General features: G+C 35.8%; 1 protein-coding gene across 1 annotated transcript; it reads left to right on the forward strand.

Annotated features, from left to right (window-relative positions):
- Positions 1-20304: 20304 nt before the first annotated feature.
- On the forward strand, positions 20305-118867 carry LOC118854675 (follistatin-related protein 5-like). The gene is made up of 4 exons (XM_036764981.1): positions 20305-20422; positions 62721-62917; positions 114446-114566; positions 118857-118867. The coding sequence occupies exons 1-4, from the start codon at positions 20305-20307 to the stop codon at positions 118865-118867; spliced, it is 447 nt and encodes a 148-aa protein (XP_036620876.1).
- Positions 118868-144179: the final 25312 nt, after the last annotated feature.

Below are 144179 nucleotides of genomic sequence, written 5' to 3' on the forward strand. Positions count from 1 at the left end.
AAAGAAAATTGTTTTGGTTTGGGAATTCACAGGGTCAGTGAGTGGAGTTGTATGACAGTGGACTGACATTCATTTCCAATATCAGTGGCAAAAATGAAATACCAAATGATTTATTTCATTGCTAAACATAGTCTTTTTCTTTTCCATTGCTTCCCCATAAGCTGTATCATGTGTAGTGGTTCCCCAATCCCAGTATTATAATTTCTCCTGCTCATTGAACTTTATAAGTGACTAATGAGATTAATCTCTCCAGAACATTGTGTGCATTTGTTTTGACAGAGATTAATCTATCCAGAACATTGCATGTATTTGTTTTGACTTTTATTTGCCATATTTATTCCAAGCTTTTGGGATGCCATATAAATCTCAATATATTGGAAATCAAAATCTCTTTAGTATGAGTGGTATTTTAAGCCACAGATTTTAATATCCCTCACCAAAAAGGTTATCAAGCAGGCAAATATTTATGCAGTATTATATATGTGTGTAATACTGTGATAGGCAATTTGGAGGACTAAGAAGCGTAAAAGAAATGAAGTGTATGAGAAATATACTCAGAAGTATGTATTAGAAATATTCCAAAATAAACTTAAAATCGTGCTGGGAAGAATGACTAACACCTAAGACAGCAGAAAACAATACAAGAGAACATAGAAGTAAATACTACAGAAAGTCATTTGAAATGCTTTCATTGAAGAGGGAGATCAAGGAGCAATAGGGTAGGTGGAGAATGCTACATGGAGAAGGTTGCAATTTAATTGAGTCTTGAAAGAGGGGTAAAATTAGCATTGGCAAAGACGAAAATGGAAGACAAAAGCTAAACATGTAAAATATAAATTATGGCACAAGAACAAGCATAGCTTGTTTCTGGGAAGGTGAAAAGAGTGGCAAGGCTTGAGCAGAGAATGATGGTGGGGATTGATTTTCACAAGATTAAGAAGGACCCTTGAATTGTATAACAATACAGATTGTAAGTAATACACACAGTAATTATAATAATGCAAATTGAAAGTTCATTAAGGGCAAGCCAAACCTTAAGTAATTGAAAGACTACTTATGAAACTGTGGAAGAGAAAATGAAATATACCACCCCCTCCATACTTGGCCAAGAGATAGGGGGACAATGAGAGTAGAATGTTACATAAAATGCCAGAAAGTACCATATTGATTGTTTTTGACTTTTGACTTATTTTTTGTTGTAAGGGAAGGCAAAACTCATTCTGTGTGTTTGGGGGTCATGGTGGTGTATATTCAAAAATGAGCAAAAGCATCAATAAAATTAATTTAATAAGATTAAAAAAAGAAGGGCCTTGAAAATCAGGAAGAGATGTTGAGATTTTATTTCAACAGAATCATGTGGATTGTATACCACCAGACACTGTGGTCTTCTATGGGGTTTGAGGAAAACATAATTAAGTCTAATAATTCTTTAGCTATATTTTTAATGAAAATGTTGAATAAATTATCTTTAAATATAAAATTATAAAATATGGATGCACATTATTCAGAATAAAATACAATGTTTTGAAAGCTACTGGTAGAAAGTATTCCTGAAACACATGTGTGATTATGATATATGTAGACAGACTTTTCATTGCTACTGAAATCAATAAGATTTCAAACTAATCCTATTGTATGACTTTCTAGGAAATTGGAGGAAGTTAAGAAGTATCCTGAATTAACACAAGTCGTTGCCTTGACTTTGTTTGTATATCAACAGAAAAGGAGGCAGCAGTGTTGGAAAAGAATACTAGAATATGAGTCAGAAGATTATTGGCTCTGCTGCCTTTGATACTCATATGAATGACCTCAGACAATTTGCATCATCTCTCTAGACTGTCACCTTGTCTTTAAAATAAATGGGTTTAACAATATAATAGAATTATAGAATCATAACTTATTGCCGAATGGGACTTGAGATGTCATTGGTCCCTTCTCGTTCTAAAACCCCTATGACTAAAAAATGACTGTACCTGACAGTTAAAAAAATGGGACAGAAACTAAAAGATAGTGAAGTTCCTCATTTATAAAATGGGGGGGTTTTGAACTTGGTGAATTCTAGGGGCAGCTCGGTGGCTCAATAGAGTGCTAGGACTGAAGTCAGGAAGATTCCTCTTCCTCTGTTCAAATTGGACCTCAGACACTTACTATCTGTATGACCCTGGGCATGTCATTTAACCATGTCTGCCTCAGTGTCCTCATATGTAAAATGATCTGGAAAAGGAAATGATAAACCACTCCATCATCTTTGCAAGAAAACCTCAAATGGGGTGATGAAGATTCAGATACCACTGAACAACAACTGTAACAAAAGGTCCATTCTAGCTCTTGGTCTATAATTCTATAATCATTGGGGGGGGGGGGGGAAGTAATTTAGTTATAAGGAAATCCAAAATGAGAAATTAAAAACCTTGGGTTAATTATTTTAATTAAAGAATAGTGTATAATAAGAAGGGTAAAACCGTTTACAACATCTATTTAATTTTCTTCTGTGATGCCATTTCACAGTCTTTAAAGCAAATAGAGGATTTTGGTATTAAGGAAATAGGGAAAGTTGGTTTCATTAAAATTCCAATCATTCAAACATTTCTCTAGAAGCATTATCAAATATTAGTGTAATACTCTAGTAATACTAATTAATAATAATAATTAGTGTAATATTCTACTTCACTAATCAAATATTAATGCAATACTCTACCACTTAGTACAGTCCATCAGTTAGAATATTCTCAGTTTATGTTGTTGAGTTCAGTCATAGTAGTGATACTTATAAAATCTGGAAATATGAAACATTTTGCATAGACTCACACTTTGACTTGTATGCAGTATTATGTACTTGATGATTGCTTAATAGAAATAGATCCTATTTTTAGAATCACATTATATTTATCTTTTTATTCTGAAGACTACATAATCCCAGGATCCTGAGATATACTGTGCCTGGAAGGAAATTTAAAAAATACTGAAAGTAAAGAAAATTTTGAGCTCTGTCTTTGTCCTCCAGAATCACGGGATCTCTGAGATGTGTTTTCTTTCAGTGTTTCAATGGCTGTGAGCTTGATTAATAGTGCATTCACTTCTGTGTGAGAACAGGCTGAATTTCAGCTCCAAATAGAATTTGGGGTAACTGCCTCACTTGTAAATCTATCCCTATGTTATTAGAAACATATTGTACAACTATGCAAAATTCTCTCACTTTATTGGTAAAGTCATTTCAGAATGAGCTTTGTAGTTTGTTTTGACTAGAGCTGAGTGTGGGGAATTTAAATTCAATTGCAGGGCCTATTGAAAGTCCATTAAAATTCTGTCACTGCATGCAAGTTGTTCAGTAATTCAGATGTCCATTGTCTACATGAGAGCAAGACATTGAAAGCCTGTATTGTAAAAGATGATTATAATGTGGTTATTCTTCATAAATCCTTTGAACCTTATAGAGGTAAGCTTTTCAATACGTTTTTGAAGCTTGAATAATATATTTTAAAATGTCATTTTTAATATGATCCATCATCGTCAGAGAAATAAAAATTTATTCAAGTGGAAGTTTAAAAAAATTTTGTAATAGTTATAGAAACATTTACAAAAGTGTGAAAAGTAAATTAGTTTCATGGAAAATAAGTATATAGAAGAAAATTTCAGCATCCCCTTAGAGGCAGCTTTGCAGGACTCTTGAAAGATGATAAAGTGACAAACAGTGTTTGGGGGAAAGTCATGCCAAACCACAAAAAAAGATACATTAGAAATGACTGACAACGACAGTGGGCATGAGAAAGACCCATAAGTGTCTGGCGGGAAAAGGGGAGCTTCTGTAGTCATGCTGCTGGAATGGATCAGCCACGTAGGCCTCAAAATCAACAGCAGGGAAGTCTGGGTGTTGTTGATATTTTCTGGTCTCTTGTCTACTAAAACAGGCAAGGCTTATCACTGATTCCCTCAGTTTTGTGTAAAACAGTTGGAATGCTCACTGGATTCTCTCAACTAGCTGGTGGTATCCTTGCCCGATGTTGTGATAATGCCCACTATCATCCAATTATAATAGTTGGCAAACTTCTCTGAGAACCTACCTTTTGGATTCTGGGCATGGAAGATGTGCCTTGTTTATATGGTTCTGAAAGGTTGGGATCCTAGGGAAGAAAATTAATTATGTGGCTATCTATAAACAATCCTAGGGAAGAATATATCTGGTCATATTATGAGACAGAACTACCCTTGGGGAAATTTAACACTAGATCCTAAGCGCCACTTACAAATCAGCAAGGAAGAAACAGAGGAAGTATAAATAGGTTATGAATCCAAAGAGGGAGGGATGGGAACCTTGTTGAAATAATAGAACCTATGACCCAGGCTGATGGGATAGTGGTAATACCAGAATAAAACTGATGAATTGGAAGAAGAGCTAGTTCGGGGACCAGAAGTCATGATGGGGCAAGCAGTATGTTCAGAAAAATGAGGGTAATGGGAGAGGTGAAAACACAAGAGACTGTAATCAGCTGTGGAAATTTTAACATTTGTGATTTTAGAATTTCAATAAATGGTAGGGTCAAATGGAGACTGATACTGTAGGGAAGTGTTTGACGTATCAGTATCAATATTGAATACCCTCCAAACCCTAAATGACTCCGTTCCCTTGTGGTGTGGTAACATGACCTGGATTTTCTGGGACAGTTAAAATTTCCACATCAGACTATGAGCCCTAATTGCTAGTTAGGGAAAAAAAGTTTACTATGCCAATAAGAGAATAGGATCATGCTTTTAGAGCCAGAAGAGATCTCACATCCATTGAGTCAAAAGTACTCATTTATGGATGAAAAAATTGAGAAATGGGGGTGTTCAATGACTTGCCCAAGGTCACACAGGTAGTAAGTGTCTGAAGCGGAATTTTTATCCAGGTCTTCCTGATTTCACATCTAGTAAAAAAATGGGATGGCCCAGAAATTTATGAAAAATATATATTCAGATCTCAGAAATGCTAGAGAATTTGGTAATTAGGGGCCTCTAATAATTTAAATAATAAAAAGAAAGCAAATATTTATCACCTATATATGAATAGGAAACATTATTCTAATCCTTAATACTTCTTAGATCCTGTACCGGCATGCCCATTGGTAGTTCAATTTCCATTGCTGTGTATACTTGAAGGTAACAAAATTATTTTTTCCCTTCTTACATGGTGTGCAAATATGTAGATTGTTTAATAATTCAAATAGTTCTTTATCCCACTTAGTCTAAAAGTTGAATTTTATTGCATATCATAATCATCAATTTAGCACGGGTGATGCTAATTCTCAACTTTATTACCATCTGAGGTAACCTCAGGGGGAAAAAGATGCATTACAAAATATTTAAGTTTTAAATGGTAACTGGACAATTGCTAGTTGGCTAATGCTTGCAAGAAATAATAGATGAGCATTGTTATTGTTTACTTCTCATATTTTCTTTATGTTTGCTTGATTTGGATTTTTTAAATATAGTGAAAATTCTTAATTTCAGAAATATATGGAGAAATGAAATAGAGTGGTCATGTTAACAAGAAATTTACTCAGGCAATGTGTGTTTTAAGGAATAATGTATATAAATTGTATGATGTAGGCATCCATCAATGATGGATTCTGAGGTGGCAAAGCCACTCCATATCGTTTGAGAAATAGATATATTGTTCTCTTTCATTTGGATTGAATTTATGGCTCATAAACATGAATTATTGTTAACTTTTATTATTGTATTAAATCATTTGTCAGTAAACACACTTATGGTGTGAAAAGGTATACTGGAAACTTTTTTTCAAATGCATATATTTTCTCTTTGTAAGAAAGCCTTTAAGAGGTGATTTAATTGTAGAATCAACAAACTGACTTGATTATTCTGAGATTTATTAATGATAAAATTAGATCTCTGCTGTATTTGCCAGTATGAAGTCTGGTTTATAAAATAAGTATTCTAGTCTAGAGTATAATAGAGTTTTATGGTAAAAAAACTGAAAATAACTCCAACTTGGGTTCTTTCTCCAATTTAACTAAACAGAAATTGCCTAATTTAATGCAGAGCTAACCTTTTGTCCACAAGAGGTTGAGCTCATTTTTTGTTATTTACATGAGATACACCTCCACAAAATTCTCTAACCATCTGCCACCAGTAAATAAATCATTTTAAAAACTTCCCCATTAATTCTTATTAAAAAGATTGTAGAAAATCCTACCATCTGTTTGACAGAAGTATCTTATCCATGGAGAAAGTATATTAAAGCTTTTATCAACATTATTTTAGAAGGGAAAGTGATGTTAATATAAACATATTTTAATCATGTATGAAACTGTTCAACATATATTGACATGTTTTCATATCATCAATGGATTACTGAAACCAGGATAATATTAAGGCAATATACTAGTAACAAATTCAAGGTGATATTAAATCATCTAAAAAAAAAAGATTCCAGTGCTTTATTCTTGATAGATTATTTTAGATTTTAGCTATTTTAGATAATAATTTTATTCATTAGCATTTTTTCTACAAAGAAATAGTCAGTGAGACATTTTATGTAAAAAATTAATCTTCATATGCCGAATTAAGTAATCTGTAGAGCCTTAGTATATATGGTAACATTAATCATTACATATTTGAAGTGTCAATATATTCAATGAACTATATAAATATTTAGATCATAAAAATACATGATGCAGTGCTCAAAATATCATTGTTTTGTACACAATATTATATGATGTCATGAATATTAATATTGGAAACAAAATATATAGAGATATTTCCTCAGTTTACCATATTAACAAAATTAAAGTAGAAGTATTATTTAAAAAACTGTGGTGAGGAAAAAAAAAAAGCAGAAATATGTTACTTCACCCCTGAAAATATGCCAAGGATTCAAGGAAGGAACCTTAGAAGCTTATGAAAGAAAAAGACTTCTGATACAACTTAGAAATGACAAAATCACCCTTAAGGTCTAGAAGTAGAGATGGCTCCAAATTCCTGCTTTGATAAATGGGGGGTTGGGTATGCTGCTGTGTCTAGCCTTCCAAAATATTTAATCCCTCAGCACAGGTCTGTCCATGCAACTCCCTAGTTAAAATAAATAAATTAAAAAAAAACACAAAATGACAACAACAACAAAATATGTAGTTCCTTAGTGTGGAACTTCAGTGGATTGAGATCCATGGAATGTGAATATTAGCCCCAATTATTTCATTACATAATTATGATGCTTTGGGAAAATCATTCCCCTCTATGGTCCTCCGTTTCCCTAGCTGAAAACTTAGGGGTATGCTCCAGATGATATCCAAGGTCTTTTTTCATTTTTAAAATTTAAATAGCATTCCCCCCTCACACCCATTACATATTAAGAAATTTTTTTTTAGTATTCAGTTTTACAAGACTTTGAGTTCCAAATTTTCTCCCTCCCTGCCTCCCCTCCCTTCTTACGGACTTGGTAGGCAGTTTCAAATAGTTTATATGTGTGCTATCATGTAAAACATTTCCATATTTGTCACAGTTGTGGAAAAAGAGATGGATCAAAAGGAAATAAAACCATGGGAAATAATAAAATAAGTGAAAAAATGCTTTGATCTGCATTCTGAGTCCACCAGTTCTCTTTCTGGATATGGACAGCATTTTCCTTCATGAGTCTTTTGTACTTGTCTTGGATCATTATGTTGATGAGAAGAGCTGAAGTCATTCATAATTGATCATCACTCGATGTTGCTGATACTGTTTATCGGTTTCCTGGTACTGCTAATTTCACTTTGCATCAGTTTGTACAAGTCTTTCCAGATTTTTCTGAAATATGTCTGTTCATCATTTCTTATGGCACCATAATATTCCATTGCATTCACATACCATAGCTTGTTCAGCCATTCCACAATTGATGGGTATCCCTTCAATTTCCAGTATTTTGCCACCACAGAAAGGGCTGTTTTAAATATTTTTGCACACATAGGTTATTTTCCCCTTTTTATATCTTTGGGATGCAGGCCTACTAGTGGTATTGCTAGATCAAAGGGTATGCACAGTTAGTTGCCCTTTGGGTATAGTTCCAAATTGCTCTCCAGAATGGTTGGATCATTTCTCATCTCCACCAACATAACATTAGTGTCCCAATTTTCCCACATCCTCTCCAACATTTATCTTTTTCCTTTTTTGTTGTATTAGACGTAGTTGCTCAGAGTTGTTTTACTTTGCATTTCTCTAATCAAAAGAGATTTAGAACACTTCTTCATGAGGCTATAGATAACTTTGAATTCTTCATCTGAAAACTGCCTGTTTATATCCTTTGACCATTTATAAATTGGGGTTGTATTCTCATAAATTTGACTCAGTTCTCTATATATTTGAGAACTAAGGCCTTTATCAGAGACATTTGCTGTAAAGATTGTTCCCCAGCTTTCCCTGTAATCTTGATTGCATTGATTTTGTTTGTATGAAAATTTTTCAATTTAATATGGTCAAAAGTATCTATTCTGTATTTTGTAATGCTCTCTGTCTCTTGTTTGGTCATGAATTTTTCCCGTTCCCATAGATCTGACAGGTAGACTATTTCTTACACTTCTGATTTGACTACTTGGTGGTCTATGGTACCTTTTAGCATGATGTAGTTTCCTTCATCTCTTAAATAGGTCTATTTTTTGCTTCAGGATTGCTACCCTGCTTTTCTTTTTAACTTCAACTGAAACATAAGAGATTCATCTCTAGCCCCTTACCTTTACTTTGTGTGTGTCTCTCTACTTCAAGTATATTTCTTGTAAACAGCATATTGTAGAATTCTGATTTTTGATCCATTTTGCCATCTGCTTCCAGTTTATGGGACAGTTCTTCTCATTTACATTCACAGTTATTATTACTACCTGTGTATTTCCCTCCATCCTATACTACTTCCTGTTTGTCCTCTCTCTCCTTTCACCCTTTCCTGCCTCAACAGCATTTTGCTTCTGTCTACCACTTCCTCTGATCTTCCCTCCCTTATGTCAGTGTTCCCCCCAACCATTTGCTTAATCTCCTTCCCTCCTACTTCTCTGTCAGGTAAGATAGATTTCTATATTCAATTGATTGTGTATATTATTCCCTCTTTGAGCCAATACTAATGAGAGTAAGATTCAAGAGATGCCCGTCGCCTACCCTCTCATCTTCCCTCCACTGTAATAGGTCTTTCTCACCTTGTTATGTAGGATAATTTGCCCCATTCTACCTCTCCCTTCCTTCTGCCCCTTTGTACTAGTTTTTCTCATCTATTAATTTTTTTGTCATTTTCTCAAATTTACCTTATACCTGTATCCTCTGTTTATGTACAATACTTTTATCAGTCCTGTTACTGATACAATTTTGGGGGGAGTGGAGAAAACAAGGCAATTGGGGTTAAGTGACTTGCCCAAAGTCACACAGATAGTAAAGTGTGTGAAGTATCTGAGGCCAGATTTGAACTCAGGTCCTCCTGACTCCAGGACCTGTGCTCTACTCAACTGCTTCACCTAGCTTCCCCATACTGATACAATTTTTAATAGTTACAAGTGTCATCTTAACATTTAAGTGTGTAAAAAGTTTAAGTTTATTGAATTCTTTATGGTTTCTTTTCCTTTTTTTAGCTAGTTATGCTTCTCTTATGTTTTGATATTGGAGGTAAAATTTTTGGTTTAGCTCTGGTTTTCTCCTTATGAAGGCTTGAAATCCTTCTATTTCATTGAATGACCATTTTTCCTTGATGTATTATGCTTCATTTTGCTGGTTAAGCAATTCTTGGTTGTAGTCCTAGCTTCTTTGCCTTATCGAATATCATGTTCCAAGACCTCTGATTCTTCAATGTTGCATATGCCAAGTCCTGTGTGATCCTGATTTTGACTCACAGATATCTGAATTATAACTTTTTGGCCACTTGTAGTACTTTTTTCTTGACCTGATGGTCCTGAAATTTAGCTAAGATGTTCTTTGGGGTTTTTGTTGGGGTGCTTCCAGGACATCAGGGCAATTCTCCTTGACAATTGCTTTAAAGATTCTCTCCAGGTCCCCCTTTTGATTTTGGCTTTCAGGTAGACCAATAATTCTGATATGGTTTTTCCTGGATCTATTTTCTGGGTCAGTTGTTTTTCCCATGAAGTATCTTACATTTTCTTTCACTTTCTCCTTCTTTTGAATTTATTTAATTCATGATATCTCATAGAGTCATTAGCTTCCCTTGGTTCAATTCTCACTTTTAAAGTATGGTTTTCCTCAATTAACTTTTGTACTTTCTTTTCCATTTGGCCATGTGTACTCTTTAAGGACCTATTTTTAAGCATATTTTTGTATCTCCTTTTCTATTTGACCTATTCTACTTTTTAAGCAGTTTTCCAGGATATTGACTCTTTTTTTCATAATTTTCTTGCATCATTTTCATTTATTTTCCCATTTTTCTTAAATATTTTAAGCTCCTCTTTGAGCTCTTCCATGAGACCTTGAGATAATTTCCCATTTTTCTTTAGGATTTTTTGCCCATGGGTGTTTTGACATTGTTGTCCTCTTCTGAGTTTGTGTCTTGGTCTTCCCTGTAACCACAATAACTTTCTATGGTCAGATTCTTTTTTTGTTGTTTTCTGCTCATCTTTCCGTTTCTTTCCTTCCTCCCTCCCTCTCTCCTTCCTTCCTTCCTTCCTTCCTTCCTTCCTTCCTTCCTTCCTTCCTTCCTTCCTTCCTTTCTCTATCTCTCTCTTTCTCTCTCTCTCTCTCTCTCTCTCTCTCTCTCTCTCTCTCTCTCTCTCTCTCCCTCTTTCTTTTTGGTCTGGTGTTGCACTGTGGGAGTGGGGTGGCAGTTGACTGGTGCTGCTGGAGACTCTAGGGGTCTGACAGCTTATATGGTGCTGAGTTCAAAGGCCTAGTAGTGGTTTCTGGTGTGTGCTGAGGCCCAGTGAGCTGTTTCTGTGTTTCCCACTGGCTACACTGAAGCATGTGCAGTTCAGCCTCTGGAAGCTGTCCAGTTGCTGGAGGCTATATTGAAATGTGGCAGTTCTGGTGCTGGCTGGTGGCTGCCCGTTAGCTCAGGCACCTGTAGGGTAGGCTTCTACCTGTTTACTCAGGGCTGTGCTGAAGCTTGTGGAGGTCTGCATCTAGAGACTGCCTGTTTGCCTGGGGTTATGCCAAAGCTTGTGGAGGTCTGGCCACTGGGGACTGCCTGTTGCCCAGAACTACACTTAAACAAGTGGTGGTTCTTGGAGCTGGAGTCTGCTGTTTCGCCTTGCAATGCTAAGGTACTTGGGTGGGAAGAGGTCTTGGTGTTGGCCTTTTCTTGCTCCACCACATTGGGGCTCAGGATCACCTGCTGGTTTGTTGAGCTTCGGCTTGTTACTGAGATGCTTCGCATCCTGGGCTGTGCTCCTCTTTCAACCCAGTGCAATGGATCTTTCTTTCTGATCCTCCAAGTTTCAGGGGCAAAAATATTGTTTCACTCCATCTCTTTACTGGTTCTGCTGTCCCAGCATTTGTTTTGGGACTCTATTTTATGGTTGTTTGGAGGTGAGGATTGGAGAGTTGTAGTGGTTTACTGCTTACCATCTTTGTTCCCTGAAGTCCAATTCCCCAAGGTCTTTTTCAATCCTGATTGCTTATGATTCTGTTTTGGGCCTTGTGAATGATTGAGGTAGGATCCCTTTGTGCTTCAAATATGAACTAATGCAATGGCTCCAAAGAACGTAGATTGACCATGGCAGATGAATCTCTTCTGACATCCCATTCAGAGAATGTAGGAGGAGGACAAAGGAAAACTTTTTATCCCTCCTTCATCCCTTCCTATTTCTTCTTTGAATGTCAAAAGGGTGACTGTACTCATGATTTTAAATAAACTTTTAATTTGACCTTTTCACATTTGAAGTCAAATCAAGAAGCAGTTATATGTGTTAATTTGTTCTGTTATTTAGAGTACAACATTGCTGGGACCCAAGCCATGGAGGTTCATTGCACATACTCGATTTCAAAATGGGTCAGAAAAATGATCTTATTATTTCAAGAACTGGGTATTATCTAAAAATGTAGCAACATATACATGCTTGATTTGGATTGTAGCAATATAATATTGAGGCTTGATTTGATAACAGCTTAATTGTAATCAGATGTCTTTGATAAAGTGCCCTTATAATTTAAGATTCTGCCCTTTGATATTTTCATAACTCTGTGAAAGAAATATTCAAAGATAATCCTATCTTGAAGTTTAGTAAAAGAAGAGAAGTACTATTTTAGGCAGCTAGAATTATGCTTTAATCTGTCCTTCATAAATTTTCAGCACAGGTGAAAAGAAATGTGAGTTCTCTGAATATGTACACACGCACACACACACACACATACACACACACACACACATTTAAAGCATTAACTATTTAAAATATTCATGTTTTTAACTGTTTCTGGTCTGTACAATAGACATCTTTCATTCATTTGTTTTTTCCTCTGTGGATAGCTAGGCCAAACTGTTTTTGGAAGATTATAAATCTTATTTAAGAAGCTCTTAAAATGTCTCAGGGCTTAATGCAAGTAGAAAAATATCATATGCAAACAGAAGCACCTCGAGGATTTCTGACCATTTACAGGTAATTAAAAAATTATTTTAAAAATTCAATTCCAATTTTTTTTCCTTCATACATGCCCTCCCCCACCTATTGAGAAGGCAAGGCATATAACTATTATGCATGTGAAGTCATGCGAAACACTTTTTTCCATGTTAGCCATGCTTCAAAAAAATAAAGAAAAGAAGAAAGAAAATAAAAATAAAGAAAAGGAAAAAATGAGTTCATCAATTCTCTCTCCGGAGGTAGATAGCATTTTCCATCACAAGTCCTTTGGAATTGTCATGGATCATTAATCAGAGTAGTTAAGTCTTTCAGAGTTACAATATTGCTGTTACTGTATAAAAAGATGTCCTGGTTCTACTCACTTCACTTTGCATCAGTTCATATAAGTCTTCCCACATGTTTCTTACCCATCCCCTTCATCAAGTTTTACAACAGAATAGTTCCATCATAAGAATGGGGGATACTTCACTCTAAGTGAGCACATGAAAAGGGCTAGCATCTCCCATTGCATCCTGGCTCATCTCCAGTCATCCTGATGAACATCTGGCCTCTGGACCCATATGGCTCTAGAAGAGAAAGTAAGGCTGGTGACCTTGCACAGCCCTCCCTCATTCAAATCAAAGTCAACTGCAAGTCATGTCATCATTTACCTGATGTCATGGTCCTTTTTGAAAATGAAAGACAAACTCAAACACAGCAACCATCACAATCATATACCACGACTTGTTCAGCCATTTGCTAATTGATGGGCATCCTCTCAATTTCCAATTCTTTGCTATCACAAAAAAGAGTTGTTATAAATATTATATATATATATATGTATATATATGTGTGTGTGTGTGTGTGTGTGTGTGTGTGTGTGTGTGTGTGTGTCCTTTTCCTTTTTAAAAAATCTCTTTGGAATAAAGACCTAGTGGTGGTATTGCTGGGTCAAAGGGGATGGACAATTTCATAGCCCATAGCCCTTTGGTAAAAGTTCCAAATTGTTCTCCAGAATGGTTGGATCAGTTCATAGTTCCCCCAGAAATACATTAGAGTGACTATTTCCTCCATATCTGTTAGAATCTGTCATCTTCTTTATTTGGCATGTTAGCCAGTCTGATGTGTGCAATGTGGTGTCTCAGAATTATTTTAATTCGCATTTCTCAAATTGTTAGTGACTTTTTATATGATTACTGATAGCTATGATTTCTTCTTCTAGTAATTTCTTGTTCATATCCTTTGACCATTTATCAATTTGGGAAATGGTACCTATTTTTATAAATTTGATTAGGTTCCCTAATAAATGGGTAATGAGACCTTTATCAGAGAAACATACTGCAAAAGTTTCCCTAGGAAGTCATCATTGATAAAGCAGTGTTATTTCCTGATACCCATGCATATACAGTTGTACCCAATTGTAATGACTTTAATATAAATCACCCTGGCTTCATTATATGTAGTAATCACTTCAGAAATACTTGTAAGGTAATATGAATATGTGTATACATACTCACACATATAGCTACCTACACATCTCTCTCTCTCTCTCTCTGCTTGTCTCTGTCTCTCTGTATCTCTCTCTGCCTGTCTCTCTCTGTCTCTCTGCCTCTGTCTCTCTCTATATGTGTGTGTATATATATATATATATATATATATATATATGTATACATATATATATATATGTATCTTCCCATCTATCTACCTATTTATTTGTGTGTCTTCTATATATTTGTTCAAGCATATTATGTTAAAGTAGTGTTATTGTATAGTAACTCAAAGTAAAGGTCATGATTTTTAAATGCTACATATTTCTGAATGTTAGGAAAATAAGATCATAAAATTATGGTAGGACAAGATCTGGGAGGTCATGTACTCCAACTCTCTTATTTTACAGATGAGTTAAATAAAACCCAGAGAGGTTAAGTGCTTTGCCTATGGTCACATGGGCATCTCTATTCATGTCCCATTTTTTTCTTTTTCTGGTGGCCTTAGCATTGTGTGAAGGTCCTGCAGTCTTGCTCTCAAAATCAATAAGATTAGAGCCAGAGTTCTGGTCAACACCGACAAGCTGACAAAGCTTTGAGCACAAGTCCATCAACAGATTATTGTTAGAGGATCAAGCAGTATGAAATTTGAGTCTCACACCAGAGAATTGCCCATGAGGTGATATAACTTTAGGCAAGTTACTTTCCCTCTGAACCTCCATTTCCTCTTTTATAAAATTAAAGTGTTAGATCATTTGATCTTTATAGATTTATAAAGTTAAAAATCCTAGAACCTATGATTTAGAAACCAAAACTCTTTAAACATTTTTTAAGTATGCAGAAGTTGCAATTTTTGTGTCAATAGAGGGAGTACCCACACCAATGACATTACAGGTCTTTAGGAATAGAGTTGTTGTTGCTTTTTTTTTAAACTACCTGTTGCAAATAATTTTTTTAAAATCTTCTTAATATTCCTTGGCACTTTCTGGAACGAAAAATCTCTGATGTACTTCCTGAGGTAGAGCTTATTTCCTCTGATTATTTAAAAGCACATTCCAGCATTAATTCCACTCCGCAAATCAGCATTGTTACATATTCTTGAGCCGAACAAATAGGTTCCATCCTATAAAAGAAGTACCAGTTACTATTCTAACTACTATTGGAGAAAAATAAAGATGATAAAAGGAGAATCCTCCTAGATTCAGTCTGAAAAAAGGACAGTCCTCCTGGATTCAGTGTGGAAAAAAGGGAGTCCTCCTAGATTCAGTCCCTCTCTTAATTGATATAAACACCTGCCAGCATGGGAAAGATTTTTTTTTTACATTTAATATTTATTTTAAAATCTAAACCCGATGTATTTGAGGCATGCATTTGACATGCATTCAGTACGAATGCTGAAAGGTGAAAATTGGCCAGACCCTGTGGGAATGTTGCCAGTGGTAGTTCTCATGCTGATTTGTGTATTATGGAGGAAGAGTGAAGTGCTCCTCTGACCTCCTTTGTTCTTGGCTTCCATTTGCAAGGGTGCTTTCCTTGGGAGTGTGATGCTGTCCATGCAATGGAGAAAAACTACTGTTAAAAGAGGTAATTTGCTAGCATTTTGTTGACTACATGTAAAATATGCATATAAATATATGAAAAGTTAAGTCAAGACTGAAGCCTCTGATTCAAATCATTCAATCCAGGAATAACTCTTTTCCACCCTGAATATTAAACTATTTCAGGAAGACACATTTGTGGTTTTAATCATGTAATCAATTTATTTTGCCTGTGAATCCATGGTCTGCATCAGACTAGTCATCAATGTCTTATTCAGTCTATCTTCACTCTGAATTAAAATACTTGAAATATGATTTAAAAGTATGAGTGCAACATGTTGTACTTTCAATACTCTTTTCTCATTCTGACAGTTGACACCATGGTGAGTAAAGTTTTTGGAATCCTTAGGATCTCATCTTATTTAGATGGAACAGTGGATAGAGTGCTGGGCTTGGAGTCAGGCAGACTCATGTTTCTGAGTTCAAAGTCAGTCTTAGACACTTACTAGCTGGGTGACCCTAGGGAAGTCACTGTTTGTCCCAGTTTTGTCATCTATAAAAATGAGCTAGAGAAGGAAATGGCAAACAAGTCCAGTATGTTTGCCAAGAGTCAGACAAGACTGAAAACGACTGAACAAAGTCCTTCTCTGATAACCCAGGATGCGTGACCCACTATGGAGGTTCTGGAGTCATGTAGACTTAAATTTGTTTATTACAGGCTTCTTAGTACATCTCCTCTCTGGGAGCATCCAAAGTTGACTAATTTCTAGGAATTAGTCTTATCTAGTTGTCCAAAATTCTTTTGTAAGCACCAAGCTAGTGTACACAAACCTTAGTTCATGTTTTCTCATCACCTGGGAGGTTGGATCTTTGAAAGCTATGTCACATCATCAGAGTTAGAATTTTAGAGCTGATTTATTTTAGAAGCTTCTTTCTATTTCACCCCTTCCCCATAAATATCGTTAACATATCTTTGTCTCCTGCTCATCTAATCCCAGCCATTCAAAATTGCTACCAGATTCTCTCTCCTCAGATCAATCAATGAGCACTTATCAAATGCCTATTATGTACCAGGCACTTTCCTTGGGACTAGTCTAAAGTATAAAATATAATATCCTTAGTGCTTAATGAGCCCTTAAGTTATAACTTCCCTGAGAAAAACAACACTGACTCACTAGTTGGGGGAGGAGGTGGAATGTAGGGGTGTTGGGAGAGGGGAGTGTTGGTTGCATTGGAGACAAGCTCCAGGATTAACTATTGTGGGTATTATGGGACATGACCCATCTTTCTGCCCTCTGGTAATCACACATCCTTTATGGTTGAACCAGGAACCTTCCAAAGGTCCAAGAGTGCCCATTTAGAAACAAATGGTATAAAGGATAAATTTCATTCTACTTAGCCTGGCACACATTGTACATTCCAACTAAATTAGATAACATTCTACCTTTCTTTCTAATATCATCATGCCTTCTTCTACAATTCTATATGCTCCTAGGCCTTCTGCTCATATCTAGAATACCCTATGGCAATATCTCTACCTTTTGGAATATTTGTCTTCTTTAAGGCTCAATTAAGTAGTCTCCTTTTGGGTAATGCTTCCTTAATTCTTCCAAATGAAAGTAATCTCACCTTTCTTAGATTTCGTGTCCTTTGGTAGGAATCTCTCTCTTTTTTTAATCTTATCACACTCTATCTTCTATCATATTTATCTGTGTATGCAGCAAGGACTTATAAGATCGTTGAGGCAAGACTATAGATTTTTGTCCTTGTGTCTCTAGATCCTGGTAAGAAGCCTTGGAAGGCTTTTGCTTATTTGCTCTGGTCCTGTGATTTCATCTAGGAAGGAAATTCCTAGTGTGGGATTTTTTCCCTGATGCAATTAAGCTAACTCTTTCATAACTTACAGTATATATAGTGTTGCTGCCTGGAGGACATGGGAGGTTAAAGGGCTTGACCATGGCGATGTAGTCAATACGTGTCAGAGTTAGAACTTAATCCCATTCGGCCATCTAGTGTCTCTAATATGCCACTTCGATTGCATTGCATGTTAGAGGTATTTATTACTAAATGTTACTTAGCTTAAATTCATTGCTCCTGAAGAAAATTTTCTCTAGTTGTCAGTCTTTGCCTTAACAAGATTTTTGACACATCTAGATATTAATCTTTCTAACTCAGATTCTGAAATGGAAATGGAAATGATACTTTCTTTACCTTTTCATGCACATACAAGGGTTTGCAAGGCTGAACTAAAATATGTAAAAGGGATTTAAAGTGTTAATATTTTTCAGGTATAAACTTTTTTAACTAACAAGGATATTCTTGCTATTTATCATTTTTTGACAGAAAATAAAAACCTTGGTTATAAAAATTTTGAGTTGGAAGGCTCCTTTAGAAATCATAGAGTCTAGGAAATTAGGCCAGGGGAAATTACCAACTTATCCATTATAATACAGTTCATTAATGCCATAGATAGAACTACAACCCCTTCTCTTGCCTCCCAGTCCATTGCTTTCTCTATTATGACACTGTTAGAAAATACTCTAAAAAGAAACCAAATGGGATCACTATGTTGTGGGTGACATGAATATTTGTTTTTATTTTGTCTATTTTTGGGATATGACTCTGTGCTTGTAAGCTGCTGGACCACTGCCTAGTAGTTCACCCCTGTGGAAATGAGTTTATCAGGAGCTGGAATTACAATCTGTTACTCAGGAACTATTGCCAAAGCTTACACCCTCTCCTTTGGAGTGTGAATTTTTGCCTCTCAGAATGCAAAATGCCTTATTGTACTCAGTTTCTTCAGTGTTTACATGTTGGGAGAATCTGTGATTTCACTACTTTAGTTGTCATACTAACATATATGAGAACACATCTACAGGCAATGGGGAAGATGGTAAAGTGACTAGAGCCATGAACATGAAATCAGAAAGGCCTGAGTTCAAATCCTGGCTCAAATACTTATTACCTGTGTGACCCTGAACAAGTCATTTAACTTCTGTCTGCCTTAGTCTCCTCATTTGTAAAAAAACCTGTCTCCCAGGATTGTTTTGGAGATTATATGTATGAAATTCTTTGCAAACCTTAAAGTTCTCTATACGTTCTAGCTCTTATTACTATGGCTTGGTAGAGATATCCTAGGGACACATAGTTTAGGGAATTTCACAATTGATATTTGAAAACAAATCTTCGGTATTTCAAACCCAGTATTCTATTCAACTCTTCTACCCCTTCTATACATATACTGTTTTGTGGTAATAAAGTACTTTCCTCACAACTTTAGGAAGTACTTAGTGTAGGTACAGTCTTTTTATCCCTCTCTTACAAATGAATACGTTGAGAGAAATGAATTGTTCAAGGCCACACAATTCACAAAGAGTATAGCTAGGATTAAATCCAGGACTTTAACTACAGGTTCAGACCTCTTGTCTCTGTCTCTTCCTTCTGGAGGAAATATATATATATATATATATATATATATATATATATATATATATATATATATATATATATATATTTCTTGTTTATCTATGGTTATTGACTTTAGATTTTTACATATGCATTTTATAATTATTTTTTTTATTTTAAGGTTTGAGCCAAAATAAAATTCTGGCAAATTTTTTAGAAATCTTAACAATGACAACAAAAATATGTCTTATATGCAAATCCCACTACTGCGTTAATGAAACATCAAAAAGTCTCCAAGACTTGTGCAAGTTCATTCTACTTTATGAGAATATTGTATTCATAGTCAATCTATTTGATAGTCTTAATAGACAGTTTTATATGCAGTATGTATAAAAACAGCTTGCAGAATGTGTATTTCTGTTTTCTCTCTGCATTTTTCAACAATGGCTCCGAGGTACTTTAGAACAAAAATGGTACCAACCAACTGGATGAGTCATTAAGCTGAATATTTAAAGCCTTTTGGGAGAGAAAAAGAGGTGAGTGGTGTGGTATAGTGGAGAGAACATGGGGCTAGGGGTCAGGAAGACCTGGGTCATGGAATCAGAGCTTTAGAGCTAGGAGGAACCTTAGCTGTCATCTGATCCATCCATCTGTCCTTTTACAGATAAGGAAACTTAGGCACAAAGAGAATGTAAAATGATTGTCCCAAGGTCACCCAGTAGCAGAGCCAGTATTAGACCTCAGTTCTTCTGACTGCAAATCTAACTCTGTTTATTGCACCGTGAGTCCTCCCTGGAGAAAATAAAAATGCTATTTGTGACACTTAATAGCTCGATGACCCTTAGCAAGTCACCCTCCTTAAGACTCAAATTTTATTTTCTGCAAAATACCAGTAATACCTGCCCCATACAGATCTATTGTCTCAAATAAGATAATATATGCAGAGTGCCTTAAATAGCTATATAAAGGTCAATTGCCTCTTGTAATTTATCAGTAAGACTGCTTAACGTGCCAGTCCTCTAAAGAAGAATCTTAAATGACTAAAATAATTTTTATGTAAAGAAAATCTTCCCAGAAAGTAATGCTTCCTTAAAGATCATTGAGTAATTCCACAGACATTAAAACAACTTCATGTGTTTTAATTATTAACTTTTCTTTTTACTTCACATTTATTTCTAAATATAATCCCCCACCCCCCTGGCCACTAGCCAGCTACCCATCCCACAGTAACATTTTGGTTATTTTTATTATACAGTGAAGACTTTTAGGCTGTATGACTACATCTAAAGTCTTCTGGTCTATGTTCTATGCTGCTCATGCACCATTCCTCTGATAAGTGGACAACCATAGAGCTTCTCTCAGGCAATGACAGTACAACAGGCAGAATCTTCCCCAAACCCAGAAAGGGAGCCAGATTGGCAGCTAGAAGCATGCCGACAAGGACACATGCAGTCCACTAGAAGCCAAGTTAGCAGCAGAGCAGGTCTGGCTTTGAAATATGTAATGTTTCAACCCTGACACAGTCAGGCATCCTGTCAAATTGAGCTACTGGAGAAACTAACAGTCCTTGTATTGTAGATCCATGTCTGGTCTGAAGGTCTGATTACAGGGGGTACTTTAATAACTGTTTGATGACAAAAATCTTTCCTGTCTCTTTTTGAAGCTGTATGACTTGAGGGTAAGGATAGAGTATACATACATAAGGATAGATATACATACATAAATTGGATAGCACAGCACAGTGTTGGTGCTTCTTGAGGATTCACTAGCCTCTTGTTCAGTTAATTTCTCCTTTATTCTTTTATTCTAGAGATAATTATTTCAATCAATATGGCACACATTTAACTGAAATATGACATGGCATAGTGAATAAGGAACTGGCCTTGGAGACACAAACACATGGGATCAAGTCTTCCTTTTACACATACTGACTGTGAGATTCTCAACAAATTATTTAATGTCTCAGTGCTGTAGGCAGCTTTCTAAGGCTCTAAATTGCAGAAAAGTTACTGAGCTGTATCCTTCATCCAGGAATTTCCTATACCAAGAAAATCATAGAAGCAGATTTTAACCCTTAAGCAGTGATCGGGGGGAGCTAGGTGGCACAGTGAGTAGAGCACTAGCGCTGAAGTCAGGAGGACCTGAGTTCAAATCTGGCTTCAGACACTTAACACACTTACTAGCTATGTGACCTTGGGCAAGTCTCTTAACCCCAATTGCCCTGCCTTCCCCCCCTCAAAAATAAACAAACATTGATCGGGTTAGACATTGATAATTTGTTGAATTAACTTCACTATCTGTGGGTAAGATGAACCTATTTCTGAGGTGAACATCAGTAACCAGATCTTCAAATGACAGCCATTTTTGCTACAAAAATCCTATCATGGAAATCACTGTAGCATACAACAATGGGAGCTTCAAAGGAAAAGGAGCCAATCTCAGTATACTTTGGTACTCTTTGGCTTACATTCAAAAATTGTCTTCCTCTTTCAGTTGATAGTTAATGAGGAAAGAATGAATCTTTTCTCTGAGTCATTTTTGTTGATATAGAAATATCAGAAAAAAAAAAACATTTTGTCTTTTAAACTTCCTGTTCTGAAGTGATGATGGAGATAGGATTTGGCATAAGAACCATGACAATAAAAATGAAACTAATAATAATAATGATGATGAAATGCATGTAATATGGCATGACTCATTTAGAATTTTTAACCTTGGCCAACAAGGGTCTAAAGTGGTTCACTTTGAGAGGAGATATTTACATACCTTTGATCTGAGATCTAGCCCAACTCATGTAGACAGGAAGACAACAATTTCCAACCATTGCGATGGGTATGGGGTATACTTGGCTGCATTGAAATACACCAGTAGCTAGGAGGGTGGGGGTAAGTGGGATCAAGAATAGCTTTGTCTGGACACTCCCCACTTTCCTCTAATAGCCCCGAGTATATGATGGGTATTGGGCTAGAATTATGTGTAGTATGTTTGTAGTCTATAACTACAAGAATTCAAAATAAAAACCACTTTCCCTGATTGCTCCCAAGGCAAGGATAGCAAACTCTCTGTGGCTTAGCTCCCTCCTACCAAATGGTTCATACACACACACACACACACACACACACACACACACACACACATTTCAGATAGCAAGCAAACCCATTTATATAAGCCAACATTAAACAAAAGTCAGGGAATTTTACAGATTGGAGTACACAAGGAAATATATGGGAGTAAATGAGCACTTGAACTTAGCAGTGGAAAAAAATCTGAGTTCATCTCAGGACAGAACAATCTTCTGGGGAAGTCCATTTTTGACAGTCACGAATGGAGAGATTAAAGCAACTGAAAGATATATTAGCAAATAGGCTTCCCTCATATGTTTCCAGGGCTTACTATTATCCATCCAGAATTTGGCCCCTCTCTCTTGAATTGTCTCTTCTGAATTCTCTACATGCTGAATTAATGCAGTATTGGCAACTCAGAATTCTCTTAGCTACTCAGGAACGTACTTCAAGGAATCAACAAAATGGGTTACGATCATAACAGCATTGTTCAGGTAGCACTTTCAAGTTTTTAAATTGATTCATATACATTTCTTTTTTCATTTGAACTTCCAATAACCCTCTTAGGTAGGTAATGTAAGTGTCCTTATTCTCATTTTAAAGATGTGAAAACTGAGGTTGAAAGAGATGAAGTAAGTTACCCATGGTTACGAAGCCAGTGGTGGAGGCAAGGTCATAAATTTGGCATTTCTTTGACTTCAGGTTCAGCAATCCAAATCTTAGTCTGTCATCATACATTCATTTGCCACTAACTAGTTGTGTAATGCTGAACATGGTATTTTATCTTATATACAACAATTTCCTCATCTGCAATTAAAAGTGTTTTTTAAGGTAATTCCTATTATACATCCCAGCTCTAAAGTGCAAAGAAACTTTAATTTTATGTACTGTGTCATAAATTCTTAATTTTAGACTCTTTTAAAGTTTGAGCATCCTAGCAAGGTCTGCCATTATGCAAGCCAAAATGAACAGTGGCATAGGGCCTAATGGCATAGCTTGATGACTGCCTCTACATATAATGTTCTATTCCTTCTTTTGGGAGTCTGTAAATGCTCTTAAGTCTTGTCAAAAGCAATTTACCTGTATTACTAATACTGTTGAGGTCAAATGAAAAGATGATTTTTGGAGGGTTATAGGTGGCCATCCAGCTCCTTGTCTTGATGCCTGCTAAATGAGAGATGGAAATTAAAACTAAATAAACCCACATGACACTTCTATTATCTTGCTTCCTAATTTAGAATCAAGGCCCTCTAGGATAAGGAAGGAAAGAAGGAACTCCCAAAGTTAACCCCCATATTTGAAAAATCCCTTCCCAAGTTCTGTAACCTCTCTAGGGTCACAATAACATACTTAGATATTAGTGGAAATTCTTTTCTGGATGAGTACTTAGCTTGCCTAGGTGATAGAATCAGAGAAATTCTATTAGGCTGTTTTAAACAAACAAAAATGACAATAAACAAACAAACAAATAAAATCTGTTGGTCTTAACATTCTTCTGAAAGATGATCTCAAAAGGTGCTATACACATTTTAATTTGTAACTAAGGAAAAGTCAAGTCCTACGTTTGGCTCAATAACATGCAATGGATAACTATGAAAACATAAGCCTATTGTATGTATCCTTTCAGAGTCAAGTGATTCTCTCTTATTTAAGGAATATCTCCTGGAGGCCACAGCTGGCATTTTCCTTCAGCTTTCTGGTAGTGATCTCACTCCAGGATGGCCTTACTCCATCAATCTGTCCCTAATCATTGGGTCTGGTCATTCAACCAGTTCCAAATCCACCTAAATGTACTGTTATCACATGGTCCCCATTGTTACGTATTGTGAATTATGAAATATTTTGCAGTCATTTTAGACTGGGTGAAGTCCAAGTAAATTCTATTTAAAGCATTCCCTAGATGCATGAGTGTAGTAACTTCCAAAAAATGAAATAGGTTTACTCTTGTATGACTTGTTCTTGAGAAACTCATATTAGCTTATGGGGATCAGAATGTCCCTTCGTGAAAACAAATCATCCCTTTAATAACATTTTCAAGACTTTTGCCAGAAACTGAAATCAACTTCAGTATATATTTTGAAGAATTCACTTTTTTGCCTTATTGAAAATTGGTATATTTTCCTGTCATGTTTCTCCTATTTTTCATAGATTTTGATAGAATATTAATAATATTGAGCACATATATTCATAATTTCCCATAACCTTGTTTGTATTTCACCCAGGCCTAGTGACTTAAATTCATTGAGGTCAGCAGTGTGGAGGACAAATTGGAGAGAATCTTTTGGGTAGGAATATCAGTAAGGTGGTTATGATAGTATAAATTAGAAGAGATAAGTACTTGTACTAGAGTGGTGGCAGGGATAAGAGAGACAGAATAAACAGTTATTGCAGAAGTACAAAGGTGGCATGAGGGATTGATTGGATGTGAGGAAATAGGGAGAAAGGAAAAATAAGATGACTTCAAAGCTATGGTTTTGGGAGAACTGTATAGCCATTGGTGCCATTAATAGAACTGTTAGAGAAGATGAGATGGTGAATTTTGAATATTTCGTATTTGGGTTTGAGTCTCCAGAAGGAAATCTGTGTGTGTGCATGTGTCTGTGTGTGTCTGTGTGCACACATGTGTGGTTGTGTGACAGATAGTTCAAAATAGGCAAACAGAAGAAAATATCAAACAATTGAGGAAGGCAGTGCTATACAATAGAAGGTATACTCAATTTGGATACCGAAGGATTGAGTTCAAAGTTCAGTTCTCCCTCATTTTACTGAGAGGATCATGGACAAATCACTTAACTTTTTAGAGCTCAGTTTCCTCATCTCTAAAAGGAATGGATTGAACTTGATGACCTCTGAGCTCCCTTCTAGCGTTAAATTCATGACCCTAGGATTCTGTAAGTGACTTTGCGAGTATGGGAAACAGATGAAGACTCTAGAGTTATTTGCATAGAAGAGATAAGTGATGTAAGTCGTGGAAAAGGTGGGATGGGTCACTGGAAAGAATGATATTTAAAATCAGCTTTTTTATTTATTCTCTATGGGATCTTGCATAAGTCAGTTAAATGCTCAGGTCCTCCTCTCAGGGTCCCCATAAATTGAAGGAAGAGGTTGAGCTAGATTAAGAATTCTTGACCTAGAGACCCTGAATTTGTTTTTAAAAATACAACTGCTTTTCAATATAATTGCTTTTCTTTGAAATCCTGTTTTTATTTGGTGCATTTAGAGTGTTATTTTGAAAATGTGGTCCATGAGCTTCACAAGACTGCCAAAGTGGTCCACAACACAAAAGAGTTTAAGAAACCCGTGAACTGAATGATCCTTAAGGTTCTTTCTAGTTCTAAATCTTATTATCACATGAGTAGAAGAAATCCCCAAGGGAGGGAAGAGAGAAGAATCCCTTGATTGTGACCAAGGGAAACACATACATTCAAATGGAAGGGTGATGAAAAAAGCAAGATGAATAACCAGGGAAAGAACAACTAAGAAACAGATCTCAGAAATTCCCAAAACTAAAGTGTTGAGATAGAAGGTATAACTCTGTAATAACCAGCAATGGTATCATCTGGCTTTTGATTGCATTTGTGAGATTTTCTGCCTCTGAGATGATGCTGATGAGAAGCTTACTTTACTAGGTCATCACTTGTCTCAATCTCAGGTGAGTTAGGTGGTTGGCGATGGCAAAGGTCTGTCAGGGTTAATTTGCTTACATTAAGGATAATCTGTGTTGTTTGCTTCAAGGTAAGAGACTTGGTTTCTTTCATAAGAAAGCTCAGATAATGATTAAAGGTTGGCAAATTCTTCAACACTCTCCGAAAGAGACATTATTCCTGGGCATCCTCAGGTTCCAGGATAAAAACAGTATCCAATTACTTAATAGCAGTAAATGAGGGTCACATATTCTATGCTTGTCATAATTGACTTAAACAGCATCCTTCTCTGTCAAGAGAAAACTTGAATTTCCTGTACTATCATATATCAGAAATAATGACTAAGTAGGCCTTCTTATGTTAGCTATTTTTTAATGCAAAAATTATCCTGGCAAAGTTACCATTTTGAAAATCATTCTACAATATTATTCTGGGAGCTCAAATAGAGCAAAGAACTAATGGCATTAGCTGGCTCACCTACACAACATCTACCACTTAAAGTTTAATTTTTGCTACAGCATGTTTCTTGTAATATTTATTTTTTGTTACTTTTAACATTAGATGTCTTTTAGGGCTACCATTGCATCCAGTTATCAATATCTATCTGTCTAGATTTCTAGTACCAATTTAAATTTCTTCATCATATTATATATCTCTTATTTAAGACTGCAAATAGTTCTCCTATCAGATATCCAATATTCACAAATTAAGGGTTGCTATGAGTAATCCTATATACCATGATTGGGTTTTCCTATCAACAATGACTGGGCTCTGATTTCTGAGTTTGTTTTGAAGAGTCTCAGGACATTGACATTTACTCTAGGATAAAATCAGAAAACTCACATGTATTCATATAATGGAAAAGCTAGAAATAATTTGGTCAATTATACTCTATTACAGATGATTCAGCTAATATTCATGCCAGAGGCGAAATTTTGAATCTAGGTCTTTCATGCCCCTTAGTCTATTACTTTTTTCTCCACCCCACCCTTCCCCACCCTCAACAATCTGCTACAGATGCCTTATGAGATTGGTCAGTTAATATCCCCAGAGGGCTCTTATATAAAGGGCTGGTTCATTTTGGAACTCCCATGTAGATTTCACATTGTTCTGTGGGAAAACAGAAGATAGATAAAATTAGGCACTCATGAACCTTCCACAGAGAACTCTAGAAAATTACTTTCTTCCATTCTAAAGTTGTTCTGGACACAAATGATAATTTCCCTGGAAAAGTTTATGACATTTGAAGTCATCCCTTGTGCAGCTCAAGGGCTTTAGAACTGCCTAATCAATTCCTCCAGTCTCTCCAGTGGTACACATATTCCTGATGCTTTTTCTCTGTGCCCCATACTGTAGTAGATGTGAGATGTGAATGAATGAATGATTGAAAAAAAACCAAACAAATATTTATTAAACACTCCTTCATGCTGCTGCTAGCTGAGATACAAAGAGAAAAGTTAGACAACCCCTGTTCTCTAGAAGGTCATGTTCTAGCAGGGAAAGACAAAATATAAGACAGTTTGTTTCAATATGCCTATTTACTGAGTGCCAACATTCTAATCTATGTCTTTGTGAGCTTAGGTATCTATAAACCACATTTATAAATGCCTAGTTTTAATGTTCCTTAAAGCTCTTCTCTACTAGAAGTCTTTTTTTTGGAAATCACTTTTACTTTTTGTGATAATGCTTTCTTCTGTTATCCTTTTATTTGAAGATACTCTGACAAGAATATTGAATTTCTTTTTTTTTATAAGGAAGGCAGGAAAGCAAACATTCTCATTCTTGCATTGCAACATAGTTCAGCCTTTAGTTTTTCTCTTATTGCCCCTTGTGGGATAGTTTTGTCTTCAAAATTGTATTGTAAATTCCTGGAGATCAAATCATATTTTCGCAATTACAAGCCTTGTGAAATGTCACTTTGCCTCTCTGAGGCTTTTTTTTTTCTTTTATAAAATTAGGAGATTAGAATAGATGATTTCAACTTTCCTTCTTACTCTAAGATTCTATGGTGCTCCAATTCTGTAACTTGCTCTATCTACCCTGTGTTGCTAGGGGTTAATACAATTTTAGGAGCACAGCAGTTTATCAAAAAATACTTACTGACTGATTGCTTGTCAGCTTCATTTTTTTTATAAACTCCTATATGTCTGGAAGGATTACTGTTATAGTTCAAGGTTCTGTTATGTAGTAGGCCATAGCCCAGGGAAAATGATACAATTATCAAGCCTCCATTATCGATTTTAGAAGAGCAGCTGATGATGTGGTTACCAGAGTTTCTAAGCCAGACATTCAATTCTGAAGATATTTACCAAGAATTGACTGTGTTTGGAACTTTGTCCTAGAGACATACAAAGAATAGGAAAGATGCTTCCTGTGTCTTTATGGAATATGCTGTATATATTTCAGAACAAGTTTCACCATGTCAATCCTCTATTTAATAAACTTCTATTATGTCAGGGATCAAATGGAGACTCCTTTCTGGTGCATTAAAAACCCACTGCAGGAGGCAGAGCCAGGATGATGGAATGGAGGCAGCAATTCATCTGAACTCTCCTAAACCACCCCCAACAATTTTAAAATAATATCTCAAATTCATTTCTGGAGTGGCAAATCCAACCACAGGCCAGAGTGAAAAAAATTTTTTCCAGCCTAAGATAACTTAGGAGGTCAGAAGAAAAGGTCTGTCACATAGGATGGGGCCTACCACAGACAATGACAACAGCACTTTCATGATGACAGCAGCAGGCGTGGCAGCATCAGCATTGGCACTGGGAGCTCTCATCCAATAGACACTAAGGGAGTTGGACAATTGGTTGGAAAGATATTATGAGAACCCTTTGCTGGTGCTGGTTTCAGGACCCTGTTGCATTACCTATGCCCAGTGTTGAGTCAAGCAAAATCACTCCCTCTCTCATTCACACTGGTTCCTCTGCCTGCTCTCTCCTTCCCAGCTCTGACTGCTGTCTCACTTCCTCTGAGCTCTATTCCACCCTTCCTGCTCCACCCCTTCTTGTTCCACATGTTCAGCAAACTCCTCCCACCACAAGCATCATGACTCAAATGCATGTGACTTAGGCTTCCATGTGACTTAAGCAGGTCACATGGGCTTATTAATGGATGAGAAAGATCTTCCCACTTACATTACCATTACAGTCATTCAGTGAAATAATTTTGAAAAGGGATAAAAGAAGAGGGGCATAACAGAAGGGAGGACTCACTATGTGAGACAGTAGTCACATACAAGAGGTAGAATGTAGTAGAGACAGAGAGAGAGGGAGACCGAGCCAGAGACACAGAGACACAGAGACAGAGACAGACAGAGAGACAGAGAAGGATAGACAGGTAGAAAATAGGATGGAAGGACATAAACAGTAATCGTAACTGTGACTAAGAATGAGACGAATCTATACATAAAAAGGAAGTGGGCAGCAGAATTGATTAAAGCAACAATCCAATAATATGTCATTTACAAGAAACACATTTGAAATGGAGAGACACACAAACTAAAAATGAGGGGCTGAAGCAAAATCTATTATGCTTCGACTGAAGTTAAAAAAAGAAGCTCAGCTAGCAATCATGATCTCAGACAGAACAAAAGCAAAAATAGACCTAATTAAAAGAAATAAGCAAGGGAACTACGTTTTCTGAAAGGTACTGTAGACAATGAAGTGATATTAGAAATAAACATACATACATCAAATGTCATAGCATCCAAATTCTTAAAAGAATATGAGTTACAGGAAGAAATAGACAGTAAAACTGTACTAGTTGGGGACCTCAACTTTCCCCTCTCAGAACTAAATAAATCTAACAAAAAAATAAACATTAAAGAAGTCAAGAAATTAACAGAAGCTTAGAAAAGTTTGATATGATAGTTGTTTTCAGAAAACTGAATAGGAACAGAAAGGGAATATACCTTTTCTCAAATAAACATGGCACCCTCACAAACATTGATTTTGTATTGGGGCATAAAAACCTCACAATCAAGTTCAGAGGAGCAGAAATATTAGATGTATCCTTTGCAGACCATAATGCAATAAAAATTATATCCAATAAAGGACTGTGAAAATATAGATTAGATATTAATTGAAAGCTAAAAAATATAATGTTAAAGAAGAGTTGTCAAAGAACAAATCATAGAAACAATTGAGAATTTCATTGAGGAACATGACACCAATGAGACAACATACCAAAATTTATAGGATGCAGCCAAAGCAGTATTTGGGGAAAATTTGTATATCTAAGCACATCAATAAAATAAAGAGAAGGGAGGTGGAACCAAGATAGCAGAATAAAGGCAGAGACTCACCAGAACTGTCCCCCCAATCCCTCCATGCCTTTAAATGATGACTCTAAACAAAGTCTAGAGAGGCAGAACCCACAAATGATGGAGTGAAACAATTCTCTAGCCCAACGCAAATTAGGTTAGCAGGAAAGTTCTGTTGTACCAGGATGAGAGAGCGACACAGTCCAATGCAGGCTATGCTAGCACAGACTGGGCTCCAGCAAATCAGGAATAGGTCTTGGGGTGACTGAATCAGTGGCAGCAGTGGTAGTTTCCAGATCTCTCAGCCCACAGACAGTAAGGGGATCAGACAATGGGTCAGAAGGAGATTTACAGTGGTCTCTTTTGCTGGCACCAGGGGCAGGACTCTGTTGCATTGCCTGTACTTGGATCTGGGTCATAGTCCTGGGTGTTAGTCCCAGTATGAGGAGCCCACCAATAAAACTATTAATTATTATATAATTATTTACCTGTTAAATTATTTAATACCCAGTTACTGACCCATAGGAGAATAGCATAGTCTATTGCCAATGGATATTCAGAAATCTTGCTGTTCAGTGTTTAATAGTATCTTTATATAGTATCTATATACCTGTTCCGCTATGTCTTTTTTTCACTACTGTATTATCATTACATACGAACATGTTTGAATGATCCAGGGATAATTGAGAAAGTGATTTCTTCTGACCTCTTGGATGCTTTTAGGATTAATTTTGCTGTAATGCTTTATAAGGCTGCATTAACCATTGCTCTTCTTAAAGACAGAACCACCAGTTTAAAACAATAATATATATCTATTTAAATGCTAATTGAAATTGGGCTTGATAATGTTTACCTTTACTAGAATACTATTTAATAGAAGGAATGAATAATTTATCAGCATCTTTCATGTGTACTGAAGCTTAGTGTGTAGACAAGATTGGGTACATAGGCTGAATACTATTCTTTAAAGAGGGTCATTTTTGTTTTTAGAAAGATGAGGTTTGTGTGTCAGTATGATACTTTCAAGCCCAAAGTGTCAAATCTCATACAATTAAAAATGTAATATTTATCCAATAGCATATGTGACTTGTGTTTAAGGTCCAGAAATTGTTACTTCCTTGGAAAATAGAAATTACTAAGGCATATGCAGGGTATGAAACTATCCAGTTTGTCATTTAACAAATGTTTTATCTCCATTGTTAATTCTATCAATCTCTTATCTGGCTATGGCTACCTTTTTGAGAAAACATATTTACGTATGTACTTATTTCAAGTTCTTCAGAAGCTGTAAGCCATATTGGAGAGAGAATTGACCTACTTTGGAATCGCCTACTAAGAGGAAGGAGGAAGGGGAGAGGGAAGAAGAGGAGGAGGAGGAGAAGGAGAAAGAGGAGGAGAAGGAGAAAGAGGAAGAGGAGGAAAAGGAGATGTAGATGAAGATGACAAAGAAGGAGGAGAGGGAGGAGGAGGAGAGAAACAGAAGAGGAAACAAAGAAGCTCATGATGATAAATCTTAGTAAACAGTCTAGCATTTTAGATTTAAATATAAAGTAGAACATTAAATGGGAACACTAAAGGATGGTAGATAGGATCCTGGCTTGTAGTCTGAAGGATCGACTAGATTCAAGCCAGTTCCATCATCTGTAAAATTAAGGTTTTATTCTAGAAGACTTCTAATGTCCCTTTTGTCTTTAGATCTCTGATCCGAAGTCCTTCCTCTGACACATACTAGCTATGTGAGCACAAACAAGTCACTAAAACTCTCAGGACCTCAGAAACTCTTATAGACTATCAGTTATAGATTAATTACCTGTGTGCATCCATGGGAGTTTCCACACTAAGAATTCCTTATATTAAAAAAATCACAATTCCATAAATTGCCAAGAATATGCATGGAATAGAGAGGTATCCTATGAAGCAAAGAAAGCTGTGGAATCTACAGTCAAAAAGAGCTGCTTCTGACACTAACTGACTATTCGTCATTAAATCTTTTAATCTCTCTGAGCCTTAGGGAATTCACTAATAATATAAATTACAGAACATTTGAAGCTCTCTACACATTATAGGCATTCCCAAGCCAGGTCCTTGACATATAGTATGTGGCATCGACAGCCACACTAAATTACCTGAAAAAAAATCTTTGCAAATTCTTTCAATAGTTTTAGGAAAGGCTTGTTTTTTTTTTAACATTGTATTCTATAATCAGTTCTATTTTCCATTCCTTAAACAAAAACAGACAAACTTTGTTTAGCAATTTAGTTTTTTAACTTATTTGTACATTTTCTTTTCATATGACAAACATTTCCTAGAAAACTCCTAGGCAAACCTCCTTGAAAAGCACTTTAGAAATAATTAACCAAAGGGAGAGAGGTGTTTCTTAACTTTAACAACAGAGGACTAATAGGAAGCATTGTATCCAGAATGTTGGTTTTCAGCATTGACTTCATTTAAGATGATCTTTTCATGTAATTGTTTTAAGAGGAGGAAAAATCTTTATTCTGAGGGATACTGTCAAAGCTTTCCTTTAGGATAGATCTTAATTTGAAAGAATCTTCATGGAGAACTTCATTTTATTTGGTGATATAGGAAGAGGATTCGGAGGAGTACACATAGTAAGCACTTAATAAATGCTTGTTTACTGCATGATAACTTTCTTCAAGTGTTTGAAGTGCAGTCATTGAAAGACAGATCAGATTCATCCCATTTGCCCTTAGAAGGAGACAAGAGTCGATGCGTGGAAGTTATGGAGAAAAAAAAGCTTAATGTATGAGGGAAAAATGCTTCTTCACAACTAGAAGTGTCTAAAAGTAGAATGGGCTGCCTGGAAACAGAGTTGGTTTCTCATCCTCTCATCCCCGAATTCTTTAAATAAAGGGTCATTGCATTGTAATGCAGGGGATTCATGTTGTTATTATTGTTCATCCTTTATTTTCAAAGAGGACCCATGACATCACTGTGCTGGTGTGAGGGGACAGTATGTGTGGCTGTGGCTGATCAGCGCAACGTGGGGTTGGAAGGCTCTACCACTGGTCGGGAACAAGTGGTCCATTAGAACATTTGGGACCAAGATGTCTTTGGATTTTCACAGCTCACATTTCCTTTGTGCTACCTAAATTCTGCTTCGCTAATTCTGCTTTTGCTAATAATGTGGTCATGCCATGCTGGGTGGTTCTGTACCACTATCTCCCATGCCTCACAATCAATACTAGAGTTCTTCAGAGAGATCTTGAGAGTGTTCTTGTACCACTTCACACCAATGTGTGAGTACTTTCCTTGAGCAGGTTTCCTATAAAATAGTCTTCTAGGTAAGAATGTGAGTTTGGTATTTGAACAAGGTGGACAGTGCCTCAAAGTTACGCACTCTGCAGTAGAATTTGAATCCTTGGCCATTCAGCCCAAGAGAGGACCTCTGTGCCAGCTACCTTATCTTGCCAGGTAATCTTCAGAATCTTCTAAGACAATTCAAGTGCATGAGGTTCAATAAACACCATGAAAACAGAGATGCTCCACCAGTCAGCACTTTCACAGGCAATTCTTAATCATCTATGGGATGAACTATTTGGCCACCATCTCTGAAATTCAGCGACTGTATTTGAGGGCTATTATTGGTAATTAAACATTACTTCTGTTGACCTTCTAGTGTTCAAGTAACCTACTGAAATGAGGAATGCCTGTGGGAATTTTTAATTTGAAGACTAAGACTGTGGGGAAAATTTTTGCTTTAAATTATTAAAATATTAACTCAAAGCTATAGGCTGAAAAGCGGTATTCCTGTTGATCACAGACTTTAAAATTGTGCTTCAAAGGAGGATGGGAAAAAACAATAACATGCATTTAGACTAAGATTTTAGCATGGTTTCATCTTTACAAATAAAGTAAGGTGGAATACAGCATAATTTTTTCAGGGAATTTAGGACAGCTGGAATAGCCAAACTGGCCAGTAGACACTTTATCCTTCCCTAATGCCCTCAGTTTCATTTCTGCACACCCTCCCAAAAAAATTCCCTGATTTGTTCTAAATTATACTTAAAGATAGTCCAGATCAAACCTATGGGAAAATCAGGACAATAGCTGAACAGGATGGGCCAACAGGGTTGGGGTGTAATATCAGCATCACTGGAGGAGTGTCGAGTGAATGAATGAAATCAAATATTCAATGGCATATTGGAAAATTATTTATAAGATTCCTCCTCCCCTCCGTTGATGAACTCATACCTTTATGCTCAGGCTGTTAGGATAACTACGTCAATGTTGATGTAGTAATTGCCTAAACCTGAACCTTGCTAAGGACCTGCAATTCTCATGGGAATGTTTCTTTTTTGAAAATAATGATGAAGATACCAGGTCTTTATGGTAGAATTTATGTTACTGTAATCTAAATCTCATTAATCTTGTATCTCTGACTTGTGGATTCCAATGAACCATTGACTGCCTTAGTTTGTGAGCAAGCTGCATTTCCTGGATTGAGAGATTTGCCATATCAACTTCTCTTTTGTTGCTGTCCATTCCCAACCCACTTATCATATAGGAGTCATTAGGCAGGCATTCTGGGAAAATGTTATAATTCATTATAACATCCAGGCCTCACTCCTCTCAGCCATTTAGAAAGTTTCTCAGTTAAAGGTGGGCTTTGGTTGCAACTACAAAGCCTTTCTATTTAATCACTAGCTAAATAATTGACCCCATCCAAAACAAATTAGGGGAAACAGAAGACTTCTCCAAAATATGATTATCATTTTTCTGATGACCCAGAAAAAGTATTATTCAATGTGACAATCATTTTACTCCAAAAGTTCACAAATAATATTCCCAGAGAGACAACGTGGTAGATGCTAGCTTTAGAGACAGATTTTGGTTGAAAACTCATCTCTCTGTTACTTCCTACTTGTCCTAGGCATGATCATTTTGCTGCCCTAGGCTTGGTTTTCTTTTTCTATAAGCTTGTCTCTGCCTTGGTGACTTCTAAGACCTCTTCCACCACTGAATCAATTAAGTTTTTTTTTTTTTTCCTGTCTCAGACTAAGATTGTTTCTATACAAAAGAAAGTGGCATTTTGGTCAATAGAGTTAAATCAGTTAACTTTACATCTCAAAGTATCAGTTTCACATAGCCTGAAGAATTCTAAATGATATCTTACCATCCTAAAGGAGTTTATGTGCCTGTTTTTTGAAGGCTTAATTTTCCACAAATTAATTTTGACAAGGGAAAGAGTTTGGCTCATTGTTTGTTTTTCCAGCTAGCAGAAAAAGAAATGAATTCAGGGGGTGGTGGTGGAATTATGACATCTATTATATTCTGAATCCTCCCCCCAATGTGTGTTAGGTATATTGATAATTAATTAAAAACTAGGCAAAATATTAATATATCAAGCCTCATGTGAAGTTCAAGTTCTGTGATCAATTTTAAAGGACTTATCAAGTCAAAGTAATAAAATTTTCAAGACAATTATGTTTTTAAAATTTGGCATTGGGTATATATACATATACATGTATATATGTGTGTATATATATATGTATGTATATATATACATAGTCTTTTCTTAGTCACACACATCTATATTAATTTTTAATGATAAACCAAAAAAACCCAAAAAGGATGAGAACATGAATCATAGGATTTCAGAGTTAGAAGGGGGATAGGAGCCACCTAGTCCATCCCATGAAAAGGTATTCATATTTCCATCCCATGTATAATAAGTCTAACAAGGTATTTTACGTCATTTGCTTGAAAACACTTCCAGTGAGAAATAAAACTCACTACCTCCTGAGGTAGCTCATTTCTATTTCTGGATATTTCTATTTTTTAGTAATTTTCCCCTTATATTAAGTTTAAATTTACTTGGTTTCAACTTTCACCCAGTTCTCCTAGTTCTTCCTTTTGGGGCCAAATGGAGTCATCCTGGACTACTCACTATTTCTCACCCCAGATTTTCAATCAGGTGCCAAGACCTGTCAATCACACTTTCACAATGTCTCTCCAATACACCTTTTCTTTTCTGATACTGCTACCACCCCGATGCAGGGTCTTCATAAGCTCACAGTTGGATTATTGTAATAGCCTACTGATAGTTCTGTCTGCCTCAGGTTCCTGCCCACTTCAATCCATCCTCCATCCACCTGACAAAGTGATTTTTCTAAAGAACAAGTCAGATCATGTCAATTCTCTCCACCCCTCCTCCCCCCACTCAGTAAGCTCCAGTGGCTCCTTATTGGCTCTAGGATCAAATACAAAATCCTGTTGTTATTCAGATCCCTCCATAACCTACCTCCTCCCTCTGCTTTTCTGGTCTTCTTACACCTTACTCCCTTCTATGTACTCTTTGATCCCATGACACTGCCTCCTTGTTTTTCCTCAAACAAGATACCTTCTCTCTCAGCTCTGGGCATTTTTTCTGGCTGTCCTCCATGCCTGGAATGCTCTCCCTGCTTATCTCCACATACTGGCTTCCCTGGCTTTCCTTAAGTCCCAACTAAAATCCTATTATCTACAGGAAGCCTTTCCCAATCTCCTGTGTTAGTTATTTATTATTTATCCTGTACATAATTTGGAGGTACCTATTTGTTTGCCTGTTGTCTATCCCTTCAGATTTTGAGCTTCTTGAAGGGCAGTCTTTGGCCTTGTTTTTTTTTTTTTTTTAATCCATAGCGATTAGCACAGTGGCCTAGCACATAGTGGGCACTTAATAAATGCTTATTAACCAATTGATCAATCTTCAGATACTCAACTGGAGGCCTCCAATTGACAGTCACACTAGTGAGTTTCACACAGCTATCTACTACTCCCTGAAGTTGTGTTAACCAGACTTCATAAGCAGCATGAGTGTTCTGGTTCAAATGACAGAGTTCAGGAAATGTCTACATGAGAAAGATAGTTATGAAGTGAAGTCATATTTAAAGAAGGCACACACAGGAAGAGGTTCCACCTGTACCCCATCACCAGTGAGAGTTCATCAAAGTCCCTAGACTAGGAGAAGCCTTAACGATCATGTTAAGCCTCAATTTCTTAATCTGAAAAATAGATATGATAATTCCCCTGTCTAACAGGGTTGTTGGAAGTTTGATTGACATAGCATTTGTAAAGTGTTCTTAAAACCTTAAAGTGCTATGTAAATGCTAGCTATTTTGTATTTCCCCAGACCTAAAATTCCTAATTACTGAGGGGCATGATAGTTCCATTAATACACAGTGAGGAATGTACAGTCAGGACCACTGCCCCAAGCACTGAATGACTCAGATACTCTCAGTGAGTGGAGAGGTTTTTTTTGTTTTTTGTTTTTTTGTTTTTTTTAATTTTCTAGTTGGAGCTATAGAGGAAAAGAATTAACACCAAAGATAAAACTAACATGAAGCAATGAGGGACTAGTTCGCTCCACCAATTGAGAGCATGTAACACTTCTGACAAATGAATACATGACTATCTTATGGGCAGGCAGTGAATTTAATATGCTAAAATAATAATACTTTTCCCTTTCAAGCTAATTGACATAGCCAATAACGTAGCCACTATCCACCATAGAAATGTCATCCTTTATCTTCTGCAACAATAAAATAATGCCCCAAACTATCACTCCACTTATATTCTTCTTCTTCCTTGAAGCTTTTCTTTATTACCACAGGAAGATATAATTTATTCCTCCTGTAAATCTCAGAATACTTTTCAGCTATCTCAGGAGCTGTATCATGATTCTTTGTGCATATGGTTTGTTTCTCCAAAAAGACTTGTTAGTACCTTCAATCAAGAGGTCATTATTTTATACGCCCACTAGTACCTTTCACGTGTCATAATGATACTAATTTTCATAATAAATAAATTTGATCACATCACCATGGACACTGAAAAACCTGCAGGAACTCCTAATTGTCTCCTGTATAAAATTTTAAAGCTCCTTCATACCCTTTGCATACCCTTCACAGTTGGTTTCACCTTCAATTTCCAGGCTTACTTTACCTTACTCCCTATCAGTCACTCTATTTTCTACCCAAACTGGACTATTCAATTTTTTCTTGATCTTATTTGATTCCCTACTGTCTCTATGTGTTTATACATACCCTCCTCCATGCCTAAAAGGGACTTCCTCAATACCTTTACCACTTGACAACATTTTTCTTCATCTAAGGCTGCTCTTCTCTGAAGCCTTTCTTCCCAGTTAGAAGTAATGCCACTCTTTTCAAATTTCTCTAACATTTCTGACTTCTTCCATCAATAAAATCATATTTTAACTTGTCTTATGATAAGTACTTTATATCTTTGATTCCTCTTAAATAGATTTAAACTCCTTTGTATCTTAAGTGCTTAAGACAGTCCTTTGCACATAGTAATGGCTTAATAGATACTGGTCGATTTAATAAATGCTTGTTGACAGTATACATAGAAGGTGCTTAATAACTGTTTATTTAGTTTAAATAGTAGATGAGTGATAGCAATTAAGATGCAGCTAGGTGGTACAGCAGAGAAAGTGCTGAACCTGGAGTCAGGAAGACCTGAGTTCAAATCCAGTCTCAGACACTTAATAACTATGTGACCCTAGACAAGTACTTAATCCTGTTTGCCTTAGCTTCCTCATCTGTAAAATGAACTGGAGAAGGAAATGACAAACCATTGGGTTTTTTTTGTTTTGTTTTGTTTTGTTTTTCCAAGAAAACCCTAAATAGGGTAATGAACACCTGAGCACAACTGAAATGACTGAACAATAATAATAGCATTTAAAAATTGGGCAAAAAATGCATAATGTTAAAATTGAAATAATTAGAAATTCCCAATCTTTATTTCTATTGTGGTGATTTGCTTTTAAAAATGGGTGCATTAGAGAATGTTAAAGGATTGTAAAATAAATCTATTCTACATTATAAAGAAGGTTCTCTCCAATCCCTTCTCTTACTGTTCCATTTCCTTCATTCTCTCACCTTTCCTTCTCTTCAACCTTCTTTCCTCCTACTGTTCCTTTGTCTAATGCTCATTTTACTTTCTCCCCCTCCTGCTTTCTTCTCAATATCTTTGTTTCCCCTTCCCTTCTCCCTCTATCCCACTCCTTCTACCCATTTGCGTAACCCGTATCTATCTCACACAAAACTTATAAAGTCTAGGCATTGACACATGACAAAAATGAATGCCAGGATAAAGTAATAACATTTTGCTTTGTATTCTAAATTATGTTACTAAGGAACTTAGGCTGTGAAAGGCTATTCAAGGTTGCCGAAAGGGCACATTTCAAAGGACAAGTCATGCTGCTTACATGCTGATAGCCTTAGCATCCTTGAAAAAAGTATTGTACCTTTGGCATCAACCGCCCCTCATTTTTGTTGCTCCTGGATGGCACTTGACATAGTTAGTTGCTGAATGCCAGCCAAAATCCTTTCTAACCTTGGAGTTGCCATGCATTAGACACAGCAGGATGTTTGCAGCCTCAGTCAGTGGGGTCAGAGGCTCTTGTCTTCTAAATGTTAGTACAAAGTACTCTGAATTAGTGAAAAGCTGCAATACATATGGAAAAAGAAAAAAAAAGCAAGCTGAGTATAATCTCAAATATCATTGCCATTTCCTTTTAAACTATACTAAGTCAAATTTAAGATTTTTAATTTTCCTACTCACCTCCCCACACCTTCCCCAACCTTTATCTGTTTTAGTACCTCTGTATTATTTCAAGGGTAAAATATAAACTTTTATCTGTAGTTTAAAACCCTCCATATCCTGCCTTCTATCTACTTTTCTAGAGTGATTTTATTGTAACAAACATATTCATTTATTTCATATTGCTTACTTTCACATACTCTAAATTTGGGCCAAACCAGCCCAACTGGTTTCTTCCCAAATTGACCTCAGAAGTACATGTGAAGTTGCTTTTCAAGTGTGATTTCCCAGAAAATGGGACACTGAAATTCTGTAATTCTAAACATAGGGTGTTTATTTTGCAAATTTAAGAGTTATTGAGAAGCCCATGTCCTAGTACATAGAAATCACAATTTCCTAGAAAATGAGAAATAAGTAACATTTTGTACTTAGCCCTCATCAGACCACTCTTTTTGATTCTGGGTGTCAAAATTTAGGAAGGAAGGATATTGACAAATTGGAAGACATTCAGAGGAGTGTGATCAGGATGATACAAAGACTGGAAAAAAACAACAACAAAATGTCCTATAAGAAGAAATTGAAGGCATTGTGAAGTATTTACCTTGGAGATGAAAAGACTTAGGGATGAACGGCTATCTTCAAGTATTTGAAAAATTATCACATGTATGAGGAATTTGATTTCTTTTTTCTGTTTCATTTGTGGAAGTTGTGGGGAGGCAAATTTATATTTGCCTCTATGACAATGAAATCCTTCTAAAGGAGAACTGGTTCCTCATAAATGGAAGATGTCTGATGATTGGTAGGGTTGCTGAAGAAGAGAGTTCTACAAAACTTAGGGGTACAAGCTTGTTTCCAACACTGAAATTCTGTGATTTTAAACAAAAGGTGCTTATTTGACTAAGTTAAGAGTTATCGAGAAGACCACATCCAAGTGCATTTAAAAAAACAACCATCAGTCATGATGATCTGGGTCCTGGTCCTCTCAAACAACACTGATTATGTGATGTGGGTGATTTCACTTACCTGTTCAATGCCCTAGCCAACTCTCTAGCTCCCTAAACTTTAGAATAGTTGCTGTGCTGACTCTGGAATTCCCTCTATTGATGATAGCAGAAGTCTAGGATAATTGGGTAGGGGAAAACTCTTTGCAGGTCAGAGGGGGAGTAGGTGATAGTGTATCACTAACTCCCAAGTAATGGGCTCATTCTCCAACTTAAACCTGCCAGTCAGACAACATTCTAGCTAAGTTTAGAAGGCTTGTTACCAAAGACTAGATTATCAGGTGAGGGTTTTTAATTTTTTAATTTAATTTACATTTTAACAACAATCACTAATAAAGTCTATCTACTGAGATGTGGAAAAGGTTATATAGTCTGCATTGCTGATACATATACCCCTATTGATGAAATCCAAGATTGAAATAGTGTAAAGTTAAACTTTTAAAATTTACTTTGGTCTTACAATAACAAAATAGGAGCAAGAACAAAAACTGGAACTATTTCTAAATGTGTAATTCTCACATTCTCTTATTCAGCTTGGGGAGATGTGTTCCAAAAGGCAACAACTAATTACCATTTGCATTTGGAAGAAGCATGGGCAGTTTTAGCTCAAAAGAGTCTTAGAAAAAAAAATAAAGTGGAATCTATAATATGTACTGGAAATCTGTGTCTAACTTGAACAATTCCAGTCTCTCAGATAAAAAAAAAATTCTTCCTCTAGTTACATCCACTAATTAGTTAAAACAAAAAATATAATAATGTCTTGTTATTTTTAAATGTATTGTAAAATGTAGGTTGGGGGGGCAGAGAAAACATTTTGTTAGTAATATAAGCTTTATGGCAGAGATTATGTTTTCTCGTAGGATATAATTGCTTTGGAAAGAAGAATGGTCTTTAAATATCAGGATTCAAATTCTGGCTTTGACACATATTAGTGGTTTTAACCTTGGGCAGGTGATTTTTTTCTTTATTTGCTCCAGTTTCTTCACCTGCAAAATGGGGATAATAGAACTAGCCCTTGGTTTAAAAACAATTTTTGGTTGTACTGTTTTTGGTATCTTCTTAAACACCGAAAAGGGAGGATTTTTTTAATGCACATTCTTACACAGATATTCTTTTCTATTTTCATCCTCAAACGAACACATAATGTGTGAATACTTAAAAGGAAATTCATTAGCTATTTTCTCATAAGGTGAAAATGAGCATTTTTGCATCTCTCTCAAGATCATAACTTTCACACCTTCAGTGAGAATTTCTCTTAATTAAACAACTTCTTAAGTCATAACCATATGCTATTTAGGTTGCAGCAAAGTTTGCCTACAGAAAAAAGTCAATTAATAAAAAAAAATCAATCCTTATAGTAGGAAAAAAAAAGTTTAATTTACTTTTAACAGAGAATTCTATAGATTTTCCTTGAACTGAAATCAACACCATGTTTAAAACATAAAAAATAGGTTCTATGATTACTTCCACTCATATTTTTCTTAAAAATATTCACCCAAAGGTCTATACTTAAATAGAAATATAAATTCCACACTATAACATTGACACTTCTAAATTAAATAGAAAACTTTTGTACCTTAGTCAAAAACAATAAAGTTTGTTTCATTTTCATATTTTAAAAAATATCCATGGCATGTTTTTTTTAGTGAAAGCTTTAGCAGGTGAGCTATTGATGATGAAAAAATAAATCTTTCCTAAGTATTATGTTTTCTAAAATTTTCTTTATATTTATCTTTGAATATTTACTACAAGTTCCTTTGTTTTGTCTGGGAAAGCTTCTTAATTTTTTTCTTTGTTTTGCCTAGAATAGAAACTTTAAGAAATCAGATATGAGAATCTCTTTCTCTTTTGACAATACAGTACATAGGCATATACATAATATCTCAAGTTGTGTCATTTCTAAGAGAAGTATTCTCAGTAGCTCTCAAGAAATCCCAATAGAGAGGCAGCAGTTTCTTCTCTGTTTTGAAAGTGGAATATTATTTCACCAGATCAGAGGATGAGGAGGAAGGGAACTCAAGGGATTTATAATGTTGATCAAGATTGGGGAATATTAACTAGAGATCTGGGAAGTTTCGAAAAAAATTGGATCACTCTGTTTTGACATAATTATTTTCCTTTGTGATTCTATATATTTTATTTTATACATTTAAAAATATTATTCGTTAACTCCTTGGGCATCACCAGTTTTCCAAGGGGGAGCATGACACCAAAAAGAATTAAGAACCAAAGAGGTACACTCATTAATACAAAGTCTTATTTGTTTGTTTTTAATTTCTTCTTTCTGCCTTCATGGTTTAAATAGGTCAAAATTAACATTTTAGCCCAAAATTTCCATGGAAAGAGCCATGACTTCAGGAGAACTGCAAACTTGTTTTGCCTCTGCTACTCTCTATTAATAGGCCCTTAAAAAAACCATTTATCCTCTGTAAGCATGATCTCTGAGGTCCTTTCCAGCTCAGCTATTCTGTGATTCTCCCATTGAGTTCTGTGTGAGTTTTTGTCTGTAGGTGTATATATATATGTAAATGTATATGTATATGTGTATATAAAATATGTATATGTATGTATGTATATGTGTTTGTGTGTATCTCATTCAATCTCTCCATATATATATATAAGGAAAATGACATATATATGTGACAGAAACAGAGACAAAGACAAAGAACAGAAAGAGACTTTTAGAGACGGATGGAGACAGACAAAGAGAGACAGAGGGATAGAAACATAGTTTGGTCTGTTTTTCTGACCTTGAAGTGACCTCAATTTACTTTACTTGGCCAAAGTATGGCACTTTGCCTAGAGGTAAGCACAAGAAAAAAAAGTGTTGTAGAGGCATTATTGGTAAACTGAAAATGACTATATACTACATAGATAGATGTATCTCTCTATACATATAATAGTCATTTTATTATATACATATACATACACATATAAATGTATACACACATATGTATATACATACATACACACACACATATATGCTGTCATTTTTCAGTCCTGTCTAACTCTCAGTGACCCCATTTGGGGTTCTTGTGGCAAGGGTACTGGAATGGTTTGTCATTTTCTTCTACAGGTCATTTTACAGATGAGGAACTGAGACAAACAGGGTTAAGTGTCACACAACTAGTAAGTGAGTGAATGTTAGAGGCTGGGTTTAAACTCACAAAGATGAGTCTTCCTGACTCCAGGCCCAGAACTACATCCACTGAACTACCTAGCTGTGTACACCCACCCACACACTCACACTCACCTCCACCTACCCCACACACACATCCACACCATGGCACCCCCCAAGAAAGTGTATCCACATATGTAACAGCAAAAGGTAATTTGAGAGTTTATGGCAATATATATGTATTTTCATTTTCAGGAGAATGGGGAACATTGTATTCCTAAAAGACATAGAAGGAAGTATTCATAGCAGCTCTTCTATAGCTGAATATGTGAAAGAATATATAGAGTCAGCTGACTTGTTGTGAACCAAAGCAATAAGATATCTGTTTTAATGAGGTTAAACGAGAAAGACATATTCTCTATAAGCATTGCTTTTCAATGTACTATATTCAGTATAGTAGTAGAATCATTTCAAGAAAAATTCTGGATGATGTTAAGATAGTCTGAGAACGTTCCTACCATTTTCTCATTATCATGACTCAAATTGTAAAGCAAAATGTTACCAGTACAAGTTGTGATGGCTGCTCCATAACTGAAATGACAGTATGTACTTTATGAGGATAAAACTAGGAATACTGTAGGGGTAAGGGAATAGATTAAATGAGATAACATATGTAAAGCACTTTGCAAAACTGAAAGCACCACATAAATGCTAGCTGTTGTTATTTGAGGCATGTAATAGTTGAGTCAACTACATTTCATTAGGCAGAAATCATCTATAAGAAACCAGCTGAAGGATAATGAATCATTAGGCGCATCATGTCGAAATTCTTTGGAACTGGGTTGTCAGAGATAAGCCCTGTGATTAGTTAGAAAAGGAAACTTAATTCATAAACTATTTAACATGAATGAGCTTCTGAGTTCTATACAGTTATGCCTCTCATAATTTCTTTCTTGTATATAGTGAGAATAGCTGTGTCATAGCTATTAAATCCACAGAGCTTTAAAGTGATCTGTTTGACCTCTAATCATTGATGTGCTAAGTATAGTTCATTTGGAACTAGGGAGAAGAAAACATTTAATAGATATAAAACATTTCAAGTTGTGTGTGTGTGTGTTTGTGAGAGAGGGAGAGAGAGACAGGCACATTCACACATACATAGACAGAGACAGACAGACTGATTGATCAACACACACAGAGACAGAGAAACAGAGAGACACACACAGAAATTGAGAAAAAGATGAAGAGTAACAGATAGAGACTTATAGGGGCAGACAGAAAAAGACAAATTGAGAGAGAGGGAGGGAGAGAGAGAGAGAGAGAGAGAGAGAGAGAGAGAGAGAGAGAGATATGGAGACATAGTTTAATCTCTTTTTCAGACTTTTAAGTAGCTTCAATTTATTTCCTTGGACCAGAGCTATTACACTTTGCTTAGATATAAGCACAAGAAAAGAAAAAAAAAAGTGTTGTAGATGCATTATTGGTAAAGTGAAAAGAAAAATGGACCTGAGGTTTAAATCCCAGCTCTGACATACACTAACCTTTTGATTATAAGTCAATTTTAGAACATCTGAGTTGAGATCATTTCACAATAACTTAATAAAAAGAATATAAAATAATCCATTGTTTATTTAAAATGCGTTTTTAAGTTCATGGCAGAGAGGGTAGGGAGGAAGGAATCTTAAGCCATTTTTAAAAATTGGCAAATACAATAGAGTAAAATATTCAAACATCAAGATAGTTACAGGAACAAGATGTGAGATTTCATTGCTAGAAGGAATTCCTGAATGAGGAAATTTCCTCTCCCAATGCAGGTCAGCACTTCCATTGCTAGTCTTAGAGTGGCCTACAGTACTGAGGAGTTCAATGATTTGCCCTGGTTCAAAAGGCCATTAGGTGTCAGAAGTGATACTTAAACATGGTTCTACCTGGTTTTGAGGCCTCCCCTTTACCCCTGATGCCTCATTGCCTCTCATGAATATGCATGTAAGATATATAAATGTATGTCGCTCCTATTTTAATACACTTTCCTTTGGAGATTATAGATATCATTAGCGTACATTTCAGAGCAAATAGAACCTTGGGAGAGGAGCAATTTAGCTCATTCTTTCCCAAGTCTACAAAGGGAGCTACATGGCACAGTGCAAAGAAAACAGGGCTTGGAGTCAGAAGTACATGATTTCAAATCCTCCTTAGTCTCTGACTAGATCTCTAAGCTGGACAAGTCACTTAACATCTTGGCTCCATTTTCTCTTCTGTAAAAAGGGTATTAATAGGATCTACTTCACAGGGCTGTTGGAAGCATCTAATGAAATAAAATATGTAAAATGTTTTACAAAATTTAAAGTATTACATAAATGCCATTATTACTGTTAATAATAATGTTTATGAAAGTCAGTGAAACATAGCAGAGTCAGCCTCATAGCAGAAGGACCTAAGATCAAGTATCAGTTCTGAGACTCACATATAAACTTATTCAAGGATAAAGCTGCTTTGAGAGGCAGTGTAGAGTAATGAAAAGACCTAGAAAATCAAGGTTCAAGTTATATCTCCAATATTTGTTGGCAATATAATTCTGGGAGTTTTCTTATCTGTGAAATGGGTATAATGATAAGCGCATTTCTATTTCATAAAATTGTGAGGAAAGTGCTTTGTAAACTTTAAAGTACTTTGTATCAATATGGATTATAATATTTATTGTTACTATTTCATTCAGGTGGATACCATGATTTAGGAGCAGGGTTTCATTCCTAGTTTCTACCTCATGGCATTTAATATTTGAATTAAAGTTCTTCCAGGTCTAGGAAAGTTAAAATGCTCCGACATGTGTTTACCCTAATTTTATGATTATTAAAAATCAAAAAGGAGCAAATCTATCAATGTTGAAAGCACAGACCATTTTATTGCTGCTAGGGCATATTTGTAGACAGTTGGCAATGACAGTGTGGTAGAGGGTAATTGACAATATGTTACAGCATAATTAGCCAAGTGATTATAGAATGGACCTTAACTACCTTCTTATTTCTAATCAATTTAAATCACTAAATACATCATTGAAACCCTATGCTAATTTTAATTGGATCAGTGTGCCTTTTTTGGAATAGCATTCTAGAACAGAGGCAGATTGTAGTCAGAAGAACTGGGTTTTGATCCCATCTATTCTACTTATTTGGAGTAGCTAAGTGGCATAGTGGATAGAAGGCTGGGCCTGGAGTCAGGAAGACATGAGATCATATCCCTGTTCAGACACTTACTAGCTGTGTGATTCCTGGGCAAGTCATTTAACCCTGTCTGCCTCAGTTTGATCATCCGTAAAATGAACTGGAGAAAGAAATGATAAACCACTCCAGTATATTTGCAAAATGTGTGTGCTAAACACATGCGTGCGCACGCGCACACACACACACACACATACACACACACACATACACACACAGACACACACGTACACACACCCCCAAAAAAATGGAGTCACAAAGATTGAGAAGCACCTGAAATGCTGAACAACAAGGACTCCACTTATCAGCTATGTGACCTTGGGAAAATCATTAAATCTCACTGGACTTCAGTTTCTTTTGCAGTAAAATGATAGAATTTGACTGCTAATTTCTAAAATACCTTCTAGTCTTAAATCTGTTACACAATAAGCACCCAGTAAGACAGAGAGAAATAATAATTAATCTCAAGTGAATATTGTGCTTGAGTATTTTTGCTAAAATTGGAGTTTTATGGTTTGAAGGGACCTCGGGGCATCCAAAGCAAGACATACATGTTACAAAAGAAAAGAAAAATCTCTAGTCTCCAACATAGGCAATGAAATAGCCAATTTTTGCTTGATGACCTCAAATGTTGGAGAATCTTTAATCTCCCAAAGTTGTCTGTTCTATGTTTGAATAGGTAAAAAAAAAAATTAGGAACTTTTTTTCTCATATTAAAAGCCAATCTGCTTCTTTGCAATGTGCACACATTATTACATTTTTTTTTCCTTCTGGGGTCAAGAAGAACAAGTCTAATCCCTCTTCCAAGAGACACCTCTGCAAATCTTATACAACTATTACATCCCCCTTAAGCATTCTCTTTGCAATTTTTCTCTTTTTTTGGGTGGCACTCAGATACCCTACATTCCCAAACAAGGATTATATATTAGGAAAAATGTTAATAGTAGTTTCATTTTGAGTTTACATGTGATGGATGACTATTCCATTGTTAAAGTAAGAGCCTTTCCATCCCCAAGGACAACCATTCTCTGAAAGTCGCAGTTTCCCCACCCACACCAGAAAAGGTAAGATTATATTTGACACAGGCAAGAGGATGAATTAGTATGCTTCCTTTATTAGGAGTAGTATGGAATGAAATGAAGAAGACAAATGTAGACAGTGTAGAGACAAGTGATTTCACGTGAGCTTAAAAATGTAAACAACTTGCCAATGGTTTTAGCCTATTTGCTTTCTTTAGCCCAATCAGTTTCTCCCTTTCTTATGCCTTCTTTTTTAAAGCTATTTTCCCTTTCTCCTCTAAATTCCTTCCCTCTTCTTTTTCCAACATCAGCTTTTTATGCCCTCCCTAGGTCTTCTCCCCCTCTTTCATGTACGTAATTATTTTGTTCTCTTTGAACATACCCCCACCCCCTCTGCCTTCTAGACTCCTGTGTTGATTGGTAGGCCAGATGCAAAAATTGTGTATTTCAGGAACCATGGAACAATGGAAAGAGAATTGGATGTAAAATCAAAGCAATTCAGTCAGAAATCTGGTTCTACCAATTACTTACTAGATACATGAACAGAAGTCATTTAACCTCCCCAGGCCCCAATTTCCTAAATTATAAAAAGAGGAGGAAGGGTCAATAAGATGGCCTCTAGGATACCTGTGATTCAATGATTTTATAACTACATGTCCTCCTCCTAGAGAAGGCATTTTTCTATCCCTTTACCTTCCTCCCTACCTCCAACCACAGGGCTGTTGAAAGAGCTTTGGAAGCAGAAGACATGCTTCATATCCCAGCTCAGCAACTTAATACCTGTGGTATGTTAGGTAAATTAGATACTAGATAAGTTGCCTCACCTCTCTAGGATTTAGTTTCCTCATTTGCAAAATGAAGGAATGATACTTGATGACTTCTAAGGTCTCTTACAGCTTTAAATCTATAATCTCATGATCTGAAACTTAGATAAGATAACATCTAAATCTGTGTTGAAAATATTCATAGTAGGATGGAGAACATTCTCACACAAGAATTTATTAATATAAAGCTTGATGAAGTCATGTATTTTAACTATTTACTAATATGCACATATTCATAGGTGCATATGCAAAGATCTACTTCCTTTCTCTAGGTAAGAATATCTAAGCAAAGATCATCTAAGAATACAAATTCCTTATTCTTTCCATGATTAAGTAGTATAGGTCTAGTTCTTCATATTTCATAAATTAGTCTGGAGAATTTGATTGAAATAATTTGTACTTTGGTCTTGTACATAATTTAAAATCTTATATATAGCACTAGTGGGTTTTTTTGGTATTTTTTCTATCCTTTAGGTAGTTTTCTGTATTTTTTACTCAATATGTATATTAAGGAAATTAACGAAACCACTTGACCTTCTTTTCAAGGTACAAAATAATATATATATATATATATGTATATATGTATATATTTCTTTCAAAATATGTTGACGTGTTCTATTAGTAACTGAATTTTTTCAGATGATTAAAAAAACACAGGGAAGAAAAAACTTGCAAATAATGTTCTATGAAAGACATTGTATTGGTTTTTAAAATGGAAATGTGAAATATTAGATTCTTTTATTTTTTAAATGTTTTAATTTTTTTAAGTTTGCTAGTATTGTATTTTTCCCCTAGTTACATCATGAAAATTTTTTAGCATTCATTTTTACAAGATTTTGAGTTCCAAATTTTTCTCCTTCCCTTCCCCTCTTCTGAAAATGGTAGGCAGTTGATATTGTTTATATATGTGCTCTAATGTGAAAATATTTCCATATAAGTCACAGTTGTGAAAGAAGCAACAGAAAAAGAAAAAGAGCATAAGAAACAATAAAGTAGGTGAAAAATATACTTTAATCTGCATTCAGAGTACATCAGTTCTTTATCTGGATATGGATAGCATATTCCTTTCTGAGTACTTGTCTTGGATCATTGAGTTGCTGAGAACCGTTGAATCATTCTTAGTTGATCATCACACAATGCTCCTGGTTTGAGTAAAATCTTTTCCTGGTTCTGCTCATTTCACTTTGTATCAGTTTCTACAAGTCTTTCTGGGATTTTCTGAAATATGCTTGTTCATCATTTCTTATTGCACAATGCTATTTCATCACATTCCTATTCCACATCTTGTTCAGCCATTTCCCAGTTGATGGGCATCCCCTCAATTTACAATATTTTACCATCAAGAAAAGGGCTGCTATCAATATTTTTTTATATGTAGGTCCTTTTTCTCCTTTTTTATGATCTCTTTGGGATATAGAGCTAGTAGTGGTATTGATGGATTAAAGGGTATATACAGTTTGGTTCCTTTTGGGAATAGCTCCAAATTGCCCTCCGGAACGGTTGGATCAGTTCACAACTCCACTAGCTGTGCATCAGTGTCCCAATTTTCCCATGTCCTCTCCAACATTTATCATTTTTTGTGATATTAACAAGCATGATAGATATGAAGGGGCACCTCAGAGTTGTTTTAATTTGCATTTCTATAATCAAAAGTGATTTAGAGCACTCCTTCATATGTCTACAGATAGCTTTGATTTCTTCATCTGAAAACTGTCTGTTCATATCCTTTGACCAACTATCAACTGGGCAATGGCTTGTATTCTTATAATTTATCTCAGTTCTTTATGTATTTGAGAAATGAAGTCTTTATCAGAGACACTTTCTGTAAAGATTGTTTCCCAGATTTCTGCTTTCCTTCTAATTTTGGTTGCACTGGTTTTGTGTGTGCAAAAGCTTTTTCATTTATTATGATCAAAATTATACATTTTATGTTTTGTAATGCTATCTATCTCTTGTTTGGTAATGAATTCTTCCTTTCTTTATAGATCTAACAGGGGGACTATTATTCCTTGCCATTCTAGTTTGCTTGTGGTATTACCCTTTATGTCTAAATCATGTACCCATTTTGACCTTACCTTGATACATAGTGTGAAATGTTTCTCTATACCTAGCTTGTGTCCTGTTCTTTTCTAGTTTTCCCAAGAGTTTTTTGTCAAAAAGTGAGTTCTTATCTCAAAAGCTGGAGTGTTTGGGTTTATTGAACACTATCTTTTTATGGTCATTGACTATTGTGTATTCTGTACCTAATCTAGTCCCCTGATCCATTACTCTGTTTCTTAGCTAGTACCACATAGTTTTGATGATTAGTGCTTTATAGATCTGGTATTGCTAGGCCACTTTCCTTCGTATTTTTTTTCATTAATTCCCTTGATATTCTTGACCTTTTGTTCTTACAAATAATTTTATTATTTTTTTCTAGCTCTATAAAATGATTTTTCAGTAGTTTGATGGGTATGGCTCTGAATAGGCAAATTAGTTTAGGCAGAATTGTCATTGTTATTATATTGGCTTAGGCTATCCATGAGCAATTCATATTTTTCCAATAGTTTAGATCTGAGTTTATGCAAGTGAAAAGTGTTTTGTGATTGTGTCCATATTGTTCCGTATAGTTGTCTGGGCAGGTAGAATCCTAAATATTTTATATTGTTTACAATAATTTTAAAAGGAATTTCTTTTTCTATCTCTTGCTGCTGGGCTTTATTGGTCATATAAAGAAATGTTGATGATTTATCTCAGTTTATCTTATATCCTGCAACTTTGCCAGAGTTATTAATTATTACAAGTAATTTTTAAATTGACGCATTATGGTTCTCTAAGTATACTCCATATCATCTGCAAAGAGTTGATAGTTTTTTTTTTTGTTTCCTCATTGCCTACTCTAATTCTTTCAATTTCTTTTCTTCTCTCATTGCTATAGGTAACATTTCTAGTACTATATTGAATAATAGTGGTGATAATGAGCATTCTTGCTTTAGCTGTGATCTTATCCATTATTGATAATGATTGCCCATGGTCTTAGCTAGATACTGCTAATCATTTTAAGGAAAACCCTGTTTATTCCTATGCTCTCATTTCACTCAGATTGTGAGATTTATTGGCATGTAATTCAGCAAAATATTTCCTAATGATTCCTTCAGTTTCTTCTTCATTGGTGGTGATTTCACCCTTTTCATTTTTTACATGAGATATTTGGTTTTCTTCTTTCCTTTTTAAATAAAATTAACCAATGTCTTATCTGTCTTATTGTTTTGTTTTTTCCCATGAAGCCAGCACCTAGATTTATTTATTAGCTCAATATATTTTTTTTTTACTTTAAATCTTATTAATCTCACCTCTGATTTTCAGGATTTCCAATTTAGTGCTCAATTGGTGATTTTTAATTTGTTCTTTTTTTAGTTTTTTTTAGTTGCATGCCCAATTCATTGATTTGTTCTTTTTTTCATTTTTGTTGATTTAAGAATTTAGAGAAATAAGTTTTTTCCTAAGTACTTCTTTGGCTGCATCCCATCCCATCTCATTGTTGTCATTCTCTTTAATGAAATTATTGATTCTTTTTATGATTCGTTCTTTAACCCATTCATTCTTTAGGATTAGATTACTTAGTTTCCAAGTAATTTTTAATCTATCTTTCTACTGCCCTTTGTTGAATGTACTTTTTTATTTCCCATGAGGTATTTGACATTTTCTTCCATTTTTTTCATTCTTTTGATTTTCTCTCTTTGATTCTTGATGTCTCATAGAGAAATTAGCTTTCACTTGCCCAATTCTAACTTTTAGGATGTTTTCCTCAATTAGCTTTTGTACTTTCCTTTCCATTTGGCCAATTGCATTCGTAAAGAAGTTTTTTTTTCTTCAGTGAAGTTTTGTATCTCCTTTTCTATTTGACCAATTCTACTTTTTAAGCAGTTTTCCAAACTGTTGAGTCTTTTTTTAAAAATTCTCTTGCATCGTTCTCATTTCTTTTCACAATTTTCTTTCTACCTCTCTTATATAACTTTTAAGCTCCTTTTTGAGCTCTTCCATGAGTTTTTTCTGTGCTTGAGACCATTTCCTGTTTTTCTTTGGAGTTTTGCCCAGAGGTGTTTTAACAATGTTTTCTTCTTCAGGATTTGTGTCTTGGTCTTCCCTGTCACCATAATAACTTTCTATGGTCAGATTCTTTGTTGTTGTTTTTTTTGTTCATCTATTTTTTGTCAAGGAGGAGGGGCTTTTTCCTTTCTTTTAAATTTGAGCTCTGCTCCCAAAGTGGAAGGAGCTCTATCTCTGGTTTCTTGTGTCAGTGGATGCAGACCCTGGCTATTTACCTTGTGCTACACTGATGTTGTCCTGAGGCCCCTATGGGACCTTTGTGTCTGGTGCTATGTCGATGGGGTGCAGTGTGGGGCAGCTGGTGCTGCTGGTGTCTGGCAGCTTACCTGATACTGAGCTGGGGTCCTAATAGTTGTGTCTCACGTATGCTGAGGCTCTGTGGGGTGTTCTGCATTTCCCTGGGGCTACACTGAAGCATGTGGAAGTCAGGATGCTGGAGGGTGCCTGTTTTCCTGGGGCTGTGCTGAAGAACATGAAGGTCTGGCCACTGGAGGATGCCTGTTGCCCTGGGCTGCACTGAAGCATGTGGAGGTTCTTGGAGTTGGAGTCTGCCAGTTTTGGCTATGCTAAGGCACTATGGGAGGACCTGGTTAGGGCATTTGCCTGCTCCAAAGCAATGAGGCTCAGGATCTCCCTCTGGCTTGCTGAAGTGGGGCTTTACTTTTGGCTTGCTGGAACACTTCCTGTCCTAGACTACACTCCCCTTTTACCTGAGTGAGACTGACTTTTTCTGGTGATCCTCCAAGTCTCCCTGGCTAAAAGACCACTCTACCCTATCTTTCTGCTGTCTCTGATGTTCCAGGATTTGTTCTGGGTTGCTATTTTATGGTTGCTTGGAAGTGAATATGGGAGCACTACAGCAATTACTGCTTACTCTGCCATCTTATTCCCAGAAGTAGAATCAGATTCTTTAAATTCTAATAATTTTAGTATATGTTAGAAACAAATTAGAAGTACTGCAATTGTGTTTGTAGAGGATAAGAAAGTATAATGCTTCAAGTACTTCTCCATTAAGAAAAGGATGTTTTTTTGGAGAAAGTTAGAAAAATTCTAGTGAAATCCTATTTAGATATAAATTTAGTTTTCATTAAAAATGCTTTATATCATAAGAAGTAACCAAAAAATATTTTCCAATTCACATATGGAAACAACCCATTTGTTCCAGCTTAAGTTTGATAAAACTTGACCTTAGCACAAGAGAATGATGAAGATATTTCTTTCTAATGTGAATGGCATTTGACCTTCATAGTCACCTTTACATTATTATAAATGACAATAAGGTAAGGCATTGGGAGTACTCCTTTGCTGGTTATCACTCTTCCCATAGACAAAGAGAGCATTTCCTGTGAAAGGGTCTCTATCCCTTCCCAACTGCCTTTAGGAAACCAAGACGACTAAAAATAATAACAATGACTGCAATAACTCACATTTATACAATTTAAAGCCTTTTTCTCCCAGTAGCCTCACAAGGAATACAGATTCAGGCTCTTTAACTGTCCAAGGATTTAAACTCAAATCTTTTATGTTTCCTGACTCAGCATAACACTAAAATGAATTTTGGTCTTATCAAAAACTTGGTAGAGAGATAACCCTGAGAATATACACATTTAGATAGAATCAGTGGTGAGATTCAGCCGGTTCGCACCCATTCAGTAGAACCAGTACCTAATTTTAGGTTGAGTTCTAACAACATGTTGTTAGTGGGGGACGGGGCCTGCTCCCACCACATGTCAGCAGTGGGGGCAATGCCTCAGCTTGGTTCTATGGAGAACTGGCTTTTAATTCATTTGAATCCCACCACTGGATAGAATTGATAATAAAGGAAGGTTTGACCATATGATGATGATGAGATTGGCTTATATTAATCATGAATATTAACACTTTATGATCGTGTCTTGGAAAATCTTGGAATTGGAAGGAACCTTAGGGGTCATCTAGTCCAAGCTCATATCACATAATAATAGCAATAGTAGTAATGATGGCAAAGAAAATAATAATAATAGAATATTCTCACAACATTTAAATGCATCCCCCCCACCACTCACACACCTCTATGATGTAAGTCGTAGAATTATTCTAATTTGCATTTTACAGTTGTGGGAAGAAAGGCTTAGTTAAGCGACTTGTCCACAGTCATGCAACATGTTAACTGTACAAGTCAAGAATCAAACTCAGCATTCTGTCCCCAATTTTTATTACATCTATTGGCTATTGTAGTTCAGTAGTTTTGGTCATGTCTGATTCTGCATGATTCCATTTGGGTTTTCTTGATGAAGATACTGTAGCAGTTTGCCATTTCCTATTCCAGTTTATTTCACAGATAAAAAACTGAAACAAAGAGTGTTAAGTGACTCCCACAAGGTCATATAGCTTGTAAGTACATGAGGCCAGATTTGAACTCAAGTTTTCCTGAATCTGGGCCTGGTGCTCTATCTACTGTGTCACCTCTCTGTTTATATTACAAGTCCCTTACCCTGCCTCAGTTACCTTATTTTAATATGTGGATAATAATTGCACCAATGTTCCAGGGTTGTTGTGAGGATCAAATAAGATAATATATGTGTAGCACATTGTAGATCTTAAAGTATTATATAAATCCTAGCTATTATTTTGTTTGTTTTTGGCAACCAGGTATTGATGTGGTTAAAGTGATAGCTTTGGAGTCAGCAAGACTTGTGTTTAGATCCATCCTCAGACACTTATTAGCTCTGTGACCCCAGGCAAGCCAACTCACCTCTGTCCACTTCAGTTTCTTCATCTGTAAAGTGGGGATAATATTTATTTCACAGGTTTTTTTTATGAGGATAAAATTAAATGTTTGTAAATTACTTAGTGGACCTTAAATTGCTATGCAAATGCTAGCTATTATTATTACAATTTCCTAATATTATATTACTTCAAGTCCCTTATACATAATGGTCACCTTCCTTTAAAAGTCGCTTGTTGACAGTGTTGCTCTCATGATGTATATTTTAGATTTGTCCTCCGGGCTTAGTGTTGACTGAAATCACTGAGAAATGAGCCATTTATTATTTCAAATAAAATATGATAACATGAGCAAATATTCTGAAATAAGCTGTATTTGGAATTAAGAACAATGCTTTCATATGCTACAAGTAATACTAGTAGTTAAATACATATATATATAATATACATTTACATATACACTTTAAATCATTATATATGTGTGTGTGTGTATCTATGTGCATGTGTGTATGTATATATTACTTTAAAATGTGTGAAACACTTTACATATATCTTTGTTTGATTCGTATAACAACTCTGAGAAGTAGGTGCTACTATTGCATAGGCCAATAAAATAAGCCTGTGAGTTACTTAATAATTTGCCCAGGATCACACAGCTGGTAAGCATCAGAGGTGAGATTGGAACCCAGGTCTTTCTAAGTCCATTAGTATTCCATCCACTAAGTCATGACTCTATCTTCAAATAGTAGACCCTTAAATATTCGATGAGTGAATGAATGAGCATAGGGAGCCAACCTGCCTTGATATTTGTGTTGAAGCAAATAGCATACTATTTCCCAACCATTCTTAAAGCTACAGTAATTTGTTACTCTAGCATGAGGACCATTCATTTTGTATATATTGGTTACTCGTTCTGCCAGCAAATAAGTGACAACTATTCTATAACTTATTAACTTGGCTTGCAGTTTGTGGTGACCAAAAAAAAATTAACCAGCCTAAGTCCAAATTGATAGCTAGTAGGGCTGATGTAACAATAGACTGAATATTCATCTCTGGATCATACTTGAAACCTCCAACAAATGAGTAAAATATGCTGGTGTTTGTGCTGCAGTGGCAGGGCTTTTGAAAATCCTGTCTCACCTCCATGCCTCCACAAGACATCAGAGTAGCATAGTGGGAAAAAAATAGGGAAAATGCGAAACTGATATGAGGCCTTTTATAATTATGCAATTATATAACATGATTTCTTTTTGCTTCAGTTCATTTAAAAATACAAGAACATTTTATTTAATTCATACCAGCACATTTAGCCTTTGCCTTGAATTATCAATAAGAAAGTACTTCCATTTAATTATTTTCAAGAAAATTTTATTTTAAAGAAGCAGAACTTAGAACAAAACAGGTTTAATGACTTGCTTAAATATCCCTATTACTATAAAGGATCTTGAAATAAAGCAAGTGGATGAGGTATGAAGTGTTGCCTGACAAAATAGGTTGTTTGAAAAACAGGCTTCTACTAGCTAAAAGTAAGAAAAGGCTGGTAGATTTATCCTTTCATGACATTGTCTTATATCATTTAAAACTAAAAGAAAGAAGTTTTTCTCCATACTAGAGAAATTTATAGCACCCACTCTTAAAATATGATTCAGCCAATTCTAGGTGTCAACAGGCAATCACGACTTCGTGAAACTTATGTGAAAAATAAATTTATTATAATAGAAATGAACATGCATGTGGAACCCAAAGGGTTCAAAATCAGTATAGAAGTTTGAATTCTTATAACAGCAAGACAAAGGGAGGAGGAGGAGGCACCAGAAATCTCCATGAGAGGGGAAAAGTTGCAGTAAAAGTGGGAAAAGAGCAAAACCACTCCAGAAGAGGAGTAAAGCAACAGCAAAAGTCATGTTCTTTTCCTTTGGGAACTGCTAGACTCTGAAGATAGGAGGCTCTACTCATCTTCAAGGATCCCAGCGGAGCAAACAATTTTTCAGCCTAGCACAGACTGACCGATGCCTGTCTTCATTCCCAAGCACACACAGGGAGTCCAGCTTGGAATGCAAACAACACATTATATTAGCTCAGGGGAGAGCTCATCCTTGACACATTCAAGGCCTTTCGCATACACAGGGTCAAGTGTTTCTGGAAAATATGGTAACTCAAAAAGATAAGTTCAGGGGACCCTTTAGCAATCATTCCTTAACAGTGCTCTGTATTAATCAATGATAAAATTTTAGCTAAATAAATTTAGTGTGGAGACAATAAAGAAGTGGGAAGGAAGATAGGACTTCAAACCTCCTGAAAAGGAGGTGTGGGGATGGGTGGGGGTGGGGCAGGGGGTTAAACCAGTTGAGCAGCTCCACTTGCGTTCAAAAAATAATGTGCCAATTATTCCAATAATGAAAACCAGATTGGTTGGCACCACTGTTGACCAGAGTCAGAACTGGGATGGAAATGGGGGCTAGTGACATGACGCCTTCCCTAAAGTGTTAAATTCCTGGGGAAATGGGGAGAATGTCTGTAGCTGTTATGTTCTTTTCCAGGGTAATGTCTGTACCTGGATGGAGAGGTCTGTGTTTGGTCTAGAGACTCTTGTTAGGTTAGATTCCTGGAGTGAGTTCAGGAATCAATAACAAAAGGATGCTGCTGCTATGCTTCCACCTCCCCCCACCCCAGAACAAGTCCTTCACAATCCCTAACCACCTTCATCCTCTATTTCCACAGTTCCCTCTCTAGACCTCTTTTCTGTTGTTATGCAATGGAAAGATCTCTAAAAGTAAGAGTCTGAGAGGTTTTATTCATACAAAGGACCTAAAATCAAATCCTGGGATTCTCTGACTTCCTTCAAGTCCCAGCTAAAATATCACCTTCTACAAGAAGTCCTTCCCAATTCTCCTTCATTCATTTACTTTGCTTAATATTTTCATTAACTCCTGAATGTATCTTGTTTGTACGTAGCTGTTTGAATGCTTTCTTCCCTGGGAGACTTTGAGCTCCTTGAAAACAAGAATTCTGTTTATTTGATTGGTTTTTGTTCTTTCGCTTTATTTTCCCCTCTCAATGCTAAGCACAATGCCTGACTAGATGTCCAGAATGTGCATAATACATGTGTTTAATAAGTGTTTGACCTTGAATTGCTTCCTCTTTATTTTTTTCTCCCAAAGACACCACATTTCTTCTCATCCTTTAAAAATTTGGCTATTGTTTGCCTCATGACATCAGACGTACAAACAGAAGAGGAGTTGACATGCTTCATATATCCTCTGTTACTAATAGACCTTCCCTCTGCTGTCATTACCGAGCAATCACCTCTGCCCTTTTAAAATTAGAACTATCATGTCAACATCCTTGTTACTCAAATCTATGGACTTACAGGTCACTTTCTCACCAATCCCATTAAGTTCCATATATGGCTGAGTCTTCTACATGTCAGCTCCTAGTGCCTGTTCTCATCTCCTAGTTCCTCATCATTCTCATGTCTCATGCCTTCAGTACCCAGTTCACTCCAGTGATGCACAAGAGTGATCCAACACTGAACTTCCCTGATCCAACCACATTTGCCTTAAGTTTTAGAATTTTTAAAGATGGTCCTACTGTTGGCTAACACTTTGGTAGCATATGTACTTCAAATTATAATAGCCTATGGAAGCAATTAAATGTTGTTTGCATTAAGAACAATGTATAATTTAGATTTGTCACTAGGTTGGTCTCTTTTAAGACTAACATAGTGACTTCCCTGTACAAATTTTCATGGTAAAATACATGAACCAATGACAAAATACCACCAAACACATAAAGTAGTAAGCACTCCAAATCAATGACTACCACCAAAACACAGAAATCTTCAGGTCTTTATTAGCCATGGAAACTCTTATTTTCCCCTCTGTACTGATTCCATTAATTCTATATTTAAACTGAGCAAGGATTCTGATTTTATATTAATTATGTTTATACTTCTGAATTGTCACTATTTGGCATAAATAATAAAAGAAAGAAATTAAGTCAACCCAGTAACAAATTATCATATTTACTAGTGGAAACTATTATCTGTCCCCAAGATATCCAATCAGGATATAAATCCCTACCCTATTGTTTCTGAAGGCACAGTATATATTACATTGGTGTATCACAATTTGTTTAGCCTTTCTCCAGTATGGCCATCTACTTTGTTCCAAACCCCAAAAGCACTGGATTACCAAACAAATCACAATCTTAATCACAGTGTTTCTCCATAGAATAGGAAAAAAAATGTCATAAACTATAGCCTCAAGGTTTAAAGTTAGATATAAGAAAGAATTCCTTATAGAATTATTAAGTGCTAAAGCAGATAAATTACAGCTGCCTTCTGAATGATCTGTGGATATAGTTTATGTGACATATGGCCTAACAAAGAGCTAAGGCCTTCAAATTCCTTATGTGATATATATGTAGAGGTGTAACCATTCAATTAATGACTTTATGAGTTGGCTGTGTTTGCAAGCTTCAAATTCATGAATAATTATAAAACTGAATGTTTGGATGCATTTATTTAGAAATAAATAGCTGTGAAAGTCTTTTAAGCCATCACATTTCCAGAAGGTGCCTCCAAGTATTTAATATCTTGAAGAAGAGTTTGATAGTAAATGTAATAAAGTGAGCTTCTTTGGCAGGTTGGGAATGGCAGGGCGGTTCTGTAATAGATAGTCTTAGTTTGAAATAACATTAAAAAAGTTCAAAACAGAAAGCATTAGTGGCTTTGACTATCAAATTCAGCTCACTGATGCAGAAAAGATAAGATCAGAACAGATCAGATTAAAAATAAAAACTGCCCCCATCTTGAAGTTGGAGAATTGCCTGGGACATTGAAATGTTCAGTGACTTGCCTAAGATTTCACAGATAGTGTTTAAGATAGGACTGAAACCCGTAATAATTCTTTGGAAATAATACTATGTCTTTGTAATAACTAACAGTCCATTGGGGGGAAAAAGAATTATACAAAACAATTAATCTAGTGATCAGACTAACACCCATACTTAATTGACTTAAAAAAAAATTAAACAACAATGCCATTTTCTGCCCCCTTTGGGGGCCATTGTTATACCTCTTTAAAATTACTGCTTTTTTTCTGGTGGGAGTAGCAATAAAAGTAGTGGATTGAGAATCCAGGATACCATTCATCCAACCTAGGTAATGGCCAATGCTGAAATTACAAGTAGTGCTGAAATCACAGCAGGGGTTAGATTTAGCTCTAGATCTTGAAACAATGAATTGAATTGCATTTTAAGTGGCTACCAAGAGCCAAGCACTGAGAATACTAGATTTGAACTCAGAGGACCCAATGTAACTCCTGGCTCTGTCACTCTGTCTCTGTAACTTTGGGAGAGCCATTTAAACTCTCATCAATAAAATAAGGAGATGAAACAATTCCTGCTTTACAAATGGATATGTGTATATGTATATGTGTGTACACACACACACACACACATGTATGTATGTGTGTATAATATATATGTGTGCATATGTATGTGTATATGTTTACATGTGCGTGTATATGTGTGCATATATATGGAAGGAATTCCATGAAAGATGTGCCCAATGGATATAAACTAATATTTATTAACACTATTGCCAAGTATTAACAACCACATGAAAAATTGCTTCTCTAAAGAAAATTGTTATTCCAAGTGGATAAAAGTTTATAATATTAAAAAAGTTCTTACTTTGATGTCAACTTTTAATATTCATAATCTTTGTATAATGTATGCCTTTCTGTCATATTTGCTATCAGCTTTATGAATGTTTCATTGTAGTAATCTGTTTATTGAGATGGTTCAGGGAGGTTGCTATATATATATAATCATTTGATTTCCTTTAACTTGAATTAACTTTGCATGAAGAACCTCAGAACCTTTTGGCATATACATCGATTATTTAATAAATTAGATTGATTTTTATACTGATTAATCATGTATTTATTGAAGTACTTTGCCTGGTATTTTGTTTCCTTATAAAACAGAGAAACATATACAACATATGTATTCTGCCTTCTAAGCAATTAGCAGCTAGTTATGGAGGCAAAACTGAAATATAAGAAAAAGGGACAAATATAAGACAATATATACAAATGGTAAATTGCCTCTTTTAGAAAGTTGTATGGTTATGAATCATGGAATACCATTATTTCCAAGGAAAGAAGGTTGGTAAGTATAAATATAGCAAATGATATGACCAATAACAAAATGCATGCAAAAGGTGGCTTAAAAGATATAATCAAGGAAATATATAATGATGAAAAAAAATTTGGACCAATTGTGTACTGAGAGTATGGGATAACAGAGAGCTTACATGCTGTATTGGATCTAGAGACCCAAAGAAGCATCTCCCATTCCCCACCCCCATCCTTCTGCACATTGAGTGAACATGGAAGATGTGTGGATCAAAGAATTATAAATTGTAAATTACCAAACCCTAGAGGAAGTGCAGTCTAATCTGTTTTACAAATAAGGCAACTAAAGCCCAAAGATTTTCAGTGATTTGTCCAAGATCACACAGGTATACAGCTGAGATTTGACCTTTGACTTTAAATCTAGCAGCATTATTTTAATTTAGACATGGTTGTAAGGAAAATACAGATTCATCATAGTATTGAATTAATGAAGTATAAAAACATTCTTTATGGCACTTATAATATAAGTTTCACAAAATTAGGTGATGAATAATGGCTGAATCATTTATGAAATTGTTTTTGGTTGTTGGACATTATTCCTTGAACAAAGATAATATAACTATAATATTTAGCTTTTTTGACTAAACTTTGAGAGATATAAATGTTGACATATTTTATGTCTTCATTTAAATTATAAGCCCTATAAGCGGGGGCTATGTTACATACTTTCCTATATCCCCTCTAGCATCTAATACTTTCCCTTCTACAGGGCTCTGCTAAGTAGATATTGGTTGGAGAGACATGACGTATCCATTATTCTTATTAAATGGAAGGACTCCTCCAACTTATGTGCATCTAAATTAGTCATAGTGGCTATCTGAGGTTTATATTAAATTACTTGCCCAATTCATAAAGTAAGCTAGGCTTTGAACCCAAAGACCATCTCTACATCTTCGCTACATTTCCTCTATATCATTTAAGTTGCACATAAAATGCATTTAATATATTTGTTGAGCTGAATTTGATATAGTTAAAATCACCAATGGTTTCCTGTTTGAACTATTGTTTTATGTTATTTTTAAAATCATTCCCTTGATAAAGTATTTTAAAATTTCATTTATAGGGGACAAGTGCAAAGCTACTGAATTCAGCAAGATGAAAAATAGGTTCTTAGATCTACAAAATCAAAAGTATGTCACACAAGAAAACGAAAACCCACCTGAAGATGAAATAGTTCAGAAGAAGCTGCTGGTGGATCAAATGTTTAAATATTTTGACTCTGACAACAATGGACTTGTAGACAGTAATGAACTATCTCAGGTAAGATCAAGGAGTGTGTGTGTATGTGTGTGTGTGCGTGTGTGTGTGTGTGTGTTTATAGTAGGGGCAATAGAGGTATATGTAATTATGCTATATATGTAATATATACATATAGAGTATATACGTATTATATAATTCCTATATAACTAAGTCTATGTCTGTTCACTTTTATAAAATCATTAAGCATATTACAGTTTAGTTAATATGATTAATCATGTGATTATTAATTAGATTCATTATATTTTTAATATTACATATTTCTTTCACATTATTTAAAAATTGGTTACCCAAATGTAACATTTAGGATAAATATTAGTTTCAATATTTGAGTATGTAGGACATCCAATTCTCTAAATATTCTGAATTTTTTGATTCATTAAAAAGCAGGTATTTTAAGCTTCTACTCTGTATGAAGCACTGTGTTACATGAAGGGTACTCAATGACAAGAGTGTGAGGAGAGAATAATATGAATTTAGTCTAGAAAGATAGGTTGGATTCAGATTGTGAAATATTCAGTAAAATAGTGTTTATTGTTACTAAAATCATGGAAACCATTTAGGAGTCTAATTGTTCACTCCAACTCTGAGGTGCTGGCAGACTGAACAAATGTAACAGTGGGAATAAGAAGAAGAAATTCAAGAAACATGATATGGGAAAAATATATAAAATTGGGTGCTGGAAGAATCCAAGATGACTTGGAGGCTACTAATGTATATGACTAGAATAATAGTAGTCCCTGAAACCTACCTTCTTCCAAAAAAAGAATTTTGGTATCTATAATATCTATTAATACGGATACTCATATATATGTGTATATAAATATATGTATATTACATATATATAATATATACATATATATATATGTATATATATATTTCAATACTTCAAGGACTGTGGGCAAACCCACCAATAACATAGGTCAATGACAGAGTACAATGTCAGGCACTGTGGTGTAATGAAAAAGTACTAGACCAGGGCTGGGGAACCTGAAGCCTCAAGGCCACATGTGGCCTTTTAGGTCCTTGGGTGTGGCCTTTTGATTGAGCCCATATTTTGCAGAACAAATCCCCTTAATAAAAGGATTTGTTCTGTGAAGTTTGAATTCAGTCAAAGTGCCACACTTGAGGACCTAGAGGGCCATCTATGGGCTCGAGGCAGCAGGTTCCCCACCCCTGTAACTAGACAGTATCAGGAGATGTAATCCAGTTCTGACTCATTACTAGATAGATCATTATAGAAAAGCCAATAAACACTCAGAACCTCAGTTTCCTAATTTGTAAAGCAGGGAAAGAAATACTTGCACTGCCTATTGGACAAGAGTCTTTTAAAAAATATTTTGCAGACCTTAAAACACATAAATCTTGGTATTATTGCTGCTGCCCTTTCGAGACCATAGGGGAGTTTCTATTCATGAATTTCATCTCTCTCTCTCTCTCTCTCTCTCTCTCTCTCTCTCTCTCTCTCTCTCTCTCTCTCTCTCTGTCTCTCTCTGACACACACACACACACACACACACACGTTATCCTCATCTTCTGTTAGATAATCTCATCATAATGTCTTTCTAGATCTAGCTAGGCTGTTTCTCAGATGATGGACATAGCCTAGTAGTAATTTAATACTTAAAGACATTGTTCCTTATTTAGAACCTTCAAAGCTAGTTCTCAGCACAGCCCTGAAGATTCCTCAAGGCTACAAGGACAAATGCAGGTGGGACTTTAGTGAAGTTTTTCATAATGATAGTGTCAGATAAAATGATGAACGTGGCATTTAAAATACACAAACACACACACACACACACACACACACAAACACCTGAGATAAAAGCTGCAACCTACATAGATGACATTTGTACTGACAGAGTAGATCTCTTAAAAAAAGAGTGGCATACTGCAGAAAGAACACTGTATTCATAGTCAGAGAATTTGGTTTCAAATCCTGCTGCTACCTGTGTGACCTTGAGTAAGGCACAGAACCTCTTTTTATTTTACTCTATTTTCTGTAAAATGATGGAGTCAGATTAGATCACTTATTTCTTTCAGTTTTAAAACTTTGATCTTTTATTCAAGAGAAATGGGTAAAGTAAATATGAGGTACAGATATTGACAGTTGAAAATGATATTTGCTGCCTTCCCCTCCCTGATGAGTATTGAGTAATCATAGTTATATGGGAAGGTAGTGGGGAATAGTTTAGCAGCAATCTCACCAACAGATGAGACAAATTTTTTTGATTGCTAAATATAGCACTAAAATGTGAAATCTGACCCATAAGGGGATGTCCTGAAAATAAAAATATGGATAATTCGAGAGATGCTAATTTCTCAAATTATGAAATATCATGTACAAATATGAACAAACTATTATAATTAAAGCTCATGTTTCAAACACAAAATTAATAATCGCTTACTGTCATTATAATATTGTCATATTACTCAGGATAGTTAATTCATTCCTTTATTTGGCATTTGTGAGGAGTAGGTAATATTTTAATAGAATTTTGGTTGATGAGTTCAAATCTAACTTCATGTGAATTGTCTATCATCTGTATGGGATTTCATATCCAGAAAGAGTCTCCAGAAATTAGACATTTTCATCTGCACTGAACTAGGTACTAGGGATATAAATACACTTCCTGGAGAGAATATCAATCAATAAATGTTTATTAATTGCCTTTTATGAGCCAGGCACTGTGCTAAGTGCTAAGATACAAAATGAGACAATAGACAATCCCTTTCCTCAAGAAGCTTACATTCTATTGGGGGAGACAACAAGCTCTATAATATGTACACAATAAACAGGAAGTAATTAACAGAGGCAAGGCACGAGAATAAAGAGGGGTTATGGAAGGTTTCTAGTAAAAGAAGAGATTTTATTTGGAACTTAAAGGAAGCTAGAGATGTTAGTAAGTTGAGTATAGAGTGTCTTCCAGGTATGGAAAACGTCTGGAGAAAATGCCTGGAGAAGAGAGATAGAATGTATTATTCATGAAACTGGCAGGACTCCAGTGTCATTGGGTTGAAGGGTACTTGTTGGGGAGTAGGGCTAGGGGAAAGGGTTAGGTTAATGAAGGCCTTTCTTTGTATACCAAATGGAACATTTTGTATTTGATCCTGGAGGCAGTAGGGAACTACTAGAGTTTATTTAGCTGGTGTGTGGTGGTGGTGTGACATGGTTGGACCTGCACTTTAGAAAAATCACTTTAGTGGCTGAGTGAAGGACAGCAAGGATATATGTATATATATACACATATATGTATATGTGTATATATATGCATGTATGTATGTATACGTGCATGTATGTATGCATTCATGAATATAGACATGGAATAAATACAAAGAGAATAAAAGAAAGGAGAACAGAAAAAAATTTTCAACTGAATATCTAATTTAAAATCACTATTCCATCAATTACCTTATCTCTGATTTCCTTAAGGATGAGACCAAAGAAATTTGGCTCCTGAACTCCTAGCTTCCAGCTCATATCAGTATGCTACATGTGTTAGGTTTCAATATATATTTATTTCCTCTAAGGAGAAGGATTATATTCAGAGCTGTGGACAATAGATTTTTAAAAATTATTATGTGTGAACCTAAGTTAAATTAATAATTTGGAGTCAAAATCTTAAACTAGAAAATGGAGGGTCTGGGTCCCTGGGGAGGCAAAATAATAAAAAAGAGGATTTAGAGTTGTATTGGAATTTAAAATTTATCTAGTATGTAACTTTCTTATTTTACTGGTTGTCTCTGAGGCCCAGATATATGAAGTGACTTATCCAAGGTTACAAAGACAATACATAGAAGAACTGGGATTTGAACCCAGGTTCAAATCAGTACTTCTACTACACTAAGAGTTAGGTCCTCTTCCCTTCCCACTTCCAGAATTTCACTGAACTCTGTTTCTTCCTTTTGATCCAGCCACCAACTCCCATCTTTTTCACCTTGTTATTTACAGTGGCTGCCAGATATGGACAACAGGGGTCCTTCTGACAACTTATTGTATTAAGTCTCCATAATTTCCTTTAGTTCTGTGAGCATGACCAGTCCTGCCAAACTCAGCCTTACTGTCTGCCGATTTCTCTATAAGGACTGATTTTTAAGCTTTTGTACTCTGATATTTTGCTTAAAGAAGCAAGGAATATATCTTTCACTTATGTGGCATGGTATACTGGAACTTTGGGTGCTGGAACTGATATTTACCAACATTAGCAAATGCTAGTTTATTATGCTTAAGTTAATCACTTAGACTTTCTTCAATTCTTAGCACCTTTAGTTATAGTGCCTGGCACATAGTAAGCACTATATAAAGTTAGCTATTTATTATGATTAAAATTATCATCATCAACACCATCATCTGTAAAATGGGTATACCTACTTCATGAGGATGTTATAAGAATAGTGCTTGATAAAGTGCAAACTTTTCTAAAAATACAAGTTATTTTGGCTGTGGAAACATTAACACTGTGCGATAATAATACGTAGCATTCATCTAGCACTTTAAGGTTTACAAAGTGATTTGCAAATATTATTTTATCTTCACAACAACCAGAAGAGGGAAGTGGGCTATTATTAGCCCCATTTTACAGATGAAGAAACTGAGGCCAACTAAGAGTAAGTGACTTGCCCCGGGTCATGCAGCCAATATGTGTCTGACACTCAATCTGTAATCATGTCCTCCTGACTACAGGTCTGGCACTCTGTCCCACTGTATCTACTATGTTACCTAGCTCCCTCATTTGCAAGCATCTAGCTGTTCAGCATTTCACCTGAAGCTGTAAATTTTGGGAAAGCAATTAACCATGTTAGGTGAAGGTATTGCTATATGCAGTAGTAACTTGCCATCTTCAAAATAGAGGAGAATATTGATAGAACCTCTCCTCGAGTTACCCTGATTTAAGTCTTTAATTTCTAAAATTGGGTCTTGGGGATAGGGTGGCATAATCTTTCCCCTGTGAGCCAGGTTGGAAGAAGATAAATCAGCCAGAGCACTAGCTGAAATAGAGTTCATGCTTCCTGAGCTACTGAAGCCCAAACATTAGTCCCATTGATACCATTAAATCACTTACCAAACCATTCCTGTTAAACCCCTCCCAAAACTATCTAGCTTGAGAGATCTTCCATTTGCCAAATCAATGGAGTTATTTCCTGCCAAACCTCCCATTCTCAGAGGGATTTGTTTTTAGCTTGGATATCAGACTCTAGGATAGTTTTCCTTCAGAAAGGTATTCATAATCTCATGGAGAAGTTGTGGGAAATATAATTCTGCAAGACCCTGGAATTAATCAGAAAGTGAACAAATCCTTAAGACTAGGTAAACACTTCCTCAGGAGGGACCGGTGTGCGTACCTTCTCTCTGTCCCAGGAATTACTTATTTCCCTACCTCTGGAAATCCTTCTTTCTCTAGTTGGATGTTGTCTGAACCACAAGGCCAGATGAATAGGAACCTTGCCTTAAATACACAAATAAATAAGATAAAATAAAATAAGACCCTACTTTTCTTTTAAGAGTTAGCTGTATTTGGGGACACTACGGTCTCTGAATTGCCTTTCTATATACATGAGAGAGAGAGTGAGGCTGATGACTTTGCACAGCCTTGCCTCACTTAAATCCAATTCACTTGCAAATCAAAACATCACCCTTCTGATGTCATTGGTCTTCTTCAAAAACAACAAACAAACAACCTTTTTATACATGTGCATAATTATATGTGTATATAATCTATAGATAGATACATGCACATATAATTAACAGTCCTATTGACAATTGATGTAAGATCAAGAATAAAATGTGTGTGTATACACACAAAGGATATTATTTGTATTATATTTATATTATAGGTGTGTGTGTATATACACACTTTAAAAAACATTCTCAAATCTCCTTATAAAGTACATTTTCTGAAAGTACTTAAGCAAAGTAGCCCAATTACATGATTATGACTGATAATATGGGTCATTTTCAGTTCATAGTTTACTGACTATTAAAAGTATATATGCGTGTCTTAGCTTTGATAATAAGATGCCATCATAATCTGTTCTACTGCTGTAGCTATTTTATACATCACCTGGCTTTTTACTTCACTCTATATCATTTCATATAGGTCTTTCCACATTTCTCTGAATTTTTCATAATTATTTCTTGGAGTACAGTAAATTTCCATTATATTCGTATGCTATAATTTGGTCAGCTATATCTTACAAATAAAGAGATGCAGAGAAATGCACCCAAGTATATGACTCCCTAGAACTGCCTCACAGAACTTTGCACATGGCTCTCTTGCTCTTCTTTCTGTCAACATACTCAGTCCTACAGCCATAATATAAAGGTAAGTTTAAGGAAAAATCAGGAAAGAAGTTTGGGCTACTTTTTTTTCTTTTACATCACTATTAAGGAGACCCAGAGTATGAGAGAAGTTAATGTTCTCATTAGAACTATGGTCAGCAATGACTTTCTATTTGCCTCTTCTCACAGCTTAACTACCCTGTCTTTCTTAGCATAATATCATAATATTGTAAACGACATTACTGAAATCCAGACATGTCATTATACAAAGTATTTCCCTGAATTCTTTTACTAGTCTAGTGACCCCGTTCAAAAAAGAAATGAGATTAATATGTGATATAACTTTTCTGTGAATCTATGTGAGTTCTTAGTGATTACTGGTTTCCTTCCCAAGTGCTCAGATATTATTAATTCATTTGAGAATTTTGCCGTATAAAGTCAAGTTCACCAATTTATAATTTGAAGGCTTTACTTCTTTTGCCTTTTAAAAAATGAATCAGCATTTTTCCTGAGTCATGCAATCCTCATTTTCCAGGGTTATTTTCCCCTTAAAATTCAACTCTCAGTACAATGATCATAACTTCACAGTCAGACTTTGCTTTACTAACAACAATGAAGTGCTCTCTTACCATCTACTACTTTTAATATAATTATAAAATATATCTGTTAAATAATATGAGAGTATTAAAGGTTTTTGTATTTGGAAAAAAATTGGTTCTGAGATTAGAGATGTTGTATTGCTTTTATGGTTTCATTTTAGGAATCATTTGTAAACATCAACAATCCATTACATCTTTGTGGATGCTTGACAGTCCTGCTGAGTTAGAATCAAGAGTGGAATGTTGATTGTCTATGAAGGTATTAAGACTTAGAATACTACAAGTCACCTTCTAAATTTATTCTAAAAATGGCTTTAGCCTCAAATAGGTTGCACATGCCATCTTGACATATTAAGAAAATTCATCTTAAGATTTCAAGGTTTCAAGAATGAAACTTATTAAAGCCTCCAATTTTATAGTAGCTTTCACATTCCAAAGTAATACTTCAAAGATGGCCAGTCCCTACAGGGAATTGAAAATGAATAAATAATAACTTCTCCCATAACTTAATTCATTAACATGGGTGTAAGTGCCATCAAAATTTGAGAACTAGCTTTTCTATAAATTTTAAATTAGAAAGCCATGTAAATCAAGAAGTGACTAACTATAATGGTAATGAAATATGTTAATAATTTTCTTATCATTAGCAAAAAGATGTCATATCTAATTACACAGAACTGTCAGTGACTGATATCCTGCTCAATTGTATGCACATGAATAAGTTTGTATCAGTGTTCTTATTAATGCAATGCAAAGGCCTTCATAGTTGTACAAAGATAAAACATTCTGGAATTGTGTTGGTGGATCCCTAAGAGTGATCTGCTTTGCTAATGAATACAAAGTATAATGAACTCTGAAACACAGAGTTTTGTTTTGTTTTTTTTTTTACCGGCACTGCCACAAGACACATCATCATGTTGGCTGCATTATGACGAATGTTTAGCTATTACAACTCTGAAGGACACTCTACTAGGTGGGAGAAAAGTTTTGATCAGCATAGTTAAAGGGGAATTCACAACAATAAAATCATAGTTTCTTGAGGTATCAGAGATATTTGTAAATTACATGATAACCCTGGTCATTGTGAATTCTATCATTCCTCCTTTTTTATATCAGCCACAGGATTTTGCCAAATCCTCCCATTTTCTTCCCTCTCATAACTCTAAATCTTTTTGGTTCTTTTTCCCTTTTCATTATAATGTTTTATTTCCTTTCTTACTGAAAACAACAGCAACAACAAGAATAACAACTAACAACAGTCAAACAACCCCTAATACAGTCCTTAAAAAATAAACCATTGCATATATATCATCTGTACCTTTAAGTTTCTCATGGTAGACTTTCCATTTGGGGTCATCAAATGACTTCTCTATCTCTTTGAAGCTTTGCCCACAGAAGCAATCAAGTTTCTTCTGCATATAGTTTTTTCCCCCATTTCCTCAACTTTGTTATTTTTTGATTTAAAGCCCATTTGAAATTAAGCAGACTATATCTACAATATTTTAGGAAAACTATATAGAAAAAAAAGTATTATTATTAGAGTAAGGAAATAGCACACAATAAAAAGGCATAGTTTCTTAAAAAACCAAAACAATTGTATATCTAGATTCTACTTCAACTACTCTGGGCAATAATTTACCCTCACTTGAAGTCCTTGGAGGTTTCTATTCTAAACCTATTACACAAAGAATTTATGGTACAGTAATGGCAAGCAAAGTGGGACTTTTTGCTGTTTTTCTTTTGGAGTGCCTCTTAGCACTGGGGCAGCTGAGTGCCTTTGATTGAGTCTTGCTTTTGTTTGCATCCTGTCTTTGATTGAATCAAGAGTCTTTGATTGCCTGCTTAAGTCACAAGAAAGCCTAGGTCACATGAGTTTGAGTCATATGGTTGTGACCCCATCTGACCCTGAAGAAATGTATATATACTCTTAGGTTAGCATTTTGCCTTGGGGGCTCACTCATTGGAAGAGTGTTCCTGTGACTTGTCCAGACAAGACTCTGGGTAGCCGTTAAGGAGCACTCTGACTTTGAAAACCCAGATGTTGGTGCTTCTTTCTCTGGCAACTATGTATGTATTGCTATGAACAGGAAGCTAGAAGCCCTGTCTGGTGATTTGTGTTATTTGCTCTCTTTATATAATTTCTGCTTGTAATTTCTGTTCGTGTTTTCTCTGAAGTTCAGGGTACTGACTTTTTCCCCTGAACTAATTGAATGGTATACGTATGGTTAATTAAAGTGAGATTGTAAACCCCTTAAAGTTGCTTTCCTTAGTAAAGCATACCAAAGAATCTATGCTAACAGCCTTCCTGTGTGCTGGTGTTATTGGCCTTGCATCTCTACAGCAGCTGCAGGCAGCGCTGTTGTTACAGGTCCTTTTGATATATTTTTATGAAACTTTTTTAATGTGCAACATTTTCCATGTTTCCTTAGTAGCTGCTGGTTTCTATTACAATCATCCAGAAATGAAAACTACGTTAGTTGAAAGTGATGATGGCTACTAGATATTAGTGGCATTTTGAGTTCACTACCCTCTGAGACAAAGCCTTTCATTTCCATAAGGTGATTTAACTCCTCAGACTTGTAGAGTTGTTCAAATAAGGAATTTTTTCCAGCATACCAAATGGTGCCCTGTAAAAATTGGTCAGAGTTCACTGAAGAGTTATATGATTGGTTCTCAAGCCACCTACTAAACTGTTCTTATATTTGTGACCTTACAGGTTACTTGCAATTTAATAAATTATAGACATATGGTATTTTTGCCTGCTGCAATAGACAGCCTTCATCCCAGATAAAATGCTTTTCATTAAAGATGATTTCTTTCATACTGACATTAAAATAGCTACACCTTTCCAAATACATGTAGAACCAGGATTAATAGGCACATAATAGATACTTTAAAAATACACTATATAAGTCAATAAATGATCAATAAAGTAGATACTATGGATATTATCATATTCATTTTATTAATGAGGAAGCAGAGACTCAGGTAAATGCCTTGCTCAGAATTGCACAGATAAGAATTGACAGAGTCAAGAATCAAGCCTGGCACTCCCCTGAATCCATATTTAGTGACTTATTCATTACTTCTTCAAGATGTGATGGAAAGGGAAAATGAAATTCTTTGTATAATAAGTGTCAGTTTCATTAACTTAACCAGTATTCCTTGATCATCTATTATGTACAAATCGAGATAGTAAATATTCTGGAGAATAGAGAAAAGAATAAAACCTAGTCCTGGCCCTCTTAAAGGTTATTTTTGAAGTCATTTGTTACTTCTGTTTTTCAAGGTTGTGCTTGTTCTCTATTCTTTGAGATAATTGAGACTTGGCTATGGTAAAGCCTATTGTCCTTTAGCTTTTATGTTAAGGAGAAGGACTGTTAGTTGTGATCCCCACAATTTCTTAGGGTTTGCTATTTATTTGTCATTATTAAAGGATGAAGGATTTTGTGTATACATGAAGAGGTTTAATGAAACAGAAGGATTAAAAGTATTTATCATAAAACCACTAAAGCAGTTTGTATAATTTGGAATTGTCCTTTTACAAACAGTAAACCTTTTAAATAAAATACCATAACTACACACTGAAAAGTACTTGATCTACATCGGGCTTAAATGGTGCTATGAAGGTCAGATGTTCTAGTGACTGACAGAAAGCTGAAACAATTTTCTACTTGATTAAACTTCTGACAATAATGATGGCTTTGGCTTTGTTCGATTTTTATTTTTTAAATTTAGGTGTGACATTTTAAATTCAAACAAAATCCTCCTCAGAGAAGAAAATTCTCCAAAGGAGAATGTATTCTAAAGCAAATCAGGATATCAGTGTATCAACTGAAGTAAATTTAACTAGTGAGGTCTCTTACTATTCTGGTCACTAGTTACTCCTGAGGGCCATGTCTGTGGGAAAAGGTAGGACACAAAAGCATGTACATGAAGTTTCTATGACACTGCAGAGATTAAAAAAAACAGAGCCAGCCCATGGCAAAATTGTGAAAGAGGTGAAGTTGCTTCTAGTCTCTCCATTTTGATTTCCTTTCTCTTTTAATGAAATCACTTCTTGGTCTTCCTAAGAATAACAGTTTACTAAGAATTCTCCACCAATGACTCTTACCCACTTTGGGTGATTCATAAGGGCAAAACCAGAAGGAAGTTGGAAGAATTGCTAGAGATTATGAAGCCTTGGGAAAGAAAATGAAGAACATAGGAATGAGGATTTTGATTTTTCTTATTTTAATCAGGACACTTAATCAAATGTAGTCAATAAATCAATTAGTATTTATTAATGGCCTACTATGGTTTGTACTAGGAAATGACTTAAAGATTCATAAGAAAAATGTGGGTACAGAAATAAGCAAGGAGTTATGTACAGAATAGAAATTTGGATTTGTGGATCATGACAAAATATTGGAATGATAGATTCCTAGCCAGGGATAGAACATGATTGATAAGGACCAATCACAACATACTTGCCTATAACGTTTTAAGTTTTATTTTTGAAATGCCTTTAAGTCAAGGGTTCCTAAGCTGGTATCCATAAACCCCAAAGAGACAAATTTCAGGGGATGCATGACCTTTGAGGGAAAAAAAATGTTCTATCCATATTTTTACTAACCTTTGGTTTTATTCACAATCCTTTCTATTTTATTTTATACATTCAAATATATTATTCTGAGGAGTCTGTAGACTTCATCAGATTTCCAAAGAGATCCATAGGGGGAAAAATTAGAGGAAAGAAAAATTACCTATGCATCAGTAGGCATTTATAGATAATAGCTAGAATCCAGTTTTGGTAAAAGAGAGGAAGAGAGTAGCATTATGTATTAAGAAGGTATATTTAGGTGACAAAATCTTGGAATCTTAATTGGGATTTTCCCATGGTGGGTCGCATTTTGGTTAAATCAACTAACAACTAATGAATAGAGACAAGAAGAGGAAATACCTTTTCATTGCATTTAATTCTATACCACTTGCATGGAAAGTAAACGAATACAAAGTTCAAGAAAATAATCCCATTTTATATGGCAGCTGATATAATAGTGATTGGACAGTGTGTGTGTGTGTGTGTGTGTGTGTGTGTGTGTGTGTGTGTGTGTGAATTATCTGGACCAGATGCCAGAATGCTAAAGAGCTACCTCTCTCTCTCTCTGTCCATTAACTCCATTATTCTTAGCTGTAAGCCAATGTCCATTGCCTTCTGGTGCTAGCCATTATTATATTTGCTTCAATGATAATTTTACTTTTAAATTGTTGGAGGAAGGAAATCTGGGAAAGTGGTAGAGTAAAAGATTGAATGTTACTCAACACTTACCTTCACTATCTCAAAATAGTATGAAATGCGTGAAAGTGATTAAAATTATAAGACCAAAATAGAAACACTTCTCCTATAATATAGATTTTCAGGGAAAGCAAAGCAAAACAAAATGAACAAATGATAACAACAAAACAAAACAAAACAGGATGTTGTTTTAGCAATCCAGTACCCTTAGGCAGGTGTGGAGTGTTCTGCTTCCAGTATGACCATCCTGCCATGTTCACATTTGAACTTTGGCTATAGTGACTTCTTCTACATTTCCTTGCAATTTTCTCTTAGCAGTTCTCCAAAATGAGCCCTCCAAATGAGAAAGAGAGAGACAGAGGGAGAGAGAGAGAGAGAGAGAGAGAGAGAGAGAGAGAGAGAGAGAGAGAGAGAGAGAGAGAGAGAGGAGGCCAGGGAAGGGAGAAAAATAGAGTAGAAGATTTGGAAATAAAATATAAATTAATTAATTAAAATTTGAAGAAAAAAGTCTTCAAGAAAGCCAACTTTGGAGGAATCTGTGAGATTTATTTTATAAACAAGTCACCATGAGGTACAGAGGGACAGAAATGATTTCAAGATCATCAGGCAGACTGACATCTCCCAGAAAAAAATAGTAAGTTTACAACCCTGGATACCTTAGGTATGGAAATAATTCAAGAAAAGTGTTCAGAATTATTGGAAAGAGAAGGTAATGTGCAACTCTGTAGAGCCCACAGGCTTCTAACAGAATGAATGAACGACAATAAAAATTGTAAAAAATGCACATTTAGAGCAAGAAAAGGCTACTTTTTTACAATATTAAAAAAACTCAAATGAGGTAAGGACCAATTAAATAGTAGAAAGAGAGAGGAAGAGACAGGAAGGTTGTGAATGTGAACATGAAGGGCCAAAAAGATTTAAAATTCAAAATATCTAAGGATGTTTAGTCAGGAAAAGGAAGAATTGAATTAACATTCTGTAGGCTAACATACATTTTTTATTCTATATTTGTATTTCTATCTGGATTCATTCACAGAAATCTTAGTGAAATGGGGTTTGTGGGACAGGAAGAACTTAGATGTATTTTGTAGTGAATCAACAGAGTGAATTTACAAAAGGAATAAAGTAAATATTACGAGTGAGTTCTACCGTCTGTCCACTAACATCTCTCACTAATGTCTCTTCATAACGTAGTACTGACTCTGAATTCTAGAAAACTATTCCAGCTCTGAACAAGCTTTGTCAAATTGTACCTTGCTAGCAAGGTTATGAATATAAAATAGTTGCTTTTCTCTATGTTTGTTGTACAAGGATCAACATTCCTAGAGTGCTCATCGCTGGCCACCAGGTGCTTTTTATTTCTTTCTTCGGAAACTCATTAAGATAATCTGCTAAGATATGGAAGAGTTTTGTGATTTACACACAAACTGATAAAATAATATATCTTTCAAGTACTGAAACATTTGCTTCCTATTGATGACTACTGAAGTGTTCCCTCATCCTGACCGTACCTCTCATTATCCTCTCCCTAAGTAATGAACAAAGTAGTTAAAAGTTGGTATTACCCTTCAAGTACTCAGTTACTGTCAGTGTATCAACTTCTCATTTATTCATTTGTTCCTTCTAGAAGAAACTGTCAAACTTCCACTATGTTCAGAGTATGGCATTTTAAACTAGGAGAGACAAAATCTCACAATGTGGCATTCTTTCTGCCCTCATGATGCTCATAGCCCAGTGGAGATAAAGGGGACATGGACACACACACGCACACGTGCGTGCGCGCGCGCGCACACACACACACACACACACACATTTTTAATTTGATACATAATAGCTCCATGGAGAGTATGGATTTGGATTTGAAAGGAATGAATATTAGAATTGTAAAAGAGGAAAGAATCAATGGTGGTACTATTTGAACATGACTATTAATGGGTACATAGTGATAGTATAGATAGAAATAATGGCATGAAAAGCATGAAAGAAGGGTAAGATTTAAGCAGCAAGGATCGTGAAATCTGGTTTTCCCAATTATGTCTATCTTTACATACCTACGTACATACATATATACATACACACACATACATGCACAAAGACACGAACACTTCCCTTGACTCTTCTATTTCAGCTGGTTACTGTTCATCCATTAACTGCTGAAAGAAGTTATTTATACCACCTTCTCCTCTCTATTGTTCTCTGCTAAACCTTTGGAAATCAGATTTCTGGTTCAAAAATTCTTAGTAAATATTCTCTCAAATTCATCAATGATATTGTATAGCCTTTCGAAAATTTGTTTTCTTCATCCTAGCCTCTCCTTAACATTTGATTCTGTTGTTGAATCATACCTTCTTAATCTTATTCGTTAGAATCTTCAAATATTCAAATGCTTTCAGTGAAAAGTTCTTTTTTTTCCTTCAAAAGTAAGCATAGATTTGGTAGGATCTGCCAGATCTTATAGCCCACTGGCTTAGCTTTTGAGCATCCAGAATAAAGATCCTTAGTCATCATAAAGTAAATATTAATCGAAGAGTAGATAACTGATGAGGTGAAAAGAGAAAAGTTGAAAATTTGGTTTAGTTGTGTAAGTGACATTAATAGTCATTTATATTAATTGCTTACCATTTGTGCTTAAATACCATGCAGCACAACAATTTTGTATAGCATTAAATATGTATCAGATAGTAAACATTTATTAAGTTGTTAAAAGTTTTATTTGACTATACCAATAATCCCAATAGTCTTCTTAGGAGGAGTCTCCTACTGGATGTTCAGCTTATACAAGATGGCTATTTGTACCTAACACAGAACTGAGAATACTCCTCTCATTTCTTGATTTATAGATTTTCCTTCTAGATTAAATATGTACCTCCAGTGTACACGTCTTTTTATGGGTACTTTTATATAAATAGATTTAGATTTAGGTCCGTACTCATGCCTCAGGTACTTAGTAGCCATGTAAGCCTCAGCAAGTTACTTCATTTCTTCCAACCTCACTTAGCTCATGTGCAAAATAAAGTACATATCAATAATAGTACATATCTTTTTATGGAATTCTTATGAAAATCAAATGACAGAATATGTGCATAAAGTACCTTACAGCACTCCATATAGCTCATCAATTAGTAGTGATATAAATCCTCATACAGATAGACAGGAAGATACAGATTCATATACATGAGGTACTAAAGTCAATGCAGACGTTGATTAAGAAGACACATCACACGTGGTCCCTGCTATGAAAAAAAATTTTACATGCTACTTCAGCATTGAGCTTTATTAAAAAATAAAAATAATAGAGGGAAATAAAAATTGTACCCAATCTAATGCTAAGCTATGTTATTATGTAGATTATAATGGTTGTGAGAGTTCAGAGAAAGGAGAAATCAATGAGGTCAAAGCAGTAAAAAAGGGGCTTCCTGCGGAGGATCTGGTACATCATATAAACAACAAAATTTGGGGACAAAAGGAATTTGATGAGCTAAGAAAGACAAGAAGAGTAATATGATTAAAAGTATAATAAATAGAAATGATTATATAATCGAATCTTCTCTTCTTTTAGTTATATATGTGCATGCACACATATATGTTTGTGTTTACACATGTATACATATATGTATGTATGTATGTGTGTGTAACCTTTCCCATGAACTGTCAGGGACAAACAAGATAGTTTCCTAAGGGTAGGGCTGTTGATTAATGCATGCATGGATGGGGACAAGAGAATATAAGATCTTTCCAAGTGGTCCAAAAGATATAACATAAAGAGTAAAATCTCTTCTAGTGAGGCCAGAGTCAACTCCTAAGGCCCTCAAATACATCACAGTATATCACACAATATATCACATTCACTGTGAACAACACCAGGGAACTGTCTCATTAGCCTCTGAAACTTGTAGGAGGGGCCATATTTATCTCTCACTCTACTTATTTTCCTTACTAAATTATTATTTTTTTATGATCTTCATACTATTCCATCTGTCCACTTTTCATTCTTCCATTTTCTTTTCTTCTTTGTGGCTGATCACTGATTTCTGCATCAGTTAGGAAATTAATTCAACTAACAGTGTACTCATTATTTCACACAGAGTTGTTGGAGGATTTTGGCAAACATCATTGGTGTTTTTTATACTACTTTTTTGTTTGAATTAGCCACCCCAAATGTCAAGGATTCTCATAATGGCTTTTGTGTTCTGTTTCTATTCTCCTCCCATAATTTAGTGAGCCATTAGTCTTGGTGTACTCCTATGATCCAGACCCAAACTTTTCTTGATCTTTTCACTTTATATATTCCATTCTTTTATTATTCAAAATCTCCAGTTCAATGTACCATTTCCTTAGGATTTTGTCTACAGTAAAATAACCACGGGTGATTATGGATTTTAATAAGTTCAATTGCTAATATCTGTTAATGTACTGGTTAGCTAATTTATTGTCCCTCCAGTTAAAATGCTTTGTTTCCCTTAAAATTATTGAGGACAGAATCCAGTGGTGGAGACTTTATGTTATAGGCTGATGGGGAATAGTTTAAATCACATAAACTTTTCAGCCATGTTGGATCATAACACTTACTTAACCAACGTATTTAGCTAACCCGACAGATAATCAAATAGAAGGAGTTAAAATTGATTGTCATTTTTAATTAATACAACGGTAATCTAGTATAAAAGTATCCATTTCCTAATATAAATCCTTACTCTTCTACTATGATTTCATCTCAGATTTGACCTTTTCTTATTTAGAAAAAAAATGTGACTTGAACTCAACCCCTATTGTGGTAGCTGCCAGTTACTAATTTCACATCTAGTATATCTGTTAACTAATGAATGGGTGAGTGGAAAAAACCTATTACAACAAGAGGACATTTGGGTCAGAAACAGAAGAGTAAATGGAAATGTCTGTTTATAGTATGTTAATCTTTGAATCACATGTAAAAGATTAGGATATGTTTTAGAGATAAATGATAGGTATGGCAAATTTATCTCTAAACTCTCCGTGTAAAGTTTGTAATAAGAACTTTAAATTTGACTAGGTTATTGAACAGATTCAGCAAGAAACAGCTACAAACTACACAATGCAAATTGTTGGATTTTAAGTAATGACATATAAAGTAATTTAATGAAAATAAAATACTCTTCAGGGAGATATGAATGACTTAGTGTTATTAGCATGGCATTTCTTTCTACTTAATATAGGGAAATAAATAGAAAACCAAGGAAACATAAAGTGAATGGCAAAATGTTTGCATGCAAATGAATCTGTGTGTCTATATAATAGAATTTGGGTGCTTGAATTTTGTGCTTTATAAGCACACACTGTACATTTCATTTAATTATTAATCCTTATTCCTTTTCTCATTCCTTCATCGTAATTACAGTTTATTCTTGGAGCTACCTGAGGGTTTTATTGTCAAAATCTACTTCCAATTAAACTTTTTGCTGCTTGTCCTCTTTTTATTTTTAAGATCTGTCTTTTTTGTACACTCCATTTAAGTTCCAGCTTCATTTTTAGGAGACCCTTCATTTTTAAGGATATCTATTTTCTGTTAAGATTAATTCTGTGATTTACATCCATGTAGTATCTCTAGTAGAAATTTGGTATTAAAAAGATTTTTTTTTCCAAGAGAAGCCAAGGATCACTAAAAGCACAATTTGTAAAATGGGATCTAGTTTTCTCTCTTTCGACTATTCAACATGTGGCTTAAATTCACTGCCCATCTGCAGTATCTTTCCAAGTTATATGTACCAGTGGGACATCTTTATGGGTTGTCCCTCCAATTGCATATCATAGTTCAACTAAGAGGTATTCATCATTTTGTTTCTCAATTTTATTTTCTTTTCCCTGTGTGGCTATTCTGTTGAAAAATTTTGATTTTGGATTACTTTTAGTACAATAACCAACCAAGATTCCAGAATACTGAAGAGTTGATGGACTAAAAATATTTTGCTTGACTGTATATATATATATATATATATATATATATATATATATATATATATATATATATATATATATATACATACATACATATATATATATATATATATATATATATTGCTATAAAACCTTTTATTTTCTTTTTTAAAGTAGATTGGGGTGAAAGGTAGAGAAAATAATTGTCCATTAATTAGAGAATAATACTTTTTGTTGTTGTTTTTTAAAGGCTTTGTGGGCCAGATAGGTGATGTAGTGGATAGCACACTGGACCTGGAGTCAGGAGGACATTAGCTCAAATCCTGACTTAGACACTTGACACTTCCTAGCTGTGCAACCCTGGGCAAGTCACTTAACCCATTGCTTCACAAAAAAAAAGGTTTACAATAGCCAGGGGTTTTCAGAAATAAGTACAATTTCACCCATAAGGAGAAACATCTCCAGGACCTCACGATGTATAGAGAATCCCTCCTCCATTTGAACTCTGAAGTGCACATTTTCCAGGACAGTAGGAAACATCTTTTTGAAGGACACTTTTCCCTGCTTAATATCTTAATTGATATTGTTATTTAGAAAGACATAAAACAAAATGATCTCCATTGTTTTGACTTTCAAATAATCTTACGAGGTTATAAAATGCATGGAGGACATGTTGTAGATGAATCAAAATTTTGAGTCACCAAAATGACTTTAAGAGGTATATGATGTCTATAAAAGCTGAAGGCTTTCCCCCCTTATTTCCTATGAAGAATTTGGCACAAGAACAAGTGTAAAGATCAAAGACATGTCTGATTAGAAAAATAAAGGATGAGATTATGGGGGAAAGCCTGTGTACTACCTTAGAAACCATGGAATGTTAAAACCTCTAGAGGAAGGGTCCCAGCATGCAGATGGACCTCACAGCCCAATTTACAGCATATAGAATTTACAGAATTAAATGGACAATAATCCCAAGAGATGAGACCATATGGAAGAATTGCAGTCTTTACTGTTGGAGGGAATAACAAATCTATAAAAAAATTCCAGATGTTTGCTGCTTAGGCAAGGTTTAGAACCTCTTCTGATAAGCAGTTAATTCTCTTTCCAATTCTTTCTTCTATATCTCTCATTTCTTTTCCATTTTCTTTTCCTCAAAGACTCTCATTTGGGAGAAAAAAATTCAAAAACATTTTTGAAAACTTTTTTTTTTGTCTTGTTTCATTTCTCCCAAGAATTCAATTAAATTTTTGCACAATCTGAGTTTTCTCTAAGCCACTGCTTGCAGTTGTTTTGGAGTCATTTCCTCTTTTCTGGCTTTATGTATTGAGTTTTCCCACAATATAAGAGCTCTTTATGTTCAGATTGTTATTTTTTTTTGTTTATTTATTTTCTCCCTCATTCTTCCTTCCTGCTTCGTGAATTCAGGCTTCATGTTAGGGCTGTGTAACAACAGTGCTGCTACTTGCTGCTACCGTGGCTGTGTAAGACCAATAACACCAGCACACAGAAGGGCTGCCAGCACAGGTTCTTTGATCTGCTTTTCTAAGGTATACAACTTTAAGACATTTACAATCTCACTTTAATTAAACATGCATATATCATTAACTTAGTTCAGGGGAAAAAAAATCAGCACCCTGAACTTCAGAACAAACACAAACAGAAATTACAAACAGAGACAATATAAACAGATCAAAAGACAGGATTCTGTCTGACCATAGCATACATAGTTATCAGAGAGAGAGAAGCACCAACATCTGGCTTTTCAAAGCCTGTTTGATGGCTACCCAGAGTCTCCACACCAACACTCTTCCAATGAGTGTGCCCCCAAAACAAAACGCCAACCTCAGAGTTTGTATACACTTCATCAGGGTCAGAGGGTGTCACAACCATGCAACTCAAACCCAAGTGACCTAAGCCTTCCAGTGACTTCAACAGGTCATCAAAGACTCTTGATTGAAAGGAAGACTCTTGATTCAAACAAAGGACCCAATCAAAGGCTCTTGATTACCTTAGTGCTGAAAAGCACTCCAAAACAACAACAAAAAAGAAGTCCCACTTTGCTTGCCATCACATTTGAAAGGCAGGAGTCATCAAAGGAACTTGACTGCCTTAGTTCTGAGAAGCAGTCCTAAACCAAAAACAAAGGCAAAAGTCCCAGCCTGCTTGCCATCACAAGCTGGAATCTGACACAGTCCTGTAGGGAGGGACTACACTGGTCTTCTTCCAGCTTTCTTGGTGGTATTGAGTACTGGATAATTCCAGGATATCTGGGTCAGACTGGGAACCTGCAAGCTTTATCTCATAATAATCTGAACTAGGACAGCATCTTATTGCTTTTCCCTTGCTCCACTAAAATCTGCCAGTTCCTGACCCAGGTTTGAATAAGAGCAATAATAGAATGCTAGATTGACAGATTTAGCCACTTTCAAGCTACTTAGGAAGCTTTATTCATTCAGAATGGCAGAACTGCAGACTTCCCTTTGGTCTGGGATTCCTGCTCTGATTAGTCTTTTAGAGACTAAATAATGGAATTCGGACCCTGCTCTGTTTGTGAGATCTGTCTACACCTCTGTTGCTTCTTTTGAGCTTCCCTCTTTCTTGGAATATAGCCCACAGACTCCCTACTTGGGAAGAACACCTCATTGCAAGGGCTCCTTTTCAATCCACCCTAAATCTGTGACCCAGAAGAAGCTAATAGACAATAAAGGTGCCAGTTCACACTTGTCCCCATCCTGCAATGGGTGTGGTGGTGCCCCAGAATGGGCCTGGGCCTGGGCCCTCCTACTAACCTAGTACACACCATGTCCCTGGGAGCTGACCCCAGTGTCAGAAGACCTTTCTGTATCCCTATGTGGAACTGGGCTGGACCAATGCCTCTGTTACTTTCTTCTGGAATTTTCCTCATCTGTGTTGGAGCAGCAAGATGGCACAATGGATAGTACTCTAGGTATAAATTTAGTAAGACTTGAGTTCATATACTGCCATAGCTGTGTGGTCCTGGGCACATCACTTACCCTCTGCTGGCCTTAGTTTCCTCATCTGTAAAATGGGAATGATAATAATGGCATTTACTTCCCTGGGTTGTTTTAGGAATCAAATGAGATAATAACTTTTAATAGCTTAGCACAGTCCCTGACACAGTTAGTGCTAGGTAAATGTTAGCTATTACTGTCAGTATTTTTATTCAGCATGGAATAGTTTTCTAGATTTATTTGCAGGAATTTTGTTGAGAGGAACTGGATTGTACTGCTGCCTAAAGCTCAATCAACTTAGCTCTCCATATCTCCTCAGGAATCTTATTTAGATCTTGACTTTTGTAGCCAATCCCTCTCATTATTAGGTTATCAAGAAATTTCACATGCATACTTTCTACAGCTCATTCACATCATAATATTTAGTTCCAGGCAAACTTTTATAGCACTTCATAAAAAAAAAAAAAACCTGCCCAAGCTGGACAGATATAAAGTAATGGTGACCTTGGGGGTCTGATACTTGATGACTTTTTGAAAGATGCTTTCTAGGATCTTTTTTTCGTTAAGGTTCTCAGGTAGACCAATAATTCTTAAATTATCTCTCCTGGATCTAGTTTCCAGGTGAGTTATTTTTCCAATGAGATATTTTACATTTTCTTCTATTTTTTTTCATTCTTTCTATTTTGTTATTCTTGAGTCATTAGCTTCCACTTGCCCAATTTAAATTTTTAACAAATTGTTTTCTTCAGTTAGCTTTTGTACCTCCTTTTGCCCAGTTTTCCATATGCCCAATTCTACTTTTTAAGGAGTTGTTTTCTTCAGTGTACTTTTTCCAATTTGTCAATTGTATTTTTAAAGGAATTGTTCAATTTTAAAATCCTTCTTGAGCTCTTCCAAGAAGGCTTTTTGGGCTTAAGATGATCTCATATTCCCCTTTGATATTTCGGTTGTGGGTATATTAACCATGTTGTCCTCTCCTGAATTTGTGTTTTAATCTTCCCTGTCACCAATACATTTCTCTATGGTCACTGTTTTTCTTTGATTCTTCTTGCTCATGCCTTTTTTCTGGCTTTTAAATTTGATCTCTGCTTCTGAAGCCCAGGGAGCCCTGTCCCAGACTTCTTGTGCTGGGGGTTAGAGTCTTAGCTACTGGTTTTCTGTGCTGGGGCCTCAGGAGCTGGCAGCTGGGTGTTGTAGTGGTCTGGTAGTTTATCTGGAGCTGAACTGGAACTGGTGGTGGTGGCTGCTGTGTGCCTGGTGCTGGCACTTGCATGCTCCTCCACCCTGCAATTCAGGATCTCCCTCTGTTCCACCGAGGTGGGGCTAGCTGCTGGGTTGCTGGGACACCTCCTGTCCTGTACTTGTCCCCTTCAGCCACATCAAGAGGGACCTTTCCAGTTAATCTCTAATCCTGTTAAATCCAGGATTTTTCCTGGGGCAATATTCTCCTGGTTTTTCAAAGTCTATCAGGGAGGGTTAGAGCAATTTACTATTTACTCCACTATCTTGGCTCCAGTAAGTTTAAATAGGTGACTTTCAAACATACAGTCTGTGGGATGATAGTCCAAGGAGCAGCCACTGTGGCAGCCATGTGCCCTATGCAGAACTGCGCTTCTCTCTCACCCAGTTCCGAAGGATTCCCCACCTCCTCCCTACCTCACTGACCCAGCTAAGAGGTCTGGGAATCCCCATTGCTGCCAGTGATTCTGTCCGCTTTGATCTGCTCTGGCTTTGCTATGGTCGGGTCTGTGCTGGTGCAGCCTCTGTGCTTGAGCTTGCTCCTCTCTCAGCCAGTGCAGCATACCGTTCCTGTCGACCTTCGGAGTTGTCTCAGGCTGGAAATCTGCCACACGCTGTCTCTTTGTGGATTCTGCCACTCTAGATTTTGTTTGGATTCATTTTTTAGAGGTATTTGAAGGGGTTTGAGAGCTCAGATGAGTCCTGCTTTCACCGGGGTTCCAATACTTTAATCAGTTTTGAATCTCCATAACTATGGTAATAGTAGGTATTCCATCTTGTTTGCAAGGAAAGTATTATTTTATCAACTTTGCCAAAATCCAAGCCTACTATATATAAAGCATTACCCTGCTTTCCAAATCTATTATCTTTTATAAAAATAAAGTATTGTTGGAATGGCTTGATTTTTTTTTAAATTAAACTATGCTAATTTTCAAGGGGTACTTCCCTTTCTGAATAATCAAAAATAATTTCCTTTAATAATATATTCATAATTTTTCCAGGAACAGAAATCAAATTTGACTGTTAAACAATCACAGACTCTAGTTGGAGAAAGGGCCCTAGGGGTCATTCAGTCCAACCCCAAATTTAATGAGTATAACCTCTATGACATAGTTGACAACGCATCTTCCAGTTCTTGCTTAAAGACCTCCAAAGAGGAGTAAGCTAATACTTTCCAAAGTGTTTCATTCTGCTTATGAATATACCTAATGATAAAGAAATCATCCCTCCTTTGGCCACAACAAAAAATGAGTGTTAATCATTCAATTCCATCTTGAAAGGTCTCTAGTGAAGCACTCCAGGGATCTGTCACTGAATATATAAGCTTTATTTATTTATTCATTCATTCATTCATTCATTCATTTATTTGTTTATTTATTTATTCATTAATTCATATATATATATATATATATACATACATATATATGTATGTGTTTGTTTGTTTATTCACTGATTTAGATTACTTCCTTCAAACTCAAACAGATAAGGGGCACTACATCATACATAAGAATCCCAGAAATCTACATATTGACTTGGAAAATACACATATTAACACTATCCATGTTCTATTACCTTTTTATTTATTTGGTTTAATATTTCCCAATTATATATTAATGTGGTTCAGCCTCCACTGGTAGTTATGCCAGGTCACAAATTCTTAACATCTCTCATTTAGATAAAGATATAGATTGCATTTGTCTCCTTGTAATCTCCATCCAGGATTTTTGTCTCCTCTCTTTGGGACCATGTAGAAGTATTTTAAGCCATTTTCTGTCTTGCTGTCCTTCAAATGCTTGAAGATATCTTTCATGCACCCAATTCTCCTCCAAGTTAATAATACCTGATTTCTCCAACTGATCCTTATGAAACATGAACTTGAGATTCTTTCCCACGGTGCTTTCCATCTTCCTGATGACCTTCAGTTTTTCAGTGTCATTCTTAAAATATGATGCCCAGAGGTAAACAGAACGCACCAGATTTACCCCTAGAGGGTAGGTAGGTGGTGCAGTGGATAGAGTACTGGGCCTGGAGTCAGGGAGATCTAAGTGCAAATCCAGACTCAGACACTTACTAGCTGTATAACCATGGACAAGTCACTTAATCCTGTTTGCCTCAGTTTCCTCATCAGTAAAATGAGCTGCAGAAGGAAATAATACTTCTGTATTGTTGCCCAGAATACCCAAATGGTGTTGTGAAGAGTCAGTCACAACTGAAACAACTGAACAACATAATTTCATCCAATTTTTTTTTCTTTTGCCCATTGTTCTATCAATATTGTCATATTTTTATTTTAACTCTATCATTTAATAATATTTCTCTAAGTTTTTTATCATCTGAAAATTAAAAAAAATCTATGTTGTTACATCATTGATTTTTTTTCTTTAAATGTTAAACCTGATAGAGCCAATGACAGATTTCTGAGTCACTCCACTATAGACCTTTCAAGTTGGAACTGAATGATTAATGCCATCTCTTTGGGTGTTGCCCCCACTCAACACATTCTGAATTTATTACTTCTCTCCAAATTTTCCACAATAATACCAAGGAAGAATTTGTCAAATGTTTTACTAAAAAGTATAGTTTTTGTACTTTGTCCTCTTCCTTTTTTGAGGATAAAGACAATATTTTCCTTTTTGTAATCCTCTCCCATTCTCCAGGGTTTTACTAATATAACCCACAGGGTCTCAGTATCACTTCTGTCACTTCTTTCAGTACTCTAGGATGTAACATTCAGACCTGGTGATTTAAAATTGTTAAAGGCACCTAGGTAGCCTTTTATCTCTTCATTTAACTTTGGTTTCAGTTCCCTAGAAATCATTTCTTGTTCCACCTTGTTTTTTTCCCTTGGTGAAAGAAATAGAAGCAAAATAACAGTTACATAGTTCAGTTTTCTGACTGTTATATGTTCTAACACATGTATAGTCTATATATGCCTGACACAACTCTTTCTTTAAATTTTTGATAATTTATTAATGAATTATTTTTATATTCTACAAATCCCCCATATATTCCTCTTCAGACCCTCTATGATGCACAGTCTATAAAAATAGTTAAATAAACCAATATTAAAAAAGAAATGAGACCTTATATTTTATTTGCAGTTTGCCATAAGTTAGTACCAATAGTGTCCAGTGTTTCTGATCTATTTCTGTGACAGTTTAAAGTGGTTTTTATTTACATAATTAAAATTATGTATGGTACATATTAACTTTTTAACCCTTGCTACATTCATTTCTTACATATCTTTCTAATATTCCTTCTCCAGTGATAATATTCTATTACACGCACACACACAAATGTGTGCATGTGTGCACACATGTGCACACACACATGCACACACACACACACACACACACATAATCTCTGGTTATTTATTGTGAGCCCACAGCTAGTTTCCAAGTTTTTTTGCTAAAATAAATAGTAGTGTTATATTTTTTGTACATTTAAATATTTTGTTTACCAAAATTCTTCATAAAGGATCTTCATATTTAGTTATATTCATATCCAGCTTCAATAAGTTCCTTAAGCTAACCACATTGGTGTTTTGTGGAAGATCAACTATTCTCCTTCATCAGAATAGTTTTCCTTGTGTTATCACAATTTCCTTTCTATTTTCCATCCTCCTTGGGTGGCAGGATATTTCACTCTCCCTGCAGTCATTATCATTGCTCCTTGTCTGTCCTTATGCTGAACTTCTAAAATCTGCTCTTCCCAATACTAGGGTGCTTACCAGATAACAACCCACTTTCTTCTCCTTTTTTATTGACGCTGTGAAGATTTGTTTTCTTGTCTCTATGGTTGGCATCGTTTGTTCCTTAGTGATTAGAACCAGGTACAGAATAGTAGTTGTCCTTGTGGCTTCCATTTTCTTTGGAAGGAGAAGGTTCTCGGTTCTCAGTTCCTAATTTTGACTGACGGAGAATTTAGCAGATGTACATTTAGTGAAGTCCGCATTGTAGTAATACCACTTATCACATCAACATGCCAGTTCTGTATGTTTCCTAAACTTCTTGACTATGCTTTCCTTTTGTCCTAGGGATCTTCAGTATGATTATTATGACCTGATCTGTTCCTTTTATGATCTGATCTGTTCCTTTTGAACAATGTATTATTTTATAGTGCCACAATCCAATTGTTAATTTTACCTGAATTCACCATGATACTTGTGAGATCAAATTTACCTATTTGTGTTATGATCTCAGAATCATCACATTCAGACTTGCTTTGTGTTTTTGTTTACATATAGACATGGGTTTAATTAATGTATCTTTTCTTGCATATTTTTATCTATGAATTACTGGTCCTGTCTTCTGATAGTTTTCCTCTTGTGTTGTGTTTAGACTATTTAGTAACATTCTGGGGCCAAACTTGTCAGATTAATTTAAATTCATTTAACCTTTGTCTAATACGTGAGAGGTACTGTGTTAGGCCCTCGAGATTCAAAAATACAATAACAGTCTCACTCCAAGGAGGTAATATTTGATCTAAAGATTTATTTGGGCAGGTATTTTTTTTCTTTTGCACCATCATCCATCCATTCAATTTAAAACCCTATTGACCAGAATCTCAAGACTCTAGACAAACATAATTTTACTAAGCTCTGCTAAGTACACTCCATCAGAAGGAATGGGTAACATTTCTGAATCTCAGTTTCCTGGTTTATGAAATGGAGATGAAGACACTTCCTACTATATTTCTCCAATGACGTTGTTCAGTGGACTTAGACATAGTAACTAATATGAAAAATTCCCAGGTGAGAGTGCTCCCTCCACCGCTGCAGATTTTCACCTTCTTTGCAATTTATAATCTTAGAGATTTTCTAAAGCCTTGAGGGATAAGTGACTTACCAACACCTCTAGTATGTGTCAGAGGCAGGTCTTGAATTCATGTCTTCCTGGCTTTAATGCCAATTCTCTAGCCACTATGTCACATTGCTTCTCACCACACCTTCATGAGCATTCAGTTTTCAATGCAGCCATTTATACCTGGGAAATTAGCACATGCTACAATGCAGGGCTTGATTTATTGTTTTCTTAATTGTCTAGATTTAGAAAAATGTAGAAAAATATTGATAATTGAGATTAAACTCATATGGACATTCCCCTCCCCCATCCCAGCTCTCTAGAAGACCATTTGTTGAACATTTACCAGTACAACTCTGAGTATACATATATTCAATCAAAAGAGTATCATGACTGTATTGTTTTAATATAGGATTTTGTCATCCAGTAACATAAAGCTCAGAGTTAAAAGGATATCAGAAATGATCAAGTCCATTCCACTTCTGAACAGCCCTTAGTGTTTAGAAGGCTTACTCTCACATGAAGCTGTGATATAGCATCTTGTTCTGCTTTCTGGGGACAAGTAAGCAAAAACTCACAATTGTCTGTTGAATGCTATCGTATTCACTCATAATATTTTTATCTTATGGAAAGTATATTTACAACTCATGTAGTTTATCTCAGTATGACTTTTGATCCTTAGATGGCAAGGTTACAGTTAACTCACCATCTTTTTTTTAAATTAGATTTTTTTATTTTTACTTTACAACACTCAGTTCTACATGTTCTTGAGTTTCAAACTTTCTTCCCTTCCTTCCCCTCCCCTCTCCCCCCAAGACAGCTTGTAGTGTGATATACATTCTATATAAACCTTCGCATTAAACTTATTTACACAATAGTCAAGTTGTAAAGAAGAATTATGACCAATGGAATGAATCATGAGAAAAAAAGAGAGAGCAAATAGTTTGCCTCAATCTGCATTCAGACTCCATAGTACTTTCTCTGGATTTTTCCATCACGAGTCTTTTGGATCTGTCTTTCAGCCTTGTATTGCTGAGAAGAGCCAAGTCTATCACAGAATCAATATATCTGTGGTTGTATACAATGTTCTCCTGGTTCTGATCCTCTCACTCACCGTCATATCACGTAGGTCTTTCCAGGTTATTATGAAGTCCATATCTTCCCCATTTCTGATAGCACGATAGTATTCCATTACATTCATATACCACAAGTTGTTCAGCCATTCCCCAATTGATTGGCATCCCCTTGATTTCCAATTCTTTGCCACCACAAAAAGAGGGGCTATAAATATTTTTTACGTACAGGTCCCTTTCACACTTGTGTGATCTCTTTGGGATATAGCCCTAGGAGTGCTATTGGTGGGTCAAAGGGTATGCACATTTTATGGCCCTTTATGCATAGTGCCAAATTGCTCTGCAAAATGACTGGATCTGTTCACAACTCAACCAACAATGTATTAATGTTCCAATTTTCCCACATCTTCTCCAGTATTTATCATTTTCCTGTTTTGTCATATTAGCCAATCTGATAGGAGAGATGTAGTAGCAAAGAGTTGTTTTGATTTGCATTTCTCTAATCAATAGTGATTTAGAACATTTTTTCATATGCTTATAGACATCTTTAATTTCTTCCTTTGAAAACTGCCTCTTCATATCCTTTGACCATTTCTCAATTAGGGAATAGCTTTTACTCCTTTAAATTTGGCTCAGTTACCTGTATATTTTACATATGAAGCCTTTATCAGAGACACTGGTTGTAAAGATTTTCTCACAATTTTCTGCTTCCCTCCTAATCTTTGTTGCATTGGCTTTGTTTTTACAAAAAGTTTTCAGTTTAAGATAATAAAAATTATATATTTTGCATTTTGTAATGCTCTCTATCTCTTGTTGGGTCATGAATTCTTCCCTTTCCCATAGGTCTGATAGGTAAACTATTCCATGCTCTCCCAAATAGTTTATAGTATCAGCCTTTATTTCTAAATCATGAACCCATTTTGACTTTATTTTGGTATGTGGTGTAAGATATTGGTCTATGCCCAGTTTCTGCCCTACCCTTTTCCTGTTTTCCCAGCAGTTTTTGTGAAATAGTCAATTCTTAGTCCAGAAGCTGGATTCTTTGGGTTCATCAAAGAGTAGATTGCTATAGTCATTGACTTCTGTGTCTTGCGTACCTAACCTATTCCAGTGATCCAACACTGTGTTTCTTGGCCACTACCAGGTAGTTTTGATGACTGCTGCTTTGTAGTACAGTTTGATATCCGGCATGACTAGGCCACCTTCCTAGCATTTCTTTTCATTAATTCCCTTGATATTCTGGACTTTTTGTTCTTCCAGATGAATTTTGTTATTATTTTATCCAGCTCTGTAAAATAATTTTTGATATTTCGATTAGTATGGCACTGAATAAGTAAATTAATCTAGGTAAAATTATCATTTTTGTTATATTAGCTTGGCCTAATCATGAGCAAATGGTGATATTGCATTTATTTAGATCAGACTTTATTTGTTTGAGAATTGTTTCATAATTATGTTCATATAGGCCCTGGGTTTGTCTTGGCAGGTAGACTCCCAAATATTTTATGATGTCTACAGTAACTTTAAATGGAACTTTTCTTTCTATCTCTTACTGTTGGGCTTTGTTAGTAATGTATAGGAATGCCAAGGATTTATGTGGATTTATTTTATATCCAGCAACTTTACTAAAGTTTTTTTTTTATTATTGCAAGTAGTTTTTTACTTGAATCTCTAGGATTCTCTCAGTAAATCATCATATGATCTGCAAAAAGTAATAATTTAGTTTCTTCTTTGCCTATTCTAATTCCTTCAATTTCTTTTTCCTCTCAATTCTGAAGCTAACATTTCTAGTACCAAATTGAATAATAGGGGTGATAACGGACATCCTTTTTTCACCTTGGATCTTATTGGTAATGCATTTAGCTTATCCCCATTACATGTAATGCTTGTTGATGGTTTTAGGTAGATGCTATTTATAATTTTAAGGAAGACTGCATTTATTTCTATTCTTACTAGTGTTTTTAATACAAATGGGTATTGTATTTTCTCAAAAACTTTTTCTGCATCTATTGAGTTAATTATGTGGTTTCTGCTAGTTTTGTTATTGATATGATCAATTATGTTGATGGTTTTCCTAATATTTTCTATTCCAGCCTTTTACTTTTTACCCTGTGTGTATCCCCCTGTTTCAAAAGTGTTTCTTGTAAACAACATATTGTAGGATTATGGTTTTTAATTCATTCTGCTATCCACCTCCATTTTATGGGAGAATTCATCCCATTTACATTCACAGTTATGATTACAAGCTGTGTATTTTTCTCCATCCTTTCCCCCATTTATTTCTCCTTTCTCCCTTCCACTCCTCAAGAGTTTTGCTTTTGACCACTGCCTTTCTCAATTTACCCTCCCTCTTGATTCCCCATCTTCATCTTACCCTTTTCCCCTTGCTACTTCTTCTCTCCCTTCTGACCAACCCCCCTGCCTCCTTTTCTTTCCCCTTTCCTCTCCTACTGCCTGTAGAACAAGTTTGATTTCTATACTTATCAGAGTATGTTATTCTCTTCTTGAACCAAATCCTGTGAGAGTAAAGCTTGTATACTACTCTTCTCCCTTGTTTCTTTCCTTCTACTATAACGTGTTTTGTGGCTCTTTACGTGATGTAATTTACACTCTTCTACTACCTGCTTACCTCTTCTCCCAGAACACTCCCTTTACATCTCTTAATTATATTTTTTGTCATAATATCAGTTATTTTCTAATGACACCCACAGTCTATGTATATCCTTTTCAATTGTTATAATATCTGTACTATTCTCAAGATTCACACACACACACACACACACACATATGTGTGTGTGTGTGTATATATATATATATATGTATATGTATATATATATATGTGTGTATATATATATATATATATATATATATATATATAACATATATAAAACAATGTAATGCTACAAAAGGATGTAAACAATTTACCCTTATTGATTAATAAGATTTGTGGGGTTTTTTTCCCCCATTTACCTATTTTATGTCTGTCTTGAGTTTTATATTTGAAGATCAAATTTTCCATTGAGCTCTGGCCTTTTAATCAGGAAGGTCTGGAATTCCCTTATTTCATTGAATGTCCATCTCTTTGCCTGAAAAATTATGCTCGATTTTGCTGGGTAGTTAATCCTTGGTTGTAGTCCAAGCTCCTTTGCCTTTCAAAATATTATATTCTGATTTCTCCTGTCATTTAATGTAACAGCTGAAATATCCTATGTGATCCTGACTGTAGTTCCATGATATTTGAATTGTATCTTTTTAGCTGCTTGTAGTATTTTCTCCTTGACTTGATAATTCTGAAATTTGGCTATAATATTTCTTGGAGTTTTCAATTTGGGCCCTTTTTCAGGGGGTGATCATAGGATTCTTTCGATTACTATTTTCCCCTCTGGTTCTAGGACCTCAGAACGCTTATCCTTGAGGATTTCTTGGAAGATACTGTCCAGGCTCTTTTTTTCATTGTGGATTTCTAGTGGATGCATAATTCTTAAATTGTCTGTCCTGGATCTATTTTCCAGGTCAATTGTTTTTCCAATCAGATATTTCATGTTTTCTTCTATTTCTTCTCTCATTACATTTTGTTTGACTACTTCTTGAAGCCTCATAGAGTCATTAGCTTCCACTTGCTCAATTCTACTTTTCAATGAATTGCTGTCTTCATTTTGCTTTTGCTTCTCTTTTTCCATTTGGTTGATTTTATCTTTCAGGATGTCATTTTCTCTATTTAGATTCTGAATCTCCTTAGTCATTTCACTGATTTTACTTTTTAAAAATTTATTCTCATCAGTGATTTTTTTTCCATTTTTTTTAACCTCCCTAATTTGGTTTTTAAAATCCTCTTTTAGCTCTTCCAGGAACACTTTTTGGGCTTGAGACCAATTCACATTCCCTTTTGAGGTATCAGATGTGGGTATAGTGTCAATGCTGTCCTCTTCTGAATTGGTATTTTGAGCTTCCCTGTCTCCATAAAAAGAATCAATGGTCCTCGTTTTCTTTTTTTCATGTTCTTCTTCATGTTGGTTAGCTTTTTTCCTGGCTTTAAAGTGGATTTGTGCTTTTGGGGCTCAGGGACCTCTGTCCCAGGTTTCTTGTTCTGGGGATTGTGGGCCTAGTTAATGGCTTTGTGCTATAGCCTCTGGTTTCCTGAGGTGTGGGGGAGGGGTCATCTGGCTGCTGGAAGTCTCCTCTTCCCCTAGGGCTGCTCTCCAGGATGGGTGGTTTCAGCCATGGTTTGTGCTGGTGTCTGTCACCTCCCCTGGCTGTGCAAAGGCACATCTAGGTTCCTGGTGTTGACCCTTGCAGGCTCCACCCTTCTGGGACTCAGGAACTCCTGCTGTTTGGATACTGAAGCCTCACTTCTGACTCCTCTATTCCAAGGTTTTTCCCAAGGTATTCTCTGGGTCAGGAAGGGAGGGATATGAGTCATTTACCTGGCCATTATGACTCCTGGAATTTCAAGAAGGCAAGTTTCAAACCTTTAGGCTGCAAGCCTCAGGAGTAGATGTCTTGCAGCCACAGGCACTGTGCTGCTGCCTCCTGGTCACTTCAACAGACTCCATTCTATACTGGGAGGCCTGGGGATCTCCCCTGGTTTCTTGCATCCAGCATTCTCGCTGCTTGGATGGAGGGGTGGTTTCCACAGCTGCTTCTGCTTTGCTGTGGTCTGATGCAGCTGCGAATGCCGTGTGCTCTCCCAGCCTACAGATCCATCCTGTTGACCTTGTGGACTCTCCTGCCTTGGAAATTTGCCACACTCAGTCTACTAGTGGCTTCTAACTCTCTCAAATCTGCTCAGATTCACTTTTTTAGAGGTATCTGACAGAACTTGTGAGAGAGTTCTGCTAAGACACTGTTTTCACATGGCCCTCTGGCCCTACCCCCCCACCATCTTTTTTTTTTACTCTGCAGCTTGTTAAAATCTTTCCTAAAATTCGATTCCTAGAACTCAATACAGTACTTCAATGAATACTGATGAGTCCTGAGTAGGGCTAATATTCTTGACCTTTGTTATGGATACCATGCATCTTTTAAACCATCCTAATATCATGTTAGATGTTTGTCTTTTTTCCTTTTCTTTTGAAAGTTAGGGGCTAGGGTGGGGAGGGGCAGAGTAGTGGTACAGGACTCTCAAGTCAACCTATTAACCAATGTTGGGCCTGCAGACTTCTAAACCCCAGATTCTTTATACATGTACTATATATTAGTCTTCTCTTGTGCTATTGAGAATAACTACATTGATGAGAACATATTATTGTTTGAAATATAAATAAGTAATTGTAGGGCTTTTGTTGGATATTTACTCCACTATTCTAATAAATTTATGGTCTCACTCATGAGGGTATTTCCTTCAGTAATGTGCATTGCAATATCATCCTGCTCTACTTTTACCCCTGTCTTCTAAGAAGTTCAACATAGAGGATGTACTCAACATTCTACCAGGCTTCCTCCTTTCTTGTGATATCACACAGGCTTTGTATCTGCTATTCTTTTCTTGCCATGTGACCATCTTTTATTTTTTTCTTCATAGAGTTCATTAATGTCATTCTTGACATTCTTTTTTATTTCCTAAAACCTTGTTTGCCATGTGTTATGATCAATGAACCTTGCCTGGTGAAGGATCAGGGAGTGGGATTAGAGAATGGGGAGTGGATTAGGGACGTGCTTTCTTATTTGCCAAGTTCCAGTATCATAATTCATAGTAGCAGTAGGGTTCAAGTTGTTATCTACTTATAGTTTCTTGCCATACCAAGAGAAGGCAAATCCTAGTCAGTCCTGCCAAGCCCAAAAGGTGCCTATTGCCCTTGGCTTGATCCCCAATTTCAATTCTTTGGATATGGTAATGTTCCATGACTCGCAACCAGCTTTATGGCTATTTTCACCTCCAGATATGAAGAAGAGATGTCAACCAATTGTCAGGGAATGTCTCAATACTTTTAAGGAAAAACAAGCATATTTTGTATGGGGGAATAGGTTCAGGATAATGTTCTTACTACACTTTCTGAAAGCAACACAGGCAGTTTGTCAGAAAGAAGATTTGAATCCAATAATTCACCACTTAGTAATGTCACATATATGTTTCATATACAGGTGATAAGAACAATTTCTATTTGAATTTTTTTATGTAACAGATATATTCATGATATTTTAATGAATTTTTGCTGTGATCATTAAACAAGTAAAATAATTTGCTTAACAGCTTTCCATTGTAAGTAAACAATTTTAAAATGTATTATTACTTCATTGTAAACATTCTTCCAATGGTAATAAGTAATTGTAGTAGAGTAAATTGGCTATAATTTTCTTAATTTAGAGCTATTGTTAATTAAAGTTCATAGCCTTGCTCATAAAATATCTATTTCTCTTGCTTGCTTAATTAAACAAATCAAATCCGTAGAACATTACTCATATTTCAAATTTATGGTGAAGGCAAAGATGTATGTACCTAGCTATTTTCTTGATGGATGTACCATAGTTAGATGTTCAGCTTTTTTTTAAACTAATGTTGCAGACGACTCAAAGTACAATTGATGGGGATTTGGTTTCACTCAGTTTAATGCTTTTGCTTGTATCTGAGGGTCCATGTTATGACACCTCCTTCCAATCAAAAGGAGCTTTTAAAGCCAGGAAAGTATACAACATAGCAAAAAGAAAAAAAAATATGTTATTATTGATTCCCAATCAGGGCTTGCTCCACAGAGAATCTACCCTGGGGCATGTAAGTACATTTCTTTCCTGCTCTCTGCTTTGGACTTTCTATTTCTTTTTCCCCACCCCAGTTATTTACATTTTAATGTAACTCTTCTATATAACTCTTCCTAGAACTCCATTAATGTAAATTTCTATTCACTCATCTGAGCCTATCCTGATACTCCTACTGAACTATGAAGGAGCTGAATGCCTTAGGCAGCAAGAATGTCTAATTACACTTCCATAGCTAATCTCACCAGCATAATAAAAGACAAAATTTTGACTTAAAAAATCAAGTCTGTATGCCTATTTTGTCAGAACTTTTGATAGCTCTCTGACCTAAGGAATCTCGTTTTCCATTTCATGGTGATAGTGACTGTTATCTTTTTTTTTAATTGTCTGGGAACAGTTAAAAGAATTGCTATCCTTCTTTATACTTGTCTTCACATTCCAAAAATGGATTTTCCCATTTTATTTGTATTAAAAAAATTTTGTATGTTCCTAACATGGACAGAGTATCAGTATTGCATTTTCTTGATATATACTTTTTTTCTTAATATATGACATACTAGCATTTGATGCATTAATAATCAATAACAGAAATTTCCTAATTAAAGTGAATTCAGGAGTAATTGTACTGTCACTCACATTTGGAAGATGCTTTATTTACATAAATTGGATATAGTATAGTCCTCATACATCCTTATCAAAATTTTAATTTCCGTTAGACAATGACATAATAGCACTTTAGGGTGACTTTTCATTTGGACGTATCTGAACTTCTTTTCTAAAACATCAGGTCCAAATTTGTCATTCATACTTCATCAACTAAAATTCATTAGCCTCTTCTGCCACTTGGCCTACTCTTTATGCTAGATGTTCTTTTCAGACTGCCTCTTAACAGAGAAATCAGTGCTTAGATATTAACATCATTATGATATTAGCAGTTACAATTTCTAGGCTAGTAATTGGAAATGGACTTAAAAAAAAACAAAAAAAATGGGAATGTTCCTTGCCACTAAAATTATATTGAATTTGTCCTTAACAATGCACAGAAAAAAATAAATTGATTATTATTGAGGTTTATTGTTGTCTTCTTACTGGGTTTCTTTGTCCAAAACAATGTGGTCAATCCCATAATAGGTTCCAAATGTTTCTGACTCCCCCTGCCCAGTAAAAAAAATGGAAATGAGCCTGTGATGTTAAATGCAACCTGAGTTATGTCTCTCTTTACCTGAGAGTTTCACTTAGGTTTCCAGGATGGATAGATAGATAGATAGATAGATTTTTTTTAATCCAATTTTGTCTTTTGTCTTATCTGATACAATATGCATCTCTAAATTTTAAGTAATCTGTTCCCTGGGGGCTGTGTGCTTAAATAAGCAGATATATCACATGTATTGATTTAGTTCTTCCTCCATGTACATTCTATTTAATCTTAATAAGCTAACTCACATTTGGAGTACAAATTAGCAGAGAATAATTCCTTAATGTTTGCATATGTCAACTTTTTTACTAAAATAAACTATTTGCTGTCTTTAGGCCTCACACTTTTAGTTTATTCTCATTATAATTTTTAAAATGTGCCTTTTCATCCAGTGTGACCATATGACTATATTTATAAAATATGTAAAGCTATTTAATATGATCAGTAATCAAACCATTAAGATAGTCATAATAGGTAGTTTTAGTCTCTTTAGTGTAATACATAGTATCACAACCTGCATAAAGAAACATGTGTTTATATATGAAAAAGGTAAATTCTGTTTCAATAATCTTTGATAAGGTTCTAAACCATGGAATTTTTAAACTGCAAGTTAACATTGGGAATGTTTTTTTTTTTTTAATAATGGCTTGAAGGCAGTATAAAAAATAGAAATAGAAGTATTTAGCATTGAAATTGGTGACCAGAAGATCAAGTCATTGACTTAATGTGCATTATCTTCTGAGGCTGTCAGAGAACCACAGGCCAGCAGCCAAAAGGTCCAAAAATATTGGTGATTAAGGCTTTTTCCTAAGAATGGAATCTGGGAAGTGAAACATTTCAAGTTTGAATGGTGAAGTCAGAGTTCAATTCAGTTAATGTTCTTTATGGGTCATATTGCTAGAACTGGGTTCAGCCAAGGTATACAATGCTAGGCAGGGAGAGCCAAAGGAGGTTGAAGGTTGGGACTGATAGGAAAGAAAAACAAGAAAACAAAAAATAAAACCAGAAAAAAAACCAAAAAACTAAAACCAAAACAAACAAAACAAACAAAAAAACAACTAATAGGAAGCCAAGAAGCTGCATCAAACTCAAAATTTGGTAAACACATTTTATCAATGGTGCTTCTATTATAACTTGCTTTTCTGATCTGTCAGGGTGGCTAGGGTACCTTATCTCATTGTATATTGGAAAGTGATGAGAACCTCTTCTGTTTTGCATATAATATGGAGGATACATAAAACCACTGACTTATTTATGAGACATTAGATGAGATTTTAGAAATCATCTAGTTTAAACTCTACTCTTCTATCCTAGGCAGCTAGATGGCTCAGCAGTCATCTAGGTGGCCCTGGACTTGAAGTAAAGAAAAAGTGAGGTCAGACTTGACCCCAGACACTTATTACCTGGGCAAGTCACTTAAATTCTGTATGCCTGTATCAGTAAGGCAAGATTCATAATACTGATGGTGGCCCATGAATATGCCTATATAGTTTGTAATCCCAAAGTGTAAGAGACTCTCTGTATAGAAAGCAGAAGAAGTAAAACATTTATTTAGACACCAGAGGGTCAAATCCCAGGACCTATAACTGCAATTCAACATAGCAGTAATTGTATCCCAAAATCAGTAAGTCTACCTAAACGTAAAGGCAAAGAGATTAAAACGCAGTATCACAGCAAGGAGCCAAGCCATTCTGTAATCTTCTCTTCTGCTAGGGCCTTCCTGTAAATACTCACTCATGAATCCTAACTGTCTGCTTGCCTGTCTCCTCTCCTCCCACAGTTCTGAAAGCTCTTGCAGTTCTCAGAGCCCTTCCAGTTCTCTCTCTGTCTCTCCATCTCTCCATGTCTTCCAGTTCCCTGTCCTCTCTCTCAGTTCTCTGTTCTTTTTCTTCTTCTTGCAGCTCTCTGGTCTCCAAAACTCTCTAGTCTTCACAGCTCTTTAGTCTGAGCTTCATGGCTACCCACACAGTATACATACCTTGTTTAGGGCCCTGGGGCTTAGTACCTACTTAGCAAAGGGGTCTGGGGCTTAGCCCCTACTTAGCAAATGGGCCTTCCTACAAACAGGCCTCCCCTAATCAAGATTACCTTAACTAGCTCCACCTGAGGCCTATTGAATAAGCAGAGAAGATCTTTGATCACATTTGGGCCCCAAGATATTTCAAGTCCATTACATAGGCAGCTTGTGTCTGAATAGGTACTAATATTTCTTAAGTACAACAAAATCCCCACAATATAAACAAATCATGAGCTTCACACTTACAAAATAGTTAACATAACATCTTATTACCAGAGTGGCCATATGGTACACTCTTCAGCTCCTAGATCTTTCATATCTATTACATAGGTCAATTGGAATTTTGATATAACTGGTATCAACAGAACTTTACAACAATATAACAGGGATGACTCAAAATAGTTATACAGAACAATGTCATCATTTTCCACTCCCCACCCCCCCCAAATGAATGGGGCTCAAAATCTCAGGTTAAGGGGAGAAGGTCCCATCCTCCATGGCTTCTTCCTGCTGAAATTGGACATAGAGCTGTCCCTGTCCCAAGAGATCAAGAATCTTATTTAATAGGTCAGTTCTTTAGCAAGCTTGCATCCAGAACTTGATTGATACCAGGTTCAGGGATTACATGTCACAGTCATAGACAGTGGATGATGTCCAGCTTAAGCAGTCAGTTATCTGCAAGTGCAGGGTACTTAAGCCTGTAGGAGACAAATCTAGCAAAAAGGTTAAACAAAACAAAGGCCAAAAAGAATAGGTAAATATGGGCTGTTTTCCCTCAAATACAGTAATCTCTATTTTTATTGAGACTTCAACTATGCAATGTCAATTCAACATCATAGCCAAACTCAGGTGGGAAATGTTTCTTTTCAAAAGGAATACAATAAGGAAACTAAGCCAGAAGGATCTCATTCTAGATTGAGACTAAGACTGTCCTCACAGCTTTTTCCCAGATGTACAAGGGAACACAATGAGGAAACTAAGTTAGGAGGATCCCATCCTAGATAAAGACTAAGACTGTCCTCACAGCTTTTTCCCCAGATACAAACTTCCATCTGTTAATCGTATAAGATCACATGCTCTCTGAGTGGCCTGTGGCATTCGTTGATGTTAGCCATGATTCTGGAGTCCATGAAACCACTATCTTAGCCTTATTTATGATAAAAATATATGAGTTAAGGGTGCAATTTGGTAATTATCTTCTCCTGAATAAACAACTATTACGGTATTGTCCTTCCCATGTGCTATAATTTCTGCAGCCTTTGGAACATCGAATGGCTTCTGTTTTACCCATATGTTTGCTCCCAATTTTATTCTGTCAGTAGAACCAAACCCTTCCTTTCCTATACTAGTTATTTTGGAAAGAGGGTCAGTTTTCACAAGGAATAGTGATCACTTGAACTATTCTATCATTTTCACAAAACTATACGGGTTCTTCATCCAAATTCTGGAGTGTCACAACAATTTCTCCTTGCTATCTAGAATCTATCACTCCAGCCAACACTCAGTTCCTTGAGCTGCTAATCCTGGTTTAGGTAATAGCCATCCAAAATGATTCTTAGGGATTCTCATACATATCCCAGTAGATATTTTTCTTATCTCTTTCCTACCCAACCTAAAGTTCTCTATGCAATGTAAATCATATCCTGCAGAACCAGGCATTCTTGGACACAGTGCTGGGACATCTTCCCTCACAGTCCAAAACTCAATATTTTGGATCTCATGTATTTGCTGTTTTTCAATCTGCAGATTTGGGGTCATCATTCTGGCTAGAGGTGTATTTCCTCCTAAGGGTCTATTATTCCAGTTATGTAAAGCAGTAAACACATTATCCTTCCAATGTTGGCGTGAATTATTAGAAACTAACTTTCTCAACTGTTCTTTCAACACTCCACTTATTCTTTCAATTAACCTAGATGCTTGTGGATAATATGGGATATGATATATCCAGTCTATAGTATTCAATACACAATATTTCTTCACAAATAGTTGGGCTATGAAGATATCCTTGTGGCAAGCATGTAAACATATGCTGTTTGCCTTGTCAAGTAAATGCAAACATTGCTTGGAGTCTATTGGGATCATAAAGAATGCATTGGACAAATCAATAACTGTGTACCGAGTCCCATCATATTTCTGGATCTTTTCTATTAAAGTAACAGTATCTGGAACAGTAGCATACAAGGGATGAGTCACCTTATTCAATTGTCTATAATCCATTGTCATTCTCCATATTCCATCTGACTTTTGAACTGGCCAGACAGGATTGTTCCATTGAGTAGTTGTAGGGACTAATAGTCCTGCTTCAACATATTCCTTTATAATGCTGGCAATTTCATCTTGCCCACCTGGTACGCTGTACTGCTTCAAAGTAACTACTTAAGAAAGTTCAGGCAAAGTGATTGGATCCATTTTTATTTTCTCTACTAAAACTGTATTAATTTCTATTTGCTTCACTGCAAATTCTATTTCCCTTCAGGTAAATTCAGAGTCATACACTTCAATATATCTGTTCCAATTATGTATTCAGGAATAGGCATAGTGACTACAGTATATTCTATCTTAGGCAATTGTCCAATTTTCATCATCAGTTTAACTTGCCTGGATGATATTTCAGCCCTTACTAGTCATGTGATGTTAATAGGAGTTCCATTCCTGAACTTGTCAGGATTTCCATAAATAAGGGAGGCCTCCACCCCAGTGTCTATTAATGCCCTAGTTACAGTATTTGACCCATTTTTCCAATATATGGTCAGATTTATATATGGTTTGTAATACCTCCTGTGTGTTTCTCTTATCTGAGCTGGGGCTTGGCCAATTTCCTAGTCTCCCTGAAGTTATGACTCACTTGGATACAAGGATTCAGGTTGTGTAGGATTTCTAGCATTTATAGGGACAGCTCTTACTTCTCTATTCTGCCTACTGTTAAGCCTTTTATCTCAGTACATCCTTTACACTTCATTAGTTGAAATACCATCTATCATTTCAAAATCCACACCTGCTCTCAACAGAGCAGTAAATATTTCTTTTCTTGTCACTCTATTCTGACATTGAATCTGCTGGCTATTCATTCTTCTCTCTCAAGGAAATGTATTTTTTCCCCAGTCTCCTATGTCATTTAACTATGAAATCTTATCTTGCAGTTCTGAAAGAGGGTGCCCTACTTCCCTAATTAGCAGAGTCAAAATTAGGTGTTTATAAGCAGGGGAGCTGTTTTAACTATTAAAATTCTATGAGACTCCCAAGGGAGTTTCATGATATGCACCTGCATTTCCTATCATAATAGCAGTCTTCATCATCTCCTCCTTTAAACTGCTTGTACAGTCTCTAAGTGAATACCAGGGTTTATCCCCACTGGGCCACATAGAATCAACAGGATATTTTCTACAACATCCTTTGGCTGCTAAAGCTAACAGACTAGCCATATTGTTGCCACTTCCTTGCAGATGGTAATCCATAAAAACTTGCTGCATGAAAGTATTCTGACTAATGCTTATGAATAACATTCAATCCACATTATCAACAGATACTCCTGAAGCCCCTTCATCACTGATTCTCACCATCCAAGATATCAGTGATTCTCCCATTCTCTGGGTGAACGTACTCAAGATGTCTGTGATTTCTTGCTGGGAAAAAAAAAAAAAAACTTCCAGAATTTCCCTAACAAATGAATTATCATTTTGGGCTTCCTTCCTTTTTCTCAATATGTGGCACACTTCTGTCTGAGAATCTAACAATATCTCATTTTCTATGTGAGGAGCATGATTTAGCATAGTAACATTTCATGCTGCTGCTTCTAACATCGTTTCATTCTCTTCTGACTCTCTTCCCCTGTCACCATGGCAACAAGAATGTCAGTTAGACTCAACTTGAGCTGAACTGAAATGCACTTTTGCCCTCCTTGGGTTCCTCTTTCTCCTAGCCACATTAACAGCAAAATCCTCATTCAAGTCAGTAGATTCCTGAGCAATAACCTTTATTCCTGCCACCTGAGATTCCCCATCTTGCTGTGGCATGGAAATATTCTAATTTCTTTCTCTTAACAATCTGTTCATTCTTTCATATATCAGATGGTAAGAAGATAACAATATCCAGCCTTGCCTTGAGAGTGCTGTTCATAATTCTCTCCCTGACTTAATTTTAATCTCTTGTAAACATCTTTTCAAATCCCTAGAATCTCCCCCTATAGCTTGTGTTCCCAGCATTCACAGAGTCCAGGGCCTTTAGCCCATTCCCTTACTAGAGAGAAATAAGGTAAATCCTCCTATCCTGGATATTCATCTCTTCCTCTAAGGTCCTTATGCCTCTAAATAGAGACTATATACTCTGCAACCCCATCCTCATTGCCCAATGTATCAGTTAGCTAAGATTCATAATATCTATAGTGACCATGGATATGCCTGTATAATTCGGAATCCTAAAGTATAAGAGACTCTCTATATAGAAGGCAGAAGAAGTAAAACATTTATTTAGACACCAAGTGGGTCAAATATCAGAACCAATAACCCCAATTTGACATAGCTGTAATTATAATCACAGCAAGGAGCCAAGCCATTGTGTAACCTTCCCTTCTGCTAGGGCCTTCCTATAAACACTGACTCATGAATCCTAACTGTCTGCTTCCCTGCATCCTCTCTTCCTGAAGTTCTGAAAGCCCTTGCAGTTCTCAGAGCCCTTCAAGTTCTCTCTCTGTCTCTCCATCTCTTCCAGTTCTCTGTCCTCTCTCTCAGTTCTTTCTTCTTTGTCTTCTTCTTCTTTTCACAGCTCTCTGGTCTCTGCCGCTCTCTAGTCTTAGTTTAAGGGCTACCCACAGGGTATATATACCTTGTTTGGGGCCCTGGGGCTTTGCACCTTCTTAGGAAAGGGTGCAGGCCTGAGACTTAGCCCTTACTTAGCAAATGGGCTCTCCTACAAATGGGCCTCTCCTAATCAAGCTTCCCTTAACTAGCTCCACCTGAGGCTTATTGAAGATCTTTCATCACATTAGCACCACAATACCTCAGTCTCCAAATTGCAAAGTGGCTCCAGTAATATATCGCAAAATCATACACTATGATCAGGTTGCATTTATACCAGAAATGAGTGATTGGTTTAATATCAGTAAATTTATAAGCAAAATTGGCTATGTTAATAAAAAGAACAACATGATCATGCCACAATGCAGACAAAAGACATTTATACACACACACACATACACACACATACACACATATATATAATATGTATGTATGTATATATACACACACACATATATATATACTTTTTGTTTATATGTTATATACATTATATTTTGTGTGTATGTGCACATACATACAACCATTCCCATATATGGTTGAATACACACATATTATATGCTACACAGATATTATATGCATACACACATTGAATTCAATTTCGGACACAATGAGCTTGATATGTCATTGGGCCAGTTAGGTGGAAAAAATCAACTGGGTAGTTGAAAATGTAGTTTGGCACTTTGGAGAGAGTTTGCAATTGGAGATGTAGATTTGAAATGCATTCACATAGATTTAATAGTTGTATCTATGGAAATGAATGATAACTGCGGGTAACATAAAGGGAGGTGAGAACAAGACAAAAAGCATTGTCTTGGTCATCTTTTATGATAAGAGAGGCAAAGGAGGAGGAAAATCCAATGAAATGTTAGACATAAAGGAAGAAGAATCAAGACAATGTGGATACCAAACGACAGAGAAATAACAATGATTTACAACGTCAGATGGTCCAGAGAAGCCAACCATGATGAGAATTGAAAACAGGCCTCTATGTTTGACAAATATAAAATATAAAGCAATATGTTTCATAGGTCAAAAACAAGAGAAGCTCAAGACTTTAAGAAGAGTGTCAAGTGTGAGTTGAGTTCATGTGAACAATGATTGAGATAAACAAATAGCCTTCTAAAATACTATTCAGAGCAAATAATATAAAATAGCAAATGAATACGTCCTCTGTTTTGGACATGTTTCAATGTAACTATTGACAAAAAGTAGAGCTACCTAAATAAGTGTCCTGTTCCCTGGAAAGAGAATTAATCTAGCATTCTGTGGAATAAGATGAAATCCTGTCTCCAATACTTATTAGCTGGGTGACCACAGACAAGTTACTTAAACTTTCTGAGACTCAATTTCCTCCCTGTAAAATGGAAATATTTATAGCTTGTACAGGGTTGTAATGGTGATTGAGTTGATATATGTAAAGTGCTTTGAAAACTTTAAAAAAAACCTATGGAAATATATTTTATTTCTGTTTACTTTCTATTAGGAAAAACTGTTCTGGGACTAGAATAAGTTAAAAAAAATCAGTTAAACAAAAAGTGAAACCAGATAAGTGAGAAGATATTGAGAATAGCTGCAATAAAGTGCAAGTCTTCTAGCCCAGAATTACATCCCTGGCTACAGAAAGTAGTCAGAGGAATTATCATTAAAGCCTTCCTGAAACTTTGAGGAATTCTACAGAAAAGGAGTGATACAAATGTCTCAGTTTTCACAAAGAAGGACAATGTAATAATAGTTTAGGTAATTATATTCTTGGTTGCTATTGCTACAGTAATAGTTGCCCATATTAGGCTCAATTATCTGTTTTCTGCAACCTACAGGAAAACTGACAAATTAATTCTTTAATCTACCTACGGGGAATCCTATATATCATTGTATATAGTTTAGCCATCAAGTGACATAACGTTCATGTGTGTTGGTTAAAAACATGTGTGATGGTTAAAAACAACTTCCGTTGGAGCCAGAGGCTGCTATAGCTACAGCCGCAGCCAAAGCTGAAGCAGGAGCTGCCAGTAGCAGAGCTGACCTACGGAAGGAAGCTGAACAAGGACTTGAGGCCAGTGGGTAATCTTTTTACCATAGAGGGGGAAGCATGATTTTGCTTTACACCATCATGCTTCTTTGTAGCCTCCTGGTTACTCTTGTGAAGTGGACTTATTGGGCCTGGAAGCTTTGGATCAATATATCAAAATGGGGATGCTGGTTCATGGGTTGGTTACTGTGGAGCCTAAATATATGCTTTGATTCTTCTGCCTCTTATCTTGAGAATTTCTTATATCCAGCGGTTCCAAACCTTTCAGACATATATATGATCCTCTTTGAGATTATAAACTCTGCCCTCCTAATACATTTGGCGACGAGGATGGGATCGCTAGGTATAAGATCTCTATTTAGAAGCAGAAGAACTTCAGAGGAAGAGATGAATATCCCAGGGTGGGAGGATCCATTTTATTCCTCCCTAGCAAAAAAATTGGCTAAAAAAGCTGGACCCTGTGAAAACTGGGAACCAAGGCTACAGAGAGGAGATCCTACGGATTTGGAAAGGTGTTTACAAGAAGTTGGGATTCAGTCCGGGGCATCACTACCTAGGCAAAGCTGGATAGTGTTATCAGCCTACCGGCTAGTATATGAAAGATTGAGATTAAGTGAAAGAGATGGGGGCACTCCTACCCCACGGCAAGAAGGGGAATCTCAGATAGCAGGAGAACAAACTGACTCAAATGCAAACTTTTCTATTAATGTGGCTAGGAGCAACAGGAGAGCAAATAAGCCCAGAGTGCATTCCAACCCAGCCCAGACTGAGCCTGACTGCCTGCTTTGTCCTTGCCATGGTGGCAGGGGAAGCAAGTGGGGGGAAAATGAAACAACGTTAGGGGCTGAGGCACAAAACACTACTAGGGTTCAGGGGAAAAAGCCAAACTAGTCAAGGGCACTTGTTGACTAAGTGCTAAGGAGCCCATTTTCGGTTGCCAACACATCATGCCACTAACCAACTAACTTCACCAGTGGGCCTTCATTATGTGTGTGCCAGTCACATATCCCCACTGCTCAGCAGACAGTGCCCAGTTTCAATAGAGAAGAAATGAAGACATAGAACTTATTGTATACAAGCTTACAATATATTTTAAAGATTAATAATGAAGACAAGGGTAATGTGATGCAGTCAAAAGAATAGTTCAAGGTCTATAGTTAGATGATTTGGGTCCAATACTAGCCTTGTCACTTATTGCATGAATGACTTAAGGCAAGCACTTTAACCTCTCCATATGAGTTTCTGGATCTGAAGGGAAAAGGACTAGCTGGCCAAGGTGCTGTTCTGTAATAATACCTGAAAGCCTCAGTAAGGAATTTTAGAAATGTTTCCAGAAAATGCTATTCATGACAATGTGACAACTGTGAATATTAAAACTAAATTTTTAAAATCAGAAGCAGGATCTTAATTATACTGCCTTTTCTTTGAAGTGATTTAGATCTATATCAAAATTTGACATCAAAATTCGAAGATGCCCTGTAAAGCAAAGAGAATGTGTTCAAAATAATTTTTTTACCACCCGTGACAGAAAATGCCACCTTTGTGTCATAGCCAATCTTTCATCAAGTCTGACGCTGCTCTTATTGATTTTCATTTTTATTTCCAATCATGCAAATGGAAAGCCTGATAAAGGACCCAGGCCACCTGATTACTGCATTTAACGTTGTCTTTCTTTTCTCATGGATTTGTATAAGTATAAAATCTCTATTCATGAGTAGTCTGGAAGTTGGAAATTTCCAGTGGCAGATACTCGGTAACCAAGTATTTGGCCATGGTTCATTTATTCATAATAGTCGAGACTTCAATTTAGGCCTAAGTCATTGTCCGTTTATATGGCTGTACGTTATGGAATACTACAGTCTGAAAAATTGAAATTGAAAATTACCTAGAAGGCAATGGAGAGGCACACAATGGGCATTAATACTCTGTAACACATTACAGGAATGATGAATTATGAAGCTGTATATAGGATGTCATTACAAAAATATATGAGCAAAGAAAGAACATGGGCTGGCAGGTACTACAGTGAAACACTTTGAAATTAAGAGAAAGTCAGGCAAGCCTCTTTGGATAGACCCTCTGTGGCATATTTATGGAGAACATGGAAAGGAGTAGGATAAAATGGGCAGGGATGGATAGGGTATAAATAGTGAATGAGTTCATATCAGTGAGCTCAAAGATCATTTACATATTTGACTATGTAACTACAAGCAGATTTCTATTTGTATGTGGTTTTGGAAATATCCATCTTTCATTATCATAAGTTTAAAATAAGACCTATCATGAGGCTTTGAATAAGTCACTCTCTCTGAGGCTCAGTTTCGTCATCAATAAATATGGAGTTGATATCTGTAGAATCTTGCTTTCAGAAATATTGTGAGGATCTTTGTAAACCTTGAAGTTCCATGTAAGTGGTAGCTAGTACTTTATTATCATTCTGTTGAGTAGCTGAGCATACTGTACTTTTTAAAAAAGTGAACCCTCATATGTTCAAAGTTCAAAATGACGGATGCATTTTTGGTTATGGCCAGTGAGGAAATTTCTTTCGTTTGACTACATATATTTGTTGGGGGTAGGAACAAGGAAGCTGTTTGTTTTGTTTTAGTTAATTGTGGAAAGGGATTGGAGGGAGAAAAAATGTACTTGTTTAACAAAGAAAAAAAGGCAAAGAATCCAGAAAAATATCCCCTCCCCCCAAAAAAAGAAAAGGGGGATGGGGAAAAGGATACTCCTTTCTTTCTTCATGATAAATGACCACTTTTCCATAGATGGTTTGGGGTGTTCAAAGGTCCAGGGCAGATCAACCTGACTTAGTGTTTCCCTAGTCACAGCAAGTCCAGCTGGAACTGATTTTAAGAGTCATTCCAGCCTCCTGATAGGATACATGAATATAATTGTGCACCTAGGAAGCTGTGTCTGGGGGAAAGCCAATGAAAATTACCTTAGCAGCTGCCAGAGCAGGAAAGCAAAGCACTTGGAAACTATCCATGGTGATATAACTATTTTCTCAGTATTGACATTCCTTCAAATAAGGTCATTTGGAGAAAAGTATATAGATAATGCTAGGCTTGTGAGGTGGGATTATTTGTGTTGTAAGGATGTTTTAAGAGTAACATATATATATCTGTGCATCGCAGGAAAAAATGACATGCATCATTATTATTTACTTGGAGATAATGGCTATTATTCTTAGATACTGTAGAAAATACTGATTGAGAGAAAACCGCCACTTACTTGAAATAACTTCCGTGAATAATCTCTCAGTTGAAATAATATATTTTATTTTAAACAAAACAAAATATGAACAGTGAAAAAGCTAAGTATATAATGCTAAATACTGGAGAAGGAAATGGCAAACCTCTCCGGTATCTCGGCCAAGAAATTCCCGTGGATCTCTTGGGGTTATGAAGAGTCAGACATGACTAAACAACTGAACAAAATGATAACAACAGCAATAATATTAAGTGTAATTGTTGCATTTATAACTTGCTTCCTCCCTTTTTCTTTGTTACTGATATGGAGGATTAGGTATACGATTCTAGTGGGAGGTTTTTACTCTAAAATAACAGAATTAAACCCCTATGTCCCATCTTGTAAAAACTGGACAACTCTAAACAGAGTAGAAATATTCACATGTCTCCTCGCTGACTGGATTTTGATGCACACAATCAACATATTAAGTATTTATTACATGACCAACACTGTGCTCAAGACAGGAATGTGGCAGAGATACATGTAAAATTTTCAAGGACACTCAGCCTTCCATCTGCCTTCTCCATAGGCCATCAATTACATGCCAAGATCAACTTAACCTGAACATACATAATCAGGCTAGAGGATTTAGAAAATGGCAGAAAATGCTATTTCACTTTTTTTGGATGAATGTAGAAGGCTTAATTATCTTGACAGTATACTTTTTGGGAGGTTTAGGAGGGGTTCTGGAAATGAGATTTCATCAATTTTGGGAATTGCCAGTCTGTAAGTTTCTTCTGTTACTGCAATTATAGGCAACAGCTGTCTTTGTCTTAGAGAGTTGCTGAGGTGTATTGAGAAGTCATGTGACTTGCATATGAATTCTCAGTTATTATTTATCAAAGGAGTCTAACCAGGAGTGTGCTTCTAAATGTTAAACAAGTACTTTGTTGTAAGGCAGCTAAGCGGCACAGTGGACAGAACACTGGGTCTGGAGTTAGGAACATCTGTTTTTAAATTTGGCCTCATACACCTACTATCTGTGTGAGCTTGGGCAAGTCATACAACTTCAATTTAACACAGTTTTCATAACTGTAAAATGGAGATGTAATAGCATTTACTGAAGGATTGTTATGAAGATCCGATGAGACAATATTTGTAAAGATCTTAATACAGTGCCTGGAAAGTAGTGGATATTATATAAATGCTAGTTATTATTATTAATTATTGTTATTATTATTATTAACCAGCTCACTCCTAAAATATATACGCAATATACTTTTAAGTTTAATTTGTTTAACTTAATATAGGTTTAATTTAAATTTAATTTGTATTATTGACATTTTCTCCATTATTTTCTTAAGTCTAGGTAATCAACAAAACAATGAATAATGCCCTGTTTTGCCCACTTGCCAATTCACGAGGTGTATTTGCTCAAAATTATTATTTAACAGTTGACTCTTAGGTACCCACAACCAGCTCCGGCATACCACTATGCCTGATTGTTTCTATATATTCTGTGATGTGACTATGAACCACAAATAAAAGAAAAAAAGTCTCTTCATCTTCCCACACTGCTACTTAATTTATGTTTCATTTCAGTCAATATAAATTTTAAAAGTAGATATGGGGTGTGAAGAAACTAAAGAGGTCCATAGAATGCCTTACAAACTCTGTCACATTGTATCCTAAGTTCTTACATCATTGCTTTATGTTTGGAGAGAGAGAAAGGATATCAAGGAAGGATAAAAGAAAAAAAATTCTTCCTAGGAAATGCCTTTTCCCATCATTTAATGAATTAGAACATTATAATGTCTGAGTCTCCTCTTATTTCCATAGAAGAAAAAAGTACTTGGGGGCCCCATAGGATTGCTTATAGAGGTGACTTATGCCATAAGGGAACTTTGTTAAGCCCTCCAGCCACACTACGTAAGTAGATCAGCACTTAAAACAGAAATTGTGCCCAATATCTATGTATATGCATCAATCAAAAAATAATCCATTTTGTCTCCCTAAAATAGGAGATTATCAGGTTAACTAATTGAATTTTTAATTTCAAACATGTTGGATGTGAAAGAAAAAAAATGTTTGTGAGGAATGGAAAATAATTACATTTTTCTCAGTGATTCCTATTTCTAGATAAGATGGCTGAGAACATGGTTATAAAGTAAAATTACATAAAAATGTTATTTGTAGTTGAGAAGAAACAATTGCTTTAGTGGATAGAGGGCTAATCTTTGAGTCAGGAAGATGTGAGTTCAGTCTTATCTCAGATACAAACTGTGCAGCCATAGCCAAGTTTCTTAGCTGAGAAGAGAGTACCAAACTAAGAACTTAGAAACTAAAATTCTTTCATAAGCTTTTCTTGAAGTGTCCCTGGTCAGATCACTCAGTATCTTTCTATTCATGTGTATATATGAACCTATGTATGTATGGATGTATGTATTGTGTGTGTCCATACACATATAGAAAATGAGTCTAAAAGGTTATGGTTGTAAATCTCATCTATTGTTTCAACAGTCTTTCATGAAAGTAGATCACACAATATAGAAATGTTGCTCATTGGTCCCTCAACCTATCTATGTCAATGCCTACAAGTAGGGGCATCATCAGCAGTCATATTGATGGTGCCAGGCCCTGACACAAATAGTTAATGATCATTTCCAAATTCCCTGACATCTAACTGATTACATATTATTTCCCTCAATAAAATCTGTGGGCAATAGAGGGAGGATGGAAAAGAGCTAATTCATCATTTATTCAGGCTGTTAAGTATATAATAAATAGATTCAGGATAGTGGAGTATAAATAGTGAGTGAGAGTGGAGTGAGTTGGACCAGATTTCAAATGCTCATTCTGGCACCTAGTCGGGGTAAGACTGGACAACTCTCTCTCTCTCTCTCTCTCTCTCTCTCTCTCTGTCTGTCTCTCTCTCTCTCTCTCTCTCTCTCTCCCTCTCTCTCTTTTCTCCCCTTCCCTTCCCTTTTCTTCTCTTTCTTGTCTTTGTCTCTGTCTCTCTTTCTTTCTCTCTTTCTCTCTCTCTCTCTCCTCCTCCCACTCCCAGCTCTAAATTTGTAATGCTATTTCTGTCTTAGGCCAGAAAGATAGACTCCAAATCTTTCTTTTAAGTGATGTTGTCTTCATCAATGATCCTATAACAGGGCAGCAACAAGATTACTTTGGTGCTCATCTAGAGCATGCTTTCAATGCTGAAATGTTATGAAACTCATATTTCATGAAATTTTATGTAAACCCAGTGTCATGGTCCTAAAGGTATTAACTTTCGAACTGTAATAAATAATTATAAAGTAACTGGAAATCCCTGACTTTACATAGTTTTAGTTCATTGCCCCATAGCAGCCTTCAAATGATCTATTAAATGATTATTAGAAACAATTAATTATACCAGAGAACTCTAAAGACCCCAATGTAATTTCATGGTTATAATTTTCTTGTCAGGTAATAAAACAGGATGAACTTGGCAAGGATCTGTCTGACTGTTCACTGTTTGATCTGCTGAAATATGATGACTTTAACTCGGACAAGCACCTAGCCCTTGAAGAATTCTACAGAGCGTTCCGTAAGTACTTTATAAGATTCAGTTTATGATTGCTCCTGGCTCCTTTTTTCTGCTTTCTTTACTCAGTAATGTACATTCATTGTAGCACTGTGTGCATGACAACTGAGATTGGGGTGATAGATTTCTGGAAAAGTGTCAGTGCTTGCCTACATGACAACAAAGCTAAGTATCTGGGATTTCAATAATTATCTATAAATATCTCTTACCACCTGAAAACATTCTTGTCTTAGACTTAATTTTAGTAATCCTAACCTGAGGCTTTAGGTTTTGTATTGCTGTGTTTGGGCCTATTTTGTGTTATGAAGTGGTGCTTGACTGACGTTTCCATATACCTGGGAAAGGCAAAAGGTATTTCTTTATCTCTGAAGCACCTCAGATTTTACTAGAGTGACAGTTTTTCAGTCTCTGCACAGTGCAGCCCTAGGTGGATTAGATGGTAGCTTCTGTTTATGTTTGAAGAATACCAATGAAGATTAGAAGAGTAGCATTTTATTTTATGTTGAGTTCTTTGGGACTTTTAAACACACTGAGTGCCTGTACATATAATTCTTGTGATATCGGACTAATTAAAAAATTATATAAAACAGGATTTAAAAGCAGTACATTGGCGAATCTATGATGATTGTTTCACTTAAATTGTTTGTGTGTATATTCAGCATTTTTAGTTAATGTGTGAAAGTCACAGCTCACTTTCTGTGTAGGAGAAAGTAGTTTCGGATATTGAGTTGGTATAGCATTTCTTTTGCAGCAAGATTAATTACCATAAATGCTCATTTTGGAATTTCTTTGTGATAGGCTTATTAATATGACTGAGGAATAAAACAAGATTATGACTCAAAGACTATTCATTCAACAAACATATTAAGTGCCAACTGTGTGCAGGGTTCTGTGCTAGGTGCAAGGGGGAATACAAAGTTTAGAAAAGACTGGGTTCCTGCCTTGCTGGGGCTCATGAAACATTAGGGGAATATAGCAAAGACACAAATAAGTATCAAACATAACATTAGGTGATTTGTATGTTAATGAGGTGAGATACAATCTAACATATGACCATCTACAAACATATTTACAATGAAAACATAAAAAGGTAGAGCTTTCCTGATATGAAAAGTTTGAACTAATGACTTTTGGCCCAAACTCACTTTGTATACATTTGTCCCTCATGTGCCGCCTCCACCCAGCTGAAGTTGTTGTTTTCTTTGGGTTTTTACATTGAGTTTATGACTTGCATTGGGGTCTTATCACTTTAATCACTCATGGCCTCCTTGTCTTGACCTATATTCTTGCTTACCTGACTGTTCTTAGCCAAAAGTCATTAAGAAGCAGCAGACACTTTTTAGAAACTCATTCTTCAAGTGCGGTGGGAATTGCCTACGGGTGGACTTAGATGCTGAAAGCATTTTACCTTCTATCACTGTTAAGTGTTTCTTTGATCTATCAATAGATGGAAAGATTCTTGATTGGAGGAACTTTATTAATGAAACTCAGTACATAATAAATATTTAATAAATTATTATCCAATTAAAATTAATCTAGTGGGACACATTCTGAACATATATCTCATGCCCAAACCTGATCAACAGAAAAAAGTATGAAGTCTTTCCTCAGGGACTATACATCAGCTCTCTGGAGGAAAACTCCATTTGATTCCTCATTTGATTCTCAGGTAACTAACTCATAACGTTTTAGGACATTATCAATTAAATATGTAGAAAGACCCTTGATAACTACCATTGGATCTTCATTTTTTTTTAACCTTGTGAAAACCTTACCGTGCCTCTGACAAACTACATATTTTAATCATCTCAGCTCTTAACTCTATTCTGTCTATCTTATGTGTGCTCAGACAGCCTATCTATTCTTTGACTTAGTGTTTTCATTCTAATACTAAGCATATCTGAAGAAATTCAGATTCATCTTTTGTGTGTGTGTCTGTGTTACTTATACTATCACCTCTTAACTTTGTATCTTAAAATTCTACTTTCCACTTTCAGTCCTTCTCTAATCCAATTTCTCTGCAAAATCCCTTCTTCTTGACCAAAAATTCTAGAACATTATCTTCTGCAAAAACACATTGAAATGTCATTTTTGGTTATTACATGTCCCATAAATCTCAGTTTCCTTAATCCATCTCTCATTCTCTCCATTCCTCAATCTTCTTATCTTAGTCCTACCTCATTATCAACTTTGAATTCTTGTCACTTTTTTCACACATCAAATGATTGATGAATTCAACCAATATTCAAGCTATGAAAACATTAACACTGACTATATGTGAGAGAGCATGAATGGCACCAGGGATGCAAAGTTGAGAGTCCCTGCCCTAGAGAAGCTTACATTCTACAAGAAAAGTAGGGCAGAACAAAATGATTTTACATTCTCTAACACAGGTTCTTAATCTTTTTAGTGTGTCATTGAATCCTTCATCAGTTTAGTGAAGCATATTGACTTCTTAGAATAATGATTTTGAATGTAGAAAATAAAGTATTTATAATTACAATGGAAATGACTTTAAATTAAATAAAGTAATTTTCTCATCCAAATTCATGTACCTACAAAATGTATCATTGAGCCCCCACAATGTGGACTCCAAATTGTAAATTCCTGTTTTATATTTTTTTAAACTCAAATTGTTTGACATGATAGAAATTACATTCAAATTATAGATTTCAGGATTTTAAGAAAAGAGAAATAACAAAAACCTATAAATGAATATCTGTGGATGTATAGAAGATTATTTTAGACATATTAATTTTGGGAAAATTAATAATCACCTAAGGATTTAGTTGCCTCATTAAACAATACAGTGAACTCCAGTATAGCATTTTCCCTATAGCCAGAACTCTTCAGGAACTGTTTCTGCCACCTCCCTCCCTTTTTTCTATATGTATCATTCCCTGATGCCATTTAGAAAAAAAATAGCCTCCCTTTTTTAGTTCTTCAATCTATTTCTGGATTAAAATCAAGGCTGTTCAAAGAAGTTGGACAGAGAAAAATGGCACTTCTGACACCTGAGAAATCATATGTTATATAATAAAGGATTTTCTCTTTCACGAATCCCCATTTGTCAGCTTCTGTGAGTACTCAAGCTGATATTTCACAGAGGTATACAAGAGCAGTAAGTTTCTTGCTTCTCATGATATAAGAAGCTTAATGTGTGGGCCTGGCTTGGGATTTGAATGGGGAGAAAGACTGTGTATTTCATATTGGTTTGGTAGATATTGTTCTTAGAAAACTTGCTGTTACTTTATTTTATTTTTATTATGCTCTTTCTCTATATTGCAAATCTCTACATGTACATGCTCATTCTGGCATAAATGGTTCTGAATTGTCAACCCTGTCTATTTTGATATGTAAAATGCCAATAAGAGGGAAACTAAGGTGTGTTTTCTCTCAGCAAGATAACAGTGTATTAACAATTATGTGTATACCTGTTAATAACATGGGTCAGACTGGCCCCCTCACTTAGGTCAATGATGGGGGAGTTGGGGGGGAAGTTTCTTTGTTGGGATGCAGGAAAGGAGTTCTGGGTGGTTGGGGAATGTCACAATTGGCTACTGGGAAAGGTGGACTTCAGGTGTGGATGATCATTCCTCTTTGACAATTAAGGAATATTAGTTGCTTTATGGGCCTCAATAAATAATCTTGACCAGAAAATCAGGACCAGTACAGTCTGAGACCACCTGTTTAGTTGTCCCCTTAAGAAAGATCAAACCACTCCTAGTTTTTCAAGAAGAGACAAGGGCAGAAGAACTGTTACTTGGGGTGGGAGTCAACCTAAATCGATTTCTTTTTAGAGAAATCAAAACAGAGGTCATAGGTAAAACTAGTTAACAAGCAAATATGATCATATCATTCAGCTCTGCCTTTAATTTAGAACTGGGAAAGACTGCATTTTTTAGCTTAACTGAAAAGTTGTTGCTGTTGATCAGTCCTTTCAGTTATGTCCAACTATTTGTGATCCCATTTGTGGTTTTCTTGGCAAAGAAACTAACTGGAGTGGTTTGCCATTTCCTTCCACAGCTCATTTTACATATGAGTAAACGGAAGCAAACAGAGTTAAATGACTTACCCAGGGTTACACAGTTATTAAGTGTCTGAGGGCAGATTTGAACTCGGGTAGATGTGTCTTCCTAACTCCAGGCCCAGCATTTTATCCACTGCTCCACCTAACTGCCCTTAACTGAAAACAAAGAAAAAAATGAGGTTTTCTAAGATGGAGAATAGGGTCTATTATAGAGAAGAAACAATTATTAAATGATACAGTGTAATTTTAATTTCTTTATGCAGAGGATGACTAAATTGCCCAAGAACTTTCAAGTCAGTTCACTTCAAGAAACATTTGGTGCTAGGAAGTGAATACAGAAAAACAAAAATGAAGTGGTCCTTGCACTCAGAGAATATATACCTAATCAATAAAATGTGACTTTCCAGTTTACTACAAGAAAGAAGTGAAGGTGCTGCCTATTTACATTTTGTGAAATGCTCTCTTGAACTGCCAATCATTTCTAATCTTCTTGTAGAAGTATAAGGAAAATTAAAATAAGTGATGTGAAACTCAGTATCAAGCCATTTTCCTACATTCTGACAGATTTTCTATCCCACTTGCCTATTATTACTATCACACTGGCAAAAAACAAAGAAACAAACAAACAACAGCAACACACTTCTAACACACACATTCACAAGGGAACCCAGGTTGTTAAATGTCCACTTTTATAGACTATCATGACATTGATTTTAATGATACTGTAATTAACTTGTTACTTTAATGCCGTCATTAACCATGCATTTTATTAAAATACTTCATACCTTAGTATCTAAGTCTAGTATTCTTATGTTTTGATCCTTGTTGTCTGCTCTTAGTAGAATCTAAGCTCATGAAGGGCACATTTTTAAAGCATCTATTTTGTTGTTGTTGTGGTTGTGGTTGTCTTTTGTTCTTGAAGTGGACCATGACATCAGGAACATGGTGACATGACATGCAGTTGATTTTGATTTGAATGAGGGAGGGCTTTTCATAAGTCAGCAGCCTGACTTTCTCCTCCAGAGCTATCTGAGATAGAAACAATTGAGGTTACTGATGAGCTGTGAGTATGACCATGACAATGGGTTTTCCTCTGATGACTTTCTGAAGGTTGGGGCAGAATATGATAATGGCATAGTCAAAACCAAGTAATATATCTGGTGTGGGGGGAAACGCTCAGTTTTTGACATTTAAAGGGGGTAATTTTCAATAAAGTAATTGTTGAATTATTTTCAATGATTGGGTGATGGGCTTCTCACTAAGATAACTCCATGAAAGGTCACAGAGGAGCTTGACTCTCCCACAGAATATTCAAGAAAAGAATATAAAAGGGCATAATGGGAAAAAGGAAAAAGTCAATCACCTTCATCCAGTCCAAAACTATATAATGCCCTTAGAACCTTGTAGGCCCTGGGGGAGGAGGTGTATTCTGGCCATAGGTGACATGGACTTCATTTTAAGTTTAAACTGAAGGGAGTTTGCTGGAAGAACGTGGAAGACCATGTTCTATAAGAGTTTTGAATTTTCATGTATAGCATCCTGCCTGAGGAAAAAGAAAATATGTACTTCTCAGGGAAGCTGACAAGCAGGAGGGTCAGAGGAGGAAGCAAAATGGGCAAAAAAGATAAAATAAAATAGCCAGAGTCTAGAAGAATGACCTTGGAGTGGCCATAAGGTCCAGGACTGCCTAATTTGATAAATAATTGTTTTGATAAACAATATCATTTCTATTGAATAATTTATATGAGATAACTATGTTGTTTGCCTCATAAACTGATACTTCTGTGAGTGAGTATTAAGAAACTGAATAACAGGAGTGGAGCCAAGATGGTGGAATAAAAGCAGAGACTTGCTTGAGCTCTCTCCCAAACCTCTCAAATGTCTTTAAAAAATGACTCTAAACAAATTCTAGAGCTGCAGAACCCACAAAATGACAGTGAAACAAATCTCCAGCCCAAGACAACCTGGAAAGTTGACAAGAAAGGTCTATCACATTGGGTTGGGAGCAGATCACAGTCCAGCGTGAACCATATCAGCACAGAACAGGCTGGAGCAAGCCTCAGAGGATTGAATCACTGGCAGCTGCAGCAGTTTCCAGACTTCTCAACTCACAAACACCAAGGAATATGTAGAATGGCAGTGGGAATACTCCGTTAGGCCTGGGTGAGAGAAGTGGTCAGTCCGCAGCCCCAGGATGGTGGAAGTGGTTGTAGTGGCGGCAGCAGCTGCAGCTGCTTCCAGAGCTCCAGGCCCACAGGTGATAGGGGATCAAGCACCTGTTCAGAGAAGGAATGCAGGGATCTCTTTGCTGGAGCTGAGGCAGGATTCTTTTGCTCTGCCCTACTTGGATCTGGGTCACAATCCTGGGTGGCTGTCCTGGGGTGAGGAGGAATGCTAGCATGACATAGCTTGTGGTGGCTGTGGAGAGGGAATCCTCTTCACAGTTCCAAGGCAGAAAAGAGTGCTTGTGGACACTCACATACCCAAGCACAGGCCAGGAGAAAAGTAAACACCTCTCTCTCTTCACCTTGGAAGAACTGAAAATTTACAGATGCCTAGAAGAATCTCTGAAAACAGCTATGCAAAACCCCTGAAGCTCGGGACAGCGCACTCCCCACTCTGGAAGCAGAATCCAACCTAGATAAAGGGCTCAAAAATCAAGTAATTGTCTGGGAAAATGAGCAAACAGCTTTAAAAAAAACCTAAAACCATAGAATCTTACTTTGGTGACAAAGAAGATCAAAACATACAACCAGAAGAAAACAAGTCAAAGCTCCTACATCAAAAGCCTCCAAGAAAAATATAAATTGGTTGTCAGCCATGGAGGAGCTCAAAAAGGATTTGGAAAATCAAGTAAGAGAAGTAGGGGGAAAATTGGGGAGAGAAATAAGAATGATGCAAAAAAAATCATGAAAAACAAGTCAACAGCTTGCTAAAGGAGACCCAAAAATGTTGCAGAAAATAACACCTTAAAAATAGATTGACCCAAATGGCAAAAGAGGTCCAAAAAGTCAATGAGGAGAAGAATGCTTTAAAAAGCAGAACTGGACAAATGGAAAAGGAGGGCCAAAAGCTTTATGAAGAAAATAATTCCTTAAAAATTAGAATGGAGCAAATAGAAGCTAATGACTTTATGAGAAATAAATTATAAAGCAGAACCAAAAGAATGAAAAAATAGAACACAGTGTGAAATATTTCATTGGAAAATCCTCTGACCTTGAAAATAGATCCAGGAGAAATCTATTTCTCTATTTCTATTATAAGGGAAGAAAGGAGAGAATTTGGAACTCAAAGTTTTAAAAACAAATGTTAAAAAATTGCTTTTACATGCAACTGGAAAATAAGATGTACAGGCAATGGGATATAGAAATCTGTCTTGCCCTGAAAGAAAGTAAGGAGGAAGGGGAGAAGGGGGGCTTTGTAACAGAAGGCAGAGCAGACTTGGGGAAAGGATAATCACAATGAATGCCATCTTGGGGTGGGGGGAGGGGAGAGATGGGGTGAAAATTTGGACTTCAAAATCTTGTGGAAATGAATGTTGATAAATAAAAATAAATTAGTTTTAAAAAATTAAAAGAAAGAAATTGAGTAACATTGATCTTCTAATTTAATTTTTTGAAAGCTTTACATAGGTAATATTAATTTAACTACAAACATATCAGAATAAGAGTGACTTACTTTTAAGATATCATTTCATTGCCATTTTCTAGTAACTTCACCCCTCCTAAACCACATTGATTCCAGTGTTTGCATGCAACTTTTATCTGATGATTCCAAGTTTGGAGTTAACTAAAAGTATGAACTAGATTTGAGATATCTGTTTAACAGTCTATAAGGCAACATATATCAGTATGTTAATAAGTACCAGTTAAATGAAGATCTGAGAACATTCTTTTCTATTTATGTCCATGATTAAATATATAAATAATCAATCATAATTTCTCCATTACTGTGAAACTAATTCTTATGTTTAAAAATAGCTAACGTGTTTTTGCTTGATTTTTACAAATTTAGTTACTTGAGAAATGGGAAAGAGACATGGTCTCAGAAACAAAATCACCTGAATTCAAATTATGTCTGACTATATGACAGTGGGCATGTTATTTAATCTCTCAGGGCTTAAGACAGCTCTTTAATACTCTTACTTTCAGAGTTTTCTTATCTATATTGAAGGAGCGAGTTTCCTAACTAAAAAGCTCTCTATAATGATGAAATCACAGGTTCAAGGCTTCTTCAAACTACAGTTCATGTAGGCATATACACTCACTTGCCTACACACATATATATATATAGAGAGAGAGAGAGAGACAGAGAGAGACAGAGAGACAGAGAGACAGACAGAGAGAGAGAGAGAGAGACAGAGAGACAGAGAGAGAGAGACAGAGAGAGAGACAGGGAGAGACAGGCAGAGACAGGCAGAGACAGGCAGAGAGAGAGAGAGAGAGAGAGAGAGAGTTTTCAAAGCCCTTCATATTTATTTTCTCTTTTGATCTTTACAACAATCCTGGATGGTGGCCACTATTAATATCTGAGTTTTACAGATAAGGCAAATGAGGCAGACAGAGGTTAAGTGATATGCTCACAGTCATAAAGTTAGTACCTAAGGATTATAACTCAAGTCTTCCTGATTGAAAGTCTAGAACTCTCTCAACTACAAAACCTAGTAATTTATGGAATCAGGTTTCACAATACACTGGAAAGATAGTAACCTATATTTAACCATGTAGTTTAATTCAATAACATTTGCTGAGTATGTCTTATATGTAAGGAACATACTATGTCCTGAGGGGGAAACATCAACCAAAAGAAATGAAATTAGGACTACTTACTCCAGCAGAAAAAAAATACTACACACAAAACAGTTGTGGATTTGTGGCTTTTTCTCTTTTTTCATATCTTATATAAAGTCATCTATGGGATAACAGTTTGATGTTTTATAAGTTTAATAATTCTTTTAGTGCTATCATTCTCTAAAATGATAAATGATTTTGTCTAGATTAGCTGAGAGATAAAAGAGCAGGCGAAAGCTCTCTTTTCCCATGGTTCCTTATCTAATTCTAAATAGACATAATATTTGGCAAATACCCAGTCTATTCTTTCAAGTAAAGAAGCAGATAGGATAGGCAAGTTGTGAAGTGGCAGGAGGACATAATATGGTAAATTAATAATCTGTTATTGAAAGTCACCAAACTGAAAATACAATTAAATAAATTATAGGATGAAATTTATATTATTTTAAAATGGAAATTAATTGAAAAGAGTTGCATCACTAGGTATAAATGTTTTGGTTTCTGTTATCTGTAATAATTCAAGGCTAATTGAAGGAAAAAAAAGTATCACATGTCTTATAGATTCTCTATAATTTTTCTCTGATGCTTTCAATTATCAAGTAGAATGACTCTATGCTAATGTTTATATAATTCTAAATGGATGTAAAATAGAATTGATGTTCATTTTTAACAACAAAATATAGTGTACATCTTTCAGGAAAAAAATATATGTATGTGTGTGTATACACACACACACACACACACACATCTATATATATGTCTTAAAGAGACTTGCATTTCAAATGTTTAAGGTAATAATGCCGAAGTTGAAAATTCCCAGTTGCCTTAAGATATTGAAACTTACAGAATACTTAGACCTCTGCTTCTATTTCTCTACTCCTTATTCATCAAACAACAGTATGTCACAATGGGAAGCATCACTTGGGCAACAGGAGATTTGGATTTTTGCTCAAGGTCGCCCAGTAATTAGCTCTATAACATAAGATGTATTGATATATGGAATTAGATAGTTTTTCCAAAGCTGGTGAGTGCAATCCATCCACATATTGGTTAAGGATACTAGCTGTCAATTAATTATCAATTAATGTGGGTACATGAACTGTGATATTAGAAGGCAAATGTGGTAGAGTTATTGTTATTAATTGAATAAAAATTTTCCACATTTCTATTATCCACCTGTTTATTTTTCTCTTTCCAGTATCATTTTTAAATGTTCTTGAGATGGTTTGGATTAATCACATTTTTCACCAAGCTTGATGTAAATTTAGTTTTCCTTTCACTGTTTTATGAGGTAATATTGCTCAAAATTTTATCCACTCTCTATAAAATTTGGAATTCAACTTTATATTCTAAATTAATCTCCTGGATGAATTTTTAAAATTTTTTGTTCTCATTTTTGCCATTGATTCATAAGACTAAGCTTCCTTGAGAAGTGAAAATCATCTCGGTTGATGTCTGTTCTTTTATCTGTTTTCCTTCCCTTCCCCCATGCCTAGCCCTCTCTTTGTTTTATTTTAGTGTGTTTGGTAAAATCAATATATTGGGCTACAAAGCCTGTAGTATCTTCTTTGCCTCTCATTTTCCATTAATTCAATGAAATGTTGTTTTGACGCTTTTGATTCGTGTCACTATTGAGTAAGTGATCTATTCTTTCCAGCAGAAAGCTTATGTTTCACTCAGACATATAGACCTATTATAGATTTTATGTTTGAAAGCAGCAACTCTACTAGGGTTTCTTGTGATTTATGGTCCAGTAGTCACCACGGAATGTAAAATGGAGATTCTAGTATGGAGGTGATATTTCATTCAAAATGTACATTTTCTTAATAGTAACATATTATAGTAACAACACAATAGTAACAATTCAGTGTCAGAGGAATGCAATCAAATAGTGTGTGGGTTTTTTATATGACACTACAGCAAAGCCACTAATGATTGGTGACAAGATCAGTAAATAAGAATGTTGCCTGGAATGTTACTGTTTATACCAATTATGGGGAAAAAATGATGCTGGGTGCTGGGAAATGAGTTGAAGTTACCATGGCAGGCAAGCTATGCTAATTTATTGCCCTGAGATAAAACTTTTTACTTAGAAAAAAACTATGAATTATCAATATAGAGATTCCATAGAGAATTATTGAAGTTATTTTTGAAATAGCTATAGTACCTTTTAAATTACATATTCAGGGAAATACAGAGTTTGGGCAGCAGAGAACCTGCATCAGGTCATAACTAACTGTGAGAAGCTACTTGAATAAAAAAGTAAAATACAATGAAATTATTTTCAGGAAACGCAATGAAGCTAATCAGTAATGTAATATAATGATTCTCCTGATAGGTCACCATATCAGTCATTGACAGTGCAGGAGGTCAGCTTTACTTAATTCACAACTATGAAGTGATATTAGGCAAGTTGAGTACTTGGATTAACTTTATAGGTCTTTTGAAAAATCTGAGAATTAACAAATTATCCAGTATTAGTTTCATATGTAATAAAATGACAGTTTTAAAAACTTTACCAAATGATGTCATAATTGCAAAGTGTGAAATGTAACCATTTTTTTCTCCTGTTTTAACTGTTTGTCTTGTGACCTAAGAAAGCAGGTGTTTTTGAAAAATTGAATTTCAGAGCTTATGATGTCAGCTTGAATGTGGTATCAGGACATTATGGTTATACAGACTCTAGAATGTGGTCCTGTGAGTCCGAAATAATAAAAAGGAAGTTATCTTTCAATGTGAACTTATGAGTATTTCCTTTTCCCTGTAAGGGGTGGAGGCAGCTTCTCTAAATAAATGAATGAATAAATAAGTAAATAAATGCTTCTTAGATCCCATGAATATGAAAGAAGTATAATAACAATAGATCTTTGGGTTAACAGGATACTTTTGGAAAATAAAAGCACCCAGACACATTAATGTTGTGTGACCTAGGGTTCAGATGCATACCTCCAGACTCACCTGGGGGGAATCTTTTGAAAGTAATAATTTTATGTATTATTTTGCCGCTACCCATGGCTCAGTTCCTGAGAACTTTATAATTTAACTTGCCCTTTTTCACTACCTTACCAATCCTTCCTGTAAACACTCCATGATAATAAAAGCATTTAAAAATAGAACAGAATTTTTTGAAGTTGAATTATCTTATTGGAGTTTTGTCTTTACATTACAAATATTCACAAGTTATCCCCACTTAATGAGTGATGTCATAACAAAGTAAAACTAATTAATACAGTGACTTCATCTGAAAGTACATACAACATTTCGTATGTCTGAGCACCCATACCTCTCTTCCTTTTAAAATGAACAGAAATCTAGTTTCTCAACTTTCCAACCTTATCCCATTGAAAAGAATACACACACATACACATACATACGTATGTATATATGTATAATACATATGTATACGTAGATACATATACATTCACGCACACACACACACACACTCACACACACCCTTAAATCTACCACCTCTCTGTAATGGTTAGCATGTTTCATCACTGGTCCTCTGGGGGGAGGGTGGATGATTATCATGTTGATTTTAGTTTTTATAGCTTTCAAAGTTGCTTGCTTGTACAGTGTTGTTCCTATTGTATAATTTTTTTTCTCTTGCTTCTGCTCATTTAATTCATCAACTTATAAAAGTCCTCAAAATTATTCATTTTAAAGTTATTGTTCTTATATAAATTGTTTTGTTTTATTTAACCACTCTTCATCAGTTCTTATAAATCTGTATTTTTTGAAATAATATATTTCCTTGTTTCTTACAGCTCAATAGCATTTTTTACATTCATATACCACCCATTATTTAGCTATTCCGCATTTGATGCACATCCTCTTATTTCCCTTTATTTGCCACCACAAGAAGAGGTTAATTTCAAGTGTGTGTAATGAATGGAATGAACACTTACATCTGAGCCTGTATAGCAAGGCAATGGTTCTAATTTCATTAAAACATATTGGATCAATTACTCTAGTCCCTACTTTATGCATAACTATTATAGATCACAAGGCCACTCCAGGGTCAACTGTCTTCCTCCTCTACAACGTCTACTCTCCATTACTCTGGGATTTATCACCTTGTTCCTATCAGTCAGCATGATCTCACAGTCATGTTTGCCTGGCTTAGCCTATGGACATATTGACACTGGCCAGGTAAATGCTGCCTTCTGCTACCACCTCTTCTTTCTCTGTCATGGCTTACTCTTACCAGCATAGGTATACAACTTGGAACCCTTTACCTGTTCCTTCTATTGTTCACATACCTTGGACCTATCAGATACTCAGCTCTCCTTGGAGTCAAAGTACAAAAGTATTCTACATCTATCACATGCATTTGAAGACTATAAAGAAATCTTATTTCTTCATGTACAAAAGAGGAAATAAAGGTCCAGAAAAGGTGTGGAAGTGGGAAAACACAGAGAATGTTCAAGGAGTGAAAAGTAGCCCAGTTTGGTGGGAACACTGAAGTTATAAAGAAGGGTTGTGGCAAAAAAGGCTGAAAAAAATTTTGGGACCCAGATCATAAAGACCTTGAATATTAAAGAATATTGGGTAGGTCACGGGGAACAGTTGAAGGATTTTGAATAGAAAATTCATATTGTTAGAGTAGTGGTTGAGGAGGATTAATCTAGCAGCAATGTGTTTCAGGGCAATTCTTAAAGGAATAGAGTAGCCCTGTCCCATAATGCCAAGATATTAAGGGCAAACCCAGCTAAGCAACCACTGCATGAAATAAACAGCCCAACTGGGGAGGCGGTCTGGCACAGGATAAAGAACAATACCTCTAGAATCCAAGAATCTTGGTTCAAACTCTACTTTAACATAACCAGAGTGACCTTGAGCAGCTCATGCAGAGAGCAGTGGGAGCCATGTCTTTACTGCTGTTCTCATTGTAAAGAGTAGCAGCAGGATTATTAATTTCCCTGAAGGGGATATTGGAGTGGTGTCACTGCTTATGGAGGTATTACAAAAGAGAGGCTAACCTTTTTGGAAAGGAGGGTGAAAGGAGAATCTAGTCACCTTAGAAAATAGAGAGGAAGAGGGAAGTCTGAAGGACTGTTAAGTTGGAAATTATTTCATGGAGCAGAAGGAAAGAAAGCATGCTACAATGTGTTCCCTTCACAGCTGCCTAAACTCTTTTGAGCTTAGTGTCTTTCCTTTTGCCCATTAAAAAAAAAAATCCTTACTTATCCCCACAAGCTATCCTATATTTCAAAGCTGAATTATTTGAGACAGTGGATCAGTAAGGCAAGTGTCACAATATTGATGGTGACCATGAATATGCCTGTATCACAGAATATAAGAGACTCTCCATTTAGAAGGCAGAAGAAATAAAACATTTATTCAGACACCAGAGGATCAAATCCCCAAACCAATAATTCCAATTCAACATAACAGCAATTGTCTCTCCAAACCAGTAAATCCACTTCATTATAACAGCAAAGAATTTAAAACACAATATCACAGCAGGGAGCCAAGCCACCCATAACCTTCCCCTCTGCTGGGGCCTTCCCATAAACACTCACTGACAAATTCTAGCCATCTGTTTGCCTGCATCCTCTCCTCCTGCAGTTTTGAGAGAGAACTTAACAACTACCCTCAGAGTATATATACCCTTTTTAAAGATGGAGGGCTTCACAATTAGTTACCTGTTACGGCCGAGTTAGAGTCGAGCCAGAGCCGAGCCCTGCCCTCCTCAGACTTCCACGCCCAGGGGCCTGCTGAGATAAACTCAGGGTTCTGAGATCTGGGTGGAGCCAGGAGGAGGGGTCTCGACTTTGTTGCCTCCCTAGCAATTCCAGGTCTTTGCCCGGACCTGCTTGAGCACATGGAACTTCCAGCTCTTTGCCTGGACTGCCTGTCCGCAGGGGAGCTTCAGGTTAACTCGGGAAGAGAAGGGGAGGAGAGTAGGCGGAGTCGGGGCTGTCCTAGTACCCAGGTGTCTTGATTTTACCTGTTCTTTCACCCATGTTACCAAAGAATGTACCTACATCACCAAAGATATAAAAATGCTTCCCTTGATGATCTCATCAGGTGCTGTGAATTAAAAAAAATCTATGCATATGGTAGAATTGGCATAGCCAATTCTATAAACTCAGCCATAATATCTCTCCTGAGTTTTATATCACCAGAGTCATTCACCATCCTTCGGCTCCCGCCCCATACATTGTCTGAGAGATCAGGCCCTTTGCTAGGCAAAGGCCTGGGTGTGGGGGGCTAACACAGACCCCCACGAGTTGGTTGCGAGGCTGGGGACTCGCAATAGTTACCTAATTAGCAAAAGGGTGTGAACCTTCCTACAAACAATCCTCCACTAATCAAGCTTCCCTTAACTAGCGCCACCTGAGACCTATTAATGGGACCAATGAGAAGATCTTTAATCACATTAACGCCACAGAGGGTTGTCTACATTTACTGCCTTCAATTGCTTTCCTCTCACTTGCTTTTTTTCTCTCTCAGTTCCCGGCTTCTGATTCTGATCTCATCACTTAATTGTAATTGTCCTCTCTAGCTTTTACTCAGTCACTCAGTTATCTGATCACCCTCCAATAATTTGTGTTGTTGATAACCTCCTTATGGAGGATTCTCTCTCTCTCTCTCTCTCTCTCTCTCTCTCTCTCTCTCTCTCTCTCTCTCTCTCTCTTTCTCTCTTTCTCTCTTTTTTTCCCCCTCTCCCCTCCTTCTTCTTTTTCCTTCCCTCCCACCAATTCCACTCCTCCCTGTCTTTCCACTCCACTGTTTCCTCAAGCCAATTAACCATGGGTAACTGGGGTATCTATCCTGGGCTCTCTTCTCTTTTCTCTAGACAATTTCCCTTGATGATCTCATCAGGTGCTGTGAATTTAAAAAAATCTATGCATATGGTAGAATTGGCATAGCCAATTCTATAAACTCAGCCATAATATCTCTCCTGAGTTTTATATCACCAGTTGCTTTTTGAGTATCTTTAATTTTATGTCCCACTGTTATCTCAAACTCAACATGTTTAAACCAGAACTCATTTATTTATCATTTATATAATAAATTTATATTTTATATATTAACTTATTTATATATTATATAAATTTATATTAATATAAATATATTAAATATAAATATGTATATATAAATAATATAGACATTTTCATTTCTATATTATTTATCTTAAACTCTCCCTACTTTTGACTTTCCTCATTATTAGGAAGGGTACCACCATTCTCCCAGTTACTCAGGCTCACAAACTCAATGTCGCCCTTGACTTTTTACTCTCACTCAGTCCACATATACAGTCTATTTTCAAAAGTACTTTCATAGCATTTCTTATATAGGCCCCCTTCTCTCTGTTTGCAGAGCTACCATTTTAGTTCAGGTTTAAATCATCGCTATTACAAGAGCCTTCTAATTGTTTTGCCTGTTTCTGTGTCTCCCCACTCCAATCTATATTACCTTTACAATAGCTCTCATATGTGCCTCCTTCTCTCCTTTGATATGGTCGCTGACTTGCTACAGCCCCTTATCACCTCTAGATATTACTGTTGCAATAGGCTACTGCTTGGTATCTCTTTCACATCTCTCCTCACTCAAATGCCAGAGTTATCTTCCTAAAAGCAAAAGTTTTAACCACGTCACCCTCATACTAAAACTCCAGTGGCTCCCTACCAACTTTGTGATCAAATATTAATTACTCTGGCATTCAAACATGACAAGTCTTTACTTTTTCAGGCTTCTTATATGTCATTCACCTCAATGTACCCTATGATCCAGACATACAGGCCTCCTTGCTATTTTTTGAACAAGATACTAGATATCCTAACTCAACACATGTGCGCTGGTTGTCTCCCAACCATGAATTTTCTCTATTTCATCTATGCCACCTAGCTTTCTTGACATCCCAGCTAAAATGTTACCCTGTACAGGAAGCATTTTCTCATCTCTCTTACTTCTTATGTCTCCCCTCTCGCTATCTCCCATTTATCCAGTATATATGTTGCAGATATGGTTGTTTGTATACAATGTTGCCCATTACACTGTGAGCTCCTTGACAGCAGAGATTGTCTTAGTATGGTACCTGGAACATAGTAGGCCCTTAACAAATGATTACTGACTGACACTCAACTGACAAAGCAATCTTCTTATAGTACAGGTTTGACTGTCACCACCCTACTCACTAAATTCCAGTGCCTCCTTCAGTTCTTTAGAATCAAATAAAGAAATCTTTTGTTTGGTCAGAAACTGGATGCTTACTGCCTTTCCATTCTTACACTTACACAAAATCTACAATCCAGCTGCACTGCCATATTTGCTGTTTTTCATCTCTTTATTCCATGCATTGGTACTGTCACATGAACTTGAAATGTTCTCCTTCCTTACTTCTGACTCCTTAACTTTCCTTGCTCCTTAAACATTTAATAGAAATCTCACCTCTAAGTTTCCCTTCCATTTCCATTGTATATACTTCAGCACTTAGTACAGAGATTGGCATAGAACAAGAGCTGAATAGATATTTGGTTGTAAAAAAGGACTGAAAAAGTCAGAGGTGGCTAGGTTATGAAGGGTTTTGAAGATCAAACATTTTGTATTTAATCCAGGAGGTGATAGGGAGCCACTTGAGTTTATTAAGCAGTGGGGAAACGTGGTCATACCTGTGCTTTAGAAAAAAGATGTAACATATTGCATCCTCTCTGTTGAATATAAACTCCTTAAAGATATAAATACATGCACACATACTTACATGTATACATACATACATACTTGTTTGAGTTAAAGCTTGCTCTACTGAACATATAGAGATGGGCCATTTGTGTGTGTGTGTGTGTGTGTGTGTGTGTGTGTGTAATGTGTTTATTTAAGACCTGAGTCAAATTATACATGTCATCACTTCTCCTTGGAAGTATATAAACTGAAGGGGTTCATATAATTCTGAAAGATTCCTTAATTTAACAATACCCAGGTCAGGTCCTTTGGCTAGTACAAGCCCAAGCACCTCGTTTACATGAATCACTTTTAATTTGGCATGATTCATAACTCATGAAAATATCTGAAGGAAAATGTGTTTTTAAAGCTCATAAAAATTAATTAACTTTTTGGAAGCTTCAGATATTAAATGAAAGGGATTTTTTTTCATTGATACCACCTACATTTTTCCTTTCTGATAAAATAGATTAGTATTTAAAAGAAAAATGTTGATGGTATCTATCATGTGAAAATTGGCTCATTTTAAATTTTTTTTAAATTTTCAATTCCAATTTCTCTCCCTTCTTCCCCAAATATATAATAAATAAGCCATATAGAGGATAAATAGAAAATAACTAACAGAGATAAGGCACTGGAATTAGGCTTCCTATAGCAGGTGAATTTTTAGTTGCAATCAAAGGAAGCCAGAAAGGTCAATAGTTGAAGCAGGGCAGGGAGAATGTTCCAGGTATTAGGAGAAGCTGAGAGAAGGAATGTTTTGTTCAAGAAATAAAGCCAAGAGGCCAGTGTCACTGGATTGAGGAATCAGTACTGGGAAGTAAGGGGTATATCAGTAAGGCAAGATTCATGACCTGGAGGATGACCATGAACATGCCTGTATGGTTCGGAATCTCAAAGTATGAAAAACTCTCTAGGTAGAAGGCAGAGGAAGTATAACATTTATTTAGGCACCAAAGAATCAAATCCCAGAACCAGTAATTACAATTTGATGTAGCAGTAATTGTATTCCAGAACCAGTAAGCCCACCTCAATGTAGCAACAAGGAGATTAAACACAGTACTACAGCAAAGAGCCAAGTCATCCTGTAACCTTCCCCCCTGCAAGGGCCTTTCCACAAACAATCACTCAGGAATCCTAACTGTTTGCTTGCCTATGCCCTCTCCCCCCTCAGAACTCTCATCTGCAGCTCTCTGGTGTCCACTGTCCCCTCAGCACTCTCTTCTGCAGCTCTGTTGTCTCCAAGTTCTTTCTCCTTCTCCTTGGGCTGAATTCTGAAGTCTAGCTTCTCTTCTGTCTTCTGAATTCTCAGTTCTCAATAGCTACCTTCTGGGTGTATATGTTCTTTTTATGGCCCTAGAGCTTCATGCCCAATAGGCAAAAGAGTGTGGGAAAGATCTTTAATCACTGATTGGCATCACAAAAGTATGGGCCTGCCTCTCTTAACTGGCTCTACCTGAGGCCTATTGAATGTGTGGGAAAGATCTTCAACCACATTATTATCACAAGGGGTAAGAAGAATGGACAAGTAGAAGAGGCCTAGGTTATGAAAGGTTTTGAATGCCAAACAGCGCATTTTGTATTTGCTCCTAGAGGCAATAGGAAGCCACTAGAGTTTATTGAATAATGGGGTAAGAAGCTCAGATGTCTTTGGAAATTACAAGAAAAATTAGGAAAATTACTTTAGTGGCTTAATGTCGGATGAATTGAAGTGGGGAAAAACTCGAGACAGGCAAACGCACTAGCATGCTATAACAATAATCCAGTTGTGAGGTGATGAGGGCCTTCCTTAGAGAGGTGGCAGTGTCAGAGGAGAGAAGGAGCGATGTTTAAGAAATTTTGCAAAGGTGGATTTGCTAGATCTTGGTGAGAGATTAGAATTGGGGAATAAAAGCTATTGAGGAATCTGGCATGATGCTAGGTTGTAAACCTGGAGCACTGTGGTGAAGGTAGGAGGCAGGTAAGGTTTAGGAATAAATATGTGGAGTTCTTTTTTGGACAGTGAGTTTAAGTTGTTTAGTGGACATCCAATTCAAGACATATGGAAGGCAGTAGGAGATGTGAGATTCGAAGTCAGCAGAGAGACTGGAGTAGAAAAGGTAGACTTGAGAATCATCAGAGACTATAATTAAATGCATAAGAGTCAATGAGATAGCCAAGTGAAGTTGTATAGAGAGAGAAAAGAGATCCCCAGTCAGAACTACGAGAGAATGATATCCTGAAAATCTTAGAGAAAAGAATGTATTAGGAAGAAAGAGTGATTGACTGTCAAAGGCTTGTCAAGGAGAATGAGTAGGCAAGCAATTAAACATAGGTTATACATGTGTAGCTATGAAAATCATTTCCATAATAGTCATATTGTAAAAGATTGACTGTATTTCCCTCCATCCTATGCTGCCCCCTATATATTCTGTTTTCTCCTTTGACCCTGTTCCTTTTCAAAAGTGTTTGCTTCTGACTACTCCCTTCCCCTCTCATTCCTTTCCCCTACAATTTGCTGTAGGGTTAAGCCAAATCTGATGAGAGTAAGGTTGACTCATTCACTTTTACCTCCTCCCTCTTCCCCTCCATTGTAACAGCTTTTCTTGCCTCTTTTATGTGAGATAATTTATTCTATTCTATATCTCCCTTTCTCCTCCCAATATATTCCTCTCTCCCCCCTTAATTTTATTTTTTAGATACCATCCCTTCATATTCAACTCACCCTGTGCTCTCTCTGTGTGTATATATATATATATATATATATGTGTGTGTGTGTGTGTGTGTGCGTGTGTGTGTGTGTAGTGTATATATGCACATATACATATATACATATATACATATACATACATATATATGTGTGTATGTGTGTGTGCATATATATATATGTGTATGTGTGTATATATATGTGTATATATATATATATATATACATACATACATACATATATATATATATATATATATTCTCTTCAACTACCCTAATACTGAGAAAGGTCTCGTGAGTTACAAATATCGTCTTTCCATGAAGGAATGTAAACAGATAGTGAGGGAATTGAGCCGCTGATCAGAGTACGAGAGCAGGGATCTCTTTCCTGGTACTGAGGAAGGATTCTCTTGCTTTGCCCTGCTTGGATCTGGTTCGCAATCCTGCTTGGTGGTCCTGAGGTGAGGAGGAGCACTGGTGTGGCAGAGTTTGTTAGCTGTGAAGGAGTCCTCCTGGCAGCTCCAAAGAAGAAAAGAGTGCAGTGCTTGAAGTCACTCACGGACCAGAGCACAAACCAGGAGAGAGGTAAACACTTCTCCTTGGATAATACCACCTCAGAAGAACTGAAAATTTACAGGTGCCTACAAGTAGCTCAGAAAAAAGGTATGCAAAACCTCTTGAGCTTGGGACAAAGCACTTTCCACTCTGGAAGCAGAATCATACCTTGACAAAGAGCTCAAAAGTTAAGTAATTGGCCAGAAAAATGAGCAGATAGCATAAAAAAATCTCAGACAACAAAATCTTACTTTAGTGAAAAAGAAGATCAAAACATACAGTCAGAACAAAACAAAATCAAAGATCTTACATCAAAAGTCACTAAGAAAAATATGAATTGGTCACAGGCCATGAAAGAGCTCAAAGAGGAGTTTGAAAGTCAAGTGAGCAAAGTAGAGGAAAAATTGGGAAAAGATACGAGAAAACCATGCAAAATGAGTCAACAGCTTGCCAAAGAGACACAAAAAATACAAAGAAAATAATACCTTAAAAATAGACTAACCCAAATCGCAAAAGAGGTTCAAAAGGCAAATGAGGAGAAGAATGCCCAAAGAAGCAGAATTGTACAAATGGAAAAGGAGGTCCAAAAGCCCACTGAAGAAAATAATTCCTTAAAAATTTGAATGGAGCAAATGGAAGCTAATGACTTTATGAGAAATCAAGAAATTATAAAACAGAATGAGAAGAATGAAAAATTCAAGAAGACAATGTAAAATATCTCATTGGAAAAACCTCTGACCTGGAAAATAGATCAAGAAGAGATAATTTAAAAATTACTGGACTACCTGAAAGCCATGATCCAAAAAAGAACCTAGACACCATCTTTCAAGAAATTATCCAGGAAAACTGCCCTGATATTCTAGAACTAGAGGGTAAAATATAAATTGAAAGAATCCACCAATTGCCTCTTGAAAAAAATGCCTAAAGGAAAACTCCATGGAATATTGTAGCCAAATTTCAGAGTTCCCAGGTCAAGGAGAAAATATTGCAAGTAGCAAGAAGGAAACAATTTGAGTATTATGGAAACACAACCAGGATAACACAAGATCTAGCACCTTCTACCTAAAGGAATCAGAGTGCTTGGAATATGATATTCTGGAGGTCAAAGAAGCTAGGATTAAAAGCAAGAATTACTTAAGTGTAATACTTAAGGGGAAGAATGGATTTTCCATGAAATAGAGCACTTTCAAGCATTCTTGATGTAAAAGAATGTAGCTGAATAGAAAATTTGCCTTTATTTAAAATTTTTAATTTTTAGCTTACAACACTCAGTTCCACATGATTTTGAGTTCCAGATTTTCTTCCCCCCTTCCCCTCCTCCCCAAGATGGCATGGAATCCTATATATCTTCTACATATAACTTTTCATTAAACTTACTGACACAATAGCCAATTTGTAAAGAAGAATTATGACCAATGGAATGCATCATGAGAAAGAAGAAACAAAACTAAAAAAAAAAAGAAAAAAAAGGAAAGCAACTGGTTTGACTCAATCTGCATTCAGACTCCATAGTTCTTCCTCTGGATGTACATAGCTCTCTCCATCATGAGTCCTTTGGAGTTATCTTTAAACCTTGTAATGCTGAGAAGAGCAAAGTCTATCAAGGTTAGTCATCACAGAACCCATATATCTGTGGTTGTGTATGATGTTCTCCTAATTCTGCTCTGCTCACTCAGCATTATGTCATGTAGGTTTTTCCAGGCTATTGTGTAGTCCATATCTTCCCCATTTCTTATAGCACAATAGTATTCCATCACATTCATATGCCACAATTTATTCAGCCATTCCTCAATTGATGGGCATCCCCTTGATTTCCAATTCTTTGTTACCACAAAAAGAGCCACTATAAATATTTTTGTACATATGGGACACTTTCCAATTTGTGTGATCTCTTTGAGACAGCCCTAGAAGTGGTATTGCTGGGTCAAAGGGTATGCACATTCTTATAGCCCTTTGGGCATAGTTCCAAATTACTCTCCAGAATGGCCAGATCAGTTCACAACTCCGCCAGCAATGTAACAGTGTTCCAATTTTCCTACATCCTCTCTAGCATTTATCATTTTCTTGTTTTGCCATGTTAGCCAATCTGACAGGAGACATGTGGTAACTAAGAGTTGTTTTGATTTGCATTTCTCTAATTAATAGTGATTTAGAGCATTTTGCTATGCCTATAGACATCTTTAATTTCTTCCTCTGAAAACTGCCTGTTCACATGCTTTGACCATTTCTCAATTGTGTAATGACTTGTATTCCTTTAAATTTGGCTCACTTTCCTGTGTAGTTTAGAGATGAGGCCTTTATCAGAGACATAAAAAGTGATAACTTAGTTTCTTCTTTTCCTATTCTAATTCCTTCAATTTCTTTTTCTTCTCTTATTGCTACAGCTAATGTTTCTAGTACCAAATTGAATAATAGGGGTGATAATGGACATCCTTGTTTCACCCCTGATCTTATTGGGAATGCATCTAGTTTATCCCCATTACAAATAATGCTTGCTGGTGGTTTTAGGTACATACTGTTTATAATTTTGAGGAAGGCTCCATTTATTCCTATGTTTTCTAGTGTTTTTAATAGGAATAGGTGTTGTATTTTGTCAAAGGCTTTTTCTGCATCTATTGAGATGATCATATGGTTTCTGCTAGTTTTGTTGTTGATATGATCAATTATGCTGATAATTTTCCTAATATTGAACTAGCCTTGTATTCCTGAAATAAATTCTTCCTGGTCACAGTGTATTATTCTCCTGATAAGTTTCTGCAGTCTTTTTGCTAATATTTTATTTAAAGTTTTTGCATCAATATTCATTAGGGAAATTGGTCTATAGTTTTCTTTCTCTGTTTTGACTCTTCCTGGTTTAGGTATTAGTACCATATTTGTGTCATAAAAAGAATTTGGTAGGACTCCTTCACCTATGTTCCCAAATAGTCTATAAAATATAGGAATTAATTGTTCTTTAAATGTTTGATAGAATTCACATGTAAAACCATCTGGTCCTGGAGATTTTTTCCTAGGGAGTTCATTGCTGACTTGCTCAATTTCTTTTTCTGAGATGGGGTTATTTAGGTATTGTACTTCCTCTTCTGTTAGCCTGGGAATTTATATTTTTGTAAATATTCCTCCATTTTTGTAAGGTTATCAAATTTATGGGCATACAATTGGGCTAAATAATTCCTAATTATTGTTTTAATGTCCTCTTCATTGGAGGCAAATTCACCCTTTTCGTTTTTGATACTGATAATTTGGTTTTCTTTTTTTAATCAAATTGAGCAAAGGTTTATCAATTTTACTTTTTTTTTTCATAAAACCTACTCTTGGTCTGATTAATCTAATAGTGTTCTAAATTTCAGTTTTATTAATCTCCCCTTTGATTTTTAGTATTTCTATTTTGGTATTTAGTTGGGGATTTTCAATTTATTCTTTTTGTAGCTTTTTCAGTTGCATGCCCAATTCATTGATCTCTTTTTTATCTATTTTATTCATGTAAGCATTTAGAGATATAAAACTTCCCCTTAGAACTGCTTTTGCTGCCTCTCATAAGTTTTGGTATGTTGTCTAATTATTGTCATTTTCTTGAATGAAGTTATTAATTTTTTCTTTGATTTGTTCTTTGGCCTGTTCATTCTTTTGAATTAAATTATATAGTTTCCAATTAATGTTTTAGTTTTTTATTCCATGGTTCTTTACTACAAATAATTTTTATTGCATCATGGTCTGAAAAGGATGCTTTGACTACTTCTGCCTTTCTGCACTGGATTGTGACATTTTCATACCCTAGTATATGGTCAGTTTTTGAATATGTGCCATTTACCTCTGAGAAAGAAGTATATTCCTTTTTTTCCCCATTCAGTTTTCTCCAGAGGTTTATCATGTCTGCCTTTTCTAAAATTCTATTCACCTCCTTAACTCCTTTCTTGTTTATTTTGAGTTTAGATTTACCAAGTTCAGAGAGTGGGAAGTTGAGGTGCCCCATTATTATAGTTTTGCTGTCTATTTCTTCCTGTAACTCCCTTAACTTCTCCTCTAAGAATTTTCATACCATACCACTTGGTGCATATATGATAAATACTGATATTGCTTCATTGTTTATGGTGCCTTTCAGCAGAATGTAGTGTCCTTCCTTATCTCTTTTAAATAGATCTATCTTTGCTTTTGCTTTTCCTGAGATTAGGATTGGTATCCCTGCTTTCTTTTTCTTTTACTTTAGCTGAAGTACAATATATTCTACTCCATCCTTTTACCTTTACTCTGTGTGTGTCTCCCTGTTTCAAATGTGTTTCTTGTAAATAGCATATTGTAGGATTATTCTGCAATCTGCTTCTGTTTTATGGGAGAGTTCATCCCATTCATATTCACAGTTATGACTACTATCTGTGTTTTTTTCTCCAACCTATTTCCCCCCTGTTTATGCTTTTATTTCTCCCTTCTCCCTTCCACTCCTCAAAAGACTTTTACTTTTGACCCCACCTTCCTCTGTTTCCCTCTCTCTTGATTCCCCTCCCTTATCTTACCTTTTTCACCTTGCTACTTCTTCTCTCCCTTCTGACTGCTCCCCTCCCTTTTCTTTCCCTTTTGCCCTCCTACTGCCTGTAGGACAAGTTTGATTTCTATACTTATCAGTGTTATTCCCTTCTTGAAACAAATCCAATGAGAGTAAAGCTCAAATACTGCTCTTCTCCCTCCCTTTTTCCCTCTCTACTACAATATGTTTTTGTGCTTCTTCATGTGATGTAATTTACCCTTTTCTACTACCTCCTTACTTCTTCTCCCAGAACCATCCCTTTATATCTCTTAATTATATATTTTTTAACATAATATTGCTTATATCACCCTGGGCCTATTCCTCCTCTGGCATTTCACTTGCCCAGTGCTCTTCCAGACTGGCGCATTGGCTGGATTCCTCTGCTGTTCCAGAGGAACTAGTACTAGTAACTTCTAACTCTTTCAAATCTGTTCAGATTCACTTTTTTAGCCACATCTGACAGAATTTGTGAGAAAGCTCCAGTAGTTCCCTCCTTTCACAGTGCCATCTTGGCTCTGCCCCCCAAAATTTGACTTTCAAATACAAGAATCAAGAGAAGTATGAAAAGGTAAACAGGAAAGAGAAATCATAAGGGACTTATTAAAGTTGTACTGTTTATATTCCTAGATGCAAATATGAATATACACACACACACACACACATATATATATATATACATATATGTGTGTACATATATATACATACACACACATATACACATACCCATATATGTATATATAGCGGAGGGCACAGTGTGAGTTGAATATGAAGGGATGATATCTAAAAAAATAAAATTAAGGGGTGAGAGAGCTGGAGAGATAGAACGGGGTAAATTATCTCACATAAAAAAGGCAAGCAAAAGTTGTTATAATGGAGGGGAAGGGAGGGAGGTGAAAGCGAATAAGTGAACCTTACTCTCATCAGATTTGGCTTAAAAAGTGAATAACATACACACTCAATTGGGTATCTTAACCTACAGAAAAATAGAGGGGAAGAGGGAAAGTGGAAGATGATAGAAGGGAGGGCAGATTGGAGGAAGGGGTAGTCCACAGCAAACACTTTTGAAAAGGGATCGGGTCAAAGGAGAAAATTAAATAAGTGGGGGATGGGATAGGATGGAGGGAAGTATAGTTAGTCTTTTACAACATGACTATTATAGAAGCATTTTGCATAATGATATATGTACAACCTATGAGGAATTGCTTGCCTTCTTAAGGAGGGTTAGTGGGGAGGGAAGAAGGGAGAGAATTTAGAAATCAGAGTCCTAAAAAGAAATGTTAAAAATTATTTTTACATGCAACTGAGAAGTAAGATATACAGGCAACGAGGTAAAGAAATCTGTCAAGTGGGAAGGGATGGGGGTGGGTGGGAGTGGGGTGATCGAAGGGAGAGCAGATGGAGGAAAGGGGCAATCAGAACACATGCCATTTTGGAATGGGGAGTAAGGGAGAGATGGGGAGAAAATTTGTAACTCACAATTTTGTGGAAATGAATGTTGAAAACTAAAAATAAATACATTAATCTAAAAAAAAATAAAAGTGTTATAAAAGTTTTCTAAATTCAGATAGAAGCTAGAGGTTAAGGGGAAATGGTGGGGGAAGAGGGTAAAGGAGGGATTTTTGGAGGAGGTAAGTTAAGTTATAGGAGTGCAAAGTAGCAGTCAGACAGAAGGTAGAGGAGTCAGGAGGGATAGAAAATAAGAGATACGTACAAAATAAATTAAAGATCAAGAGTATGATTTAGTAGAAAAAAAGCAGGGGTAGTAATCATTATCTTAGACAAAGGTAAAGCTAAAATAGATTTAATCAAAAGAAGAGAAAGGGAAACTACACTATATCTCAGCTATATTAATCAATATTGTTTTAGATTATTTCAAATAACTAATCAGCATAAGGTTGGAATATTGCTGTAGTGTAGAAAATGATAAGTTGGTGGACTTAGGAGAAAAATTGGAAAGACTTGGATTTATGAAGGAAGACATTATTCACCCTCAGAGAAACAAAGGACAAATAAGTATAGTTTGGTCTATAGTTACATATAAACGTATATGTCTATGTATGAGTATGATTATAGGTACCTAAGTATATGTATATATTTGTGAGTATATGCGTGTATGTGTATGCATAAGTTTGTATATTATATATTTATGCTTGCATACATTTTGTACATATATGTATGTGTGTGTGTTTGCTTAATTGTAGCCTTTTGGGGGGAAGGGGGGAGGAAGGGGAGAAAGAGTAAAGTAAAATGTGCACAGCAAAAATAAAAAAATAAACTTAAAAAGAAGAAAAGAAAAGATGGACATCTTTGAATACAATGTGTAATATTTATTTTCTAGCATTTCTTGAAATGGAAATTTATTGCTGCATGTTTTGAATCCTCTGTAACATTCTGCTGTGCACATGGCAATGACTTTTAAAAAAATTCTCTTATTTTGTATTTAAGTTTTAGTATTTGTTTAAAAAATTAAAAAAATATATATTGCCTATTATATCTTTTTATCAAAATGTAGTTTCCCTGAATATCTCCGTTAATTAGTTGTATTTTTGCTTTTGCTTTGAGATATTTGCTACCTCTGTTTTTTTTAACCTCAGTTGAAACTTAATAGATTCTGCTCCAGCCCCTCATTTTAATTCTCTGTGTATCTTTCCATTTTAAATGTATCTCTAATAAACAACATATTGTTGGATTCTTGCTTCTAATATATTCTCCTATTGACTTCCATTTTATGGGTTAGTTTATCCCATTCACATTCGCAATTATAACTGCTGTTTGGTTCCCTCCACCTAATTTTCTTCTATTTATCTTTCTCTTTTTAACTCTGTGCTCTCCTCAAAAGTTCATTTTGCCTCAGACTACTTCCTATCTTAATATACCCTCCCTCTTATCAACCCATCCCTGTTCTTTCTCATTGCCCCTTCTCTACAACTTCCCTACTGGGTAAGATTAATTCCATTACTTAGCTGTTTTCAAGGTTCCGTCCTTGAACCAGTTCGTATAAGAATGAAATTCAAATATTGCTCATCCCCTCCTCCCCTCCATTTTCCCCTTGTTTGTAAAAATTTCTTGTGTGGCTCTTTTTAGGGAGATAATTTTCCCCGTTTTTCCTCTCTCTTTAACTTTCTCCCACTTCATCCTTCTTTTGTATGATTCCATTCTTCTTTTTAGATGATCATAACATAATAGACTCAAATTTATGCCCTCTTTACATATAGACTCCTTATAACTGTCCTAGTGATCATCATGTTCTTAGGGGTTACATGTATCTTTTTCCCATAGAGGAATGCAGACATTTTAACATTATTTCATCCATTATGATTTCTCATTTATGCTTACCTATTTATGCTTCTTTTGAGTCTTATGTTTAAATGTCAGATTTTCTATTGAGCTCTGGGTATTTTCATCAGTAATGTTTGAAATTTCTCTATTTCATTAAATATCCAGTTTTCCCCATGTAGGATTAAATTCAGTTTTTCTGGGCAGGTTACTATTAGTTGTAATCCTAGCTCCTTTGCCTTCAAGAAAATTATATTCCAAGTCCACTGCTTCTTTATAGTTGTAGGAGCTAAATCTTGTGTGATCCTGACAGAGCTTCTGTTTTATAGGAATTGTTTCTTTCTGGCTGGTTGCCTTATTTTCTCCTTGATTTGGGAACTCTAGCTTTTAGCTATACTATTACTGGGAGTTTCCTTCTGGAGATTTTTTTTGAGGAGGTGGCTGGTGGATTCTTTCAATATCTACTTTGCTCTCTGGTTCTAAGTTTTCTGATCTGTTTTCCTTTACAATTTATTGAAACATGCTTTCTAGCCTTTTTTAAATCATAAATTTCAGGCAGTCCAGTAATATTTAAATTAACTCTTTTTGATCTCTTTTGCAGGTCAGTTGTTTTTGCTATGAGATAGTTCCAGTTTGTTTTTTTTTTCCTTTTTTTTCTATCTTTTGACTGTGTTTGATTTTGTTATTTCTCATGGCATCATTAGCTTCCACTTGACCAATTTTAATTTTAAGGAGTTATTTTTTTCAGTATTTTTGTGCCTAACAAAGTTGTTCTCTTAATTCTTTTCCAAAGTTTTTCTCTACCATTTTCATTTGATTTTAAAAATCAATTTTAGGTTTTTTTCTTATCTTTCTTTAGCTTTTCTAGAAATTCATCTTAGGTTTGTATCCAGTCTGCATTTTTCTTTGACATTTTGCTCATACATATTTTTTATATTGTTGTCTTCCTCTGAGTTTTTGTTTTCAACTTTTCTGTTACTGTAGTAACTTTTTTGGTCAGATTCTTTTTCTGTTATTTGTTCATTTGTTTTTTCCAACCTACTTTTGACTCTGAACTTTATTGTTAGAGTTGGGATCTGCTCACCTCTGCA

This window comes from Trichosurus vulpecula, chromosome 6 (assembly GCF_011100635.1).
Source record: "Trichosurus vulpecula isolate mTriVul1 chromosome 6, mTriVul1.pri, whole genome shotgun sequence".
NCBI lineage: Eukaryota > Metazoa > Chordata > Mammalia > Diprotodontia > Phalangeridae > Trichosurus > Trichosurus vulpecula.

Excerpts from the sequence above, each read along its gene's own strand:
- LOC118854675 (XM_036764981.1), top strand. The coding sequence starts at position 20,305 with ATGACAGTACAACAGGCAGAATCTTCCCCAAACCCAGAAAGGGAGCCA. Across the intron at positions 20,423-62,720 it reads CCAAGTTAGCAGCAGAGCAG|GGGACAAGTGCAAAGCTACT; the intron begins GTCTGGCTTTGA and ends TTTCATTTATAG. Across the intron at positions 62,918-114,445 it reads ACAGTAATGAACTATCTCAG|GTAATAAAACAGGATGAACT; the intron begins GTAAGATCAAGG and ends TTTTCTTGTCAG.